The 130,854-nt window shown below is 43.3% G+C and overlaps 1 protein-coding gene across 1 annotated transcript; it reads left to right on the forward strand.

Moving 5' to 3' along the window:
- Positions 1-6,534: 6,534 nt before the first annotated feature.
- Positions 6,535-113,333, forward strand: LOC121533550 (DNA-directed RNA polymerase, mitochondrial). Its single transcript, XM_041839596.2, has 21 exons — positions 6,535-6,718; positions 7,193-7,291; positions 7,451-8,343; positions 8,459-8,592; positions 42,171-42,357; positions 50,080-50,229; positions 53,963-54,130; positions 54,449-54,619; positions 54,728-54,967; positions 56,028-56,822; positions 56,984-57,106; positions 58,073-58,195; positions 59,254-59,433; positions 74,416-74,502; positions 75,561-75,674; positions 95,796-95,848; positions 107,580-107,678; positions 108,489-108,561; positions 109,667-109,758; positions 111,224-111,297; positions 112,343-113,333. Exons 1-21 carry the CDS (start codon positions 6,586-6,588, stop codon positions 112,390-112,392), a joined length of 4,038 nt encoding a protein of 1,345 aa, XP_041695530.1. The 5' UTR covers positions 6,535-6,585; the 3' UTR covers positions 112,393-113,333.
- Positions 113,334-130,854: the final 17,521 nt, after the last annotated feature.

The raw sequence follows: 130,854 nt of genomic DNA on the forward strand, positions 1-130,854 counted from the left end.
TGTCTGGATATTTCCAGGAGGACATGGTGCTTCGAAGAGTGTCGCATTGTTCAATTATTTCTAATATTTAACCACATTCCTGTATATTTATCACCGTGTGCACTTTATTCTCAGTAACCAGTGCAAAACATACCATAATATGACACATACAGTATAACATGAAATACAGTAGGCATATGTGACAGAATCCAAGTCCATTCAAGACTTTTAGTCAATGTGATGATCATTAAGAAACAAGGCCCAAAGCCCATTGGTTCACTATCCTAAAATACAAGGCATATGCTAAACTCAGAGATCAGTAGCCGGTGGGGGGCCCTCTGGTGTGACGCAGCTCTCTCTACAAATGAGAAAGGGCTTGCTTGTTGGGAGTTAGATCCTCCCCTCTCCCCTACAGAAGGCTTTCAGTCGGCTCCCACGTCGCGTCTCCTGGCCAGGGTGCGCCCTGAGCTGAGAAAGCTCTGCAGCCCGGGCACCAGAGGAGGATGTTCACAAGCGAAGGAACCTAATCTTTCCCAGCAGGGATCCAAGCGGCTCTGTAAGTGTATGAATGGAGATAATATCTCTGTAATGAGGCCTGTTTTGTACCATCAAAGTCTTCAAAAGGGCTTGAAACTCGACCTCCCTCGTAGCACTGACGATCCCTCAGTAATAGCTCCTATTATTAATTGTTTTCTCTCTTTTGCTAACTCCACTGACTCACTCCCTGTTTCTGGACTTGCTCTCTCTCTCTCTCACTCTCTCTCTCCCTCTCTCTCTCTCTTCCTCTCTCTCCCTCTCTTTATCTCTATACTTCTCTTGCTGATCTTCAAGTTTCATTAGTCATATGTACAGGATACACATGGTATACACCATCCAACTAAATGCTTACTTGCAGGTTCCTTCTCGACATTGCAACAACAATAAGAAATAATAAAATATAAGAATATGAACATAATGTAAATGGTTCAGTAAAATAAAATAAAGATTTTAGCATAAGTGTACCACAGGAAGGCACAATTTATAGTCCAATATTTACACGTTTTGGGAAAAAGGGGATTGGGGGGCAAGTGTTTAAAATGTGCAGTATTTAGCAATCATAATAAGAGTCTGATAGCAGCAGTTATGAGGTGTTTGTAGCATGAATGTATATGTGTGTGTGTGTGTATGTCTGTGTGGGTTTGTGTGTGCGTGAGTGAGGTGCAGAGAATCAGAGCAAGTGGACAGTCCAGTTCAAGTGTTCAGCGGTCTGATGGCTTGTAGATTCTTTCAGTTGCTCACCCCTGACCTCTCACTTTTAAGCGTATGATAGAATAATTCTGCTCTTTTATCTCTTATCCAAATATTAAAAGGCAGATTTCTATTACGAGTATACAAGTGTTTTCACATTTACTGTAACAATGTGTTAGCTAACGTCTATTTGTACTAGCTGTGGGAAAGTTACTCAATTCACAAGGGACATAATGTGCAAATACAGTGTATATACATATATAGTATATATATATATATACATATATAGTATATACAGTGCATTCGGAAAGTATTCAGACTCCTTTACTTTTTCCACACTTTATTACGTTACAGCCTTATTCTAAAATGGATTAAATCGTTTTTTCCCCTCATCAATCTAGTCCGGGCTCTGGCTGGGCCGCTCAAAGACATTCAGAGCCTTGTCCCGAAGCCACTCCTGCGTTGTCTTGGCTGTGTGCTTAGGGTTGTTGTCCTGTTGGAAGGTGAACCTTCGGCCCAGTCTGAGGTCCTGAGCGCTCTGGAGCAGGTTTTCATCAAGGATCTCTCTGTACTTTGCTCCGTTCATCTTTCCCTCGATCCTGACTAGTCTTCCAGTCCCTGCCGCTCAAAAACATCCCCACAACATGATGCTGCCTCCACCATGCTTCACCGTAGGGATGGTATTGGCCAGGTGATGAGCGGTGCCTGGTTTCCTCCAGACGTGATGCTTGACATTCAGGCCAAAGAGTTCAATCTTGGTTTCATGAGACCAGACAATCTTGTTTCTCATGGTCTGAGAGTCCTTTAGGAAGCCTTTTGGCAATCTCCAAGCGGGCTGTCATTTTCCTTTTACTGAGGAGTGACTTCCGTCTGGCCACTCTACCGTAAAGGCCTGATTGGTGTAGTGCTGCAGAGATGGTTGTCCTTCTGGAAGGTTCTCCCATCTCCACAGAGGAAGTCTGGAGCTCTGTCAGAGTGACCATTGGGTTCTTGGTCACCTCCCTGACCAAGGCCCATCTCCCCCGATTGCTCAGTTTGGCTGTGCGGCCAGCTCTAGGAAGAGTCTTGATGGTTCCAAACTTCTTCCATTTAAGAATGATGGAGGCCACTATGTTCTTGGGGACCTTCAATGCTGCAGAAATGTTTTGGTACCCTTCCCTCGACACAATCCTGTCTCGGAGCTCTACGGACAATTCCTTCGACCTCATGGCTTGGTTTTTGCTCTGACATGCACTGTCAACTGTGGGACCTTATATAGACAGGTGTGTGCATTTCCAAATAATGTTCAATCAATTGAATTTACCACAGGTGGACTCCAATCAAGTTGTAGAACCATCTCAAAGATGATGAATGGAAACATGATGCACCTGAGCTCAATTTCGAGTCTCATAGCAAAGGGTGTGAATACTTATGTAAATAAGGTATTTCTGTTTTTATTTTCAATTAATTTGCAAAAATTTCTAAAAACCTGTTTTCACTTTGTCATTATGGGGTATTGTGTGTAGATTGATGAGGATTTAATCAATTTTAGAATAAGGCTGTAACGTAACAAAATGTGGAAAAAGGGAATGGGTCTGAATACTTTCCGAATGCAATGTATACTGTCGTCACGTCTATAATTGACACCATTGTTGGACCACTACAAATAAATGCTGTTGTTGAACTCTGCCCTGTTTGTCTCTACCTAACTGGGTCCGGCCCTTACACCTGGATTGTCTTTGAGCTGGCTGTTTGTCATTGTACCCTATTGCCCAGCATGGGGTATTGTGTGTAGATTGATGAGATTATTATTTATTTATTTTTAATCCATTTTAGAATAAGGCTGTAACGTAACTGTCACACCCTGATCTGTTTCACCTGTCTCGTGCTTGTCTCCACCCCTCACCAGGTGTCTCCCATTTGTTCCCATTATCCCCTGTGTATTTATACCAGTGTTTTCTGTTTGTCTGTTGCCTGTCCGTGTTTCCTGTGCTCTAGTTTTTGCTTTTCTTAGTCTTCCCAGTTCTGACCTTTCTGCCTGTAATGACCCTGATCCTGCCTGCCGTCCTGTACCTGCCTGACTGATTTGGATTACGACTCTTTGCCTGGCTTGACCTACCAATTGCCTGCCGTCCTGTACTGACTGACTCTGATTTGGATTACGACTCTTTGCCTGCCTTGACTTACCTTTTGCCTGCCCCTTGTACTATAATAAACTCTGAGACTCGTACTATCCGCCTCCTGTGTCTGCATCTGGGTCTTTTTTAGCCTGAGCCGTGATAGTAACAAAATGTGGAAAAAGTAAAGGGGTCTGAATACTTTCCGAATGCACTGTATAACACACTGCCAATCAATTATTACAACTTCTGTGATTATGCAAATTATTCTGTCTTCTCTTGTCGACTTCCTGACAGTTTGGACCAATGCAGGTGTTTTTGATATCTCTGTGCCACACACCGTGGGTGACTGAGTAAACATCCGGGCCTCATTCAAGAACTAACCAGACCACCACCATCACTGTGCCCTGGCCTAGTCAGAGCATGGACCAAATGCATATCCTGCTTCGTGACTATTGTCTATTGTTGGTGGCCTGGTGATAAATGGGGCACCTATCTGATGGACTGAACTGTTCTGAGAGACCCAGAAGCCATCCTCATCCTCCTAGGATGGCGGGAGCAGATCTCAGAGCGATAGCGCAAACTGCGGCTTTTTGAAGAAAAAAAAGAGACATGACAGGTGTGATTAAGTAGCCATGATTTTGCACATCAGTGATACCAAAGCAGATACTCAGAACACTGATCAAGTGAGACACAGAGATAGCGGTATGTAGACGTAGTTACTGTAATGACCTGTGCTGGCTCAGCATTTTAAAACCTCTCAGAGAGTTTGGACAACAACCAAAAGGGTACTTTGAGTCAAGCATTGAGTACAGTGATGGGAATAACTAAGCATCACAAAGGCAAACTGTTACATGCACCTCTGTAGTCTCAGCCATTATTCCATTAAGTAGCACTTGTAAATACCAGCATAAAAAATCTTTACAATATTTTCCTAGATGACTCACTAATTCAAACCATCTTAATGTGCCTTGCCTCTTTGTGTGGGAAACCCTGTGAGAGTGGTGTGAGTCAGAATGGTCAAGATGTTAGTATTAATCCACTGTTGACGCTCATACTTCAAATATTTGCTCAATCTGTGTGGTAAACGAACAAAAGAAAGTCCTGTAATTAAACACTTTATTTATGGCAATATTCGGAAGAGAAGATGAAAACGTATGTAATGTGACCAACGGAAACATATTTCCTATAAATGGCAATGTATATACTGTACTCACTGGCGTACCACACACCCCTGCACCCCCTGCAAGTTGGGGGTGGGCTTGGGTTGGGGGCACCCTGGAGGTCTGCCCCCTCCCCAGATAGCATATGAACACGTCATAAACCATGACAGAAACATTTTGAATTACAGGAAATTAGCTGTAAAACTGCAAAATGTTCTCACAGCCTCATGGCAAAATGTGTAGAATAGCAGGAAATAAGCTTTAAAAATGCACAATTCTCTCAGCCTCATTGCAAAATCTGTGGACTAGCATGAGATTAGCTATAAAACTGCACATTTTTGCAAATATACTGCAAATATGTGTAGAATTGTCTGAAGTTAGCTGTTTCCCCCCCCCCCAAAATCGACCAAAACAAATAATATATATGTATTAAACTGCAGTACGCCACTGAGTGTGCTGTACATATACTGTCCAGTACACACATAATAATTTCCAAAATATGTTTTCTTGACCATTTCAACATGATGACTAATATCTGACATGTCCAAGAACGACTCCTCTAGGAAGTCAGTCGGACAGCCTAAAGCAGCCGTCTCTAAAAACTTTTTCCACAGGAATGTCATTTGTTCCATCTGAGAGGCGCACACACACACGCCAAAAGCATTTACCAACACAAGCATTTCACAAAGCATCTCCGTCAAGTTTCCCTGGCCAGGTGAACTTTCAAAACAGCGTCCATCTGTAAAACAAAAAGCGAGCCCCTACAGAGGTGTGCAAAGAATCCAGATGATCAAAGAGTGTGAGAATGGCAGCCTTGTCTTGGCCTGGCTATTATCAGGGCCATGAATGGCTGTCTTCTCGCCTTTTGTTTGCCCAAGCATTGACAGTCACTCACCCGGCAATGACTGTCACATCAGCGTAAAGAGCCAGCCGCCGACAGAGGCCAACCACATCAAACGAGTCTGTTGAGGGGCCCTGCTCGTGAACCGTAACAAGAAACACCTCCTGATCCTCACCTACATCTCAGCAGCAGACACCAACCGCTGTGACTGTGATCCCAACCACCACCTCCATTGAGAAAATATGTACTGCCTAGACCTCATTTCCCAGCCTGGCCTCTCAAGTAGTACTTATGTTAACTTCCAGCGCCTCACACAAAAGGCTGCACAAGTCTTTAAGAATGCTTTACGGGTGACAAGAGGATTCTGACACTTGTTAGGTCAAACGGCATGCATGCTATTAGAATGATGTAGAATGTATTTTCTGCATTACTTCAATTAAGGATACAATGAAAAGGGCCTATGAAAAGAATATTCAATTTTGATGCAGTGTGTATGTGAATCTCATTGTATTGCAGAAGCACTGTGCATTTGTTTCAAAGGGTATGCTGAGCATGATATTGTTGCGAACAGAGGGGCAGGGAACTGAACACTGTACGCATCGCACCAATAGGGTTAACCAAACTAATTTACAAGCAGAACTAATATGATTATTTTCAAACATGGTATTATTTTGTAATTACACATTGACAACGTGAATTGGCAGTTCAATTATGTTTCAAAAGTTAATCAGTGGTAGTTGGAAGCCATCCAAAAGGTTGTGATGTGGCAATTTTCCACTCAAACCAACACATAATAGTACCAGCAAGACCACTTATGTATGACCCCTAGTTTGACCTTTGTTCTACTTATTATATGGTGAGGCTGCCACCTATTGGTGATATAGGTCATACACATGTTTGAAACTCATTGTCCTTTATGTTTTTCAGCTGAGGTCATAATTTCTATAATTTATCAGATATTCCTGAATAATACAATAAAATATCAATTTGAACAAACATAACAATTATTATTAATTGAGAATAAAGGTAAAACAACATACATTTTGCACATAAATTCCACAAATTGCATATTTATGATTCGTTGTTTATTTGTTTAATTGGTAACAATCTACACTCCATTGCAGAAAAAAACGTTCCTTCTTCTTTCAAAACAAACACAGCTAAATTTTTCGGTGGTCTTCTATCCATGCCTGTACTCAGATCCATTGTGTTCGATTAGCTGGTGTAATTCAAAATGGCAGCCTAGTGTGGTAAAAAGTAATGCGGTTATTATGTCAACATGTCACTTTTGAGACTCTGTACCTTTCCAAAGTGTCTGAGTGGTCGCATACTGTTGGAAAGAAGTGTTCGTCGTGTGTCAAATGTTGACCATTGCCTTACAATCCAGAATAACGTTGAAAGGCAAATATCAGGTATGTTTCCTCGCTATCTAGCTACTTACTGTATGTCAAGCCAAGGGGACGGGTGCACCACGAGACAGTGCTGTGCTGGAACTCTCATGACTAGTTATAATATCCTTGCAATATTTGGTATCTCTCGATAGCTATCTACTAGTAATGGATTATAATATATAAATTGATTTACCAGCTGTAGTTGACCAGCCATTACATACCCATCCTCAATTCTCATCCTGTAGAGATTTTAAAGCCAAGTTTGTAAACGCAGAGATATATGTTAATGAGGTAAATTACTGTATTTACAGCTTACCTAACTATATTAAGTTATCATGTCATTTTATGAACTTGCATATTATGAACTTGCAGGTCGTTGCCTGACAACGTAAATGCAATATTTGCTCAATCGTATTTCTAAACCTCAACACGAATTGGCATCTGATCAGTGCCAGTTTTTGTCAAAGAAAAGCTGACAATACCTACTTCTTGCAGAGCCACCATGGACATCACAACGAAGACATTTCTCAGCTCTGATTCCAAAGAAAGAAGATAGGAAAAAACGAGTATGGGAACAATCTCAGCTGCTGGATGGTGCGTATTCATAGGCCTACTTGCTTTTCTAGGTTTGGAAATGGTCAATGGCTTTACATTTTAAATGGTGTTCTTAGCATGCATGAGATACCTCAAATCCTTATGTTGATTTTCTATCGGATTATTTTACTATTTTCTCTCTCCCCTTCCTCTTTGCAGTGCTTGAAACCAGGATCCAGCAACTCCAATCTGACATCATTGTAGATGTCCAACATGTAAAGGTGCAATTTGTCAAAGCTTCTAAGTCAGGGACTGGGGCTTCTTCAGGGAACAGTCCCAATAATGTGTCTGGGGAGAGAACAGAGGTGTCCAAGGCGGGACAGACTATTAGTAAGGGAGGGGGACAGACTGGTAAAGGAGGGGGAAAAGATGCCTCAGCCTCCAAATCCCGCTGGATGGAGAAACTAAGCCAGGAGAAGAAGACTAAAACAAAGAAACTGAAGCAGCAGCTAGGCATAGAGGATAAACCTGTGAAAAGCAGCAAAGGCAAACTGATGCTACCAGGTACCTCACATAAAACCATATCGACAAAAGCAGGAATAAAGACTGTATCAACTGCTAAAAAGAGCAAAACTCTGAAAAACCAAGAGCACACCATGGCAGCTGCAAACCAAGAGCACACTATGGCAGCTGCACCGGTTGCTGCTGCTACTGTGCCTCTTAGAAAAGCCAAAGGGAAGGGGAAAGCCTCGAAGGAGCCGGCTCCTGAGTTGTCAGAAGCCAAGGCCAGGACCAAGGAGCTGGCTGAGCTGGAGGAGCTGGAGAGAAAGGCTGAGGCCAAGGCCCGGGAGCTGGCAGAGGTGGAAGAGCTGGAGAGGAAGCTGAACCAGTGGGCTGTGTCGGCCAGCCCTGAGCACGTGCAGGATAACAGCGAGGCCAGAGTGTACGGGGATGTCCACCGTAGTGTCCGCTGTTACCTGGAGGCCTGTGTGTTCTGTGGGGACATCGACCGAGCCCACCATTTTCTGCTCAGCCACCACCGTATGGTCAGCCGGCGCAACCTGCTCAACATAGGACTCTACAACATCATGATGAGGGTCTGGGCCAAGAAGGTAAGTGCTGCTCACCTGTATTTCTATGGCATGTGGTATATTTTAGAGACTTTAATTATGCAGGGCCTCCCCATGTGGAATATAAGATAGTGTGTCTCTCCTTGTTGTATTCCAGGGCTCTTTAAACCAGATTGGCCGTATGTTCATTCTGGTAGAAGAGGCTGGTCTGAAGCCTAACCTCAGCTCCTACTGTGCTGCTCTGGAGTGTATGGGCCGAACCCCTAACTGTTCTCCACGTGTCATCAACAGGTAGGCTAACACACAGATATAGCCATTTGCAGAACTTAACTCATTACTGTAACTCTGAGCCTCTTGATCTTAGATAAAGATAATAGTATTTGCTATACAACATAAAACAAAACAATGCCTAGACCTTCAAGACTGCATTGGAAAGTAGGCTTAGAATGTGTAAGATCATTATTTGTAGTCTTATTTGTAGTAGATTATTACTAGGTGGCCAGTGCATGCGTTGCCTGAGTTTGCCACTAGATGATGTCAGACTCTCCTATTAGCTTTGCGGTTCATGTTTCTCTTTATTCTAGCCTCTTCTGTTATACAGTGTTAACAACAAAAATGTATGCATGCATTCATTACTTTAATTCACTTTGGTTAAAAACATATGCTAAATGGCATATATTATTATTATTATTATTATTATGTCTAGACATACTGGGATTCACAAAAGCCTGATGAAATATTCTGAAAATTAGACAGTGAGCAGCTAGTTTCTTTTTCAAGACTGTTTAAATATGAGACCCTGACCCCTAATTTCCTGCTCTCCTCCATCACAATGGGGCCTATTGTGGTCTCCACATCAACCCAGTGGAGGAAACTGTTTTCAAGTGGACTGGTTATTATGTGTAACATCCTGCGTGCGCTATGTTGTTTTATCAATGATCAATTTATCCTCCTGACATACACTATATATACAAAGGTATGTGGACACCCCTTAAAATTTGTGGATTCGGCTATTTCAGCCACACCCTTTGCTGACAGGTGTATAAAATCGAGCATGCAGCCATGCAATCTCCATAGACAAACATTGGCAGTAGAATGGCCTTACTGAAGAGCTCAGTGACTTTCAACGTGGCACAGTCATAGGATGCCACCTTTCCAACAAGTCAGTTCGTCAATTTTTTTCCCAGCTAGAGCTGCCCCGGTCAACTGTAAGGGCTGTTATTGTGAAGTGGAAACGTCTAGGAGCAACAACGGCTCAGCCGCGAAGTGGTAGGCCACACAAGCTCACAGAATGGGACTGCCGAGTGCTGAAGCGCATAGCGCGTTAAAATCAACTCTCCTTGGTTGCAACACTCACTAACGAGTTCCAAACTGTCTCTGGAAGCAACGTCAGCACAATAACTGTTCGTCGGGAGCTTCATGAAATGGGTTTCCATGGAAGAGCAGCCGCACACAAGCCTAAGATCAACATGCGCAATGCCAAGCATCGGCTGGAGTGGTGTAAAGCTCGCCGCCATTGGACTCTGGAGCAGTGGAAACGTGTTCTCTGGCATGATGAATCACGCTTCACCATCTGGCAGTCCGACGGACGAATCTGGGTTTGGCGGATGCCAGGAGAATGCTACCTGCCCAAATGCATAGTGCCAACTGTAAAGTTTGGTGGAGGAGGAATAATGGTCTGAGGCTGTTTTTCATGGTTCGGGCTAGGCCCGTTAGTTCCAGTGAAGGGTAATCTTAACGCTACAGCATACAATGACATTCTAGACGATTCTGTGCTTCCAACTTTGTGGCAACAGTGGGGATGGCCCTTTCCTATTTCAGAATGACAATGCCCTCTTGCACAAAGCGAGGTCCATAGAGAAATGGTTTGTCGAGATCGGTGTGGAATAACTTGAATGGCCTGCACAGAGCCCTGACCTCAACCACATCGAACATCTTTGGGATGAATTGTAACGACAACTGCGAGCCAGGCCTAATCGCCCATCATCAGTGCCCGACCTCACTAATGCTCTTGTGGCTGAATGGAAGCAAGTCCCCGCAGCAATGTTCCAACATCTAGTAGAAAACCTTCCCAGAAGAGTGGAGGCTGTTATAGCAGCAAAGGGGGGACCAACTCCATATTGATGCCCAAGATTTTGGAATGAGATGTTCGACGAGCAGCTGTCTTTTGGTCATGTAGTGTATCTTTCTATGCTCCTGCTATGTTGTTTTCAATTGTCTCGACTCTTGGCCAACAGAACGAAAGCTTGGGAAGTTGTAAATACTGTAGCTATAGAGAAGCTAATTGATGTGTATCAGGTGTCGATAAAGGTTACAGTTACTGTCTCACCCAGATGACTCAATCCATCCATCCAGCCAGCCTTTTCTCATCAAGGACACAGTCTCACAGCAGAATGAATGGTGTTAAGTAAGTAGGGCATCCTGGGTGAGAAATCACCATTGATGAGTGTTATTAATTGAGTTTAGGCCAGTGGTGGTGTCAGTGACTGCATGCTGCCTCCACACATAGATTTATTACATTACATTTAGCATGGAGGCACACATAAAGCATCGCCACACTGTTCACCTCTAGCTCTCCCAGTACTAGATATATCATAATGAATGTCTCTGATGTAGGCTAGGCCAATCTGCTGGCTGACTATACAGAGGCAGGAGCCAAATGGATTTCAGTCAGGCCAAATGGATTGTGATTGATACTGTATGTTTTTGGTTTCTTAACAACCTGCTGTCAGTAATTTGATTGTGCTTATTGGACAAGGAAATGACACAGATTGTTTGGAAGATTTGTGAAAGACAATTTGTTGTTGTCAATTTGTTGACTAGAACGTTAGGCTAATTGATTAAAAATGTAATTAAAAAAAACAACATCTGCACAGAAACTGGCTGGTATAAAGGTATTAGTATTTCTAATAACACCGATCAGATTTTCTTTCTAGTTGTGTTGGACTGCAGATCTTGTCTCCAGCTATCCCTCCCTACTCTACTGTCCCCCCTGAGGATGTCACCCTATGCGGTGTGGCCCAATGACAAAGCAGGTTGCAGTGCAGTAGGGGTGGAGAGGGGCAGCTGGTTGGTCCATCGATCACTGTAAGGTGATACCAATGACATTGTTGTTCTGCGGTGGTGCTCTCTTGCTAACTCTTCAGCCCAGCCAGTACATATTTTTCCGCACACTCTGTTCTTCCTCCACTTCCCCCGTTCGTCTCCAGTTCCCCCTCTCTCTTCCTCTCTCTCCTGCCCTGATATGGTTGCCATTGTCCACAGCGGCACTGTGCCTAGTGACTAGCATCCTTTAAAAGCACATCTCATTCCTACAGAACTAAAGTCAATCTTCAGCTTGCTCAATTAAGCTTGCTCCCCCTCTAAATTGTTTTTTTTCCCCCACTGGTTGCCCTTTTCTTGTGGCAATAGGTCACAAATCTTTCTGTTGTGATGGCACACTGTGGTATTTCACCTAATAGATATGGGATTTTATCAACATTTGATTTGTTTTTTAATTATTTGTGGGCCTGTATGATCTGAGGGAAATATGTGTCTCTAATATGGGCACACATTTGGCAGGTTAGGAAGTGCAGCTCAGTTTCCACCTACTTTTGTGGGCAGTGTGCACATAGCCTGTACGGCGGCCTCTCAATAGCAAGGCTATACTCATTGAGTCTGTACATAGTCAAAGCTTTCCTTCATTTTGGGTCAGTCATTGGTCAGGTATTCTGCCATTGTATGCCCTCTGTTTAGGGCCAAATAGCATTCCATTTTGCACTGTTTTATGGCTAATTCTTTCCATTGTGTCAAGTAATTATCTTTTTGTTATCTCTTTTTGTTGTCCTGGACCAGCTTGCTGAGGGGACTCTTCTCTAGGTTCATCTCTCTGTAGCAGTGTTTCCTAAAACAATATTTGTCCACATCACGGTTCAGCTGTCAGAGATTTGAGCACTAAATGAATCAAGGCATTGCATGCATAGGCCTATAGGCTTAGTCGTCCACTGTATGACATTAATATATAAATATATACAGTACCAGTCAATAGTTTGGACACACCTACTCATTCCAGGGTTTTTCTTTATTTTTCCTATTTTTACGTTGTTTAATAATAGTGAAGACATCAAAACTATGAAATAACACATGGAATCATGTAGTAACCAGAAAAGTTTTAAACAAATCAAAATATATTTTATATTTGAGATTCTTCAAATAGCCACCCTTTGCCTTGATGACAGCTTTGCGCACTCTTGGCATTCTCTCAACCAGCTTCACCTGGAATGCTTTTCCAACAGTCTTGAAGGAGTTCCCACATATGCTGAGCACTTGTTGGCTGCTTTTCCTTCACTCTGCCTTCCGACTCATCCCAAACCATCTCAATTGGGTTGAGGTCGGGGGATTGTGGGGGCCAGGTCATCTGATGCAGCACTCCATCACTCTTCTTCTTGGTAAAATAGCCCTTACACAGCCTGGAGGTGTTTTGGGTCATTGTCCTGTTGAAAAACAAATGATAGTCCCACTAAGCCCAAACCAGATGGGATGGTGTATCGCTGCAGAATGCTGTGGTAGCCATGCTGGTTAAGTGTGCCTTGAATTCTAAATAAATCACTGTCACCAGCAAAGCACCCCCACACCATAACACCACCTTCCCCATGCTTTATGGTGGGAAATACATATGCGGAGATCATCCATTCACCCACACCGCATCTCACAAAGCCACTGCAGTTGGAACCAAAAATCTCAAATTTGGACTCCAGACCAAAGGACACATTTCCACCGGTCTAATGTCCATTGCTCGTGTTTCTTGGCCCAAGCAGTCTCTTCTTCTTATTGGTGTCCTTTAGGAGTGGTTTCTTTGCAGCAATTTGACCATCAAGGCCTGATTCACACAGTCTCCTCTGAACAGTTGATGTTGAGATGTGTCTGTTACTTGAACTTTATTGGAACATTGCTGTGGGGACTTGCTTCCACTTATTTATTTTGGCTGCAATTCTGAGGCTGGTAACTCTAATTAACTTATCCTCTGCAGTAGAGGTAACTGTGGGTCTTCCATAATTGTGGCGGTCCTCATGTGAGCTAGTTTCATAGCGCTTGATGCTTTTTGCGACTGCACTTGAAGAAACGTTCAAAATTCTAGAAATTTTCCGAATTGACTGACCTTCATGTCTTAAAGTAATAATGGACTGTTGTTTCTCTTTGCTTATTTGAGCTGTTCTTGCCATAATATGGACTTGGTCTTTTACCAAATAGGGCTATCTTCTGTATAACCCCCTACCTTGTCACAACACAACTGATTGGCTGAAACGCATTAAGAAGGAAATAAATTCCACAAATTAACTTGTAAGAACCTGTTAATTGAAATGCATGCCAGGTGACTATGTCATGAAGCTGGTTGAGAGAATGCCAAGCATGTGCAAAGCTGTCAAAGGGAGGCTATTTGAAGAATCTCAAATAAAAACTATATTTTGATTTAACACTTATTTGGTTACTACATGATTCCATATGTGTTATATCATAGTTTTGATGTCTTCACTATTATTCTACAATGTAACAAAATAGTAAAAATAAAGAAAAACCCTTGAATGAGTAGGTGTCCAAACTTTTGACTGGTAGTGTGTATATATACACTACCGTTCTAAAGTTTGGGGTCACTTAGAAATGTCCTTGTTTTTGAAAGAAAAGCCATTTTTTGTCCATTTTTTTAAATAACATCAAATTGATCAGAAATACAGTGTAGACATTGTTAATGTTGTAAATGGTTGTTGTAGCTGGAAACGGCTGATTTATAATGGAATATCTACATAGGCGTACAGAGGCCCATTATCAGCAACCATCAGTCCTGTGTTCCAATGGCACATTGTGTTTGCTAATCCAAGTTTATCATTTTAAAAGGCTAATTGATCATTAGAAACCATTATGCAATTATGGTAGTACAGCTGAAAACTGTAAAGAAGCAATAAAACTGGCCTTCTTGAGACTAGTTAAGTATCTGGAGCATCAGCAATTGTGGGTTCGATTACAGGCTCAAAATGGCCAGAAACAAATAACTTTCTTCTGAAACTCGTCAGTCTATTCTTGTTCTGAGAAATGAAGGCTATTCCATGCGAGAAATTGCCAAGAAACTGAAGATCTCGTACAATGCTGTGTACTACTCCCTTCACAGAACAGCACAAACTGGCTCTAACCAGAATAGAAAGAGGAGTGGGAGGCCCCGGTGCACAACTGAGCAAGACGACAAATACATTAGAGTGTCTAGTTTGAGAAACGGACACCTCACAGGTCCTCAACTGGCAGCTTCATTAAATAGTACCTGCAAAACACCAGTCTCAACGTCAACAGTGAAGAGGCGACTCCGGGATGCTGACCTTCTAGGCAAAGTTGCAAAGAAAATGCCATATCTCAGACTGGCCAATAAAAAGAAAAGATTAAGATGGACAAAAGAACACAGACACTGGACAGAGGAAGATTGGAAAAAAGTGTTATGGACAGACGAATCGAAGTTTGAGGTGTTCGGACCACAAAGAAGAACATTTGTGAGACGCAGACCAAATGAAAAGATGCTGGAGGGGTGCTTGATGCCATCTGTCAAGCATGGTGGAGGCAATGTGATGGTCTGGGGATGCTTTGGTGGTGGTAAAGTGGGAGATTTATACAGGGTAAAAGGAAGGCTATAACTCCATTTTGCAACGCCATGCCATACCCTGTGGACGGCGCTTGATTGGAGCCAATTTCTTCCTACAACAGGACAATTTTATTTTATTTTTATTTCACCTTTATTTAACCAGGTAAGCCAGTTGAGAACAAGTTCTCATTTACAACTGCGACCTGGGCCTGACCCAAAGCACCTCTCCAAACTATGCAATAACTATTTAGGGAAGAAGCAGTCAGCTGGTATTCTGTCTATAATGGAGTGGCCAGCACAGTCACCGGATCTCAACCCTATTGAGCTGTTGTGGGAGCAGCTTGACCGTATGGTACGTAAGAAGTGCCCATCAAGCCAATCCAATTTGTGGGAGGTGCTTCAGGAAGCATGGGGTGAAATCTCTTCAGATTACCTCAACAAATTGACAACTAGAATGCCAAAGGTCTGCAAGGCTGTAATTGCTGCAAATGGAGGATTCTTTGACGAAAGCAAAGTTCGATGGGCACAATTATTATTTCAATAAAAAATCATTATTTCTAACCTTGTCAATGACTACATTTCCTATGCATTTTGCTATATTTCCTATTCCAACTCATTTCATGTATGTTTTCATGGAAAACAAGGACATTTCTAAGTGACCCCAAACTTTTGAACGGTAGTGTGTGTGTGTGTGTGTGTATATATATATATATATATATATATATATATATATATATATATATATATATATATATATATATATATATATATATATATATATAATATTTATATATATATATATATAATATTTATATATATATATATAATATTTATATACAGTGAGCTCCATAATTCATTGGACAGTGACAATTTTTTTGTTATTTTGGTTCTGTAGTCTAGCACTTTGAGTTTGAAAGGATACAATGACAATGAGGGTGAAGTGCAGACTGTCAGCTTTAATTTGAGGGTATTTTCATATATATCGGATGAACTGTTTAGAAATGATAGCACCTTTTATACATGGTCCCCCCATTTTAAGGTACTACAAGTATTTGTTAAATTGGCTTCACAGATGTGTGTCGTTAGGCAGGTGTATTCATTTGTGTCGTTAGTGAATGCAGGAGAGCTGTTGATGAATAGTATTGATTCTAGACTTTGCTATTGCCTTTGGAGGTTGTTGTTGGGATGTGACAACATGAGGAAGACAGCAGTGTCGATGCAAATGAAGCTGGCCGTCATAAGGCTCAGAAATGAAAATCAATCAATCAGGAACATTGCAAAAACCCTGGCCATGCCCAAGTCAACAGTTTGGTTCATCATTAACAAGAAAAAAAACAACCGGTGAACTCAATTATGTCAAAAGACCCGGTAGACCGAGGAAGACCACTGTAGTGGATGACCGGAGTTTACGCTCTATGGTGAAGAAAAACCCCTGACAACAGCCCAACAGATCAAAAACACTCTCTTGGATGCAGGTGTAGATGTGTCAAAGTCTACCATACGTAGAAGACTACACCAGCAGGACTACAGAGGGTACACTACAAGATGCAAACCACTGATAAGCCTGAAGAACAGAAAGGCGAGATTACAGTTTGCTAAAAAGCACCTAAAAGAGCCCCAAGAGTTCTGGAAAAAAGTATTGTGGACAGATGAGACAAAGATTAACATGTACCAGAGTGATGGAAAGAGGAAAGTGTGGAGAAAAAAAGAAATGCCCATGATCCAAAGCATACCACCTCATCCGTGAAACATGGTGGAGGGGGTGTTATGGCTTGGGCCTGTATGGCTGCCAGTGGAACAGGCTCACTTGTCTTCATCGATGATGTGACTGCAGACAGAAGTAGAACAATGAATTCTGAAGTCTATAGAAATATTTTATCTGCTCAGATAAAACCAAATGCCTCCAAACTCATTGGACGGCACTTCATCATGCAACAAGACAATGACCCTAAACATACTGCTAGAGCAACAAAGGGGTTTTTGATGGGGTTTTGGAAAATCCTTGACTGGCCGAGTCAATCACCGGATCTGAATCCAATTGAACATGCATTTTACATGCTGAAGAGGAGACTGAAGGCAATAAGTCCCCAAAATAAGCAGGAACTGAAGATGGTTGCAGTACAGGCCTGGCAGAGCATCACCAGGGAAGATACCCAGCGTCTGGTGATGTCAATGCATCGCAGACTTCAAGCAGTCATTGCATGCAAAGGATATGCGACCAAATATTAACAATGATTACTTTATTCTACATTATGTTAAACTGTCCAATGTTTTTTGATGCCCGAAAAAGGGGGGGACCATGTACAAAAGCTTCTATAATTTCTAAACGGTTCATCCGATATGTATGAATATACCCTCAAATTAAAGCTGACAGTCTGCACTTCACCCTCATTGTCATTGTATCCTTTCAAACTCAAAGTGCTAGAGTACAGAACCAAAATAACAAAAAAATTGTCACTGTCCAATGAATTATGGAGCTCACTGTATGTATATATATATATATATATATATATATATATATATAATCACCGGCAGTAGGTGTCCTAGCTTGCCGCTGGGATATCTCTAAGATAAACTTAGGCCTAGCCCAAGGGGATAGAGATATCCCAGCGGCAAGCTACGACACCGACATACATTTCTTTATGTCAGATGGCTACTGTGCCTGATATACAGATATAGACGTACAGAAATTTCTATCAGAATTTTTTGTATATACATAAGCATTATATTGTTATATTATAGTAACTCTGGTAGACCTAAAACATTCTTCCTCACCTCAAGAACAGGCGGAGTCCGTTGGAGCGCTGGTGCGCACTGCCCGCATATCATTGGTTTCCTGAGTGGCGCAGTGGTCTAAGGCACTGCATCGCAGTGGTAGCTGTGCCACTAGAGATCCTGGTTCGAATCCAGGCTCTGTCGTAGCCGGCCGCAACCGGGAGACCCATGGGGCGGCGCGCAATTGGCCCAGCGTCGTCCAGGGTAGGGGAGGGAATGGCCGGCAGGGATGTAGCTCAGTTGGTAGAGCATGGCGTTTGCAACGCCAGGGTTGTGGGTTCGTTTCCCACGGGGAGCCAGTATAAAAAAAATTATAATGTATGCACTCACTAACTGTAAGTCACTCTGGATAAGAGCGTCTGCTAAATGACTAAAATGTAAATGTAATAGGCCTGCAGTAGGTAAAGTTTAATAATAGCCACACCAAACCTTCACAGCATTTTCTGAACTTCATTAGGGTATTTCAAAAGTAAGTCAAGCCATTGTTTATTGGGAAAATACGAGCAGGCTATTATATTGTATCAAACACAGCATTACAGTTGGAACTTAATTTGGCCAAAGAAAATGGCTCAACAGAATGAAACAAAACACAAAGGTTTTGAGCAGGCTATATTGCAGCAATTACCAATAAAGGCTAGTGCCTACCGTACCCAACAAATGTTAGTAATAGGTTAATGTTATTTATTTTACAACAGACCTACTGTACTTATAGCCCATCTTAAACTAAAATATGGAGCACACAATTAAAAAGACAGATCAAACTTAATTTAGCCAATGAAAATGCCTCAACAGAATTCAACAAAACAAGTTTTGCACATTTAAAGAACTGGTTTTGATGTAATAAATAGGCTTACAATTATAACAATGATATACAATAATAATAATAATGATAAAATAAATTATTATAAATACATTCCAAAATGTTTGTTCCAAAATTGCATCCTACCTGAATAGCGAGTTGCACAGTAGCCTACATTTGGCCGCGCCAACGTTCTTCTCATCTTAGTCCACTACAATATTAAAACGTATATTAAATTCCCCCTGTAGACTTTTCACTATAGGCATACTCTTTTTCCTCAAACCTTTGTTTTACTTCAATGAAAAAGGCCTCCATCTTCGCAATCAACGCTAGCCTAGGCCAAGGCTCCTCTCTCTCTCTCGCTCTCTCTCTCCTCAGCAGCAGGTGCACTTGCGTGCAAGGAGTGAGATAATAGTGCTGCAGTGCGAATTCGGGGTATAGGCTATGATAGACAGCCTTTCCTGGAGAATTTGGCCCACTACAATTGTATTTATCTGCTTTTAATTATTGTAGAAAGCCGGCAATTACCGGCTAATGAAAACCCTGCTCTGTAGGTGATGGCTTTGTTATGGAAGGTTTGGGAATCGCTTCCTTTTAGATAGTTTTAGAATTTAACAGCTCTTTTCTGGATTTTTATAATTAGTGGGTATCGTCCTATTTCTGCTCTACATGCATTATTTGTTGTTTTACGTTGTACACGGAGGACGTTTTTGCTGAATTCTGCTTGCTGAGTCTCAATTTGGTGTTTGTCCCATTTATGTGAATTCTTGGTTGGTGAGCGGACCCCAGACCTCACAACCATAAAGGCATTGGGTTCTATAACTGATTCAAGTATTTTTAGCCAGATTCTAATTGGGATGTTGAATGCCTTGTATCTCAGATTGTTCACAGCTTTGTGGAAGTTACCTGTGGTGCTGATGTTTAGGCCGAGATATGTAAAGTTTTTTTGTCTGCTGTAGTGCGATAGTGTCTAGATGAAATTTGTATTTGTGGTCCTGGCAACTGGACCATTTTTGGAACACCATTATTTTTGTCTTACTGAGATTCACTGTCAGGGCCCAGGTCTGACAGAATCTGTGCCGAAGCACCAGATCATCAGCAAACAGTAGACATTTGACTTGAGTCTAGTAGGGTGAGGCCAGGTGAGGCAGACTGTTCTAGTGACCTTGCCAATTCGTTGACATACTGTATATGTTGAAGAGTGTGGGGCTCAAGCTGCATTCCTGTCTCACCCCACGGCCCTGTGGAAATAAATCTGTGTGTTTCTTGTCAATGTTAACTGCACACTTGTTGTTTATGTACATGGATTTTATAATGTCATATGTTTTTCCCCCTGTTAGAGCCGATTTGGGCATATTTTGTATAAAAGACTGAACATACTGAGCTCCATGTACATTTGTGTAAATATATTAAATATTAATGTATATGATGAAATATTAGGTACGTACCTTTATGATTTATTTACTGGATTGAGATATATTCATTTGTTATTAGTGTAACTCAGTTTTTGGCCCCCCCTCTTGCCCATTCATTGTACTGTGTTAATTGTGTTAGTATAAAGGCAGGAAGTTGGGCCTTCGGGGGGAGGAGTCCTTGCTAGATGCGGGAGCGGTATAGTTTTTTGACCATATAGACATACAGAAATACAGACAGACAGGTCATATTATATTATGTATTTGCATTTCAAGTAATCTCTGCTTTAAGTTGATTGGAGAATACCTTTTTGTTAGATAAGAAGAATAAACATTTTTTGTTGCACTATATCCCTGGATCTCATTGAATGTTTGGCCGTTTGGAAACGTTGAGTGTGGACTGTATGCGTCCGAAACAACCCCGCTTCAGGCTAGGGCAGTGGCTATGGTAAAGAGGAAAGGAAGCCACTACACCCCCAACAACGCTTTCCATCAATTTATATAGCAGACCCTTATGCCAAATTGAGTCGAAAGCTTTTTTTGGGAAATCAACAAAGCATGAGAAGACTTTACTTTTATTTTGGTTTGTTTGTTTGTCAGTTAGGTTGTGCGGGGTGAGTATGTGATCTGTCATACGGTCATTTGGTAAAAATCCAATTTGACATTTGCCCAGGACATTGTTTTCACTGAGGAAATGTAGGAGTCTGCTGTTAATGATAATGCAGAGGACTTTCCAGAGGTTGCTGTTGATGCAGATCCCTCGGTAGTTATTGGGGTCAGGTGGTTGTCCCACTGGCTATCATAAGTTGAATGCACCAATTTGTAAGTCGCTCTGGATAAGAGCGTCTGCTAAATTATGTAAATGTAATGTCATGTCAAATTTGTCTCCACTTTTGTGGATTGGGGTGATCAGTCCTTGGTTCTAAATATTGGGGGAGATGCCAGAGCTGAGGATGACGTTAAAGAGTTTAAGTATAGCCAATTGAAATTTGTGGTCTGTATATTTTATCATTTCATTTAGGGTACCGTCAACACCATAGGCCTTTTTGGGTTGGAATATTTGTATTTTGTCCTGTAGTTCGTTCAATGTAATTGGAGAATCCAGTGGGCTCTGGTAGTCTTTAATAGCTGATTCTAAGATTTGTAATTGATCAAGTATGTTTTTGTTCTTTATTATAGAGCCAAAACATTTGAGAAGTGGTTTATCCATACATCTACGTTTTGGATAGATAACTCTTCAATTTGTTGTTTGTTTAGTGCGTTCCAATTTTTTCAGAAGTGGTTAGATTCAGTTGATTCTTCAGTTACATTGAGATGATTTCTGATGTGCTGTTCCTTCTTTTTTTCTTAGTGTATTTCTGTACTTTTTTAGTGTTGCACCATAGTGAAAGCGTAGGCTCAGGTTTTCTGGGTCTCTATGTTTCTGGTAGGATATTTTCTCAATTTCTTTCTTAGGTGTTTAAAGAAAGAAGATGAGTAGGCGGCCAGTACGTGGCAATAAACTTTAGAGAACTATTAAAATAATATATTTTCAAAAGAATACATATAGGAGCAGTCAGCATAGTACATCAGGATGCACAACTGCAATGCGTTTCGACTACTAGAGTCTTCTCAGGCAGCTTTGTGGACGGAAGCTGACGTGTCTCTAGATATAGAGGTGGGGACAAGTAAATGTCACATGACAGGTAAATAACTATATACAAAACAAATCTACAACATTATCACGTGTGTATAGAGGCAACATGAACAATAACGCACAAGAATGTATACTGTACAAAGGACCTGCATAAAGGGATATTCTATCAGAGATGCATGCGTAAAAGACAGTTTATGCACACAAGGGGCTCACTGTGGCGATTTATCAAAAACTCAGCAGAACAAGGGAATACACAAAAGGCTATATACTGGTCAGTCTAGGAAGGACTATGTATACTAGAGAAAACAGTTTAACTCTAGTTATTTGTATAATCCGTGTTGGGTGACAGTGTGTAGGAGGTGGATCCATTTAGCCTATTTTTGTAGAAAGAAACGGTCAAAATCACCCTGTTAGGCTATGGTTCAACCCAGCACTCAGAGAAACAACACGACAAAGGGAGTGGAAGAAACAAAAATATTTAATCAAAGTTAAAATTGTCTTAGTCCAAAAACAACTGAAGTAAAGGAACAGAGTGAGCTAGTCGGCTCCGGAGGAAGGAGAGGCTGAGGCAGGCAGGCAGGCAGGCAGGCAGGCAGACCGACAGGCAGGAAGGCAGGCAGGTTGGGAGATATGTCCGAAACTAAAGACAAAACAAACGACAGGTTAAGGAGAGTGGAGAGCCAGGCTGAAGACAAAGACAAAATAACTTTACTGGTGAGCCAAGTTACCGCTCTGGTAAGAACAACGATCTGGCGCCGGTGGAGAGCCATGCCCAGGAATAAGTAGTGCAGGTTGATGAGAGAATAGGATGCAGCTGCGTAGGCAGGAATCACTGGAAACAACCCGCAGCTGCACAGGAGAGGCAGATCCTGAGCACGCCCCTGATCCACTCCAGACACACCCACATAAAGGGGACAAACACACATACAGATACAACAGAAAAAGAGGGGACAAAACAAGGAGGAAGGGAAACAGAAAAGGGAGAGACAAGCTGCCCACATAACAGTACCCCCCTCAATGGTCGCCACCTGGCGACCCACCAGGCCTGTCAGGGTTGTCGTGATGGAAGTCCGTGATCAGCTGAGGATCCAACACAAAACGCTTAGGGACCCAAGACCTCTCCTCTGGTCCATAACCTTCCCAATCGACTAGGTATTGGAGACCCCTACCCCGCCTCCGAGAGTCCAGGAGCCTACTGACGGTGTAGGCCGGATGGTCGTCAATGAGGCGAACAGGTGGAGGTGGATCAGCCGGCGGACACAAAAGGCTGGAGGACACAGGTTTCAGTTGGGAGACGTGGAAAGTAGGGTGTATCTTCATGGCTGAAGGCAACTTCAAACGAACCGCAGCGGGGTTAATGATGGACTCCACCACAAACGGACCCAGGTACCGAGGAGACAGCTTGCGTGATTTGGTACGAAGAGGTACGTTCTTAGATGACAGCCAAACCTCTTGACCAGGATGAAACACAGGTGCGGGAGTCCTGCTCCTATCCGCTGTTGTCTTGTTCCTGTCGGTGGTCCGAAGCAATGCTTCCCGAGCGTCGCTCCACACTCTCTGGCAGCGGCGGAGGTTCTCCTGAACCGAAGGAACAGCCAATTCCTTCTCCTGAGCAGGAAACAGAGGGGGTTGATAACCCATGGTAACCTCGAAGGGTGAAAGACCGGTGGCAGAGGCGGTGAGGGAGTTGTGGGCGTACTCTATCCAGGGCAGATGTTTGGCCCAGGATGATGGATGTTGAGCAGCCACACAACGAAGGGTTGCTTCGAGGTTTTGGTTGGCTCTTTCTGTTTGACCGTTGGTCTGGGGATGAAACCCTGAGGACAGACTAACGGAAGCACCCAAAGCAGAACAGAAAACCTTCCAAACACGGGAAGTAAACTGTGGGCCTCTATCAGATACGATGTCCACAGGTATTCCATGGGGACGGAATACATGTTGGACTAGGAGGTCCGCTGTCTCACTGGCAGACGGTAATTTTGGTAATGCTATATAGTGGACAGATTTAGAGAATCTGTCCACAATGGTAAGTATAGTATCATTACCTTCAGACTTGGGTAGGCCGGTGACAAAATCCATGGCAATGTGGGACCAGGGACGGCTGGGAACTGGGAGGGGTAGCAGCAGCCCCGACGGGGACTGATGGGAGGCTTTGCCCCGAGCACAGGTTGAACAGGCTGCCACAAAAGCCCGAACGTCAGTTTCCATTGAAGGCCACCAAAAATGTCTCCTAAGCAGCGTCAACGTGCGTCTCATCCCAGGGTGACCAGCAAAACGGGAGGTGTGAATCCACTGCAACACCTGAGACCGGACCGTCTCGGGAACAAAGAGTAGGTTGGGAGGTCCATCACCCGGTCCCGGGTCCGTGGCAAGTGCAGTCTTCACAAGAGACTCGATCTCCCACTGAACAGCCGCCACGACGCATGAGGAAGGCAGGACTGCCTCAGGCTCGCTGGTCTCCGAAGGGTCAGCAAACTGGCGGGACAAAGCATCTGGTTTAACATTTCTTGACCCCGGTCTGTATGTAAGAATAAAGTTAAACCTACTAAAAAACAGGGCCCATCTGGCTTGGCGTGAGTTGAGTCTCTTAGTGGCTTGGATGTAAGCCAAGTTTTTGTGGTCAGTCCAGACCACAAACGGCAGTTCAGCTCCATCCAGCCAGTGCCGCCATTCTTCCAGTGCAAGCTTGACCGCCAGCAGTTCCCGGTTTCCAACGTCGTAATTCCGTTCTGTGGGTGACAATTTCTTGGAGAAAAAAGCACAGGGGTGAAGCTTTTGGTCAGTGGGGGAGCGCTGGGAGAGGACTGCTCCCACACCTGAGTCCGACGCGTCCACCTCCACAACAAACTGCAGAGAGGTATTGGGGTGTATCAACACGGGGAGGTGGAAAACAGTTCCTTCAAAACCCCTACCGCCTGCTCCGCCTCAGGGGACCACCGAAAAGGGACTTTAGGAGATGTGAGTCTTGTAAGGGGTGCCACCACTCTACTAAAACCCTTAATGAATCTACGGTAGAAGTTAGCAAAGCCCAAAAATCGTTGAAGTTGCTTACGGGTGGTGGGTGTGGGCCATTCCGTCACTGCCCGGATCTTCTCGGGGTCCGCCTTCACCTGCCCGCTCTCAATTATGAATCCAAGGAACGATGTAGACTGTTTGTGGAACTCACACTTCTCTGCTTTGACGTACAGCTTGTTCTCCAAGAGCCGTTGAAGGACTTGACGGACGTGTGACTCATGCTCCTCGGGTGACTTGGAAAAAACAAGAATATCATCCAGGTATACAAAGACAAAACGGTTCAAAAAATCCCTAAGAACATCGTTCACCATGGCTTGGAAAACCGCAGGGGCATTTGAAAGCCCAAAGGGCATGACCAAATACTCAAAATGTCCCAGTGGAGTGTTGAAAGCGGTTTTCCACTCATCTCCCTTTCGGATTCGGACAAGGTGATAAGCATTCCTGAGGTCGAGCTTGGAAAACACTGTGGCGCCATGCAGAGGTTCAAAAGCTGAGTTGATGAGTGGAAGGGGATACTTGTTTTTAACAGTTATGTTGTTTAAACCCCTGAAATCGATACAGGGGCGTAACGACTTGTCCTTCTTTTCCACGAAAAAGAAACCTGCACCCAAAGGAGACGACGAGGGACGGATTATGCCCGAGACCAGAGAATCACCAATGTACTGCTCCATTGCCTCTCTTTTCGGTCGGGACAGATTGTATAACCGACTAGAGGGCAAGGGAGCACCAGGAAGCAGTTCAATAGGGCAATCATAAGGCCTATGTGGTGGTAGAGACAGAGCCTTGTCCTTACTGAAAACCTCCGCTAAGTCATGGTATTCTTTGGGGACAGATGACAGATCAAGAGGAGCTGAGGGAGGAGTTGGGTTACACTTAGTGGGGGAACCGCTGACCTCAGGCACTCGGAATGGCAGTTAGTGCTCCAACTGAGAATGGTGTGACGTGTCCAATCAATTTGTGGGTTGTGAAGAGCCAACCAGGGGAAGCCAAGGATTAGGGAGGTAGCTGAGCCAGACATAACTCTTAGCTGAATGCTTTCACAATGATTGCCAGAAATCACTAGGGAAACGGGGGGTGGTTTGATGAGTTATCTCCGCGAGGAGGCGCCCATCAAGGGCTGTGACCCGAATGGGGGTAGGTAGTGGCTCCATGGGGATACGAGCTTGTGTAACGAACTGGTGGCTAATAAAGTTATCTTCTGCACCTGAGTCTATGAGAGCTGAGAGTGGCAGGGAATGACTCTGGAAACGTAAGGTTACAGGTACTTGTAATCGGGGAATGATGGGTTCAGGATCTAACTCTGGGCTCGCAAGTAGACCCACCGTTACGAGCGAGCCTTGTCTTTTGGCCGCTTAGGGCATGTAGCCAGAATGTGTGTGGCGTCTCCACAGTACAGGCACTCACCCGCCTGGAGGCGCCGTTGCCGCTCTGCTGGAGGTAGTCGAGCTCGACCCACTTGCATAGGTTCCTCCTCTGTGCTCGGGATGGAATCAGGAACAAGAAGCTGCCGACTCCGGAGAGGCGAGACTCGAGTGGTTGAAGGCTGGGGAACTCGTCCTCCTAGATGTGGCCGATCGCCTCTCTCCCGACGCCTCTCCCGCAACCGATTGTCTAGCTTGATGGACAGGGAAACGAGAGAATGTAAATCATGTGGCTCATCACGAGCAGCCAGTTCATCCTTAATGGCTTCATTCAAACCGTTTAGAAATGCTCCTTGAAGTGCCACATTGTTCCACTTGGAGTCCGCTGCCAACGTCCAGAACTCAATAGAGTACTCTGCCACACTGTTAGAACCCTGCCTCAAATTAAAAAGTATCTTGGAGGAATTACCCACATGGTCAGGATGGTCAAAAACAGTCTTCAATTTAGCAGAGAAATCAGCAAAAGTCCATCCAGTCAAAGTTTGATCTGAGCACACAGCCTCAGCCCAAACCAGAGCTTTCCCTCTTAACAGCCCCAGAACATAATGTACCTTAGATGAATCAGTAGAAAACGACAGTGGTCTCTGCCGAAAAATCAAGTCACACTGAAGCAAAAATCCCCGGCACTTGTCCAATTCTCCATTGAACGGTTCAGGCGACGTGACAGGGGGTTCCCGACGGAACGAAGCCTGCCTAGTGTCCGAGGAAACAACTTGGGGTGCATCAAACTGGGGGTCAGAGAGAGATGGAGAACTGATAACAGACAATTTAGAGACGTGTGTAGTTAACTGAGTCACCTGGTTCAGCAGTTGATGATTATCTTCCACAAGAGTCCGAATCAACTGGTCATGCTGTCCTAGCAACGTTCCTTGAGCCTGGATAGCTTGTTGGAAGCTGTCTTTGTTTGCCCCGTGCTGTTTCTCTGTTGGGTCCATGGCCAGATCGTTCTGTTAGGCTATGGTTCAACCCAGCACTCAGAGAAACAACACGACAAAGGGAGTGGAAGAAACAAAAATATTTAATCAAAGTTAAAATTGTCTTAGTCCAAAAACAACTGAAGTAAAGGAACAGAGTGAGCTAGTCGGCTCCGGAGGAAGGAGAGGCTGAGGCAGGCAGGCAGGCAGGCAGGCAGGCAGGCAGACCGACAGGCAGGAAGGCAGGCAGGTTGGGAGATATGTCCGAAACTAAAGACAAAACAAACGACAGGTTAAGGAGAGTGGAGAGCCAGGCTGAAGACAAAGACAAAATAACTTTACTGGTGAGCCAAGTTACCGCTCTGGTAAGAACAACGATCTGGCGCCGGTGGAGAGCCATGCCCAGGAATAAGTAGTGCAGGTTGATGAGAGAATAGGATGCAGCTGCGTAGGCAGGAATCACTGGAAACAACCCGCAGCTGCACAGGAGAGGCAGATCCTGAGCACGCCCCCTGATCCACTCCAGACACACCCACATAAAGGGGACAAACACACATACAGATACAACAGAAAAAGAGGGGACAAAACAAGGAGGAAGGGAAACAGAAAAGGGAGAGACAAGCTGCCCACATAACACACCCCCTCTCTCATTCCTCTGCATTTTCTCAATAGCCCAGAACTTTAGTTTATTGACTGTGTGTTGGTGCTGGATAAAGTGGACTGCTAGAGGCTAGTTCTCGTCCTAGCGTCTAATAGAGCGTTTGTGTTCTATGATCCGTGTTCTCCGTGTGCATGTTTTCTTCCCAATTTATAATTTGGAGCACGGGCACTGGATAGCGTAGATGATTCCTTTGGAATCGGAAGTAGTCTGGCTCTTCAGGGTGATGGGTTTGTTGGTTTTAGGATGGGGAAATTGTTTAAGTTTTTGTGATAATGTGCTACAGGAACAGTGTGCGCACACCTATAGGGAGTGGGAGGACATCGATAGTGTTTTGAGTGGGTGCGTCAGTTTTCTGTATATAATGCACCAGTTTGTCTCTGAGATTGGTGTTCCTTCTGACAAGGTTTAGCAGTAAAATTGTCATGTAGTTGCAGGATGCGCCAATGTCTGTGCAGGACTCTACGTATTTTGTTGGTAAACCATTTGTTATTGTTGTTAATTTTCTTAGGTTGTCTACTTAAATTTGCTGAAAGGTCAAATATACTGTTTAGGCTTTCTACTGTCAAGTTTACACCTCCACTATTGCAGTGAAATGTTTTGTCCCGGAAGTTCTCTAAAAGGGATTGAATTTGTTGTTGCCCAATAGTTTTTTGGTAGGTTTCTACACTACTTTCGTTCCATCTATAGCATTTCTCAATATTATGCAGTTTCTTTGGCTTTGATGCCTCATAATTGAGTATTGCTCTGTTCAAGTAGACCGTGATCTTGCTGTGATCTGATAGGGGTGTCAGTGGGCTGACTGTGAACGCACTGAGAGACTCTGGGTTGAGGTCAGTGATAAAGTAGTCTAGAGTACTACTGCCAAGAGATGAGCTATAGGTGTACCTACCATAGTAGTCCCCTTGAAGCCTACCATTGACTATGAACATACCCAATGTGCGACAGAGCTGCAGGAGTGGTGACCAGTTTTTGTTTGTTGTTTTGTCGTAGTTTTGTCTAGGGGGTCATGTTGGGGAGGGAATGTTGTCACCTCCAGGTAGGTGTTTGTCCCCCTGTGTGCTAAGAGTGTTAGGTTCTTGTCCCGTTCTGGCGTTTAGGTAACCACAGACTAGTACATGTCGCTGAGCCTGGAAGTGGTTGATCTCCCCCTCTAGGATGGAGAATCTGTCATTGTTAAAGTATGGGGATTCTGTTGGGGGGATATACAGTATTCAGACCCCTTCCCCTTTTCCACATTTTGTTTAGTTATAGCCTTGTTATAAAATGGATTCAATAAAAATCTTCCTTCATCAATCTACACACAATACCCCATAATGACAAAGTGAATACAGGTTTGTAGAAATTTTTGCAAATGTATTAAAAATTAAAAACAAATACCTTATTTACATACAGTTGAAGTCGGAAGTTTACAGACACTTAGGTTGGAGTCATTAAAACACGTTTTTCAACCACTCAACAAATTTCTTGTTGACAAACTATGGTTTTCGCAAGTTGGTTAGGACATCTACTTTGTGCATGACACAAGTAATTTTTCCAACAATTGTTTACAGACAGATTATTTCACTTATAATTCACTGTATCACAATTCCAGTGGGTCAGAAGTTTATTTAAACTAAGTTGACTGTGCCTTTAAACAGCTTGGAAAATTCCAGAAAATGATGTCATGGCTTTAGAAGCTTCTGATAGGCAAATTGACATAATTTGAGTCAATTGGAGGTGTACCTGTGGATGTATTTCAAGGCCTACCTTCAAACTCAGTGCCTCTTTGCTTGACATCATGGGAAAATCAAAAGAAATCAACTAAGACCTCAGAAAAAAAATTGTAGACCTCCACAAGTCTGGTTCATCCTTGGGAGCAATTTCCAAACGCCTGAAGGTACCACGTTAATCTGTACAAACAATAGTACGCAAGTATAAACACCATGGGACCACGCAGCCGTCATACCGCTCAGGATGGAGACGTGTTCTGTCTCCTAGAGATGAACGTACTTTGGTGCAAAAAGTGCAAATCAATCCCAGAACAACAGCAAAGGACAGTTGAAGTCGGAAGTTTACATACACCTTAACCAAGTACATTTAAACTCAGTTTTTCACAATTCCTGACACTTAATCCTAGTAAAAATTCCCTGTCTTAGGTCAGTTAGGATCACCACTTTATTTTAAGAACGTGAAATGTCAGAATAATAGTAAAGATAATTATTTATTTCAGAAGTTTTTTTCTTTTTTTTGTGTCTTTTTTTAATTAATTTTTTGGTAGATCAGCTTAATATTGCAGATAGATTGATGGAAGTTACAATGTAATTGTCTGCATCACTTCCAATCCCCCTTGTTTTATTTATTCATATATATATATATATATATATATATATATATATATACACACACACACACACACAGTGGGGGGAAAAAAAGTATTTAGTCAGCCACCAATTGCGCAAGTTCTCCCACTTAAAAAGATGAGAGAGGCCTGTAATTTTCATCATAGGTACACGTCAACTATGACAGACAAAATTAGAAAATAAAATCCAGAAAATCACATTGTAGGATTTTTAATGAATTTATTTGCAAATTATGGTGGAAAATAAGTATTTGGTCAATAACAAAAGTTTCTCAATACTTTGTTATATACCCTTTGTTGGCAATGACACAGGTCAAATGTTTTCTGTAAGACTTCACAAGGTTTTCACACACTGGTATTTTGGCCCATTCCTCCATGCATATCTCCTCTAGAGCAGTGGTGTTTTGGGGCTGTAGCTGGGCAACACAGACTTTCAACTCCCTCCAAAGATGTTCTATGGGGTTGAGATCTGGAGACTGGCTAGGCCACTCCAGGATCTTGAAATGCTTCTTACGAAGCCACTCCTTCGTTGCCCGGGCGGTGTGTTTGGGATCTATGTCATGCTGAAAGACCCAGCCACGTTTCATCTTCAATGCCCTTGCTGATGGAAGGAGGTTTTCACTCAAAATCTCATGATACATGGCCCCATTCATTCTTTCCTTTACACGGATCAGTCGTCCTGGTCCCTTTACAGAAAAACAGCCCCAAAGCATGATGTTTCCACCCCCATGCGTCACAGTAGGTATGGTGTTCTTTGGATGCAACTCAGCATTCTTTGTCCTCCAAACACGACGAGTTGAGTTTTTACCAAAAAGTTATATTTTGGTTTCATCTGACCATATGACATTCTCCCAATCCTCTTCTGGATCATCCAAATGCACTCTAGCAAATTTCAGACGGGCCTGGACATGTACTGGCTTAAGCAAGGGGACACGTCTTGCACTGCAGGATTTGAGTCCCTGGCGGCGTAGTGTGTTACTGATGGTAGGCTTTGTTACTTTGGTCCCAGCTCTCTGCAGGTCATTCACTAGGTCCCCCCGTGTGGTTCTGGGATTTTTGCTCACCGTTCTTGTGATCATTTTGACCCCACGGGGTGAGATCTTGCGTGGAGCCCCAGATCGAGGGAGATTATCAGTGGTCTTGTATGTCTTCCATTTCCTAATAATTGCTCCCACAGTTGATTTCTTCAAACCAAGCTGCTTACCTATTGCAGATTCAGTCTTCCCAGCCTGGTGCAGGTCTACAATTTTGTTTCTGGTGTCCTTTGACAGCTCTTTGGTCTTGGCCATAGTGGAGTTTGGAGTGTGACTGTTTGAGGTTGTGGACAGGTGTCTTTTATACTGATAACAAGTTCAAACAGGTGCCATTAATACAGGTAACGAGTGGAGGACAGAGGAGCCTCTTAAAGACGAAGTTACAGGTCTGTGAGAGCCAGAAATCTTGCTTGTTTGTAGGTGACCAAATACTTATTTTCCACCATAATTTGCAAATAAATTCATAAAAATCCTACAATGTGATTATCTGGATTTTTTTTCTTCTCAATTTGTCTGTCATAGTTGACGTGTACCTATGATGAAAATTACAGGCGTCTCTCATCTTTTCAAGTGGGAGAACTTGCACAATTGGTGGCTGACTAAATACTTTTTTTCCCCCACTGTACATACATACCATCCATTTTTGCGGTAAGGCTGCAATTATTTGGTTGTAATTTTGGGTAGAGCAGACTTTTCCATATGTTTTTGTTAGCTGCATTTGCGACAACTCCACCAGTCCTACTGATTATATAATTTACGAAGATTATACCTTTTTTAAGGTTTTTTGTCAATTAGTATATTTGAGTTTAACCACAATATTTGTTGCATAATTTGTTCTGTCGTTTCTGGAGGATTAAATTGAAATTGCAACCAACTTTCTATGGCTTGTTTTAGAAATAGTGATATTTGGGAGATGATTTCCTTTTCAAATAACTGAAAGTGAGTTGTTGTAATCTGAATAAAGGGAAAAAGGCCGTTCTTGAACATTGGTTGAGACAGTCTTACTAATTTGCTAGAGAACCAGTTCGGATTTAAGTATAACTTTTGAATGACTGAAGCTTTTAGTGATCGGTCTAATGCTTTAATATTTAATAATTTCTGTCCTCCGAATTCATATTCATTATATAAATAGGCCCGTTTTAATTTTGTCTGGCTTGCCGTTCCAAATAAAATGGAATATTTTTTTCTCATATAATTTAAAAAACAGTTCGCTAGGCGTAGGCAAGACCATAAGCAAATAGGTAAACTGGGATAATACTAAAGAGTTAATCAGGGTGATTTTTCCACAAATTGACAGGTATTTACCTTTCCATGGTAGCAAGATCTTATCTATTTTTGCTAACTTTCTATTAAAATGTATTGAAGTGAGATCATTTATTTCCTTTGGGATATGTGTTCAGAGTATATCCACATAACCATCAGACCATTTTATTGGTAAACTACATGGTAATGTAAAAATTGTATTTTTTAGTGATCCAATACGTAATATAGTACATTTGTCATAATTTGGTTGTAATCCAGAGAGGTTAGAACATGTATCTAGATCCTCTATGAGACTGTGGAGGGATTCTAGTTGTTGATTTAAAAGAAAACATGAATCATCAGCGTACAATGACACCTTTGTTTTTAAGCCCTGGATTTCTAATCCCCTGATATTATTAAAAAGAAAGGAGGACCAAGGCACTCTTCATAACACATCTGTGGTATCTTGAAGATAGGCTGGGAGTGACGTCAGAAAAGGCCTAATAAGTAATCAATGTACTTAGAGATGGGTTCTGTCAGACTTTCATTACCACTAATGACTGGCCTGCCTGGGGGATTTTCAAGATTTTTGTGTACTTTTGGAAGAAGGTAAAAAGAAGCCATATGCGGACTGCCATTGAAAAGAAATTCGAACTCATTGTCTGAAATGTAGCCATTCTCCTTAGCTTCTGTGAGGATCCCTTTCAATTCAGTTTTAGGTCCTCTGTAGGGTTGAAGGTAAGAGATTGGTAGAATTCTTCATTGTCTAATTGACGGTAGGCTTCTGTCACATATTTGTCTTTACCCCACACTACTGTAGCGCCACCTTTGTCTGCTTTTTTAACCACTATCCGTTCATTTTTGGACAATGATTCAACTGCATCCCTCTCTGTCTTAGAAAGGTTACGTCGTGTTTGGTTGGAGTCAATTTTACCCTTAAACAGATTCTCCACATCAAAATTCACCTTCTTGGCAAATGTATTTAGTGTGGCATTCTGGACGATGGGACAAAAGGTGGACTTGGGCTTAAAAGGTGTTTTTGAGAGAACAGAAACTGCCTGACCTGAGATACTGGTGTCTGTAGTTGGAGAGATGTTTTGCTTGTACCAGGCCTTCAGATGTAGATTCCTGTAGAAACGAAATAGGTCAATCTTTGTATTAAATTCATTAGTTGAGTATGTGGGGGCAAAGGACAGTCCTTTAGACAATACCCTTACGCAATCATCAGAAAGGGGTTTTCCATAAAGGTTGATCACAGCTTATATATTATTATTGGATCTGATTTTAATAGCTAACATCTCGATGGACACTATAAATAGATATGCCGATAGTGGACAACCTTGTTTCACTCCTCTTGACAGTTTAAAACTTTCTGGGAAATAGCCATTATTTACTATTTTACACCTAGGGTTACTATACATGATTTTGACCCATTTTATAAGAGATTCTCCAAAATTGAAATGCTCCAGGCATTTATATATAAACCCCAGTCGTACTTTATCAAATGCCTTTTCGAAGTCTGCTATGAATAGCAGGCATGGTTTCCCAGATTTTCCATAGTGTTCTATTGTTTCCAATACTTGCCTTATATTATCTCCAATGTATCTTCCATGTAAAAAAAACTGTCTGATTAGAATGAATAATATCCGACAATACCTTTTTAATTCTATGCACTATACATTTTGCTTGAATTTTTGCATCACAACACTGAAGTGTAAGGGGCCTCCAATTTTTTAAATGGACTGGATCTTTATATTTTCCACTTGTATCCTGTTTCAGTAATAATGAGATCGGACCTTCTTCTTGAGTGTCAGATAATCTACATAGGAGTTGTTAAAACATGCAAATAACGGTCCTCTTAGTATATCAAAAAAGGTTTGGTATACCTCGACTGGTATGCCATCCAACCCTGGAGTTTTCTCAGACCAAAGTCTTTAATTGCATCCAGAAGTTCCTCCTCTGTAATTTCACCTTCACATGAGTCTTTCTGTATGGCTGTTAATTTTACATTATCAATAGAAAATAATTCTCTACAATTAGCTTCAGTTAGAGGAGATGGAGGCGACTGAAAAGAAAACATATGCTTAAAGTACTTTGTTTCCTCCTTCAAAATGTAATTTGGTGAATCATGGGTGACTCCATCAATTGTAACCAGTTTCATTAAATTATTTTTGGTAGCGTTCCTATGTTGAAGATTAAAAAAGAATTTGGTGCATTTTTCCCCATATTCCATCCGGTTTGCTTTATTTTTATAATATATTACACTTGATCTTTCTTTTTGTTTTTCCTCTAATTTATTCTGAGCCGCTATGTTACAGTTTTTATTGCCATCTATCTGTTCTGTTAGACTTTCTATTTCCTTTGTTACTATAAACTCTTGACCTAAATTGATTTTGTTTTCGAGATGAGTACTGAATTGCATGTCCTCTAAAGGCACATTTAAAGGTGTCCCATACAATAAGGGGATTTGCTGTACCTATGTTATGTCGGAAAAAGTCAGTTATAAATTCCTTTGTCCTAGTTAATTTATTTTTATCATCCAATAGGCTTTCATAAAATTTCCAATATCCTCGCCCACGTGGAAATTCAGTAAGAGTAATGTATATGCCAATTATATGATGGTCCGACCGCATTCTGTCCCCTATCAACACTTTTTTTTTTACTTTTGGTGCCAACGAGAATGAGATAAGAAAGAAGTCAAGACGACTAGCTTAATTGAGTCTCCGCCATGTATATCTCACTAGATCAGGATATTTAAGCCTCCATATATCTACTAGTTGTAATGTATCCATGACATTCATGATTTCCTTAAGAGCATGTGGGTGATTGTTTGTGGTGTGATTTCCTTTACGGTCCATTGAGCTATTTAAAACAGTATTATAATCCCCCACCATAATAATATTGTCTTGAATTGCTTGCAGGGTTGATCATTTATTATATATATTGTCAAAGAAGTGTGGATCATCATTATTTGGTCCGTAAAGGTTAATGAGCCATATCTGTTTATGGTCCAATAACATATTTAAAATAATCCATCTACCTTGCGTATCTATTTGGATAATTTGCACATTCGGATCGAAATTACTATTAATTTATATCATCACCCCTTTTGAATTTCTTTGCCCATATTTCGTCCCCCCCATTCCTTTTTCCACGCAACTTCATCTAGAATTGTTGAATGAGTTTCCTGTAAACAATAGATATTATATTCCTTCTCTTTGAGCAATGTAAATATTGTTCTTCTTTTGTTATTATCAGCTAAGCCATTACAATTATAACTGGCTATACTTATTTCACCATACACCATAATGAGATACAAGTTTCAAGTCTATTTATCATTATATGCTTGTAAATTTACCAATAAAAAATACTGTAATGATTGAGTGTCCATATACAGTGGGGAGAACAAGTATTTGATACACTGCCGATTTTGCAGGTTTTCCTACTTACAAAGCATGTAGAGGTCTGTAATTTTTATCATAGGTACACTTCAACTGTGAGAGGCGAAATCTAAAACAAAAATCCAGAAAATCACATTGTATGATTTTTAAGTAATTAATTTGCATTTTATTGCATGACATAAGTATTTGATACATCAGAAAAGCAGAACTTAATGTTTGGTACAGAAACCTTTGTTTGCAATTACAGAGATCATACGTTTCCTGTAGGTCTTGACCAGGTTTGCACACACTGCAGCAGGGATTTTGGCCCACTCCTCCATACAGACCTTCTCCAGATCCTTCAGGTTTCGGTGCTGTCGCTGAGCAATACGGACTTTCAGCTCCCTCCAAAGATGTTCTATTGGGTTCAGGTGGACAGGTGTATTTTATACAGGTAACGAGTTCAAACAGGTGCAGTTAATACAGTTAATGAGTGGAGAACAGGAGGGCTTCTTAAAGAAAGGTAGGTGATCAAATACTTATGTCATGCAATAAAATGCAAATTACTTACTTAAAAATCATACAATGTGATTTTCTGGATTTTTGTTTTAGATTCCGTCTCTCACAGTTGAAGTGTACCTATGATACAAATTACAGACCTCTACATGCTTTGTAAGTAGGAAAACCTGCAAAATCGGCAGTGTATCAAATACTTGTTCTCCCCACTGTAGCTGTACCGTGATATTTGCAGTAGAGAGAATGATTTATTTCAGCTTTTATTTCTTTCATCACATTCCCAGTGGGTCAGAAGTTTATATACACTCAATTAGTATTTGGTAGCATTGCCTTTCAATTGTTAGACTTGGGTCAAAAGTTTCGGGTAGCCTTCCACAAGCTTCCCACAATAAGTTGGGTGAATTTTGGCCCATTCCTCCTGACAGAGCTGGTGTAACTGAGTCAGGTTTGTAGGCCTCCTTGCACATGCTTTTTCAATTCTGCCCACACATTTTCTATAGGATTGAGGTCAGGGCTTTGTAATGGCCACCCCAGTACCTTGACTTTGTTGTCCTTAAGCCATTTTGCCACAACTTTGGAAGAATGCTGGGGTCAGGCTACCCGAAACATTTGACCCAAGTTAAACAATTTAAAGGCAATGATACCAAATACTAATTGAGTGTATGTAAACTTCTGACCCACTGGGAATGTGATGAAATAAGTGAAAGCTGAAATAAATCATTCTCTCTACTATTATTCTGACATTTCACATTCTTAAAATAAAGTGGTGATCCTAACTGACCTAAGACAGGGAATTTTTACTAGGATTAAATGTCAGGAATTGTGAAAAACAGTTTAAATGTATTTGGCTAAGGTGTATATAAACTTCCGACTTCAACTGTAAGTATTCAGACCCTTTGCTATGAGACTCGAATTTTAGCTCAGGTGCATCCTGTTTCCATTGATCATCCTTGAGATGTTTCTACAACTTGATTGGAGTCCACCTGTGGTAAATTCAATTGATTGGACATGATTTGGAAAGGCACACACCTGTCTATATAAGGTCGCACTGTTGACAGCGCATGTCCACGAATTGTACGTAGAGCTCCGAGACAGGATTGTGTCGAGGCACAGATCTGGGGAAGGGTACCAAAAAATCTGCAGCATTGAAGGTCCCCAAGAACACAATGGCCTCCATCATTCTTAAATGGAAGAGGTTTGGAACCACCAAGACTCTTCCTAGAGCTGGCCGCACGGCCAAACTGAGCAATCGGGGGAGAAGGGCCTTGGTCAGGGATATAACCAAGAACCAGATGGTCACTCTGACAGAGCTCCAGAGTTCCTCTGTGGAGATGGAAGAACCTTCCAGAAGGACAAACATCTCTGCAGCACTCTACAAATCAGGCCTTTATGGTAGAGTGGCTAGATGGAAGCCACTCCTCAGTAAAATGTTTATGACAGCCCGCTTGGAGTTTGCCAAAAGGCACCTAAAGGACTCTGACCATGAGAAACAAGATTCTCTGGTCTGATGAAACCAAGATTGAACTCTTTGGCCTAAATGCCAAGTGTCACATCTGGAGGAAACCTGCACCATCCCTACGGTGAAGCATGGTGGTGGCAGCATCATGCTAAGGGGATGTTTTTCAGCTGCAGGGACTGGGAGACTAGTCAGGATCGAGGGAAAGATGTGCGGAGAAAAGTACAGAGAGATCCTTGATGAAAACCTGCTCCAGAGCACTCAGGACCTCAGACTGGGGTGAAGGTTCACCTTCCAACAGGACAATGACCCTAAGCACACAGCCAAGACTACGCAGGAGTGGCTTCGGGACAAGTCTCTGAATGTCCTTGAGTGGCCCAGCCAGAGCCCGGACTTGAACCCGATCTAACATCTCTGGAGAGACCTAAAAATAGTTGTGCAGCGACGCTCCCCATCCCACCTGACAGAGCTTGAGAGGATCTGCAGAAAATAATGGGAGAAACCCCCCAAATACAGGTGTGCCAAGCTTGTAGCGTCATACCCAAGAAGACTTGAGGCTGTAATCGCTGCCAAAGGTGCTTCAACAATGCGCTGAGTAAAGGGTATTTTCATGGTAGCAGGGTGGAGGTGACCACTCGTGTATTAGGGTAAGTGGAAGAAGCTTTTTCGATCATTCTCTTGAGTGCTGTGTTCACCCTGTCCTGCTGGTCCCTCAGATTGTTTGTGCCCGTTTGAATTATGATGTGGCTGGGGGACCCTAGTCTGACCTCTGACAGCAGTTCCAGGGCACGCCTAGTGTTTGGGCACCAGAGTTTAGCCACTTTGTGTTTGGGAAGAAGTTTATTCTCTTGAATGTATTTCCCATTTGAGTCAATAAGGAGCACGGGGGGGTTTTAGGAGGGCAATCAGGGTAGTTGACATGGGGGCTGTTAAGAGGGGGTGGTGACCTCCCGAGTGGCGCAGTGGTCTAAGGCACTGCATCGCAGTGCTAGCTGTGCCACTAGAGATCCTGGTTCGAATCCAGGCTCTGTCGTAGCCGGCCGCGACCGGGAGACCCATGGGACGGCGCACAATTGACCCAGCGTCGTCCAGGGTAGGGGAGGGAATGGCCGGCAGGGATGTAGCTCAGTTGGTAGAGCATGGTGTTTGCAACGCCAGGGTTGTGGGTTCGATTCCCACGGGGTGTCAGTATGAAAAAATAAAATAAAATAATGTATGCACTCACTAACTGTAAGTCGCTCTCGATAAGAGCGTCTGCTAAATGACTAAAATGTAAATGTACAAATGTGGTTGTGGTCCGGGTCTGAAGTGGGCTGTTCTGCTGGCTTCTTTGGGGGAGTGTCTTGCTCTCTGTCGCGTCTCAGCGTTCTCACCTCTGTGTGTTCCTCTCCCTCCATCTTCAGTGCTGTTAGCTGTACCATGTGTTCCTCTCTCTTGCTTGAATTCTCTCACCTCAGTATGGCGTGCAGCCAGCTCTCTGAGACAGCCGTCTATCTCCCCCTTCAGCCCTCTGGGTCTTGTTGGGGGGGAGTGTTGTGCTGGTCTGTTTTGTTTGGTCTGTGCTCCACCATCTCTCTCTCCAGCTCTGTGAATGTATCCTCAACAATGGAGGAACAGCGCAGTTGTGGGACCTGGGTCTGCTCAGTGCTGGGGGGTGACATTCCTCTTGGGGCTGCTCGTCTGCAGGGCAGTTTGAGGAGTAGGTGTGATCAGACTCAGGATGGGGGAGTCGTCACCAAAAGAGAGCATCCTGCTGTGCTCTCTCTTTGATACTGTAAAAGTCCTGCTGAAACTGTTCGAGGTTGCCCTGTACCACCACTGTTCCAGACTTGTACACGTTGACAGAGATTTTTTCAGTTTCATGGTCCTCAATGTCTAGTGTTCTGAGTTTCCACCCTGGGGCTGCCATTGTTGGGTTCACGGGCTTTCACACCTCTCACGTCGCACCTCGGTGCTAATTGAAGTTTCAGCTGGGACATCTATCCTGTCCTAAGAAGCTTGGTAGCTTGGTAGCTTAGTAGCCTTATTGACTTAAAAACCTATTAAATGTAAAGGCCCCATATTAGATTATTTTTTATTCAATTCAGTCTGGTATGAGAATGGTAGCCCCTATCTGCAAAAGCAGGGTGTCTGCGGAAAGCTGAGTATCTTGGCTATTGATCGGTGCCTTCAAATCTTTGGTGTGACTTACTACCATATATGGGCATACGAATTTATAAGGGCATGCCGAGCCGATTACCTCATTTTAAGATGGCTGCTACCTACATTCCGGTTAGCGTTGTGTATTTATATAACACAAGTACCTAGAGATGATTATTTTACTTTTTGGCTTCAGACAACATTACTCACTCCGTTTTGGGTTGGATGGTATTTCCAGGTTTCTGCTGTGTTTCTTCTGCAGGTTTTGGTTTGCCAGAAGTTTTTTCTGGATAGTCCTTGGTAGTAATAATCCTTCCAGGTAATTTTGTCCAAAATAAAGGTTTTAGATTTGGAATTTTGATTTGGAGTGAAGGTTTTGATGTAAAGGGTAGAATCCCTTTATAAGTAATTGTGGAAAAAATCAAATGTATCTAAGTTTTTCCAACTCTAATTCTTTGCACTGAGAGAACAAGGCCTAATCCCCTCTTTGTTCAAGAGACACTCACTTTGCGTTAAGCACGTTAACCGAAAGGTCGCTGGTTCGAATCCCCGAGCCAACTAGGTGAAAAATCTGTCTGTGCCCTTGAGCGAGGCACTTAACCCTAATTGCTCCTGTAAGTCGCTCTGGATAAGAACGTCTACTAAGTGACTAAAATGTAATATAAAGGGAGGATTCCATTTGGTTCTGTGAATGCCTAGAGAATTGAACTGGAGTGGTGGCAGTGTGGCAGCTGCTAATTGTGTTAGCCTGACAAGGGGCTGCTGGGTATTTAAGCAGGATTTCCAGTAGAAGGTAATTAAGGTCCTGTTATTTAATCACGGTCTTGCAGAAAGGTGTGGAGGGTAAAGGAAGGCTCTCTCATTGTCAGAGGCTGATGACAAATCTTACACCCTTCCATCCCTTTGTCACAGTGTTCTGTCTTACTCCACTAGAGGGCAGTGGTAACACATAAGCCCACCAGGGCCCTCTGTCTCTGGGTTACATCAAGGTGTTACACATCACATGCCACAGCCAAGGATAACTCTTACTTCCTATTGACAGACAGCAGATATGTTAAGCATCCATACAGTGCTCTGAAGCAGTCACATATAGCAACAGTTTAAAACCAGACATGTAGGTTGACTTAGCTTAGTAGTACACTTCAATCTCTTGTTTTGTTCACAAAGGCTCCATCGGTTATCCAAGGGTCTGCTTTAAATGAGTCAGGCCTTAGTTTCCTCCCTCCCTTTTCAGCTTCAGTTGTTGCTCCATACACTACCATCTGTTTTCCACTGGCTGTTTGCACATTGCTGTCTCCTGAATTGAGCAGTTCATTCATGGCAGGTGTGGAGTCTCTGGATGATATCATTTGAATAAACATGACACCGATGTGCTCTGTGACCATCTGTCTGTGGACTGCCTGATATTTCCAATGCGTCTGAAAGCACCAAGTGCCAATGCAAATATTCTGTTTGTTATGCTGCCATTGTCAATCAGCTTTAATAAAGCCATGCATAATGATATCAGAGGTGCTTTCAATTTGATTAATAATAATAATAATATGCCAATTAGTAGACACTTTTATCCAAAACGACTTACAGTCATGTGTGCATACATTTTTACGTATGGGTGGTCCCGGGGATTGAACCCACTACCCTGGCGTTACAAGCGCCATGCTCTACCAATTGAGCTACAGAGGACCATTAAGGACCATTAAGTCACCATGGGGCCACTGTGAACTACACTGAGTGTACAAAACATTAAGAACACCTGCTCTTTCCATGACAGACTGACCAGGTGAATCCAGGAGAAAGTTATGATCCCTTATTGATTTCACTTGTTAAATCCACTTAATTCAGTGTAGATGAAGGGGAGGAGACAGGTTAAAGAAGGATTCTTAAGCGTTGAGACATGGATTGTGTATGTGTGCCATTCAGAGGGTGAATGGGCAAGACAAAATATTTAACTGCCTTTGAACAGGGTATGGTAGTAGGTGCCAGGGGCACCGGTTTGTGTCAAGAACTGCAACGCTGCTTTGTTTTTCACGCTCAACACGTGTGTATCAAGAATGGTCCACCACCCAAGGGACATCCAGTCAACTTGACACAACTGTTGGAAGCATTGGAGTCAACATGGGTCAGCATTCCTGTGGAACGCTTTCGACACCTTGTAGTCCATGCCCCGACGAATTGAGGCTGTTCTGAGGGCAAAAGGGGGTGCAACTCAATATTAGGAAAGTGTTCTTAATGTTTTGTACACTGTGTATATGAGACACTTGGCCCCACCTTATGAAGACTAAGGTCAAAAGGTTGACTTCTATGTTTTTATACTGATAAAAGTGCATTCCTAACTTGGAACTTTGAAGCAAATCAGATATATTACCTAAAGATGGTTATCAACACTTGTAATCGATCCGTTGCCTTTACCCCCAAGGCACTTGTCGTCTGGAAGTAGGCCTACTGGATATTTGAAATAAATATGGCAAAATGCTACATTTACAGTTTATTTTCTAACTTGTCTCTGACATTGTGTTTCCTGGCCTGTCCTCAGGGTCCTGCGTCAGATGGAGGAGGATGGCCTGCCTGTGGACGAGCTGTTCAGTCACTGTGTGTTCAGGCAGGATGAGAGGGACATGGTGCTCAGGGCCATCCACACCGTGCAACCAGACTTCCAGCCCAGCATCAACACTATCCTGCAAACCTGCTCCTCACCACTAGTCAAAGACTTCTACACAGAGGTAGGACACAAGTCAACCCATGAGTAGAGTAGAGTAGACACCTCAACCCATGAGTAGAGTAGAGTAGACACCTCAACCCATGAGTAGAGTAGACACCTCAACCCATGAGTAGAGTAGACACCTCAACCCATGAGTAGAGTAGACACCTCAACCCATGAGTGGAGTAGACACCTCAACCCATGAGTAGAGTAGACACCTCAACCCATGAGTAGAGTAGACACCTCAACCCATGAGTAGAGTAGACACCTCAACCCATGAGTAGAGTAGACACCTCATCCCACGAGTAGAGTCGACTAGAATAGAGTCAAATAGAATAATTATCACATCTATAGTAAGTAGATATGACATAGAATAGAACACTACTTCCATTGTTGGAGACAGAAATGTCTCTTTGGCCTCCTTCCTTGCGTCTTCTCAGTCCATGCCTGGAGGGCTCTCTGAAAGCAGTGGTTGGACTACGTCATGTTTTTATGTCCTATAACAAGCTCTATGAAATCATGGTGCATTAGCTGCATGTATTTTTGAACATACAGAGTACACTTCTTTTTAGACCTCATGTTGTTGTCCTACATACAGTCTGTTGGTAGAGCAAAGGAAAACAATATTCGGGAACAGAGAAAGCTTGATGAATTTATTGATGATGACATCATCATAGAAAAACAACAACTGACAAAGTAGGGTTCAAGGAGTAGTGATGAAGTGGGTGTTAAATAAGTGCTTAGTTGGGCTGACTGTGTAGAGTTGGAGCAGGAGTGTGAATGAGGAATGTGCCTGCCAGGAGACCCTAGCACTAGCAGCATGACTATGAATGATATGATTGTCACTCCTCCTTTCAGACAGGTGTCATGGTATCCATTTTTAGACGTGGTGGCAAAACGCTGCTCTCTATCTGGAGGTGCTGCTTTGCTCTGCTTCCTCATGTGATTCATTTCCAGCCTTTTTACAGTACAGGGTTGTATTTTTAGCAGTGCTTGCACTACGTTCATTCTCTTATTTTTAGTGTTGGGAGAAAAATTGGTATAGTTACATATCGGGATATTATTTTTGATGATCTATCGTATCGTTTTGACAATATCGCAATATTATTTTTGCACTAGTTGGCTGTACCTGCACCAAAACTCCAGTATTTTCCTTCATAGCTTGTTCTCCATTATCTTTTTTAGTAGGCAGCCAATTTGCTTTCAGTACTTCTATTTCCATGACTGATCAAAACGTTTTATCTTGGCTCCCTCTTTTTTGGAACATTGAATCGCAATAAAATCACAGTATCGAATCGCAATACATATCCTATCGGCACCAGAGTATCGAGATAATATCGTATCGTGAGGTCCCTGGCAATTCCCAACCCGACTTATTTGTCAGGCTGACATTTTGCAGGGTGCCATGCCAGTAATGATATGCCTGGCTCTCTTCCTGTTAGGTCTGTGACTGTCTTGGAATTTGAGGTTAGGTAATTTGCCAGGCCAATGCACATGGTCACCAACATAACTGTGGATTTTCTCTGCAACTTCACTATTACCATTACACTTAGTTATTATCAGGAGCATTTCATTATTATTATTCAAGTTATTACCTCTAAATATTAGTCTAGTATACAGATTAAGAATTGGAGAGGATTGTAACATTTTCGTATTGACACAATGTAAAGCATAGGCTATCAGACTCAAAAGAAACGTGGAATTTCACTATTGAATTACACTTTCTGGTTTTTCCATTTCTTTCCTTTTTCCTTTATTTTTCGTATGTGTCCAATTTGTTTAAATGTATGTTACAATTTGTCTCAGGCCTATAAGGCCCTATGTAAAAAGGGGACTTGACAATTCTTTGTACACTTGTTTACATGGATATGCTTCTTAATAGAACCTACAGTGGGGAAAAAAAGTATTTAGTCAGCCACCAATTGTGCAAGTTCTCCCACTTAAAAAGATGAGAGAGGCCTGCAATTTTCATCATAGGTACACGTCAACTATGACAGACAAATTGAGAAAAAATAATCCAGAAAATCACATTGTAGGATTTTTAATGAATTTATTTGCAAATTATGGTGGAAAATAAGTATTTGGTCACCTACAAACAAGCAAGATTTCTGGCTCTCACAGACCTGTAACTTCTTCTTTAAGAGGCTCCTCTGTCCTCCACTTGTTACCTGTATTAATGGCACCTGTTTGAACTTGTTATCAGTATAAAAGACACCTGTCCACAACCTCAAACAGTCACACTCCAAACTCCACTATGGCCAAGACCAAAGAGCTGTCAAAGGACACCAGAAATAAAATTGTAGAAGACTGAATCTGCAATAGGTAAGCAGCTTGGTTTGAAGAAATCAACTGTGGGAGCAATTATTAGGAAATGGAAGACATACAAGACCACTGATAATCTCCCTCGATCTGGGGCTCCACGCAAGATCTCACCCCGTGGGGTCAAAATGATCACAAGAACGGTGAGCAAAAATCCCAGAACCACACGGGGGGGACCTAGTGAATGACCTGCAGAGAGCTGGGACCAAAGTAACAAAGCCTACCATCAGTAACACACTACGCCGCCAGGGACTCAAATCCTGCAGTTGCCAGACGTGTCCCCCTGCTTAAGCCAGTACATGTCCAGGCCCGTCTGAAGTTTGCTAGAGTTCATTTGGATGATCCAGAAGAGGATTGGGAGAATGTCATATGGTCAGATAAACCAAAATAGAACTTTTTGGTAAAAACTCAACTCGTCGTGTTTGGAGGACAAAGAATGCTGAGTTGCATCCAAAGAATACCATACCTACTGTGAAGCATGGGGGTGGAAACATCATGCCTTTGGGGTTGTTTTTCTGCAAAGGGACCAGGACGACTGATCCGTGTAAAGGAAAGAATGAATGGGGCCATGTATCGTGAGATTTTGAGTGAAAACCTCCTTCCATCAGCAAGGGCATTGAAGATGAAACGTGGCTGGGTCTTTCAGCATGACAATGATCCCAAACACACCGCCCGGGCAACGAGGAGTGGCTTCGTAAGAAGCATTTCAAGGTCCTGGAGTGGCCTAGCCAGTCTCCAGATCTCAACCCCATAGAAAATCTTTGGAGGGAGTTGAAAGTCCGTGTTGCCCAGCGACAGCCCCAAAACATCACTGCTCTAGAGGAGATCTGCATGGAGGAATGGGCCAAAATACCAGCAACAGTGTGTGAAAACCTTGTGAAGACTTACAGAAAATGTTTGACCTGTGTCATTGCCAACAAAGGGTATACAGTGATCCGTCGCCACTTCGCGGTTCACTTATCGCGATTGCGGATGTCGCGATTCTTTTCATAATGCATTTTTTTTTTTGGTGCATTGTGCTCTGCATTCTGATTCGCTAAAAACTACTCCCTTCCTTCCTTGTATCAAAACATGCTACGAATTGTGCTATCATTTTGTCGTCTCGTGCAGTTATGTGTACGTGCATAAAACAGCTTGGCAAATTTACATTAAGTTGGCCAAATTATCTTGTAATTTCGAACATCTCCTAATGAAATGGGACCCTTTGATGAGCCGTTCGTTACAGTTCTCCAACGTAATCGATGGTGGCATGTCGGTGTACAAGGATCTTTTTGCAAAGAAGAAAAAGGAGCGACAACAGCTGCCTATCACTATGTTCTTCTCCCGAACAAACACACCTGCACCGCGGGCTGCAGAAGAAGAGAACACTGCAGAGCGCAGTCAGGATGCAGCGGCCCAGTCTGAAGAGCAGTGAAACGGCCTACACGTGAGTCACTGTATTTGTATACATGTAATAGTTGCTAATTGTAAAAAAAAAAAAGTTTTCTATTTCGCGGATTTCACTTATCGCGGGTCATTTTCGGAACGTAACCCCCGCGATAAACGAGGGATTACTGTATAACAAAGTATTGAGAAACTTTTGTTATTGACCAAATACTTATTTTCCACCATAATTTGCAAATAAATTCATTAAAAATCCTACAATGTGATTTTCTGGATTTTTTTTCTTCTCATTTTGTCTGTCATAGTTGACGTGTACCTATGATGAAAATTACAGGCCTCTCTCATCTTTTTAAGTGGGAGAACTTGCACAATTGGTGGCTGACTAAATACTTTTTTTCCCCACTGTATTTGAAACAAACCATTACACGTTATTATCATGGCATTTAATTATTATTCAGGTTATTACTTATAAATATTAATCTATTTATTAAGAAATGCCAGGTTGGAGAGGAGCTATCACATTTTTCGTATTGACACAACATTCGCGCATGACGGAGTCAAAATAAAGATATGCCTATCTTGTCCTTGTCTGTTGGCTTTAATGCAAAAAATTACAAATTATACGGATCCTATTTTGACGCACAAATCCATTCACATGAAGTCCGATGGTTTCTTCAAAATTTCCTGAAATATACACATAACGTCACAAACCCTGCTGCTGTGGTCATTCAATGGCAGTGGCATTGGCATATGTTCTTTAAAGAGAGGACGCCGTAATGAGAAATAATGTAGCCTAAGTGACTGAAAATTGGCATTTTACAAGATTAAATCATGACAGGAATGTTTGATTCTTACTAAAGAGATGGCGTCCAGACAGGCTACTTTAGAAAACTTTCTGAATGGACATATAGGCCTATAGACAGAATCAGCAAACGCACACACACACACCCCCCATAAAAGGACCCGTCAATCAAAGCAACCAGCGTATGTCAGACACAAGCAAATATTTATCCTTTCCTTAAAACGTATTTAAAAAGCTAGGCCTACCTTAGGCTTTCCTAAAGTAGGCTATAAGATAATGAATTGACAAGGGAAGTCTAAAGGGGAGAGAGACAGCGATGCGATAGTATGAAATTGACAATCATTAAAATAGAAACAAATGCACGTAAGATTTCCATAGCCTATTTATCAGCGTTGATTGGTCTATAAATTAAGAAAATATTCTGTATCAAATTATACCATGCCAGGTTGGAGAGGACTGGCCCATTGTCCATTTGACACAACAGTAGTGCATTATAGGCCTCAGAGCCAGAACAATCTTGTATACTGCTGTTGAATAATTAATGAATAGTCAGACACATCCATCCTTTTTTAAAAGAAGACTGATGTTATACAAAAATAAAAATGTTTTTCCCAAAATTAATTTATTTTCATGATGGTCTTCATCCATAACTGTCAGTTACATGGGTATTCAATTACTGTCACAGCCCTACTTCCTGTGTAACTAAGGGGGCTGGGTGGGGTGTACCAGGAGAGCATATGATCTATCATATCTTGGAAAGGTCAACAGAACACTGTGCAGCTGACTACATGTAAAACAGGCCAAACGACATAGGCGATACGTACCAAATGGCACCCTATTAACTTTATAGTGCACTACTTTTGACCAGGGCCTTGGGGCTCTGGTCAAAAGTAGTGCACTATATAGGGAATAAGCTGCGGTGCCATTGCAAACCCACCCGAGATCTGCAACATTTACAATCTGCTACTGCTTTCATAATTGAGGACTGGATGAGAGAGTTGTTGTTGTTTACTCAGTGCCAAGGTTTCATAACACCGTCTCATGAGAAGTCTCAATTACTGTCGGCAAAAGCTCATTAAAATATAATTTGCGTAATGTACTATTTGGAAAATGTATGAAGTTGTAGGAAATGCAGTTTGATCTACTATTTAGACATTGTCATTGGAGATTTTGTTATTTTTTTCTTAATTGCCCTCACCCCCTTTTGATTAGATCAGTCGGGATTTATATGTATGCAATGTGTTTCTATACTTATAAAGCACACAGCCATCTTTGAGTGGTCATTCATTTTGGAGCCCTCTCCCGCCCTGGGCTATGGCTTAGCTGACAGTTATGTCTTTGCCAGGGGCCCTAGAAAACAGAGAGCGTGAGGAGAAGAAGAAGGAAAGGGAGAGAGGCGTGGTAGTTGTCCCATTCTGGCCCATGCTGATAGCCGGGCATCGCATGGCACTGCTCCCTCTCTGGACAATCTCAAAGCCCCTGGGCAGCAACAAGCATCTGACTCACTTCTCCACACGCAAACAACGATGCACATGAACAAATGCTTATTATTCAGTCCCCTCTCATGGCCCAGCATGAACTGCCGTAGACACACTGAAACACAATGTCTGAGACCTACACAGAGATGCGTCCAAATACGTCAGTGTATATACTGTCGTTTCTCAGCAGCAAAGCTTGGTCTTAAAAAAAAGATTAAGAGCCCATCCACTCCATAGAGAAGGTAGTATTATGCCATGCTGTAGTGCAGTAGAGCCAATACCCAAGTGATGTATCTCCCAGGTAACCTTTGTTTTGGCTGCTGTCCAATAGCGTGCAGTCTCCTCTCCTTTTGAGGACAGATTTAGTGTTTGTCTCCTGGGTTAATAATGCACCACACTGTACCACATCAACACCTATTGAATGTGTTTACTGATAATACCCAGGTGTCCTTGCACAGGCTACTGACGCCCTCTTTCAATAATAAATGACAACATGTAAAAGCACACCTCTCAGTATGTAGGCCTACTCCGTACCCTTCCTGCTGGACCACTTGGCCAGCTCTGTATTTATATAGTCAGTGTATATGCGCTGTCCCTTTCTATGGGTTTTTAATTGGGTGGCTGCCAGACCTTTTTGGTGCTGGTTAAGCTTAAAGCAGCAGCACATAATGATATAAGCATATTTATTTTTTAATTAGCCACAGGGAGGGTGATAGGATGAAAGTTAATTTGCATATCTACTGGCCGTTAATTAAGGCTTTGTGAGTTTGGTTTGCATTAGTTTGTGCCCTCGTTTCATCCTTATTTGTCTCTGTCAGGTGACTGCAGTGCCTTCACTCCAAGCACTACACACACCCGCCCTGTTGAGCCAGTAAGCAAAAGGTTGCTGGTTGGAATCCCAGAGCCGACAAGGTGAAAAATCTGTTTGTGCCATTGAGCAAGGCACTTCATCATAATTGCTCCAGGGTCACCGTTGAATGGCAGACCCTGGCTGTGACCCCGCTCTCTGAGGGTGTCTCAGGGAGAGTGGGATATGCAAAAAACACATTTCCAATTCACACACGTGTATTAATAGCCACTTGTACATGTGTGAAGAAGGACAAATATAAGCACACACTACACACACAGAGAACTACACTGACTTTAAATGTTACCATCCAATTCTAGATGTAAACATGTGAATATCCATACTCCTATGTAAAGACATATCATTCGATTTCTCTGAAATGAATTGCCAATCGGTCAAGGTACCAGCCCACAGTAATACAATTTGATGGAGCACACAGGACATGACTATACCTTTTAACACTGAGCATAATAAGCCATTTGTTTTGCTTTATAGTCTTGTGGTGCTGAGCGTCTAGTGATTAAGGCTGGGTAAGGCTCTGTGTGTTGGAAGCAGACTGAGCTCTGTCTGCTTCTCCCTCTATCAGCTCAGCACCCTGACCTGACAGAACCCTCCCCATCACCACACTCCCTCATTATTCAGCACACACACCCTGTCTTTGGCCAGGATTGTACACACACACACAGCGTGGACACACTCCCACGCACACATTCCAAAATGTATCAAAGCTATGTGTGTATTCTCCACGAGGAAACATTGATTTACCAGAATGTATCTACTATTGAGTCTAATAATAGACATTAGGTTTAATGTAGGCTCCCTTCCAGTGTGTGTCTCCTGTGATGCAAGGTAGTAGTCTCTCCCTAGAGATCCCAGTCTGTTTATGACCCTCTTTTCTGTCTGTGTGTGTTTCAGAGGGTGGATGCTAAATACCCCAAGATGGCCTTCAGCCTGGACGAGCTGCGGGAGAGGTTCAGCCGTCAGCTGAGCATGGAGCAGGCCAGCACCATCACCATTCATTCTGTGGAGGCCATGAAGCCTGTCACCCCACACATGGCCAAGATGGTAAACAAACTGACCACCTACAGCTGGAGTTACACTGAAATATGCTACTATAGTAATACAGTATGGAATAGTAACACTGAAATACACTATAGTAATACAGTATGGAATAGTAACACACTGAAATACACTATAGTAATACAGTATGGAATAGTAACACACTGAAATACACTATAGTAATACAGTATGGAATAGTAACACACTGAAATACACTATAGTAATACAGTATGGAATAGTAACACACTGAAATACACTATAGTAATACAATATGGAATAGTAACACACTGAAATACACTATAGTAATACAGTATGGAATAGTAACACACTGAAATACACTATAGTAATACAGTATGGAATAGTAACACACTGAAATACACTATAGTAATACAGTATGGAATAGTAACACACTGAAATACACTATAGTAATACAGTATGGAATAGTAACACACTGAAATACACTATAGTAATACAGTATGGAATAGTAACACACTGAAATACACTATAGTAATACAGTATGGAATAGTAACACACTGAAATACACTATAGTAATACAATATGGAATAGTAACACACTGAAATACACTATAGTAATACAGTATGGAATAGTAACACACTGAAATACACTATAGTAATACAGTATGGAATAGTAACACACTGAAATACACTATAGTAATACACCGTAGTGATGCACTGAAACACAACCATGGTTTATTTCTTATTTAATATAGGATCTCAAATCACTTTACATTGTTTGGGGGACATTGTATTTAATCCATTGCCAATGACTAGTACTGAGCAATTAACCGAATGTCTGTTATTTTTCTGTGAGCTCAATGCACACATCGCACAGATTCTATAGAGATAAATCAGGTCCTGAACTGTGCGATGTAGTAGGGAGTTGTAGTTTCCAACAGGCCAATATTCTAAAAATAGTTTTGCGCATAAAACGCGGTAATTAACTACAATCGCCATAATCCATTTTGCATCTACTTGTCCAGTCTGTGTTTCTTTTACGCTTCCTGCTACAGAAGAGAGAAGAATGCACGATCGTGAGGTGATTATAGAGAGCAGCTGTAGCTTCGCGAGGTATCTACCCTAAAATACATGATCTAAGTGATTGATAGTTGGTATTCAGCAGTCATAAAAGTATGCCTTATTTACTTTGAAGAACTACAAAATAGTGATTTTGTCAGACAGAATAGGCAGCAGCTCTATAGAGATGAGATGATGACTTGGAATGAAATAATAAATATACACAACAACTGAAATATTTTATTAAAGTAATGTGAATAAATTATGCTTAGTAAGTGATAAGCAGTAATGGACAGTCACTACCATTATGGGACTTTTATTAATTGTTTTATTCTGTGTTACAGCATTCATGTATTTATTTTTTTATAAACCCTTCTTTTCTTTTTTTCGAAACCAAACCAACCTCAAAAAACCCTAATCGCTCAGCACTACCAATGACAAAATCATATATTTTCATGATGTAGATTTTTTTATGTTCAGTCAGTGTCAACTGTGAGAAAAGTTTATGTCCAGACTTTAGTGAAAACTTTGAACATTATACATTGAGGCCACCAGACATCAGTTATATTATTCCTGCGATGTGTCCCTCTCCCCATATCTCAGTGGTCTGGGGCCAGGCATTGGCATTTACAGTTTAAACTCTCCCTGCATTTCCAGGCAATGTTTCAGACTGGGAGCGGGAGGACGAGGGTCCCTGGTGGTCCTGCAACATTTACAGCAGGCAAAGCAGAATGATAATATATTGTAATGGGGCTCTCCTGGGGAGGGAGCTGAATCACCTTTACAGGCCAGGCCAGCCTATCTGCTCGGTGTCAGCTGGGCTCTCTCCTCCTGGCATGGATGGGGAATATGACAGTCCCCTGGATGGAGGGCTGACCTGGTTTTACAACCTGACTGGAGACTTCTGTTCTGTTCTCTCACCATCTCTGAATCTGAACACATACAGATTCACCAAATATATTGGCACGTTTGCATTATTCACTATTTATTTCTCAAATAAGTTGAAATTGAAAAACCTTGTGTTCACACGTGTATTTGTTTGATTTACAACTGCACAGAACCCCAAAAATGTAATTTATCTCATCTGTGGTAAGTTGGAGGTGCCTACAGGGTAAAAATAGCCATTCAATCCGTTTTTCAAAGAGAAAACATAATATTCTGCTTCATTGACCTCCATTGAAAGAGTGCAAGAGTGGGCCTCCCGAGCGGCGCAGCGGTCTAAGGCACTGCATCACAGTGTTGCGGCGTCACTACAGCCTGGGGTTCGATCCCAGACCGGGAGTCCCATAGGGCGGCGCACAATTGGCCCAGCGTCGTGCGGGTTAGGGGACGGTTTGGCCGGTGGGGCTTTACTTGGCTCATCGCGCTCTAGCGACTCCTTGTGGCTGGCCGGGCGCCTGCAGGCTGACTTCGGTTGTCAGTTGAACGGTGTTTCCTCCGACACTTTGGTGCAGCTGGCTTCCGGGTTAAGCAAGCGGATGTTAAGAATCGCGGTTTGGCGGGTCATGTTTCGGAGCAATGAGACAAGATCGTAATCACGAAATTAGGGGAAAAAGAGGGTATAAATTACACAAATAAAGTGCAAGGGTGCCAAACATTGTACAAAACATTAGGAATACCTTCCAAATATTGAGTTGCACCCCATTTTGCCATCAGAACAGCCTCAATTCGTCGGGGCATGGACTCTACAATGTGTCGAAAGCGTTCCACAGGGATGCTGGCCCATGTTGACTCCAATGCTTCCCAGAGTTGTGTCAAGTTGTCTGGATGTCCTTTGGGTGTTGGACCATTCTTGATACACACGGGAAACTGTTGAGCTTGAAAAACCCAGCAGCGTTGCAGTTCTTGACACACTCAAACCGGTGCGCCTGGCACCTACTACCCAGGGTTTCCGTTAGGAAAATGCGGCGCCACTACCCAGGAAACTTCCCAGTTGTCTTGAAAGCACCACAAGATGCTGCAGCAGAAGCTCTTGCGCTGTCTGACATATTTTCCACTCAAAGGCTCCGTATCTGTATGCTGTACCTGTGTGATAAATAAGACACATAACGAATATACTGTACACACGCCAATTTAATTCCACTAAATTATGCAAATTACAATATAGACCGAAAAGCATGACCAGTATTTACATCGACTGGTATTTTCATCAATGAAGAGGCTAAAAACATTATTTCGCAATGGGATTTCTTCTTCTTCTCCCGGACAATTGGCCGGCACAATTATTTTATCGGACAAAAGCTGGCTATTACAGGCTAATGGAAACCCTGCTACTACCAGCCCCCGTTCAAAGGCACTTCAATCTTTTGTCTTGCCCATTCACCCTCTGAATGGCACACATACACAATCCATGTCTCAAGGCTTGAAAATCCTTATTTAACCTGTCTCCTCCCCTTCATCTACACTGATTGAAGTGGGTTTAACAAGTGATATCAATAAGGGGTCATAGCTTTCACCTGGTCAGTCTGTCATCGGAAGAGCAGGTGTTCCTAATGTTTTCTACACTCAGTGTATTTGGCAACTGTATGTGCTGAATACCACAGAACGACAGATCTAATGTGTTTTGTTGTTTAACCTTAAGTCAATTTTGAACTCATGTCCAGAGTGGATATAAGGCAGAACATGTTTTCATCCACCAGAAAAACACAGGACCATGCAGTATTAGAGTGAGACCATGTTGATGGTGTTGTACGTGTCTGTTTCAGCGGCACCTTCTGACGGAGCAGCGGTTAGTGTGGCACAAAGCCCTGGTTGGGGCCCTGAGGGAGAGCAAGATGATCCTGGCCAGCAGCACCCAGAAGGCCGTCAGACTCAGCCTCTACCCCTACCTCTGTCTGCTGGATGAAAATGACTATGTGGACATCATGGTCCAAGTATATAACCCCCTGAATACTATCAGTATATTGGACCTTGGGTCATATACACATCTGTTGTTTTAAGTCGTACCTTTTTGAAAGGTAATAATCTGAATGTTCCAAAGTTGAATTTGGCTTTCCGCAAGGTTCTGTGCTTGGATCCCTCAGGTAAAACCCACTGAATCCCAGCAGTATCTATGACCTTGGGTCCTATAGACCTCTGTTGTATTTAGAGTTCAGGGTTGAGGTTTATTTAGCAACTTTGTAGCATTACATAAAATGTCATTCTATAAAATACAGATGATCCTAATTATGTTGCTCTTTGTCTGTGGTCAGAGTCTGTCCAACCTGCCTCCCAGTGGGGAGTCTCTCCACGTCCTGGCCAAGGAGCTGGGCAACAGGGTCCACAACAAGTTCTGCATCCGCATGAAGGTACACAACCAGATGGTGGACAAGCTTAGCCATATCTACAATGAATATACTGAGCTACTGGCCAATGAATCTAAGGTATGACACTCTTCCACATCTGGTCTTTATCTGCATGCAATTAGAAGACATATAAAATAATTTACCTACTGTTTGACTTAAAGAAAACCTCCTTACTGTACCTTGCAGGAGTTTGATGTATTGCCTAGGGAGCGATGGTGGAAGCTGGAGGCAGAGCATAGCTCTGGTCCCTCCCTGCTGGGGGACGAGACCCACTGGCCTCATGCGGTGGTGGTGGAGCTGGGTACCTACCTGGTGGACCTCATGGTCAAGCACATGAAGGTGAACAGCGACATCCTCAACTCTGCCTACGACCGAAAGCTCATCCCTGTGCTCTACCACATGTATACCTTCCGCAGTAACAAACAGGTAAAACATATACTAGAGTGGAAGTGTTAGTTGAAGTGATTTATGGCAGTTATTTTCTCCCAATTTATTCACCCAATTTCCCAGGCTTAGGGTTGGTTCCTCAACTAATTTTCGTGTCATGCCTTATTCTTCATGTCGCCATTTATGAGCGAAATCGATTGGTAGTGCAGCAGTGAAAAGCAGCCAGAACATAACAGGCGACCTTGGTTTTGGACAGGGCTGTCTGTCATAGCTTCTCCATCTGTCTTCAGCTCTCCTCTCTCACAGCTCAGCTCCCTCATATTACTCTCTCTGCCTGCACGGTCTGGGCTCATAGGCATATGAATAATAAAACCGCTTTCCCTGCAAGAGTGGACGGCGGGTCAGTTGAGTAAGACGAATGGCTTCCAAACAAATCCTTTTTTTACTGTCCCCTTAATTGGCTGGCTGATTGACTGCCCTGGGATAACTGACAAGGAAATTAAGACACTTTCTATTTTGTCCTCCGAGCCTCGTTCCTGGTGGGGAAAAAAGCGCCTGCTGCCGTCTCAACCTGGTGGACTTGATGTGCTTTGACAGTGGAGTCCGCTGTGGGTTTCAAAGCTCGTCTCTGGCCACCCCTCCCGCTGCTGTGCTGGCTGAGGGGGATAGAGGGTAGGCCAGCAGGGGTGCAGCCTAATGATTTTACAACATGCACAGTTAGGCTCTGCCTGGTTGATGGACTGAATCTGTTATAATATCTCTCTTTCTCTCTTTAGCTCTCTCTCTCTACACTGTTGGTTTATACTGTAGTGCTCTACAATGTTGTGTCTGTCTGTCTGGGTTTGGATGGTGAAGGCTTTCAGAGAGTAGCTAGTTCATCTCCGGCTGTCACGTGATTTAAAACTGCTATGAACCAGACGCCTTAGCTGAAGCCATGATTAATGTGTGTTGTCACAGCAAATAAGTCTGCCTGTTTTACTGAAGCTTAATTGAAACGTTCAGCTCTGTTTTGAGCAAATATTTGATTGGACTGGTACTGTAGCTGTGTGTTTATATTTAATGTATTTAATTGGATCTCTCGTGTTGTGATTGGCTCCAGGTCGGCTTCATCAAGCCGCACCCCATCCTGACGCAGATGCAGCAGGATGCCATGGACACCACGCTGACCTTTGACTCCTACGTGATGCCCATGCTGTGCCCGCCCGTGCCCTGGATCTCGGCTAAATTTGGCGCTTACCTCCTCACCCCCACCAAGATGATGCGCGCAGTGGAAGGCGCCAACCAGCATGAGATCCTGCTGGAGAAGTGCCAGGACGCGGACCTCCATCCCGTGCTGGACTCTCTCAACCAGCTGGGCAATGCAGCCTGGAGGATCAACCAGCCCCTGCTGGACATCATCATCTCCATCTTCAACGACAAGGGCAGCGAGAAGCTGGACGTCCCGCCGCCCAACTCCGAGGCCCCCAAGATCCCCCGCTACAACCAGCAGGACTCAGCCACCTTCACCTCAGCTGAGAAGGCCCACCTGAAGAGGGAGGTGGGCAAGGCCAAGAAGAAGTGCAGTGAGATGCACAGCATCAGGATGGACGCCCTCTATAAACTCTCCATCGCCAACCACATGAGGGACGAGGTCTTCTGGTTCCCCCACAACATGGACTTCCGCGGGCGCACCTACCCGTGCCCGCCCTACTTCAACCACCTGGGCAGCGATGTGACCAGGGCCGTCCTGGTGTTTGCGGAGGGGAAGCCCCTAGGGCCGGGCGGGCTGGACTGGCTGAAGATCCACCTGGTCAACCTGACGGGCCTGAAGAAACGCAGCTCGCTGGCTGGCAGGCTGGAGTATGCCAACACCATCATGGACGACATCCTGGACTCTGCAGACAACCCCCTCAACGTCAGTCTGCTAACAATGTTTTCTGTTTCTTATCATACTGTTGGAGCTCGTAGATTGTGATTATTATTCTACGCACTGGGAGATAATCTAACCATTGAGTAAAATGATGTTGTGTATCTAATACTGCATTGTCTATGTGGTTGTGTGTGTTTCCATGGCAGGGTAAGAAGTGGTGGCAGAATGCAGATGAACCCTGGCAAGCACTGGCCTGCTGTATGGAGATAGCCAATGCCGTCAGATCACCTGACCCCACACACTTCATCTCCCACTTTCCTGTACATCAGGTAATGACGTTGACCTCTAACCCCTACCACTTGACCCTCCATGTAGATCTGAAAGGATTATATAGGTAGGTGTAAGCAATATGGTCATATCGCCATACTACCCTCTGATAGGGTAGGTGGAACTTTTGCCTTACTGCTTACTCCTAGGGTCTAGGGGTCCATTTTTATTTCAACACCCTTCTATAGCTGCTCCCATTTACAACCTCTTAACGGGAAATGTCTCACTCATGCATCATACTGTTATTTTAAAAGCCACGTCAAAGTTAACAAGGTAATCAATTGTTGTTTTTATGTCACTTGACTTTGTGCTCAGTGGCTGCCCTGGCTGATCCAGCCAAAATGGTGTGTTCAGACATCAGTTAGCTTCTGTCTGTTGGCTGGGATCTGGCTGTGTAATAGAGCCGGTGGTACAGCAATCTGCAGGGGTAAGCACAATCCATGCCCAGTTAAAACCTCACAAAGAGCTGAGCAGCCCATTTACCTTGTCTTTCTGCTTCAGGACTCCATCCATGGCCTCATTAAGCTTTTATTTGCCACCAATAAAAGTTGCTTATTTGCTTTCTCTTTTCCTTTCTATCCTTCTCTCTCTGTCTGTCTGTCTGTCTGTCTGTGAGCTGTCAAGGTCCAGATGTCTTTTGGAATGAGCATAGTAATTTGAGTGGTACTTAATGGTCTGTTAGCGTTTATGTGCAAATTAAGTGATACTCGAGAGCCTCTGGAAAATTACAATCTGTGGGCTATGTCATTGTTGAATGAAACAAATGCTGCCAGCAGTATTACACCGTCTACTCGTCTCCATCCACCAGTTTTGTGATCTGTTATAGGGATGCATGTCTCTCTCTCTCTCTCTCTCTCTCTCTCTCTCTCTCTCTCTCTCTCTCTCTCTCTCTCTCTCTCTCTCTCTCTCTCTCTCTCTCTCTCTCTCTCTCTCTCTCTCTCTCTCTCTCTCTCTTTCCTCCTCCTCAGGATGGCTCGTGTAACGGCCTTCAGCACTATGCAGCCCTGGGTCGAGACGTGATCGGTGCCACCTCTGTGAACCTCATGCCCTGCGAGGTGCCCCAGGATGTCTACAGCGGGGTGGCACAGCAGGTCAGTCAGCCTGGGCACCAGAGGGCGCAGTGGGCAGGGGTTCTAGCTAATGCTGAGCTGGTTGAAACACCCTTATCTGACCACCTATACTGTAGCATTTACACCAACGGTCAAAACAGCTTGGCTGGAATGCCAAAATTCATGTTCTATTTAACTTCTTAGGTCCTTGAAGAGTGTCTCACATTATCGAGCTTGCTTCTTTATTCATTTACCTGGTGGTTGGACTTCTAGGGAATGCAAGTCTACCTTTTCCTTAGCACTTAGCACAGTATACAATAACAGCACCTGCTCTCCTCAGCCTTATATCAGGCTTACTTTGCCTCTTTGCCCCAGAGCTCCTCTTTGCCCCAGTCCCTGCAGCACAGAAGGCACAGTCCAAGGATTCTGCTCTGACCAAGCTGCAAATTTTAGAGGGGAAACAATTTGAGGCTAATAGTGAGCCTATTGATTTTAGCACCGGTGGGAGCGGAGAGTTTATGTTTTGATAAAAAAGCACAGTGTGGCCATGCCAAAAACATCAAGCCTCATTTAGCTGGAGCAGCAGAGTACATTGAGGAGTTCTCAATGAGCTGGGCTGCCCGTCAGAATCGTGCTGTATCAGTGCTCTCTGCTCCCTCCTACCTCATTGTCCACTAACCCCTGGGAGCTCTGATTAGAAAGCAGCTGATGAAATCAGCTCCGCTCTGAGTCCTAGGGAGGAGAAACACCTCCTGTACACACAGGGCCCCAATCATCCAGGTTGCAATGTTTACAGGAAGGATAAACCCAGTGTATCTTTAAAGTGATTGCAGTTCATTGATTCAGACTGTATACTTATAACTAGTACAGCAGGTTCTGTACAGGCTATACAGCAAACTTCTGCTAAAGCAACTGCTCTAGTGAGTCAGTGCGGTAATTGTGTCACAGTCACTGACAGTCTAAATCATTGTACTGTCAATGTGGTGCTCTTATGCTCCCATATTATGCTCTGCGCCTGTCAGAGTCAATCTCTTTTGAGTCAGTGCGATTCCCTTTGGACAAGATAACAATGTGTTTGGTGCTCTCTGTGGGTTTTATAGGTGGAGGAGTTCCGTGCGCGGGATGCGGAGAAGGGTCTGAAGATCGCCCAGGTGCTGGAGGGCTTCATCAGCAGGAAGGTGGTGAAGCAGACGGTGATGACGGTGGTGTACGGGGTGACACGCTACGGAGGACGCCTCCAGATAGAGAAGAGGCTCAATGAGATTGATGACTTCCCCAAGGTAAGGCCTAGCAGTAGGCTTCAGTACCCCAGTGAGGACAATAAAGTCAATTGATCTGATTGGTTCCATTTATCCATCCTCAGGCATTGGCTAAGCTATACCATTATACTAGTGTTGCACGGTATACCGGTACCACGGTAATATCACGGTACCAAAACGTCATGATACTTATGATACCAATATTTTAGAATACCGTAGTACCGTTTCATATGATACTACCATATTTTCGGCCCTACCGATCAAAAAAACCTGCTGGAGCCTGTTATAAAATGTTTATACAGCCAGTTTTGTTCATAAATTCAGTTGAATTTAAGCAACAGCCACTAGTCTCTGACATGTGCCGGTCCAATAATATCCACTTCACTTTCATGCGCATATCACGTGTGGCAACTGTAATCAGCCAGCCACATCCCTTACCACCCTCACTCACCTGCTTATCTCCATCCACTCTTCCTGCACATCTATTCCTCAATCAGTTTTTAAAATATAATTTAGCTGTGGTGGCGAGCGTGGATGCAGACCCTGATGAGTCTTCTGTTGTTACATTTGTTGCATTCGAGCAGCGTGCAGAGTGAGCAAAGTTGACATCATTTCATCGACTGTTATAACCAAGAGCACAGGCCAGTCTGAGTTGACTGCAAGTTCACTGTCACGCAGCCTCTGAGTGCCAGAGAGGGGAAATGGACAGGCATGCTTGCAGCTTTACACCAAATAAATGGCTTGTCTCTAGTCTAAACTGTAAAAAAAAAAATACGACCCATAATACCGGAGATACCTTTTATTCTTTCTATCGTGCTTCGTGAGCATTTTACATCATTTCACAAACCATGTCACCGGCTGTTTTAAACTAATCATGGGTCGCTAATTATTGGTTTGATAACAAACAACGTTGTTCAGTCATGTTACTTAGCTAGCTAACAACGTGGTAACTTGACAGTAGGTCTACGCAAATTTGATTGGCACAGGAAGAAAAAAAAAGGGTCTGCTACGCATGAGATGTGCTTCAAAGGTAGGATTTATATGGCCTAATGTAAGCCTGAACTATTTAAAAAATATATTTCTAGGTGCTCCTTAAATTCTGTTTGGCGTTAAACGTTTTAAAAGTTGGAAGCAGTATGTGTATGAGCAAATCAGGCATTCTATGCAGTATTCTATTATACAGTGTGAAGTTAAATTCAATGTGATGTATTGAGTAGAAATTTGAATTTAAGTGACAGGTTTTTGCGTAGCACATGCACAGAACGTTTAGAAAACTGGAACAAGCGTCCGGGGGACGGGGCAAACAGGACGTTAGGCCACTCAGATTTTTCCCCCGTGGTATCTCGATACTACTCGATATCGTGATACTTGGCCTGGTATCGTATAGTTAGTAACATTTTGGCATCGTGACAACACTACATTATACTGCTATACAGTAACTGTCACATATTAGCTGTTATTGTAGCTGTTTTGTTATTTGTGCACCATTTGACCACTTTTCAAATCCCTCAAGAGAGCTGTTGTTGGTTTTATGATGTCACTATGACCTTTCTATATGAATACTTACAGTCTTAAATAACGATCTCCTATATCATATGACAGTGTTACGGGAAATGGCATACACAGTGATACATTCCCATGTGTGTCATACTGATGGTTGTGATGTCATTCACTGTATATCCGTCTATGATACCCATTGATTTTATTGATCTTTTGCTACTTCACACAAGCACATAGGCCTATTATAATACAGTAGCAGGGGCGCAACTTTCACTGGGGACGGAGCACATTCTGAAATTCCATTTTTGTCCCCCCCCAGTTTTATCATTGGAATGTGATACAAAACGAGGCAATGGTGTGCTTTAGGACCATGCGATACAAAACGAGGCAATGGTGTGCTTTAGGACCATGTGAATGCCTCCAAGCGTCAGGTAGGCTGTTTGGAGTGTTTATCAGACTGGATTAAAAAAACATAAAAAATGATGTATCCCCTACTTCTAAAACCAAAGTTGCGCCCCTGTACAGTACTAACCTAATCTTATTTCTCCTAGTGGGGGGGGACATAATTTTCTCAGAGCCAGAGAGATGTGTTAACACTTCTAATTAGTTCAACAGGGAATCTGGGAACAGTGTAATGGGAAATTATTATTACAGTGGAACAGTTGGGGAAACCGCCTTATCACACTGAGATTTATATACCACTGTAATGTGACCATCATACTTCTCATAACCATTTAGTATTTATTTAGTACATTTGAGTATGTAGATGTGGTGGTTGGGATGTCATTAGGTACAGTGGTGTCAGGGGTAATGAGTGCTGATGGCAGTGCCATGGCCTCCCAGCCGGTCTAAGGGGCGCTGCTGTGGTATGGTACAGTAAAACATCTGTGCAACTCCAACTGCAGAACAGGGGAGGAGTTGGGATAGACAGGCAGCAGCTGGGAGCTAGTGGCACCACACACTGATATCCTCTCCTCAGAGAGGTGGAGAGTTTGGATACCCCAGGTACACAGGGTACACAGTATATCCCCAGAGCACGTACACGGTAGTAGTACGCGAGTCAGCTGTTTGTTCACCAGCTCCCGCCCGCAATTGCTAATAACCCATCCGCAACCGCCCGACTACATGTGATAAAGTGAAAATCTGAGGCCCGCACCCAACCCTAACCCGCAAATATCAAATATAGAAAATGCGCTATAGGCTACAGTCAAAGACTGCAGAACGATTCTTTGACAGGGGGGTGCAGGATTTTTTGTTGTTGCCTCATTTAGATATGTATCTGCTTATAATTTCCGACATTTTGGTAGGCTATGTGTTAGTCAACTTGTCTATAATTAGATGCATGTGGCTTCTCGTTTGTCATTATGTCACTCTAGAAGACTAAATAAACTCTTGACATCGGTAAAGTTTTCTCTGTTGTCTTTCGCGGAGCAAAGACGTTTAGGGACTGGGAAGAAAATACAATAATGCAACAAAAAAAACGAACAATTTTATGTGCAAAATGTCCAACTTACATCAGTTTAACCGGTTGTAAGGGAAAAGAAAGCTGTGAAAACAACCCAACTTGTTTCCGATAAGATTTCAGTTCGGCTTCGATGCATATTTTATGAGGTTGAAATACTATCCGCTTTTATGATAAAGGCAGCACCTCTACAGATGGTATCTAACTGAGCATTGCATTCTCTCAAGATGCAGAAATAAAGAAGTCAAATTTCTCCACTCCTGTTCCCAAGTTCAAATTTTGACGACATTTGGTGTATCATTTTACTAGAAGAAATAACTCTGCAGGAGTTATTATTAAGGCGACAGCCCTATTCGCACTGACTAGTATTACTAGAGAACATTCTTCCTCTTTTTTTCTATAATTTGACAGTAATGACAGAAGGCTGGAGTTTTTCTAGGCGTGAATATACACTGCTCAAAAAAATAAAGGGAACACTTAAACAACACAATGTAACTCCAAGTCAATCACACTTCTGTGAAATCAAACTGTCCACTTAGGAAGCAACACTGATTGACAATACATTTCACATGCTGTTGCGCAAATGGAATAGACAACAGGTAAAAATAGGCAATTAGCAAGACACCCCCAATAAAGGACTGGTTTTGCAGGTGGTGACCACAGACCACTTCTCAGTTCCTATGCTTCCTGGCTGATGTTTTGGTCACTTTTGAATGCTGGCGGTGCTTTCACTCTAGTGGTAGCATGAGACGGAGTCTACAACCCACACAAGTGTCTCAGGTAGTGCAGCTCATCCAGGATGGCACATCAATGCGAGCTGTGGCAAGAAGGTTTGCTGTGTCTGTCAGCGTAGTGTCCAGAGCATGGAGGCGCTACCAGGAGACAGGCCAGTACATCAGGAGACGTGGAGGAGGCCGTAGGAGGTCCTCTGTAGCTCAGTTTGTAGAGCACGGCGCTTGTAACGCCAAGGTAGTGGGTTCGATCCCCGGGACCACCCATACACAAAAAAAATAATAATAATGTATGCACGCATGACTGTAAGTCGCTTTGGATAAAAGCGGCTGCTAAATGGCATATTATATTATTATTATATAACAACCCAGCAGCAGGACTGCTACCTCCGCCTTTGTGCAAGGAGGAGCAGGAGGAGCACTGCCAGAGCCCTGCAAAATGACCTCCAGCAGGCCACAAATGTGCATGTGTCTGCTCAAATGGTCAGAAACAGACTCCATGAGGGTGGTATGAGGGCCCGACGTCCACAGGTGGGGGTTGTGCTTACAGCCCAACACCGTGCAGGACGTTTGGCATTTGCCAGAGAACACCAAGATTGGCAAATTCGCCACTGGCGCCCTGTGCTCTTCACAGATGAAAGCAGGTTCACACTGAGCACGTGACAGACGTGACAGAGTCTGGAGACGTCGTGGAGAACGTTCTGCTGCCTGCAACATCCTCCAGCATGACCGGTTGGCGGTGGGTCAGTCATGGTGTGGTGGGGTGGCATTTCTTTGGGGGGCCGCACAGCCCTCCATGTGCTCGCCAGAGGTAGCCTGACTGCCATTAGGTACCGAGATGAGATCCTCAGACCCCTTGTGAGACCATATGCTGGTGCGGTTGGCCCTGGGTTCCTCCTAATGCAAGACAATGCTAGACCTCATGTGGCTGGAGTGTGTCAGCAGTTCCTGCAAGAGGAAGGCATTGATGCTATGGACCGTCCGTTCCCCAGACCTGAATCCAATTGAGCACATCTGGGACATCATGTCTCGCTCCATCCACCAACGCCACGTTGCACCACAGACTGTACAGGAGTTGGCGGATGCTTTAGTCCAGGTCTGGGAGGAGATCCCTCAGGAGACCATCCGCCACGTCATCAGGAGCATGCCCAGGCGTTGTAGGGAGGTCATACATGCACGTGGAGGCCACACACACTACTGAGCCTCATTTTGACTTGTTTTAAGGACATTACATCAAAGTTGGATCAGCCTGTAGTGTGGTTTTCCACTTTAATTTTGAGGGTGACTCCAAATCCAGACCTCCATGGGTTGATACATTTGATTTCCATTGATAATTTTTGTGATTTTGTTGTCAGCACATTCAACTATGTAAAGAAAAAAGTATTTAATTAGATTATTTAATTCATTCAGATCTAGGATGTGTTATTTTAGTGTTCCCTTTATTTTTTTGAGCAGTGTATTTCAACAAGTCCAGGGGATAACAGGCTACACTGATAACTTGAGCTTGGTTCCCAAGTTTCTAAACCTTACCAAACCATCGTTGGTATAGAGTCGCCATAATATTTTAAATAAGAAAGTGTGATGATAATCATTAGGATATTTTTGCGATCTGCAGTAGAAGACGTCCTAAATGCCCCCCAGCATTCAGATATGAGCTAAACAGCTAACTTGCACTAAACAGCTAACTTGCACTTGATATGCATTTTTAGGCTATGGATTAGAAAGTGAACTTGTTCCAAACGTTTAGCTCTGTTGTATGCTACTTTTCTATCTATTAACAGCAAGGGTTGCAATAAATGACTTTGTTTTGTTTTACCCCATATGCAACTCTATGTTGTTGTTTTATCTTGGCCAGGTCGCAGTTGTAAATGAGAACTTGTTCAACTGGCTTACCGGGTTAAATAAAGGTGAAATAAAAAAATAGGCGCAATTTTTTTTATGATGCATTTGGCGATGTTCAATTCATTCGCACAAAACGTATAAACAAAAACATTCACTGTGAAAGTTGATACATGTAGGCCCTTCATATATAGGCTATGCGCAGCACTTCGTTCAATTTATCGAATCGGTTATTGCAGGGGTGTCAAACGTCCGGCCCGCGGGCCGGATCAGGCCCGCAAACGGGTTTAATCCGGCCCGCGAGATGATAAAAAAAAAAAATAATAATAATAATAATAATAATAATAATAATTTTGTAAAGTATAAAAATGCGCTGCAATTTTTCAATAAAATAAACTGCTGTTCCAATTGCGTCCACTGGATGGCGCAATAGCAATTGTGTTAAGCAAGCAAACTGTTTATACCGGGGCAGAGCAAGTAGGTCAAGCACGTGCAGCCAATGAGCTACTTTGTTTTGCCCGCGATATTTATTACGGCTTCTACTTTTAACATTATGTGCTTTGGCACCCTCATTGCCCCAATATGTCTCTGTCAAAAAAGAGAAAAGTGGACGCAGAGTGTTCCAAGAAAAATTGTCATCCTATTTATTCACTGAATTGAATGGGAAAGCTGTATGTTTGGTGTGTTCAGAGCATGTTGCAGTGCTGAAAGAATATAACCTTCCGTCGCCACTATGTGAGTCTTCATGCCGACAAATATGACAACTTTCAAGGACAGCTGAGATGAGAGAAGGTGAATGAACTGTTGGCGGGTCTGAAGAAACAGCAGTCTGTGTTTACTCACAGCCAAGACATCAGTGACGCTGCAGTGAAAGCTAGCTACCTCATTGCTAATGAAATCGCAGTGGCTTCAAAACCATTTAGTGAGGGTGAATTTGTAAAAACATGCATGATGAAGGCAGCGGAGATTGTGTGCCCTGAAAAGCGGCAGGCTTTTGCAAATATCAGCCTGACAAGAAACACAGTTGCAGACAGGATTTCCGATCTTTCAGTGGATTTGGACAGCCAGTTGAAGCAAAAAGTAGAGTCATTTATTGCGTTTTGGGTTGCAATTGATGAAAGCACGGACATTACAGATGTTGCACAACTGGCCATTTTCATCCGCGGAGTTGATGACACATTGACCGTCACCGAGGAGTTCGTGGAGTTGGTGCCGATGACAGATACAACGACAGCAGCTGATATTTTTACCGCACTCGTCGGGCGCGCTGGACAGGGTCGGAGTGGACTGGTCCCGCGCTGTCAGCCTGGCTACAGATGGTGCGCCCTCAATGATCGGGAAAAAAGCAGGCGTTGTGACAAAGTTCAGAGAGAAAGTGCAATCTGCAAATGGAGGACGTGATTTTTTGACTTTTCACTGTATTTTGCACCAGGAGGCTTTGTGTTGCAAGTCATTAAAGATGGATAACGTCATGAAGGTGGTCATCCAAACTGTTAATTTCATCCGATCCAGAAGCCTGAATCACCGTCAGTTTGACAGCCTTCTCAGAGAGAAAGACCACATCTATGGCCTGCCATACATTTACATTTACATTTTAGTCATTTAGCAGACGCTCTTATCCAGAGCGACTTACAGGAGCAATTAGGGTTAAGTGCCTTGCTCAAGGGCACATTTAACGTCATTTAGCAGACGCTCTTAGCCAGAGCGACTCACAAATTGGTGCGTTCACCCTATAGCCAGTGGGATAACCACTTTACAATTTGGGGGGGGGGGGGTAGAAGGATTACTTTATCCTATCCCAGGTATTCCTTAAAGAGGTGGGGTTTCAAATGTCTCCGGAAGGTGGTGAGTGACTCCGCTGTCCTGGCGTCGTGAGGGAGCTTGTTCCACCATTGGGGTGCCAGAGCAGCGAACAGTTTTGACTGGGCTGGGCGGGAGCTATGCTTCCGCAGAGGAAGGGAGCCAGCAGGCCAGAGGTGGATGAACGCAATGCCCTCGTTTGGGTGTAGGGACTGATCAGAGCCTGAAGGTACAGAGGTGCCGTTCCCCTCACTGCTCCATAGGCAAGCACCATGGTCTTGTAGCGGATGCGAGCTTCAACTGGAAGCCAGTGGAGTGTGCGGAGGAGGGGGGTGACGTGAGAGAACTTGGGAAGGTTGAACACCAGACGGGCTGCGGCATTCTGGATGAGTTGTAGGGGTTTAATGGCACAGGCAGGGAGGCCAGCCAACAGCGAGTTGCAGTAGTCCAGACGGGAGATGACAAGTGCCTGGATTAGGACCTGTGCCGCTTCCTGTGTAAGGCAGGGTCGTACTCTCCGAATGTTGTAGAGCATGAACCTGCAGGAGCGGGTCACCACCTTGATGTTGGCGGAGAACGACAGGGTGTTGTCCAGGGTCACGCCTAGGCTCTTCGCACTCTGGGAGGAGGACACAGCGGAGTTGTCAACCGTGATGGCGAGATCATGGAACGGGCAGTCCTTCCCGGGAGGAAGAGCAGCTCCGTCTTGCCAGGGGTTCAGCTTGAGGTGGTGATCCGTCATCCATACTGATATGTCTGCCAGACATGCAGAGATGCGATTCGCCACCTGGTTATCAGAAGGGGGAAAGGAGAAGATTAGTTGTGTATCGTCAGCGTAGCAATGATATGAAAGGCCATGTGAGGATATGACAGAGCCAAGTGACTTGGTGTATAGGGAGAAAAGGAGAGGGCCTAGAACTGAGCCCTGGGGGACACCAGTGGTGAGAGCATGTGGTGCGGAGACAGCTTCTCGCCACGCCACTTGGTAGGAGCGACCGGTCAGGTAGGACGCAATCCAGGAGTGAGCCGCGCCGGAGATGCCCAGCTCGGAGAGGGTGGAGAGGAGGATCTGATGGTTCACAGTATCAAAGGCAGCAGACAGGTCTAGAAGGACAAGAGCAGAGGAGAGAGAGTTAGCTTTAGCAGTGCGGAGAGTCTCCGTGACACAGAGAAGAGCAGTCTCAGTTGAATGACCAGTCCTGAAACCTGATTGGTTTGGATCAAGAAGGTCATTCTGAGAGAGATAGCAAGAGAGTTGGCTAAAGACGGCACGCTCAATAGTTTTGGAAAGAAAAGAAAGAAGGGATACTGGTCTGTAGTTGTTGACATCAGTGGGGTCGAGTGTTGGTTTTTTGAGAAGGGGAGCAACTCTCGCTCTCTTGAAGACGGAAGGGACATGGCCAGCGGTCAAGGATGAGTTGATCAGCGAGGTGAGGTAGGGGAGAAGGTCACCGGAGATGGTCTGGAGAAGGGAGGAGGGGATGGGGTCAAGCGGGCAGGTTGTTGGGCGGCCTGCAGTCACAAGTCGCAGGATTTTATCTGGAGAGAGAGGGGAGAAAGAAGTCAAAGCATAGGGTAGGGCAGTGTGAGCAGGACCAGCAGTGTCATTAGACTTAACAAACGAGGATTGGATGTCGTCAAACTTCTTTTCAAAGTGGTTGACGAAGTCATCCACAGAGAGAGAGGAGGGGGGGGAGGATTCAGGAGGGAGGAAAATGTGGCAAAGAGCTTCCCTAGGGTTAGAGGCAGATGCTTGGAATTTAGAGTGGTAGAAGGTGGCCTTAGCAGCAGAAACAGATGAAGAAAATGTAGAGAGGAGGGAGTGAAAAGATGCCAGGTCGGCAGGGAGTTTAGTTTTCTTCCATTTCCGCTCCGCTGCCCGGAGCTCTGTTCTGTGAGCTCGCAATGAGTCATCAAGCCACGGAGCTGGAGGGGGAGGACCGAGCCGGCCGGGAGGATAGGGGACACAGAGAGTCAAAGGATGCAGAAAGGGAGGAGAGGAGGGTTGAGGAGGCAGAATCAGGAGATTGGAGGGAGAAGGATTGAGCAGAGGGAAGAGATGATAGGATGGAAGAGGAGAGAGTAGTGGGAGAGAGAGAGCGAAGGTTGCGGCGGCGCATTACCATCTGTGTAGGGGCAGAGTGAGTAGTGTGGGAGGAGAGCGAGAGAGAAAAGGAAACAAAGTAGTGGTCGGAGACATGGAGGGGAGTTGCAGTGAGATTAGTAGAGGAGCAGCATCTAGTGAAGATGAGGTCAAGCGTATTGCCTGCCTTGTGAGTAGGGGGGACGGTGAGAGGGTGAGGTCAAAAGAGGAGAGGAGTGGAAAGAAGGAGGCAGAGAGAAATGAGTCAAATGTGGACATAGGGAGGTTGAAATCCCCCAAAACTGTGAGGGGTGAGCCATCCTCAGGGAAGGAACTTATCAAGGCGTCAAGCTCATTGATGAACTCTCCAAGGGAACCTGGAGGGCGATAGATGACAAGGATATTAAGCTTAAATGGGCTAGTGACTGTGACAGCATGGAATTCAAATGAGGAGATAGACAGATGGGTTAGGGGAAAAATTGAGAATGTCCACTTGGGAGAGATGAGGATTCCTGTACCACCACCCCTCTGACCAGATGCTCTCGGGGTATGCGAGAACACATGGTCAGACGAGGAGAGAGCAGTAGGAGTAGCAGTGTTTTCAGTGGTGATCCATGTTTCCGTCAGCGCCAGGAAGTCGAGGGACTGGAGGTTGGCATAGGCTGGGATGAAGTCAGCTTTGTTGGCAGCAGAACGGCAGTTCCAGAGGCTGCCTGCGACCTGGAACTCCACGTGGGTGGTGCGTGCAGGGACCACCAGGTTAGAGAGGCAGCAGCCACGCGGTGTGGTGCGTTTGTGTAGCCTGTGCAGAGAGGAGAGAACAGGGATAGGCAGAGGCATAGTTGACAGGCTGTAGCAAATGGCTACAAAAATGCAGAGGAGATCGGAATGAAATGAGCTAAGCATCTGGGAGCGGAGAGAGCAGGGCCTCCCTCACCAAAAACTTCTACCTCAGAAACTAAAATTGTTTCACTGAACCACCCGAACAAAAACTCTCCCAACTTCCACCTTTAGAAATCAGAATTGTTGTGAACCACAGCGGTTCAATGTTTAAAGGAATAGACTCAACCCACTTTATTCAACTATGACACCATAGCTAACTAGCAAGCTAGCATCCAATAACAATAACACACCGTATAGCACCAACACTTGGTCACAACAAACCACCAATAGTGTGATAACACACTAAACAGATCATTCGTGTCTGTGTCAAGTTCCTTTCATGACGCAGCAATGATTAGACGTTGGCTAGCTAGGACAAGTATATTGTATTTAGCTACTACCGTACAGTTAGCTGGTCGTGTTGGGTAGCTAGCAATGGCCACTGTGTTGACTTTGTTTGAAGAACGGCTAGCTAGCTAGCTTCGTGCTACACCCGGCACACAATGGCTATTGTGTTGACTCTGACTCTGTTCGAAAAAACGGCTAGGTAGCTCGCTTCGTGCTACAGCCGGCACTGCCAAGACACAGTAACTACCCACAACAACCCACGATGCCTAGCTATGACGCCGTAGCTAACCTGCAAGCTAGCATCCATTAACACACAATTTAGCATCAATACTTGGTTACAACAAACTGCCAAGAGTGTGTTAGCACACTAAACAGATAATTCAAGTCCGTGTCTAGTTCCTTTCATAACGCATAACGCAGCAAAAATTAAACGTTGGCTAGGACTACATTAACATTGGAAACAGCTCTCCAGCGTTGCTAATCGATACCAGTAGCTACCCGCTAGCTAGCTAGCCTCGTGCTTCGATACTAACCTACAATTACCTACGGAAACCTACAATAACAACAATACTAACCTATAATAAATACAATACCTAACTACAGCTAACTACCTACCTACGATCTAATACATGGTTAAGCTTTACTCAACACCATATGAGAAGCTTACCTCCTTACCACACTGAGGTAATATGGTTAAGCCGAGGTGCTGTGCTGAGGCGTTTCTTTGATTTACGAGAAGAAATTGAACAGTTCATGGAAGAAAAGGGAAACCCAGTGTTAGAATTTCATTCCGCAGAATGGATGCAGGACCTTGCATTTATGGTGGATGTTACAGAGCACCTGAATAACTTGAACAAACAGCTGCAAGGGCGCAACAAAGTTGTCACGCAGTATTATGACAGCATACGTTCTTTCAAGTTGAAGCTGTCATTGTGGGAGACGCAACTTGCCGGTGGTGATGCAGCTCACTTCCCCTGTCTGAAAAATGTGTGCGCGACCCAACATGTGGCAGACATGAAGCGGTTCAAAGATAAAATAACGGGACTGTTACGGGAGTTTGAGCAACGCTTTCAGATATGTTTATATGTTTTTATGTTGATGTGCTATTGTTTTTAATTTATTTTATTTTATTTGTATATTTAACCTATTCTTGACTCTGTGGTTCTTGCACTTGTTTGGGGAACAGGATTTCATTATTTTTATCTACATTTCTGCCTGAGAAATGACACCCTGATATAGTTCTGTGATCTGTGATATACTTCTGTGAATCACTGAGGCATTGTGTGTTTGTGTGTTCTTTGTCCTCAGAACTTTCAAATAGCTTGAGGTGTTTTATGATTAATAGTGATGTTGTGCTTTTGGACACTGTCCTCAGGCTCCAGCTTTATGTTTACATGTTTTTATGTTGATGTGCTATTGTTTTTAATTGATTTTATTGTATTTGTATATTTAACCTATTCTTGACTCTGTGGTTCTTGCACTTGTTTGGGGAACAGGATTTCATTATTTTTATCTACATTTCTGCCTGAGAAATGACACCCTGATATAGTTCTGTGATCTGTGAAACAGTTCTGTTAATCACTGAGGCATTGTGTGTTTGTGTTCTTTTTCTTTAGAATTTTCAAATAAACTTGACGTGTTTTATGATTAATAGTGATGTTGTGCTTGTACTATTTTGGACACACTGTCCTCAGGCTCCAGCTTTATGTTTACATTTACATTTACATTATTTAGCAGACGCTCTTATCCAGAGCGACTTACAGGAGCAATTAGGGTTAAGTGCCTTGCTCAAGGGCACATCGACAGATTTTTCACCTAGTCGGCTCGGGGATTAGAACCAGCGGCCTTTCGGTTACTGGCACAACGCTCTTAACCACTAAGCTACCTGCCACTAAGCTATGTTGTATGTTGATCGTATTAAAACAAAGAAAACAATCTGAAGTTGTTGTTTTTAAGTTATATATACCATGATTTTTCCGGTCCGGCCCACTTGGGAATAGATTTTCCTCCATGTGGCCCCTGAGCTAAAATGAGTTTGACACCCCTGGGTTATTGTTTTCTTGCTCAAACCACAAGCAATACCTGTCAAACTCGGACATTTCTCTCAAAACACAGGGATGTCGATAAGCCCGGGACTAGTATTATCAGACGACTGGAGTCAAAAAACTGTAGGTATTCTGGTTAGTCAATGTCCAGATTTCAGTTTGCATTTAACCCACCTAAACAGTAGGCTACAGTTCCCTTGACATGCGATAGGCCCATTTGAAGTCCCGTCTTGGGACTGTCGAATTTGTATAGCACCTCACAATCAATACACATAACAGCTGGCACTGCTATCATCCTCTTAGCACTTTACTTTTCTGGCCCCCTTATCTTTATTTTCAACTCTCCGTATGCAGCTTTTGTCTTATTTTATTAAACTTCGACAATGTCCTTTTTGCCGCCGTGGATTGACGTTAACTTTTTCTGGGCGTTCCCAAAAGCATTATTTGGCGATTGGCTGTGTAGGCTATTTGGCGCGCGTACAGTTAAGGCCAAAAATTTAGGTTTATGCACTAATACCAGATAGCCTAAAATAATGAAAGAAAAAACTCAATGTAGCCTATATAAATTGCACAATAATTATACATGTATTGTTTTTTAAAGGCGGCAGGTAGCTTAGTGGTTAAGAGCGTTGTGCCAGTAACCGAAAGGTCGCTGGTTCTAATCCCCGAGCCGACTAGGTGAAAAACCTGTCGATGTGCCCTTGAGCAAGGCACTTAACCCTAATTGCTCCTGTAAGTCGCTCTGGATAAGAGCGTCTGCTAAATGACCAATTAAAGGTATTGTTTCTCTTTATTCAACCCGCCCTTCGGCCACACAATATTTAATACACAATATTTAATTACCCTAAACCCATCCGCCCCTATATGCGTGGACTGCGGATTATGAGTCAACCAGCGCTTCACTAGTACACGGCCCCAAAAGGCTCTGCTGTAGCGGTTTCCCAAATGTTAGCCTGATCCAAACTCCACAGCCAATACATCCATATCAACTAGGGCTGAGCGGGTTTATCATATACCGGTATTGATGCACAGACCTTCTTGGGTTTCTACTTTACCTTCTATAACTGTATTTGAATGTTTGGTTTGTTGAATGTGATACCCCATTTTTATAGTTTACTCCCGCTACTTGAGTCATCTCTCTCTCTCCATGCCACTTTCCACACAGACCTGGCCCCGCCCCCTGTCACTCAAGGAGCGCATTTGTTGTTCTTCGTCAACAAGACGCTTTCGTTCAGTCTGCGTGGTCAATGAAGCACATGCAACAATGTTGATGACAATGATGCTGTTTTCACATTGCTTCTTAATATAAACTCACTTGCGTTTTATAATTACACTATTCGTTTGTGTTTCTTACAACTGCAAACCGCTAGTTTATTTTCTGAGCAAGTTGGGCCTAAATCGTGTTAGCCGCTAATGCTAATAGAGCAAACATAATTAGCTATACAGCCTAATAATACCAGTGATGGTGTAGACCTAAATCAGCATATTGTTTGTGTAACAGTATCTTCTAAATCAAAAAGGAATATGCGAAACAAGAATATGTTAGCTACATGAAGTAGCTAAGAGAAAACATTCAATGTAGCCAAAGATTATAGGGTCCCCTAGGAAAAACTTATCAACACTTTGGTTCCTACCCTGTCACAATAACTCCTCCCTGGCATTTTCATTAGTTGTCATGACAAACAACACTATATTCAAAGTGCCCGCTATTATATTCTAACTATAGAATTAGAATAATCATTCTATTTCCATGATTCCAGCAGTTCATCCAAGTGTTTTGCTCTAAATCGCAAGTCAAATCTCAATTGCAACATTTGGTTAAAAATAACGCCTAGATTGTTTGCCCATATCATGCAGCCCTACGTAGCAGTGTAGAAATTATCTAAAATGAGTGCAGGAAATGCAGAAATGTATGAAAATGCTAAAAATTATTTTGGGTTGAATTGAACAGTATAAAACAATCAGAATGGAGAAAGAATGTATGTGTTGCCACCCTAGGGTCACGCACTACTCATAAAGCAAATGTAGAACTTTTATTATTCAAAACATAAAATACTGTTAAATACCGTCATACCGTCATTTGTTTTTTAAACACTGTGATATTATATTTTGGCCATATCGCCCAGCCCTAATACATGTATCAACCCATTAATTTGATGGAACAGACCATCATTTACCTTGTGGAGTTCCTCAGTGTTGTGTACTTGGTCCTTTTACGCTTTTCGAATATGTGCAAATAAATGAATAAATAGATGCGCTTGATTTGGAAATATGTATTGTCCTGCCATTGAGATGTGTATGTTGTGATTGCAGGAGTATATATGGGATGCCTCTCATTACCTGGTCCACCAGGTGTTCAGCAGTCTGAAGGAGATGTTCACCGGCACCAGAGAGATCCAGGTACATGACACACATTACTAATATATCCATTTACCTGCTGCATATGCAGTCTCCACAGTTCACCCAGCATGCAAAAATAGTGTGTGAACTTATTATTAAAGACTAGTTTACTTTACTATTAGCACAATAGCCGTGCTCGTTCATCATATGCGAATGCATATGATTTATAGTTCACACACATTTAGGACGACATTCACCAGCACCTGGTACAGTCTCATACATTAAAACCATAGGAGAAAGAATGATCAGGGTAGCTTAAGGACCCACCACCCACTGTTTCTATGAGCTCCCCAGGGGGTGTGGGCTCATATGAACTATCCCCCCCTCGCCTTGCCCCTGCTCCCGGTTCATCTCTAAATGGGTCAGGTCCTGCTGGGTCTACACAGCAGTGGCTCAAGGAGAGAGCAGCAGTGGTTAGGTACATGATCAATCCCTCTCTCCCCCTCCTCTCCTCTCTGCCTGGGTGAGGGAGGGGAAAGTGGAGCGAGGGAGGTAGGAGGGCCACAAGGAACGCAGACAGTCTGATGAATGGGCAGTGGATGAGGACCTCTGTAATCCTAATATGGCTTCCATTCCTAGAGAGTGAATCTGTGTGAGAGAGAGTGAACAGACTCAGCAACTGCCAGCCCAGTACTGTAATGTGTCTAGTGTAGTGTTCTACTGTCTGCAAGCAACAACTGTCCACCGGTTTCTACGAAAATGCTCCATCTGTTTGCACTGGATATAACTAATCACGGAAGAAACTGCATCTAAGTTTAAACTGATCATACTTTCAAGCTGCTGAGTGAATGTAATGTGTCTATTTTCTAAAAGGTTCCTCAATTTCACAAACATCCACATTTGAGCACAACATAATAAATTGGATATGTACTCACCAGTCAACAGTAGATGACAGAAGTGAATTGAATCCCCTAGCTCTGATGTGTATCTACAGTAGCTGGCAGCAGAGAAGTTGCATGCTGTGACCTGTGAGTGGTGTTTTAAGTGTCCTACTTAAGTTTCACTGAGTGACCACCTCTCCTCTGATTAGCTAACCCATGGCGGGCCCTCTGTTTCAGGACTGGCTGACGGAGAGCGCCAGGCTCATCGCCAAGTCGGGCAGCACGGTAGAGTGGGTGACGCCCCTGGGCCTTCCCATCATCCAGCCCTACCACCGCACCCGGACACAGATGGTAAGACTAAATGTCACTTACTCTAGATACTTAAGATGTTGCTTAGTTGGAGCTCAGAGAAGCATGAAGAAGTAAGTATACATTGAACATCTTACACCCAAGCAGTGATCCTTCCTTTGTGTCCTGCTAGCCTTGTGTTTACAGTAAAGGCACCCTGTGCCGCTGCACTGTTATACAAGCTCATACATGTCAACTTTGCCCTTTTCAAAGAAAATATATGCATATTTATACAATATATGCATACAAAACATTAAGAACATCTTCCTAATATTGAGTTGCACCCCTCCCCTCAGCCTCAATTCGTCGAAAGCGTTCCACAGGGATGCTGGCTCATGTTGACTCCAATACTGGCTGGATATCCTTTGGGTGGTGGACCATTCTTGATACACACAGGAAACTGTTGAGCGTGAAAAACCCAGTAGCGTTGCGGTTCTTGACACAAACCGGTGCGCCTGGTACCTACTACCATACCCTGTTCAAAGGCACTTCAATTGTTGGCTTGCCCATTCACCCTCTGAATACACAATTCATGTCTCAATTGTCTCCCGGCTTAAAAATCCTTCTTTAGCTTGTCTCCTCCACTTCATCTACGCTGATTGAAGTGGATTTATCAAGTGACAATAATAAGGGATCATAGCTTTCACCTGGTCAGTCTATGTCATGGAAAGAGCAGGTGTTCTTCATGTTTTGTGCACTCAGTCTATGTGTTCTGTAGCCTAACCAATCTGGCTGTGGTCACCATTAATGCCAGTCACATGTTCACTGGAGAGGTCATGAAAATAACAAGCAGACTAGGGTCCCTCGTAAGGTCCCTTTTTCCCTCTAATTGAGCCACCCGGTAGACAGCGTCTCTCTGTGAGCTTGTTGTTTTGGCTATAGGGGTTTGTTGTGAGCTGGTAGAAGGGCCTGAAAGCAGTTGCCAATTACAGGGCTCTCTTCACCTCACCTGACCTCTGCTGACCTCACTGACAGACAGGGGGCGGCGGCCTCTGAAAGGTCTTGTGCTGCCTCGTGGTCTTGTGAAACAATAAGCCAGCTGCAGCAGTGGCTTTGCATTCTCCCTCTCTTCCTCCTCCTCCACTCCCTCTCCTTCCCCCTCTTTCTCATCTGCCTCTCTGCCTGCCAGGCAGTATTAAGAGCCAGAGCCCGAGCCCAGAGGGGGTTGTGTTTGTGGGAGTTTGAGCAGAGCTGCTTCGTCTGACTTCTGCTGAGAGCATCTGGCTGCACATCTGTCTCACAGGCACCGAGGTCTCTGTAGCACCTATTGGCACTGAGGTGGCCAATATACATCCTGTAGTCAACACTGGCTCCATCAACCCAAGCCTCTGGTGAAGGGTGTGGCATTAGGGCACCTGCAATTGAGAGATGCTTAATGTTGGCTGTGTATGTATGTGTGTCTCTGTTCATTTGCCACATGTTTTACATTTCAAATGTCATTCAAATCCAAGGAAATGTGTGACCGCCATTTTGTCTTTGTGCCTGACACCGCCTTGTGGTTGAACAGGAGGGTGGGGCAGGGCTCCCTGTACCAAACACATGAACCAGGTAATGGGCAGAGGGCACACTGACTCTACTGTGGCACAGCTCTGCTCATCATCACTGTAATGCAAAGAGGGCTGTGGCTTCTCTACCCTTTCTTGTCCTCTACTCTCTCCTCCCGTCCTCCAGAATACAGTGCTCCACCACCACCTGGCCCCTGTCTGTCCTTCAGGCCTGTGCTGTCAGTCAGTCAGACGGCAGTGATGTCAGATGGCACCCTAATAGTCTGAGTTAAGCTGACGGCTGGTGTTCTGCTGCCCACCGGGACAGAGGTGCTGCTACTGCTGCTTCTGTGACTCTCCCTCTCCAATCTCTTCTGAGAGAGTTACTCTAATAACATTGCCCTAATTTTGGACTTAATTTTCCAGTGTTAATAGCAGGGAGTTAGGATGAATTTAGGAGGGTTCACAGTGAGGGTGTGTGGGGGTTGAGGTTGTTGGATCTCAGCTCCAAGGTGGCCTATTTGCCGTATATGGCAATATACTGTTGTTATGTTCCGATTGGATTCATATTCTCCCTATAAGTCTTCTACCTGGCATTTCCTCAGGCAGTCTGGACTCCGGAGCTGGATATCATCATTCCGCTGTGTGATTTTAGGTCATTACATTTTATTGGACTTTTACAGCATTTCTTCTCCACTTAATCGTTTTTAATCACACACCCAACCGTGCTGCCATGCCATCTCACATGTTACCTGGCGCTGCAGAAAACACACAATCTCAATGGATGAAGAATCACTAGACTACTACACTATACACTGAGCTGCTCTGCCCTACCAAGCAAAAGAGCAGTAACTGCTCATAGAGTGAAATTGAGAAAAATTACTTCAAAGTTGTTTTTATTGTCCAGCCAAATAAATTGTAGGCAGATCATTGGAGATGTGGTTATGTTGTCTTACTATGAGGTTACTTTTTATTCATATTAACCCTGACCTCGGACATGTCCTTTGACCCTAGACCGCAGTTACTGCCTTCTTGCTTGGTACACCCACTGGAATACGTTTCCATTACAATTTTTTGTATTCTTTTACACAAACTTGTGTTAATATATTTATTTGTATGTGGCTGTCAATGACATATAGTTTGATACTTCTATCAGCAAAGAGCAATAAATAATACCAAGGTAAACCGTAGACACTGCAGCCCAAAGGTCAGTGAAACCAAGGTAAAAAGCAGAAACTGACTTGAGTGATGTCAGTTATTGCCTTTTTCCTTGGTTTCACTGTAATTATTTTCAGTTACTGCAAACATGACCACCCATTTTCTCCATAACACAACACAATGGAGGCAGGATATTTGTACACATGATAAAGCATGTATTTAATGTATAAAAAATCGAAATAACTAATTTCTTACCAAATGTGCAGTTACTGCTCTTTTGAATCACTGGACTACTACACACTATACACTGAACTGCTGCACTCTCATTGTAACTAAATACCAAGATATAGAGCTATTAAAAACAAAAAACTATGTTTTAAGTGAGAATAGGCATTGGTCTGAAGTGAAAACGAAAGGAAATTGACATAAGCACAACAATGCCTATTCCACCCATGCTCTACCAAAGTTTTCCAGCACACAGCATGAGCTACTACAATAGCTATGTTGGTATTGCACTATTTGTAGGCAGGTTGCTTAGGATTCAAACCTTCTCAAACAGCCTAATTCATACTCTTAGAGGAGATGCTTCCACAATAATGTGATTTGTATTGCATACAAGGTAAAGTATTGGATTCTTCACACACCACAGTAAGACATTATACCATTACGCTACCTTTTCAAGTTTTTTTTTTAATTAAATGAAAACAAGCCTTGCTTTTATACTTACAAGACCATCAGGCTTGTTTGAGCTGTTTTGTCTTGTAGTAATGGGATGCGTGAAATTATTTGCTGTATTCCTAAACAAAAGCACCAGTGCATGAACAATTGTAAAGGATTAATTGCATAAAGAAATATTAGTGGAAATACAGTACAGTGGAATTCGGAAAGTATTCAGACACCTTTACTTTTTCCACATTTGGTTACGTTACAGCCTTATTCTAAAATGGATTCAATTGTTTTTTCCCCCCTCATCAATCTACACTCAGTACCCCATAATGACAAAGCAAAAACAGGCTTTTAGAAATTTTAGCAAATTTATTAAAAATAAAAAAACTGATATCACATTTACATAAGTATTCAGACCCTTTACTCAGTACTTTGTTGAAGCACCTTTGCAGCGATTACAGCCTTGAGTCTTCTTGGGTATGACGCTACAAGCTTGGTACACCTGTATTTGGGGAGTTTCTCCCATTCTTCTCTGCAGATCCTCTCAAGTTCTGTCAGGTTGGATGGGGAGCTTGGCTGCAAAGCTATTTCTAGGTCTCTCTAGAGATGTTAGATCGGGTTCAAATCTGGGCTCTGGCTGGGCCACTCAGGGACATTCAGAGACTTGTCCCGAAGCCACTCTTGCGTTGTCTTGGCTGTGTGCTTAGGGTCGTTGTCCTGTTGGATTGTGAACCTTCGTCCCCAGTCTGAGGTCCTGAGCGCTCTGGAGCAGGTTTTCATCAAAGATCTCTCTGTACTTTGCTCCGTTCATCTTTCCCTCGATCCTGACTAGTCTCCCAGTCCCTGCCGCTGAAAAACATCCCCACAGCATGATGCTGCCACCACCATGCTTCACCATGGTACCCTTCCCCAGATATGTGCCTCGACACAATCCTATCTCGGAGCTCTACGGATAATTCCTTTGACCTCATGGCTTGGTTTTTGCTCCGACATGCACTGTCAACTGTGGGACCTTATATAGACAGGTGTCTGCCTTTCCAAATCATGTCCAATCAGTTGAATTTACCACAAGTGGACTCCAATCAAGTTGTAGAAACATCTCAAGGATGATCAATGGAAACAAGATGTACCTGAGCTCAATTTCTAGTCTCATAGCAACGGGTCTGAATACTTCTGTAAATAAGGTATTTCTGTTTTTATCCAGAGCGACTTACAGTTAGTGAATACATTTTTTTTTTTTATACTGGCCCCCCGTGGGAATCAAACCCACAACCCTGGCGTTGCAAACGCTATGCTCTATCAACTGAGCTACATCCCTGCCGGCCATTCCCTCCCCTACCCTGGACGACGCTGGGCCAATTGTGCGCCGCCCATGAGTCTCCCGGTCGCGGCCGGCTGCGACAGAGCCTGGATTCGAACCAGGATCTCTAGTGGCACAGTTAGCACTGCCATGCAGTGCCTTAGACCACTGCGCCACTCAGGAGGTAGTTGACACCATTGTTAACACCATTGTTGACACCATCTATACTTGACACCATTGTTGGACCACTACAAATAAATGCTGTTGTTTAAACGCTACCCTCTTTGTCTTTACCTAACTGGGTATGAAGGCTCCGGCCCTTACAATTGGATTGTCTTTGAGCTGGCTGTTTGTCATTGCGCCCTATTGGCCATCATGGGGTTGGGAGTGCTAAATTAAATATTGTCCTCCCTAGTCAATAACTCCTCTATTCCGTGTAACACATCTACCCCCCACAGCCTACTACGCCCAGTCACGTTTACATGCTATAAATTGCCTGTATTTGTATCCATCGGCGGTTCTGTATTTAGAGTGTCACGCTCTTTCACCTTTACCGACCATTGATGGGCTATTTATATACTGAGAGCAGTGATGCTGCTCCCTCTCTTTAGCACTTGCGCTCTCGCTTCTGTCTTTATATCTCGCTCTTATCTTTCTCCTCCCCCCACCCCTCCCTCTCTCTCTCTCTGGATTTGCTCAGTAGGGGTTCCAGTTCCCTGGTTGATAATGTCACGGTGCCTGGCCAGATTCATGCAGAAGCAGCCTGGATTCCATTAATAATCTTAAAGACAAAACAACGCCTCAGAGCCGCACCACCACAGTCCTCTTATAGCCAGGACACCACAGCACACATTTACTGCAGCGCCTCTGCTACTGGAGTATAAGGCTACAGACAGTAGCTCTGGAGTTCACATTAGGTGTTCAGAACTGCCAGAGATTCTAATTGATGTGCCATGTCTTAAGTAGATGCAATGTCCTTTCTTGGATATATTGTAGTGCAGTCAGTGTATTGAGTGTGCATTGAATGGAAGGTTTGGGATTGAAAAGCTTTTAGGTGCAGTACCTGAAATGGAAAAGCTTCTAGGACTTGCAATTGCACTTATTGTAAGTCTATGGCTTCATTATAATAATACAGTGCATTGATGTGAACCATCTCTGCCCAACCTGGGTTCAGCTAAAGGTGGTCTTCCCCAACAATCTGTGTGTGGTGTTGTGTGTGTGTGTGTGTGTGTGTGTGTGTGTGCATTTGTATGGAATGTTCTACCCAAAGATTTGTATATACACTAGATGACTGAAAGGGGGTGCTGTGTTGAAGCCACCAGGCCTCCATCTTTGCACTCCCCCACCATTGTAAAAAATATTTTGGAAGCTTTAGAAATGCATTTATTAATGTCTACATTCGTTTTGCCACTTTTATTCTATTACAGACACATTTAATGTATACTTTTCAATTATATTATGTGAGCTAAACATAACAATTTAAAATGAAGAAATATACACTACCGTTCCCAAGTTTGGGGTCACTTAGATATGTACTTGTTTTTGAAAGAAAAGCAATTTTTTGGTCCATTAAAATAACATCAAATTGATCAGAAATACAGTGTAGACATTGTTAATGTTGTATATGACTATTGTAGCTGGAAACGGCTGATTTTTTTCAATGGAATACAGTGGGGGAAAAAAGTATTTAGTCAGCCACCAATTGTGCAAGTTCTCCCACTTAAAAAGATGAGAGAGGCCTGTAATTTTCATCATAAAAATCCAGAAAATCACATTGTATGATTTTTAAGTAATTAATTTGCATTTTATTGCATGACATAAGTATTTGATCACCTACCAACCAGTAAGAATACCGGCTCTCACAGACCTGTTAGTTTTCATTAAGAAGCCCTCCTGTTCTCCACTCATTACCTGTATTAACTGCACCTGTTTGAAATTGTTACCTGTATAAAAGACACCTGTCCACACACTCAATCAAACAGACTCCAACCTCTCCACAATGGCCAAGACCAGAGAGCTGTGTAAGGACATCAGGGATAGAATTGTAGACCCGCACAAGGCTGGGATGGGCTGCAGGACAATAGGCAAGCAGCTTGGTGAGAAGGCAACAACTGTTGGCGCAATTATTAGAAAATGGAAGAAGTTCAAGATGACGGCCAATCACCCTCGGTCTGGGGCTCCATGCAAGATCTCACCTCGTGGGGCATCAATGATCATGAGGAAGGTGAGGGATCAGCCCAGAACTACACGGCAGGACCTGGTCAATGACCTGAAGAGAGCTGGGACCACAGTCTCAAAGAAAACCATTAGTAACACACTACGCCGTCATGGATTAAAATCCTGCAGCGCAGGCAAGGTCCCCCTGCTCAAGGCAGCGCATGTCCAGGCCCGTCTGAAGTTTGCCAATGACCATCTGGATGATCCAGAGGAGGAATGGGAGAAGGTCATGTGGTCTGATGAGACAAAAATATAGCTTTTTGGTCTAAACTCCACTCGCCGTGTTTGGAGGAAGAAGAAGGATGAGTACAACCCCAAGAACACCATCCCAACCGTGAAGCATGGAGGTGGAAACATCATTCTTTGGGGATGCTTTTCTGCAAAGGGGACAGGACGACTGCACCGTATTGAGGGGAGGATGGATGGGATGGATGGGGCCATGTATCGCGAGATCTTGGCCAACAACCTCCTTCCCTCAGTAAGAGCATTGAAGATGGGTCGTGGCTGGGTCTTCCAGCATGACAACGACCCGAAACACACAGCCAGAGCAACTAAGGAGTGGCTCCGTAAGAAGCATCTCAAGGTCCTGGAGTGGCCTAGCCAGTCTCCAGACCTGAACCCAATAGAACATCTTTGGAGGGAGCTGAAAGTCCGTATTGCCCAGCGACAGCCCCGAAACCTGAAGGATCTGGAGAATGTCTGTATGGAGGAGTGGGCCAAAATCCCTGCTGCAGTGTGTGCAAACCTGGTCAAGACCTACAGTAAACGTATGATCTCTGTAATTGCAAACAAAGGTTTCTGTACCAAATATGAAGTTCTGCTTTTCTGATGTATCAAATACTTATGTCATGCAATAAAATGCAAATGAATTACTTAAAAATCATAAAATGTGATTTTCTGGATTTTTGTTTTAGATTCCGTCTCTCACAGTTGAAGTGTACCTATGATAAAAATTACAGACCTCTACATGCTTTGTAAGTAGGAAAACCTGCAAAATCGACAGTGTATCAAAAACTTGTTCTCCCCACTGTATAGAGACTGTTTAGTGCCAAAAATAAGGGGTTAAATACAAAAAAACGAATGTTTCCGGATCTTCTTATATCTCTCAGATATAGGACAGACACTTCAGAACAAACTTCCTTTAGATTTGTTTGGGGGGACTATCTGTTGTTCCATGTAATGAATATTTTATTCAATGCATTTGTATGGGCTAATAGCAGTAAGGCCGAATAAAACAAGTTTCATTAATTATTTTACATATGTTTTTGATACTTAAAAGGGGTCTTAAAATTCAAAATCAAAAAGCAAAATTCCATATAGCTTAGTAGAACTGTAGAAAAATTGTGTGTGTGTAGTTGTGTGGACCCGTTTGTGTGTGTAAAGCCGTGTGTGCTGTGCTGCTTACGTGTCTGGCATTCAGCACTAACGGAGCGCAGACAGACATCCTAAGCAGGTCTGTCAGGTAGCCCAGCGTGCGGCCTGTTCTGGTAGTGTGGCATCAATCAGCGGTGATGCGTTGGGCTAGCAGCACCTCATCAGCAGGTGCTGGGGAGTGGAGGGGACAGATGGCAGGCCTCTGGAGGGCTCTCTCTCTCTCTCTAACTCTGTAGACGTGATTTGTTTCGATAGTGTGAATCATATGTTTAGCTGTCGATGCGAATGTGTGTATCATAGTCTGCTTTTTAAGTAATAACATCCTCAAACATACACCCACACACACCACCAAGGCGAATGGAACTCACCCTTACACTATTATTCCCACACTTGCTTCATGTTATATACCCTACATACATCTATTCCCTAGAGATTATATGCAGTCTTCCCTCTCCATCTACTTGCATCATGGGGCCAACAGAAATTAAACACTCACTTCCACAAAGGTCACCCTTTCTCCCTAATATTCCACCATACTTGATTCAATATTTTTTTCCTTTCATAAATGGACTCTGTGGAGCATTAATTAGAGTAGACGATATGGGAGAAGATGAAGCACCCGGAACAACCAGTACGCAAATAAGCAGCAGGAGGAGAAGAGAGAGAAGCGTGCCTTAATCAGTCAGTGGCGGAGGGAGGGTGGCCCAGTGCTGATGATAGGTTGGAGGAAATGACAGCAGAAAGCTGCGAGCAGCGTGGACATGCATCAATATGGCTGCCTAACGGGATTGTGGGCAACTAATCAGATTAGGGGTCACTTTTGCCTGGGTGAAGATTTTTTTCCTTTCCTCCCTCGCTGGCTGAGTTACGTATCAAGTGAAATCGGAGAAGTCATGGCACCGGGAAGAGGAGTGGTGGATTGGGAGATTATGGTGTTACTCCATGCTTTTGTTACCCAGAGAGACAGACAGTGGATCTATGTTGAGTTGAAACCCTTCCATTAACCTTGAGTCTTTTCCCTAGAGGGAAGCCAGCTACACCTGACCTTGCTGGTGGAAACCCAAAGGATCGGGGGTCCCACTATTAAGAGCACTTTGTTGGAGTTTAGAACTCTCCAGTCTCTCGACACACTATTTTGCCTGCTGTGTGGAGGCCTACTTAAGATTTGCTTTCCAATCCTAACCCCTTGCTGTAGTCAAGATGAGTATGCTAGTGGAATATGCACTGTACCATACACAGAATCAGAATAAGTTATTCCTCATTCTAATTCCATCATACCGCACTTTTCCAAATGTCGACTTCTCCACTTCTCCTCTCCCTTGCTCCCCGAGAACCAAAGCGAGCAACTCCCCGTGGTTTTGGGGTGAACTAATAAATGCTGCTGGCGTTTCAAGGGCACCCTGGAGATAACGGAGGGAGGGAGAAAAAGAGGGAGAAGGGAGGGATGGAGGGGAGGAGAGGAAAAGGTCAGTGGGAATATGGTAGGTCTCTCCAGGGGGGAGGTGAATAATTGTGTTGTATCTCATCTGTGGACTGTCTGACCACAGTGATCAATAAGGTGAGTGAGTGACAGCTGGGGAGAGCGAGGTAGAGAGTTAAAGAGAGATAGAGGGGCCAGGAAGGCTCAGGTTAACGTAGAGTGGTTGGCTCATTGGGCTGGAGACAGGGCTAGACATGGACTGATGATGGTTGTGGTAGGAAGTGCCACAACAGAGTCGTAATGTGATGAATTAGAATCCTCCCCCTTCTGGCACAATGCTGGTTCTTCATTGATACTGATGACTGTTTTATCTAGTGCTGTCTGATAGAGTAACTCTCAGGTGAGTTGGGACTATTCTCCATTGAGAGAATGTTGCACTGTATCAAGGGCAAATTCATCATGAGCTAAGGATTGGGCTAGGCCGGCAAAACTGGTGCAGATATAATGATGTGGGTATAGTGTACAAATCTAGACATCAATTAAAATCTCTCTCTTCAAAGATAGTGTAGATCCATTCCTAGGGAAAATTACAATGATCAAGATTTTAAAGGTAGACTCAGCGATATGACATATATACAGAAAGTAAACAGCATTGTGGGTCAATTTCCGCAACAACTAACAGTGTTGAAGCACGAGGCTCAACTTCTCCGCTGTTTTGGTCCCGTGGCTCCCATGCTGTAAGAGCGTGAAGCGAACCCGTGCACAGAAAAGGGCGACATCTTACGAGTTCCAACCCAACTTTGCTATTTAGTGACTTTTATCGTGTTTATCTTACTTTTTTGGTACAGAAAGTATGACCACCATGCACTTCTGGACATCAGATCGACAGCTGTTCCACGACTCAGCTGTTCCACTGTTCCACGACTCAGCTGTTCCACTGTTCCACGACTCAGCTGTTCCACTGTTCACCCTATTTCTTTGTTCCATGAGCTACCAAAACGCTGCAGGCGTAGACGTGGGAGACGAGGTGGAGTCCTGGTAAAATTGAGGCGAAGAGAAAACTGAACGGTGCTCCTCTCCATTCTATTGGCAAATGTTCAGTCACTCAAGAATAAGATGGATGAGCTTCGTTCGAGAGTCTCCTATCAGAGAGACTTGAAAAGCTGCAATATTATATGTGGCAGGGCTTGCACACGATCACAGATTACAAAGGGAAACCCAGCCGTGAGTTGCCCAGCGACTCAGAACTCCCAAACAAGCTAAATGTCTATTATGCTCGCTTCGAGGAATATCACACTGTGCCTTGCGTGAAAGACCCTGTTTTTCCGGATGACTGTGTGATCTCACTCTCCGTGGCCGATGTGAGCAAACCGTACCGGAACATCGTCTCTCGTAACAACAGGCTCCAAGACAGCTTCTTCCCACAAGCCATAAGACTGCTAAATAGTCAGTTAATGGTACCCAAACTATCTGCACTGACTTTGTCTTCCACTGACCCTACGCACACGCACTAGACTATATATTCAGTGCATTCGGAAAGTATTCAGATCCCTTTACTTTTTCCAAATGTTTTGACGTTACAGCCTTATTCTAAAATTGATTAAATTGTTGTTTTTTTCTCTCATCAATCTACACACAATACCCCATAATGACAAAGCAAAAAAAGGTTTTTAGAAATGTTTGCAAATGTATTACAAATAAAAAAACGGAAATATTACATTTACATAAGTATTCAGACCCTTTACTCAATACTTTGTTGATGCACTTTTGGCAGCGATTACAGCCTTGAGTCTTCTTAGATATGACGCTACAAGTTGGATGGGGAGCGTCGCTGCACAGCTATTTTCAGGTCTCTCCAGAGATGTTCGACCGGGTTCAAATCCGGGCTCTGGTTGGGCTGCTCAAGGACATTGAGACTTGTCCCCGAAGCCACTCCTGCGTTGTCTTGGCTGTGTGCTTGGGGTCGTTGTCCTGTTGGAAGGTGAACATTCGCCCCAGTCTGAGGTCCTGAGCACTCTGGAGCAGGTTTTCATCAAGGATCTCTCTGTACTTTGCTCCGTTCATCTTTCCCTTTTATCCTGACTAGTCTCCCAGTCCCTGCTGCCGAAAAACATCCCCACAGCATGATGCTGCCACCACCATGCTTTACCATAGGGATGGTGCCAGGTTTCTTCCAGACGTGACGCTTGGCATTCAGGCCAAGGAGTTCAATCTTGGTTTCATCAGACCAGAGAATCTTGTTTCTAATGGTCAGAGTCCTTTAGGTGACTTTTGGCAAACAACAAGCGGGCTGTCATGTGTCTTTTACTGAAGAGTGGCTTCTGTCTGGCCACTCCACCATAAAGGCCTGATTGGTGCAGAGATGGTTGTCCTTCTGGAAGGAGAAAATCTGGAGCTCTGTCAGAGTGACCATCGGGTTCTTGGTCACCTCCCTGAACAAGGCCCTTCTCCCCCCAATTGCTCAGTTTGGCCGGGCGGCCAGCTCTAGGAAGAGTCTTGGTGGTTCCAAACTTCTTCCATTTAAGAATGATGGAGGCCACTGTGTTCCTGGGGACCTTCAATACTGCAGAATATTTTTGGTACCCTTCCCCAGATCTGTGCCTCGACACAATCCTGTCTTGGAGCTCTACAGACAATTCCTTCGACCTCATGGCTTGGTTTTTGCTCTGACATGCACTGTTAAATGTGGGACCTTATATAGATAGGTGTGTGCCTTTCCAAATCATGTACAATCAATTTAATTGACCACAGATGGACTCCAATCAAGTTATATATCTTAATGGAAACAGGATGCACCTGAGCTTAATTTCAAGTCTCATAGCAAAGGGTCTGAATACTTATGAAAAGGTATTTCTGTTTTTATTTTTTATAAATGTGCAAACATTTCTACAAACCTGTTTTCACTTTGTCATTATGGGGTATTGTGTGTAGATTGATGAGGGGAAAAAATAATGTAATCCATTTTAGAATAAGGCTGTAACGTAACAAAATGTTGAAAAGTCAAGGGGTCTGAATACTTTCCGAATGCACTGTATACACACTCAGTATTGTATTATTTTTAAACTCTGCATCATTGGGATGGGCTCGTAAGCAAGCATTTAATTTCATGATAAAGTTGTATTCGGCGCATGTGACAAATACAATTTTATTTTATTTGTGAGTGATGTCTTGCATCTCAATATCTGCAGTTCTGTTCGTGGCAGCGTCATTTCGCTAAGTCAACCTTTATTTCCTTTTTTATGCAAACCCAATAAGGATATGGAAGATACATTTAAGTAATTTAGCAGACGCTCTGATCCAGAGCGATTTACAGGAATAATTAGGTTTAAGTGCCTTGCTCAAGGGCACATTGACAGATTTTTCACCTAGTAGGCTTGGGGATTCGAACCAGCAACCTTTCGGTTACTAGCCCAACTCTCTAACTGCTAGACTACGAATAGAGTAGTGTGTTGAGTTAACCCCAGATCCTGCCATCATTACCTCTTCCTTTCTCCCTAAATTACACCCTAAGGACATGTTGGGGAGATCGGAAGGACTTTCTGCCACAGTGATGGACACATCTTTCCTTCCAACTCCTCCTAGAGGGCTGATGGATGAGATCTCACTACATGGCATATGCTGATGGGAATGTATTGCCATGTGTGTCTATGTGTGTCTATTTTCAACCTGTTTGGTTGTTTCTGTAATAAATCAATGTGCCCTGGAGGCATTGACAGGAGAGGAGGCAGCTAGCTGGGTAAATCAAGAGATCTGCTACCCTGCATGAAGGCCTGTCTCTGTGGGATTGGATTTATCTCCAGAAGTCCTAATTCCTGATTTAACATAAAGAACTGACCAGGGTTGCATTCATTAAGCACAAAATGGAAGAAAACGGGTAGAAACAGGGCGGCACTATCTGAACCTGTCCAATAACAAATGCTTATTTTCTGTTGCAAAACGTTTTGCTACGGTTTCCACTAATGAATAGGACACAGGCTTTTGCAACACATTTCCATTCATGAAAGCAGTTGCAGACACTTTTCTCCCCTGGTTCTAAACTGGAAACATGAATTAACCATATTCAGTTAGCGACAGTACAGTCCGGGTGATGGATTTTAGTGTTTTAAGAGATTCTCCAGTACTTTTGTATACTTTTTATCCAGTAGTTCCGAAAGTAGCGCTCACGAGCCAAAATTGGTCCCCAAAAATTGCATACTAAGTCACATATGTGCAGATATGTGCACCACGTCATTGCTCTGTCTCTCGCTCTGCTGTGTGTTCATCTTGCTAGCTGTCACTCAAATGGCAAGGGGCTGAAGCTTATTGGCTAGAACTCTAATTGCTAGGGGGCTGCCCAATGTTAGGGGAAATGTAGGGAAAGTGGCGCAGCACATCTTCCAGTTTTCAAACTAGGGATTTTGTGGCTAATTGAGGTAAAATAGTAATTCTGCTCATAGATTATGTTTGTATGAACTACACATTGACACATCTAGCCCAAAGCGGGAGGTTTAAAAAATACTTAGTAGTCGCCAAAGTTCCGGAGCATGTCTTTAAGTGTTCTCAGTGCTTTTGATGATTTATTTATAAGTGAACCAGTGTCGGTGAAAGCACTTCATTTGGAGAGCCTTCAGTTAGTCAGGAGTTCCAGACAAATGAATGGTTCTCTTCACTTGTGGCGGGCGGACAGAGAGTCAGATAGACAGACATTCATTCATTCTTTCCCAGAACCAGCAGTGTTCATGTTCAGTGTGCTGTGATGTGCAGTAGTGTCTGCTGTCTGAAGCTAGTCTTGTCTGGTTGTTGATAGATGTTTTCATCACACAGGCCTACTGCCAGGGTGGCAGGCTGTATCAATTGGAGGACTGCCCTGGCTGCTTTGGCATGGCTAGATGTAGGAGTGCAAACAGTGAATCCTATTCGATTCCGAGCTCCCAAAATGCTATTTTCTTCGATGGGCATCATTTTGACCCATAACTGAGGTCTTTCTTAGATGAAGGAGATATACTGCTACAATGATGATGACCTGATCCAGGGATGGGCAACTCCAGTCCTCGGAGGCCGGAGTGCTGTCACACTTTTTCCCCATCCCTAGCAAACACAGCTGATTTAAACTAATTGCAATCTAAATGAATGATCATGATTAGTTGTTTATTGGAGTCAGATGTGTAAGCTGGGGCTGGGGCAAAAGTGTGTCACCAATCCGGCCCCCGAGGACTGGAGTTCCCCATCCATGACCTGATCCTTTCCATTTACGTTCATCCTTTCCATTTACATCTATTTATGTCAGTATATCAGGGTACTCTACTGTCGTAGAGAGCCTGTTGTTCTATCTATGGGTAGAGGTTCCCATTCACTGCTAGTCTTATCACTTGTGGGGTCAAATGACATTATGAAGGGCAGCTCAGAACAGCTGTAGATGGATTTTAAAAAACTGATTAGGTCTCTACTTGACACCAACAAATGCCCCATAATATCTGGCCCTCTGCCCTCCCTAAATCGTGGCATTGAATGGTTCAGCAGACTTTTTGGCCTCCATAACTGGCTGCGAGACTATTGCAGCTCTGTGGGTGTAATATTTATTGACAATTTTGATACCTTCTGGAAACAAAGCTCATATTATAAGGAGGATGGGATCCACCCAAATCATTTGGTTTCCTGGATCCTTTCACAGCATTACAAGGCTGTGTTGAGACAATTACTTATCAATGACCAAGTCCAGCTCACTTAATCCCTACCATTGTGTAGCTGAGTTGTCATAATGATTCAGCAAATGTACATTATCCTAGGGGCGTTGGAAGACACAATGTAAATAACTGAATTTATGTCCCTCTTACTGCCTGGAATGCCTCTGCTGATCCTACAGCTATTGTATGCAGTACTCATATGCCTATGAACGAGAGTAATACTGTTAGCACTGAGGTGGTGTGCCCTAGTAGGAAGTCCACTGTGTGCAGCTCACCCTGCACTAATAAAAATAACCCGAGTATGTCTACCTCTGCAAAGCTTCCCAGTAGAGCAAGAAAAATAAGGTTCATGAAATCAATAATTTGCTAGTAACAGATGACATTCATATTCTGACAATCTCTGAAACTCACTTAGATCATACATGTGATGATACAGTGGTAGCAATACAAGGTTATAACATTTACAAAAAATACAGAAATGCCAACGGGGGAGGTGTTGCGGTCTATTTTCAGAATCACATTACTGTAAAGCTTAGAGAGGATCTCATGTTAAATACTGTTGAAGTAATATGGCTACAGGTTCACCTGCCTCACCTAAAGCCCATTCTGGTGGGAAGCTGCTATAGACCACCAAGTGCTAACAGTCAGTATCTGGATAACATGTGTGAAATGCTTGATAATGTATGTGATATCAATAGAGAGGTATACTTTCTGGGTGATTTTAAATATTGACTGGCTTTCATCAGGCTGCCCACTCAAGAGAAAGCTTCAAACTGTAACTAGTGCCTGCAACCTGGTTCAGGTTATCAATCAACCTACCAGGGTAGTTACAAACAGTACAGGAATGAAATCATCAACATGTATTGATCATCTCTTTACTAATGCGGCAGAAATTTGTTTGAAAGCAGTATCCAAATCCATCGGATGTAGTGATTACAATATCTAGGAAAACCAAATTTCCAAAGGCTGGGCCTAATATTGTGTATAATACAATACGTTTTGTAGTGATTCCTGTGTTGTTGATGTGAAGAATATTTGTTGGTCTGTAGTGTGTAATGACGAGCAACCAGACGCTGCACTTCACACATTTTATGAAATTGCTTATCCCAGTTACTAAAAGCATGCACCCATTAAGAAAATCACTGTAAAAACTGTTAAATCCCCGTGGATTGATGAGGAATTGAAAAATGGTATGGTTGAGAGGGATGAGGCAAAAGAGATGACAAATAGGTCTGGCTGTACAACCGATTTGGCAAACGTACTGCAAATTGAGAAACTGAATAAAAATAAGAAGAAACTACACAATGAAACTAAGATAAATGACATAAAGAATGATAGTAAAAATCTTTGGAGCACCTTAAAGGACATTTTTGGCAAAAATGCAAACTCTGCTCCATCATTCATTGAATCAGATGACTCATTCATCACAAAACCCACTGATATTGCCAACTACTTGAATTATTTTTTCATTGGCAAGATTAGCAAATTTAGGCATGACATGCCAGCAACAACCGCTGACACCACACATCCAAGTATATCTGACCAAATTATGAAAGACAAACAAATTGTAATTTTGAGTTCCGTAAAGTAAATGTGGAAGAGGTGAAAAAATGACAAGCCACCAGGGTCTGACAACTTGGATGGAAAATTACTAATGATAATAGCGGACGATATTGCCACTCTTATTTGCCATATCTTCAATTTAAGCCTACTAGAAAGTGTGTGCCCTCAGGCCTGGAGGGAAGCAAAAGTTATTCCCCTACCTAAGAATAGTAAAGCCCCCTTAACTGGCTCAAATAGCCTACCAATCAGCCTGTTGTGTATGACCAGATAAAATGCTATTTTACAGTAAACAAATTGACAACAGACTTTCAGCACGCTTATAGGAAAGGACATTCAACAAGCACAGCACAGACACAAATGACTGATGATTGGCTGAGAGAAATTGATGATAAAAAGATTGTGGGGGCTGTTTTATTAGACTTCAGTGCAGCTTTTGATGTTATCGATCATAGTCTGTTGCTGGAAAAAACGTATGTGTTATGGCTTTACACCCCCTGCTATATTGTGGATAAAGAGTTCTCTGTCTAACAGAACACAGAGGGTGTTCTTTAATGGAAGCCTCTCCAACAAAATCCAGGTAGAATCAGGAAATCCCCAGGGCAGCTGTCTAGGCCCCTTACTTTTTTCAATCTTTACTAACGACATGCCACTGGCTTTGAGTAAAGCCAGTGTGTCTATGTATGTGATGACTCAACACTACACGTCAACTTCCACAGCAACTGAAATGACAGCAACACTTAGCAAAGAGCTGCAGTTAGTTTCAGAATGGGTGGCAAGGAATAAGTTAGTCCCAAATACAATGCTTTTAGTTTTTGAAATATTTAGGACAAATCATTTACTATACCCTAAACCTCAACTAAATATTGTAATGAATAATGTGGAAATTGAGCAAGTTGAGGAGACTAAATTGCTTGGAGTAACCCTGGATTGTAAACTGTCATGGTCAAAACATATTGATACTACAATAGCTAGGATGGGGAGAAGTCTGTCTATAATAAAGCGCTGCTCTGCATTCTTAACAGCACTATCAACAAGGCAGGTCCCACAGGCCCTAGTTTTGTCGCACCTGGACTATTGTTCAGTCGTGTGGTCAGGTGCCACAAAGAGGGACTTAGGAAAATTGCAATTGGCTCAGAACAGGGCAGCACGGCTGGCCCTTGGATGTACACAGAGAGCTAACATTAATAATATGCATGTCAATCTCTCCTGGCTCAAAGTGGAGGAGAGATTGACTTTATCACTACTTGTATTTGTGGGAGGTATTGACATGTTGAATGCACCGAGCTAACTGTTTGAACTACTGGCACACAGCTCGGACACCCAAGCATACCCCACAAGACATGCCACCAGAGGTCTCTTCACAGTCCCCAAGTCAAGAACAGACTATGGGAGGCGCACAGTACTACATAGAGCCATGACTACATGGAACTCTATTCCACATCAAGTAACTCATGCCAGCAGTAAAATTAGATTTAAAAAACAGATAAAAATACAGTTTATGGAACAGCGGGTACTGTGAAGCAACACAAACATAGACACATGCATACAAACATACGATAACATACGCACTATACACACATGTCAGCAGCTAATGGGGATCCATAATAAATACAAATACTTCTCTTCACCTTCAGCCTGAGTATAAAACGCTGTTCTGTTCTTTATTCCTACTGTCTCTGTAGAGCAGTGTTTCTTAATCCTGCTCCTGGGGACCCGAAGAAGGGCACTTTTCTTTTTCTTCCCAATTATACACACCTGATTCCACTCAGACCCAGGTACAAAGGCTTGATGAGTTGATTATTTGAATCAGGTGTGTAGTGCTAGAGTAAAAACAAAAATGTTCACCCCTTTGGATCCTCAGGAGCAGGATTAAGAAACACTGCTGTAGAGGAATGGCAGGGCAGAATAACTAGTGAGTGACCCTTATTCTCTCACACTGTCATTCTCGCTCACTTTTTCTGACCCCCCGCTCTCTCTCTCCTCTCTTTCTTTCTCTCATCTCTCCTGCATTAAGTGGTTATTCTATTAATGGGGTCTAATAGATTCATAAATCATAGTGATTGATGACCACCCACAGGACTGCATCTCAATTTACCACATGGTCAGCACACACACACGTTCCACACTCAGTCCAACCAAGCTCAATCTCTCAAGCTATCCTCAGCACTTCAGGTGTCCCTCTCAGCTGTGTGCTGCCTGTCTCTCTCATGTTTATCTGTCTTCTCTCTCTGTCCCGGCTCAGTGCACTGTCACCTTGAGCAGGGAACCGCTCTCCTCTACTGCTTTTCTCTCTCTCTCTCTGTGTGTGGATGTGGGCAGGCGCGTGCGTGCGTGCGTGCGGGGCGGGCGACGAGGCGGCTTTGGAAGTGACAGGAAGAAACCAATCTGAGCAGTAATGTGATTGGGGCGTGACAGTGATGGTGCCAATGTGTAGAGCAGTCACTCACATACGTGACAAAATGGCTTCCCTTACTGCTCTTACAGGGCCAAAGTGATTTATTCACCTCAGCCTGGTCAAACTCTCTTCTGTGGCAGAACCTATAGTAAGTGTGTCTGCTCTGTCAATAGCTGTTGTTGAGCTATTGAGCACTAGTCAGGATTACTTCTAGGGCTACGGTTCCCAACCTTTTCCTTTCCGCTGACCACCAAATAACTGTCAAAAGCTCTTGAAGACCACCATTTTTTACATACAGATTTAGTCAATTCTATCAATGAATGTAACATATGAAATGCCTATTATTACAGATGGATGTTTGTTTAACAGTTTCTAACATCAAGATGGTCCCAACTGTTATTATTTTTGGAAGACAATTCATATTTTTTCTCTTATTATTTTATTTATTTGCTCACAGGTTGGAAACTACTGTCATAGGAGACAGTTACTGTTTGTTAACATGTCACAGTACACTTGTATGTTAGCTCAAGTCAGGTTTTACCAGTCATTAATGTCTTGTGTTCTATTGTCATTTCTGTCACCTCTGTGTGGTAGGTGGGCTGGGAATCAATGGGTAGCACTTGTAGGTCAATCAGAGGCTTTCAATAAGAATGGATTCCACATTCATTTGATCTTCCATCAATGAGTTAGAAATGTCTAACAGAAGGACTGCTTTGGGTGGTTGACGTTTACCCTGTTTGCTTTGTGTGTTTGTTTACAGAATGTCTAATACTAATCCAGTGTCCCCTCTCCCAACCTCCACCATTTCATTGAGTGAAATGACATCATCAAACCTACCTGACTCACTCATGTCCTCCTCCCTTTTCCCCTCATGTCTCCTGCAGCTGAAGGCCACCATGCAGTACCTGAGTCTCCAGATCACCCACGACTCTAAAGAGTAAGTTCCTCTCCCTCCAGACCCTTCTAACACTACCAGAGTTGGGATCAATTCCATTTAAATTCCTGTCAGTTGCATTGGACATGGAATTTCTCCATAGGGGAAAGTTGTTACATTCCTAACTTGACTAGAATTTAGATGGAATCAACCCCAACCCTGTCATCCACCATATCTTCTCAGGGTTCACTTTTTTCTCTCCACTAACCCCAGGCTCTCCATCTTGCTTAAGATACTTTGACTTACACACCCTGTATAAAAACAGTATCAAGACATGTTTACCACTTTTGATTGGCCACATCCTGATCCGTTCAGCAACAGCAAACACATCATGATGATGATGTGGCAAGTAACACTTTGCTTCTTGAAAATCCTATATCTTAAAAACTTGACTGCTGACATGCAAAACATTTTGGGACTGTATTAACAGTGGACTATAGGGAGTTTCCGGTGACGTCATAAACGGGAAAACAGCTTGAAGACGCAGCTGCGACCCAAATGGAAAACTAGCTAACTAGTACTATATATTAAGAGTGGTAAATATTGAACAAAGTGGCAGGAGAAGTTAAATAATGACTTTGTCAAGTAGATACAACAACAAATAACGACAGTTCAAAACATTCCAGAGGAGATAGGTGAGGACAGAGCCACGGTGTGTGACGACTTGGAAAATAGGCTGAGGTGTAACAAAATGTTGATCTACCAGGTAGCAGAAGGCGTTGAAAGAAATTATATGATGAGCTTTGTGATTAACTTACTGAAGACCACTCTACAGCTACCACCGGATATGCACATCAAAATCAAGAGAACGCACAGGTCACTGGTTACGAAGCCGAGAGATGCAGAAGCACCGGAAATATCCATTATAGTGCGGTTTCTGGACTTTACTGTCAAATAAACTATTCTACACCAGGCCTGGGAGCAAAGGCAAGTTACATTTCAAGAGAAAACAATCTACTTTGACCATGATTATTCCCCAGACCTACAGAAGAAAAGGATGCGAGTCCGAGAAGTGATCGAACAGCTGAGAGGGAAAAACATCAAAGCGAAGTGCCCATACCCAGCACAACTGAAGACCTTCAGCACTTTTGATGGATGCAATCCCGACCCTGAGGGACCTGGGCATCACGGTACAGGTGGAAGAAAGAGACCGTCTGGAGAGAGAGAGAGAGAGAGAGACACCGATGGCAGGTGCAGGAGGCAGGGACAGAATGGCGCTGTCAGAAGCGGATCTGAAGGCATTCATCCAGGAAGACGTTTGAAATGTATTGATATGTGTTTACACTGAGATAATAATCACATTGATTTTCGATGTAGGCCACTTTATTTGGTTTAATAATTGGATTACTTTGTCGACAGATAGTATACATACAGTAAACTTTGATTTAAGTTAAACGGGTCATGTGCTGGGATTTCTTACTGCATTACACACCGGGTTCGAGCAGCAACTTCCTAGGATGGGGATTTTACTCTTTTGGGTCATTGCATCAACACTGAGTGTGTTTACTCCAGAGAGACAGGAAAGGCACAGCTCTCTGGCCATATGTCAACGGGGGCTAGTGTGTTTAATTTGAGATGATCAGCAACATTACTTTTTATTTAAGACAAGCAGGTTTTTTTTGGGGGGGGATTTTGTTTTTTTGGTTATGTTTCTAGTGTTCCTTGTTCATTTATCCTTGACCATCATATTGAATTTAGGAGTGAGTTTCTGCACTTTACAGACATTACTTTTTAAAAATTGATTTATATGATGAGAGGTAGGAGAGTACAAGTCGAAGAGGGAGTTATGTATCAATGCAAAACAACAGATTAAACGACTAGTTTAATTGTATTCATTATAATATAAATGTTTAGTAGAACATGTCCAAGAGACATATTTCACAGAGAATTTACATAAATAATGAAAAAGAGAATGTGTAGATCAAGTATTTAGCGCATCTTTTCATGATGGGGAAAAAAAGAAGGGTTTTTGGGGAACCAACAGCAGCAACTGGATAGCAACGGTCATCAAGTCCAACACCTTGGACAAGCGCACATTTACAGTGGGGGAAAAAAAGTATTTAGTCAGCCACCAATTGTGCAAGTTCTCCCACTTAAAAAGATGAGAGAGGCCTGTAATTTTCATCATAGGTAAACGTCAACTATGACAGACAAAATGAGATTTTTTTTCTCCAGAAAATCACATTGTAGGATTTTTTATGAATTTTTTTGCAAATTATGGTGGAAAATAAGTATTTGGTCACCTACAAACAAGCAAGATTTCTGGCTCTCACAGACCTGTAACTTCTTCTTTAAGAGGCTCCTCTGTCCTCCACTCGTTACCTGTATTAATGGCACCTGTTTGAACTTCTTATCAGTATAAAAGACACCTGTCCACAACCTCAAACAGTCACACTCCAAACTCCACTATGGCCAAGACCAAAGAGCTGTCAAAGGACACCAGAAACAAAATTGTAGACCTGCACCAGGCTGGGAAGACTGAATCTGCAATAGGTAAGCAGCTTGGTTTGAAGAAATCAACTGTGGGAGCAATTATTAGGAAATGGAAGACATACAAGACCACTGATAATCTCCCTCGATCTGGGGCTCCACGCAAGATCTCACCCCGTGGGGTCAAAATGATCACAAGAACGGTGAGCAAAAATCCCAGAACCACACGGGGGGACCTAGTGAATGATCTGCAGAGAGCTGGGACCAAAGTAACAAAGCCTACCATCAGTAACACACTACGCCGCCAGGGACTCAAATCCTGCAGTGCCAGACGTGTCCCCCTGCTTAAGCCAGTACATGTCCAGGCCCGTCTGAAGTTTGCTAGAGTGCATTTGGATGATCCAGAAGAGGATTGGGAGAATGTCATATGGTCAGATGAAACCAAAATAGAACTTTTTGGTAAAAACTCAACTCGTCGTGTTTGGAGGACAAAGAATGCTGAGTTGCATCCAAAGAACACCATACCTACTGTGAAGCATGGGGGTGGAAACATCATGCTTTGGGGCTGTTTTTCTGCAAAGGGACCAGGACGACTGATCCGTGTAAAGGAAAGAATGAATGGGGCCATGTATCGTGAGATTTTGAGTGAAAACCTCCTTCCATCAGCAAAGGCATTGAAGATGAAACGTGGCTGGGTCTTTCAGCATGACAATGATCCCAAACACACCGCCCGGGCAACAAAGGAGTGGCTTCGTAAGAAGCATTTCAAGGTCCTGGAGTGGCCTAGCCAGTCTCCAGATCTCAACCCCATAGAAAATCTTTGGAGGGAGTTGAAAGTCCGTGTTGCCCAGCGACAGCCCCAAAACATCACTGCTCTAGAGGAGATCTGCATGGAGGAATGGGCCAAAATATCAGCAACAGTGTGTGAAAACCTTGTGAAGACTTACAGAAAACGTTTGACCTGTGTCATTGCCAACAAAGGGTATATAACAAAGTATTGAGAAACTTTTGTTATTGACCAAATACTTATTTTCCACCATAATTTGCAAATAAATTCATAAAAAATCCTACAATCTGATTTTCTGGATTTTTTTTTCTCATTTTGTCTGTCATAGTTGACTTGTACCTATGATGAAAATTACAGGCCTCTCTCATCTTTTTAAGTGGGAGAACTTGCACAATTGGTGGCTGACTAAATACTTTTTTCCCCCACTGTACATGCCCGTCTGAAGTTTGCCAATGAACATCTGAATGATTCAGAGGAGAACTGGGTGAAAGTGTTGTGGTCAGATGAGACCAAAATCGAGCTCTTTGGCATCAACTCAACTCGCCGTGTTTGGAGGAGGAGGAATGCTGCCTATGACCCCAAGAACACCATCCCCACCATCAAACATGGAGGTGGAAACATTATGCTTTGGGGGTGTTTTTCTGCTAAGGGGACAGGACAACTTCACCGCGTCAAAGGGACGATGGACGGGGCCATGTACTGTCAAATCTTGGGTGAGAACCTCTTTCCCTCAGCCAGGGCATTGAAAATTAGTCGTGGATGGGTATTCCAGCATGACAATGACCCAAAACACACGGCCAAGGCAACAAAGGAGTGGCTCAAGAAGAAGCACATTAAGGTCCTGGAGTGGCCTAGCCAGTCTCCAGACCTTAATCCCATAGAAAATCTGTGGAGGGAGCTGAAGGTTCGAGTTGCCAAACGTCAGCCTCGAAACCTTAATGACTTGGAGAAGATCTGCAAAGAGGAGTGGGACAAAATCCCTCCTGAGCGGTGTGCAAACCTGGTGGCCAACTACAAGAAACGTCTGACCTCTGTGATTGCCAACAAGGGTTTTGCCACCAAGTACTAAGTCATGTTTTGCAGAGAGGTCAAATACTTATTTCCCTCATTAAAATGCAAATCAATTTATAACATTTTTGACATGCGTTTTTCTGGATTTATTTTGTTATTTTGTCTCTCACTGTTCAAATAAACCTACCATTAAAATTATAGACTGATCATGTCTTTGTCAGTGGGCAAATGTACAAAATCAGCGGGGGATCAAATACCTTTTTCCCTCACTGTATATCGCATGAAAGCCAATGAGGGCTATGGCAACAACTGAGTTTTCTTCAAAATATAAATGTTTAAATGGATAAATAATTGAACAGTGCACCAGGAGTACTTGCCCTTGTGATTCCTGAAATGCATAGCCTGTTGAAGTATTTTTCGTATCCAAAATGTAACTTTTGTTACATTGTTTTCTAACTCAGCTGGTTAGCTAGCTCTGTCTCATTGACCACCAAACGTTGCTAATGCTAACTAGCTAGCTAGCCACTTAATATAATTTATTTTCTCAAAATGTATTTTAGCTAGCTAAGTTAGCAATGTTATGAATACAACTCCCATCTTCTGTCAACATCAGGATACGATTTGAGGGCGCTAGCTAGTTTGCTCCAAAAGTGTTTATAGCTTTCACTGCATGCTGACAGTGAATTCAGAGCCATTCAGTGGCTAGCTACACTACAAACATAATTTTACCAGATTCCCGTGAAGCAGTTGTAATGACAGTCCACCACAACATACCCAAAAGTTTATTGACTAGCAAGGGGTAGTCTGTGTTTAATTTCATTGTGTAGTAGAAACACAGTTTGAGATCATTGTGAGGGGATTTCGCCAGTGATTGAATGGGGAATTGGGCTTCCTGGGAAAATGCTGTCAGAGGTTGCAACAGTAACCAAGGGGGTGGGGCTTAGCGAAGGGTCAATTAACCAGCTTTTTGAAGTGAATGTTCTCAAATCTTTTACTCAGCTCCAAACCAAATTTGGTCTACCTGCAAATGATATGTTTAGGACTTCTAGATAAGAAACGACCTAATGACATAAAAATATCACCATTCAGTGTAGAGCAATATTTCATAAACCTATTGGAAGGTCAAATAACAGCCCAAAATAGGCGTCTCAGTTATATAAAAGGTTACAGATGACCACATCTGAACACACGCAGGATCTTCAAGGAAAACTAGAAATGAATGTGGTGGTGGAAGATGAATTTGTGAAAGTAGTCACAAATGCACTAGTAGCCCAGTGTGGAGGGAGTTTGACTGGAAAGTGAAGATGAGATACTTTCTTGATATCGAAATGGTATGCTGGAGGGGCTGTGGACCAATAGGAGACCACACACACACCTTCTGGGACTGTCCAAAGTTACAGGGGTTCTGGAAAAACATTCAAAAGAAGTGAAGACAGTCCTAGACATTGAGTTACCACTGGAACCACTGTTCATTTTATTGGGAGTAATACCGTGTAACCTGGATGATAAAAACCAAATGTACATGTTAAGGGTACTGTTAGTGATGCGGCCAAATGGCTGCGGCCAATTGGCTCAAACCACAGCCGCCAACTGTAAGTCAAAGGACTCAGAGACTGAAAAATGTGTATGTAATGGAAATTATGACAGCCAGGTTGCAACTAAAGATGGATACTTTTTTGGACTCCCATCATATTGTATCTTGCCAAATAACTGTTTGACAAAAAGAGGGACCTGTGGTGTGTGTGTTAATTCTTTAAATGACATTGAGGTAAACTCCTGTAATTATTAGTATTATTACTTACAGTATTTTTGTCCTTTTAGGGATATTTTGTAAGAAATTACTTTTTTTATGGCTCTTTATGGCTCTCTTTCTCTCTGTCTCTTCCAAAAACATAGAGCATGATGGGAACGATCCTTGACATGTTTTATAATGTATATTTGAACATTTTGAACTTTTTGAAAAGAAAGATATGTTCAAAACAATGGACCAGATGGACAGACAGGCAGACAGACAGGCCACTGATAGCCCTGGGTAGAGTGGCATTTGGGCTGAAATGTCACCGCTGCATGATTCTGTAAAAGGGCCATTGAATGTGTGATTAGTATCAGAGGTAGAGATGGAGGTTGATACACCGTGGTTGTTATTTATTGGGTTTCAAACTTTAAAAAGTAGCCTATACATATTCCTGTGCAACATTGGAAACTAGGCCTAGTTGGTGTAGTTAGTGTAAATCTTTGAGTGAGTGCCTACACTATAACTACAGCTGTATCACTAAGATTGGAACAATGCATATGGGTAATCTCTAACTGTAAAATAAAAAGTTAATTTCATACTCTGTTCTTCACAATGTCCATGCTGACTGACACCCACACACGTTTCGTGACTATTTCATCGAGCTCATGACTAGGGCAGATCTCCCCTTTAATTGCTGCTGTCTGTAGCCTACTGTCTGATCCCTCAGTGGGGTGAGGCCTATGCCTTGTGACAGTCTCCCCATTGCTGTGAGGTCTGCTGCTGACATAGAGAGAGACCATAAATACCACACTGACTGAGAGAGAGGAGACAGATTGACAGCCTTCTGTCTGACCTGACATTCACTGTCACACACGAGCACGGCCGCACACACCAAAAAGCTTCCTCTTTATCTCAAACTAAAGTGTGTGTGTGTGCGTGCTTGCGCAGAGGGATGCTGCTGCTTATAGAGTTAGCCCCCTCAACTTTCACAGGCTGCCAGTCTGCCAGTTACAGCAGAGCTCAGCATTCCCTCCTCTCTGCTGATTTCCCCAGCTTTCACTCCTTTACACACACACAGCTTTGTTTTTGTGAATCTTCTGGACTTTTTGGGGAGCAAAAATGTATTCCTATTCAAAATCCTATTTTCCCTAACTCCTAAACCTTAACCCTAACCTTATCCCTAACCTTAACCCCAAACCCTAAACCTGACCCTTAAGCCTAAAATAACATATTAAACAAATTCAGGACATGAATAAAGTCCTGACTTTACAAAATGTTTATTGTTTTCTTACTTTGTCAGGACGTTCTGGTGATTTGTCAGGACATTCTGGGATTAAAAAATACATATATATAAATATAGGACCAAACACACATCACAACAAGAGAGACAACACTACATAAAGAGAGACCTAAGACAACAACATAGCATGGCAGCAACACGCAACAACACAGCAAGGTAGCAACACAACATGAATCAACATGGTAGCAACACAACATGGCAGCAGCACAACATGGTAGCAGCACAAGACATGGTACAACATTATTGGGCACAGACAACAGCACAAAGGGCAAGAAGGTAGAGACAACAATACATCACGCGAAGCAGCCACAACTGTCAGTAAGAGTGTCCATGATTGAGTCTTTGAATGAAGAGATGGAGATAAAACTGTCCAGTTTAAGTGTTTTTTGCAGCTCTCCCCACCGGTGTGATTACTACCTCTGATAAGGTAGGAAAATATGTACTGTACACACACACACTCTCTCTCTCTCTCTCTCTCTCTCTCTCTCTCTCTCTCTCTCTCTCTCTCTCTCTCTCTCTCTCTCTCTCTCTCTCTCTCTCTCTCTCTCTCTCTCTCTCTCTCTCTCTCTCTCTCTCTCTCTCTCTCTCTCTCTCTCTCACACACAAAGTATTGTGGTAATTTGAGTTTAAAAGGAATGTAAGTAAGTGATGAGGTGGAGTGGTTGGCTGTGGCTCTCCTGTGGCTACAGCCCTCTAACCATATTTCAGGCACTTGCCACATGCTAGGATATTCTCTCTGGTATGCAATCTGGTTTCCGCTCAGGTTATGGATGTGTCACTGCAACCTTAAAGGTCCTAGATGATGTCACCATTGCCCTTGATTCTAAGCAATGTTGTGCTGCTATTTTTATTGACTTGGCCAAATCTTTTGATACGGTAGACCATTCCATCCTTGTCGGCCGGCTAAGGAGTATTGGTGTCTCTGAGGGGTCTTTGGCCTGGTTTGCTAACTACCTCTCTCAAAGATTGCAGTGTATAAAGTCAGAACATCTGCTATCTCAGCCACTGCCTGTCACCAAGGGAGTACCCCAAGGCTCGATCCTAGGCCCCACGCTCTTCCCAATTTACATCAACAATATAGCTCAGGCAGTAGGAAGCTCTCTCATCCATTTATATGCAGATGATAGTCTTATACTCAGCTGGCCTCTCCCTGGATTTTGTGTTAAACGCTCTACAACAAAGCTTTCTTAGTGTCCAACAAGCTTTCTCTGCCCTTAACCTTGTTCTGAAAACCTCCAAAACAAAGGTCATGTGGTTTGGTAAGAAGAATGCCCCTCTCCCCACCGGTGTGATTACTACCTCTGAGGGTTTAGAGCTCGAGGTAGTCACCTCATTCAAGTACTTGGGAGTTTGGCTAGACAGTACACTGTCCTTCTCTCAGCACATATCAAAGCTGCAGGCTAAGGTTACATCTAAACTTGGTTTCCTCTATCGTAATCGCTCCTCTTTCACCCCAGCTGCCAAACTAACCCTGATTCAGATGACCATTCTACCCATGCTAGATTACGGAGACGTAATTTATAGATTGGCAGGTAAGGGTGCTCTCGAGTGGCTAGATGTTCTTTACCATTCGGCCATCAGATTTTCCACCAATGCTCCTAATAGGACACATCACTGCACTCTATACTCCTCTGTAAACTGGTCATCTCTGTATACCTGTCGCAAGACCCACTGGTTGATGCTTATTTACAAAACCCTCTTAGGCCTCACTCCCCCCTATCTGAGATACCTACTGCAGCCCTCTTCCTCCACATACAACACCCGTTCTGCCAGTCACATTCTGTTAAAGGTCCCCAAAGCACACATCCCTGGGTCGCTCCTCTTTTCAGTTCGCTGCAGCTAGCGACTGGAACGAGCTGCAAAAAACACTCAAACTGGACAGTTTTATCTCCATCTCTTCATTCATCAAAGACACAATCATGGACACTCTTACTGACAGTTGTGGCTGCTTTGCGTGATGTATTGTTGTCTCTACCTTCTTGCCCTTTGTGCTGTTGTCTGTACCCAATAATGTTTATACCATATCTTGTTGCTGCCATGTTGTTTTCATGTTGGGTTGCTACCTTGCTGTGTTGTCGCGTGTTGCTGCCATCCTATGGTGTTGTCTTAGGTCTCTCTTTATGTAGTGTTGTGTTGTCTCTCTTGTGATGTGTGTTTGGTCCTATATTTATACAGTACCAGTCAAAAGTTTGGACACACCTACTCATTCAAGGGTTTTTCTTTATTTGTAAAAAATGTTACATTGTAGAATAATAGTGAAGACATCAAAACTATGAAATAACACATGGAATCATGTAGTAACCAAAAAAGTGTTAAACAAATCAAAATATATTTTATGTTTGAGATTCTTCAAAGTACCCACTCTTTGCTTTGATGACAGCTTTGCACCCGCTTGGCATTCTCTCAACCAGCTTCACCTGGAATGCTTTTCCAACAATCTTGAAGTAGTTCCCACATATGCTGAGCACTTGTTGGCTGCTTTTCCTTCATTCTGCCGTTCGACTCATCCCAAGCCATCTCAATTGGGTTGAGGTCGGGTGATTGTGGAGGCCAGGTCATCTGATGCAGCACTCCATCACTCTCCTTCTTGGTAAAATAGCCCTTACACAGCCTGGAGGTGTGTTGGGTCATTGTCCTGTTGAAAAACAAATGATAGTCCCACTAAGCCCAAACCAGATGGGATGGCGTATCGCTGCAGAATGCTGTGGTAGCCATGCTGGTTAAGTGTGCCTTGAATTCTAAATAAATCACAGTGTCACCAGCAAAGCACCCCCAAACCATAACACCACCTCCTCCATGCTTTATGGTGGGAACTACATTTACATTTTAGTCATTTAGCAGACGCTCTTATCCAGAGCGACTTACAGTTAGTGAGCGCATACATTTTCATACTGCACATGCAGAGATAATCCGTTCACCCACACCGCGTCTCACAAAGACACAGCGGTTTGAACCAAACATCTCCAATTTGGACTCCAGACCAAACGACAAATTTCCACCGGTCTAATGTCCATTGCTCGTGTTTCTTGGCCCAAGCAGGTCTCTTCTTCTTATTGGTGTCCTTTAGTAGTGGTTTCTTTGCAGCAATTCGACCATGAAGGCCTGATTCACACAGTCCCCCCTGAACAGTTGATGTTGAGATGTGTCTGTTACTTGAACTCTGTGAGGCATTTATTTGGGCTGCAATTTCTGAGGTTGTTAACTCTAATGAACTTATCCTCTGCAGCAGAGGTAACGCTGGGTCTTCCATTCCTGTGGTGGTCCTCATGAGAGCCAGTTTCATCATAGCGATTGATGGTTTTTGCGACTGCACTTGAAGAAACGTTCACATTTCTTGAAATGTTCTGTATTGACTGACCTTCATGTCTTAAAGTAATGATGGACTGTTGTTTCTCTTTGCTTATTTGAGCCATTCTTACCATAATATGGACTTGGTCTTTTACCCAATAGGGCTATCTTCTGTATACCCCCCCTACCTTGTCACAACACAACTGATTGGCGCAAACGCATTAAGAAGGAAATAAATTCCACAAATTAACTTTTAAGAAGGCACACCTGTTAATTGAAATGCATTCCAGGTGACTACCTCATGAAGCTGGTTGAGAGAATGCCAAGAGTGTGTCAAGGCAAAGGGTGGCTATTTGAAGAATCTCAAATATAAAATATATTTAGATTTGTTTAACACTTGGTTACTACATGATTCCATATGTGTTATTTCATAGTTTTGATGTGTGTCCAAACTTTTAACTGGTAGTGTATATATTACTTTTTTAAATCCCAGCCCCCGTCCCCGCAGGAGGCCTTTTGCCTTTTGGTGGGCCGTCATTGTAAATAAGAATTTGTTCTTAACTGACTTGCCTAGTTAAATAAATAAAATAAAATAGACTTGCTGGTGGTAGTGGCCTATCTTTCTCATACAATAACCGGCCCTGGAGTTACTAACTGTTGCTGAAGTGCTTTAAGCTAAACTCAGTCTATCCCATTCCCCATAGAGACAAAGTTAACCGCATAGTTTTCAGAGTAGGTAGACGTTACCCCTAAGCAGTGATACAGGCTTGGCTATTTTCACCATCACTCTGGCCAGTTCCCAGCCAAACGGCGTTACAAGGGAGTGGAGTTGACATCTGAATAGCTGGCTTGCCTATGTCTAGTCTGTGCTGCTGGGTGCTTCCCAAGCTATTATCCCCCTGTACTCCATCCTCATTAAAAGTGCACCGGAGCAGTGGGTTGGGAGGGCAGGACACAGGCTAATGAGGATAATGTGTGCATATATAGATTGGGAAAGTGCTCACTTTCAGCAGAGGTCAATACACATTTCTCCAACCTTTCAGTTGGATGACAGTGGCCAAAGCAGCTACTAATACCGCAATATGTTTTTCTTTTCTAGCCAACACCCAAGAGAAACACACTGAGTGTGTGACTGTGTGTGTCTTTTCCTGTTGTGAACAACTGTCCTGTTTTCTGTCCACAGGAGACCAGACACTGTGAAACAGAAGAATGCCTTCCCTCCTAACTTTATCCACTCTCTGGACTCCACACACATGATGCTGACTGCTCTCTACTGCTACAGGTACACTAAGGCCTGACCTATAACCTCTGACCCACACCACTCTATAGCGGGGATGAGGAAGCTGGTGGCGGGCCGCATCAATTTCCAAGGAGGTCTCAACTTACTGTTGAGAGTTAGAAAAGTAGATTATCCAATTTCGAAATGTGTTTGTGCATCAGCAGTTTTTCTCTTGTTATGTTATGACAGTCACTCAATTAGTTATCTAAACTTTTAGTAATCGGGGTCGAATCCCCCATTAATTTTAGATATCATATTCAAAACTCCAAACATTTCTCTGCACCCTATGGCAAAATGAGTAGAGTTGCAGGAAATGAGCTGTAAAACTGCACATCTTTCTCTCCGCTCGATGGCAAAATGTGTAGAAGTGCAGCAAACTTGCTTCAAAACTGCAACATTTTCTCTACGCCCCATGGCAAAATGTGTAGAATTGGGGCCCAATAAAATTTCACTTAGGGCCTCCAAAAGGCTGGGGCCGGCTCTGACTGCATGTGTGGGTAAGCAGACCATCGAGCCACTTCCCCTCATGATGAGTTCAGATTTTTTGTGGCCCCCACCACCATCAAAGTTGCCCATCCCTGCTCTAGCCTGCTACGGTAAAAGCTCTCATGGCCCCTCTGAACTCTGCATGGGATAGCTATCTGAATAACCATCTCTGTTTGATCCCATAAACGGTTGTCATAGTATGTCACATTGATTAAAGTCTTAGTATGTCTCCCAGGCTGAGTAACCTCATGTTACAGGGTCCAGTTTCCACCACATCTAGCCATGTATCTCATGTCTCTCTCTTTCTTCCTCTGTGTGCTTCTCCAGCGCCGGCCTGACATTCGTCTCCGTCCACGACTGCTTCTGGACCCACGCCCTCACAGTCGACACCATGAACAAGGTACATCATCTTCATTTTCTTCTATCACCTTCATAATTCCTCCTTTAACCTTAGCACACATCTCCTTGTGGCTAGGTGTAGTAGTATACTCTGGTGGCAGGAGTCAATTACTTTACGCCACTGGCTGCCTGGCCATTAATACATGCCTTTACAGCTATTGGCAGCAGGCAGCGCCATATGTCCCAGAGTTGCATCCTGTTACAGAGGGCCATTACGGAGTATAGATGGCTGTGTTGGCCTGTCCTTCGTGCGTGACTCCGAGGTGTCAACAACACTAAATTGAGACGCTCTGGTTCTGTTAAGATCCAAAATGGCCGAATTACCATAATGGCATTTCTGTGTGAATTATGTTAAGGAAAGAGCGTCCAACTGTTATTTCTTCATCCAATCTCCAATGATTAGCATTGAAGGGGTTATTTCACAGTATGGTTATTTCTTGTCATGTTTAAATCTCAAAGTGCTCTTCTCTCATTACATAGCCAATTGAACACAAAGGCAAGGGGCCGCACTCTAAATAACTTGGTCAGCGCCTCAACATATGACACTGGATTTTATATTACCATATTTCTATTCTTCAGGCATGCATTAAATTGGCACCGACCCGGCAGCATAAATGAATGGCCCCAATCACTCTAGCTAGTCTCCTATCCCTTTCCTCCTCCATTTCTACCTCCACCTCCTCTTCTCCTTCTCTCCTCCCCTGTTGTCTGTGTGGTATCAGGGTCTGTGACCGATCTCCTCTCCTTCCTCTCGGAGGGATTGTGACGGTTTCATCAACCTAGTTTAGATCTCCCCATTCACACAATGGAGACCGACAGGACTGGAGAGGACAAACTGAGCGACCCCAATGGAGATCATATCATTATCATAACTCACCCTACAGCAGTGTGACTTAGAGTCCTGTGTCAATGAAGCTGGAGAGTTGAGTAGTGTTGTTGGTTCTGCTTGTATCATGAGGACAGAGTGACTGATTGGGCTCTCTCAGATTGCCAGATCTCTCTAGAACTCCCAGTACAGTCAAATGCCAGTGTTGAATAGAGTGATTGCTTGAGTGTTGGGAGTACAGTAGAGTGACTGAGTGTGTTGTGCTGTCTTGGGTTGCCAGGTTTGCCGGGAGCAGTTTGTGGCACTGCACAGCCAGCCCATCCTTCAAGAGCTGTCCAACTTCCTACTGAAGAAATACTGCTCTGGTCTACAGTAAGTCTCTACACACCACACACACACTGGACCACTGATACACCGCACTGGCAGTTTAGTTTGCTTTATTTTGCTATAAGATGGAGAAAAGGAGCATAGAACCTGACTTTATATGGCTTTATATGCAAACCTCGCCTATTTTGTGCATTAACAGAATTCTTATTGAACTTTGTGCATATTTACTGAGAATAAATAACTCAACAAAAAGTACATACAACAGCACTGCCGATTAACCTTTCACTGTTTCTCAACCATGTATGCATAGAATGTACAAACATTCGTCTACTTGGGAGTTTACTGCTGCGATCTCTCTCTCAACCTGTTATACTGTATGGACTTTTTAAGCCTGGACAAGCCATAGCTGGATTTTTATGATATACAGTGTATTCAGAAAGTATTCAGACCTCTTGACTTTTTCCACATTTTGTTACGTTACAATTCTAAAATGGAATAAATTGTTTTTTTCCTCATCAATCTACACACAATACCCCCTAATGACAAAGCAAAACTGACCCTTTGCTATGAGACTCGAAATTGAGCTTAGGTGCATCCTGTTTCCATTGATAATCCTTGAGATGCTTCTACAACTTTATTGGAGTCCACCTGTGGTAAATTCAATTGATTTGGAAAGGCACACACCTGTCTATATAAGGTCCCACAGTTGACAGTGCATGTCAGAGCAAAAACCAAGCCATGAGGTCGAAGGAATTGTCCGTAGAGCTCAGAGACACGATTGTGTCGAGGCACAGATCTGGGGAAGGGTACCAAAACATTTCTGCATCATTGAAGGTCCCTAAGAACACATTGGCCTCCATCATTCTTATAAATTAGCAAATATTTCTAAAAAAAACTGTTTTTGCTTTGCCATTATGGGGTACTGTGTGTAGATTGATGAGGGGGAAAAAACTATTAAATCAATTTTAGAATAAGGCTGTAATCTAACAAAATGTGGAAAAAGTCAAGGGGTCTGAATACTTTCCGAAGGCACTGTACTAAACGCTAGATGGGCTTTTTACTATGCCATCAAATAGAAACATGGTTTTAAAAGTGAACAGATTCCCAGATGCAAGAATGTACCTTTAAAGGTAAATGTGTTTAGAATCGCAACAGACTACTTGTGCTTACAGTAAAAAGGCTGTTTTACTGTTAGTGAGGTTGCTTGTAAAAAGTTGTATTTTTACGGTAATCCCCTGGGCTTGGTTTAAGTGTACATTGTATCCACACTGCTCCTTCTCTGGGTTAATTGGGCACCTCAGGCCAGCCCCTCACCCCCTGTTCCCAGGCCTCCTGAGGTTATTAGTGCCTAGGAGGAGAGGTGAGGAAGGCTGGAGCTTAGGGAGATGAGCCTGAGGATCCTGCACCACTGCCCTGCTCTTCTCACTAACCGGGACTCCTGACCAACCTCTCACCACCACAACAACAACAGTTAAATAAGGCTTTTATCCTGTCATCCCTTCTCCTCCAGGAGCGAGGTCAAAAACAAAAAGTTTCTGGAGTACCGGAGAATGCTGCTGCTGCTGGCCAAAGTGCCCCAAACAGGTCAGTGTTTCTCGCTCTCTCTCCATCTCGCTTTCTCTCTGCATCTCTCTCTGACTCTCTCGTTCTGTGTCTCTCTCTCTCTGCATCTCTGTCTCTCTCTCTCTCTGCACCCTATGTGACCTGTGTGTTCTGTCCATCAGATTCCACCTCTAATCCCCACAGCATAGAGGATGATTGATAACACCGTCCGTTGTTCTGTCAGCACCACGTCCATCCATCAGTTCTGACGGAGGCTTTTGTGGTTACGAAACCTCTCCCTCTCTGTCCATCTGTAGTGGCTGGTTGGCACCAGCAGCTGAATTGCATAAAATTGATTACAATTAATTGTCCCCACCCTCCACCCGCATGCATAATCTGCTTACATGGCTCAGGCAGATGTGGTGGTCTGCTTTGTGTCTGAACCACGCAGAGGCCATCACCACGGTAACCCCTGGCTGTCTCCTCTAACAGGATACAGTGGATGAATACTATCTGGACATAATCCAGGATGATTTACTGCATCACTCCGCCAGGTTACATTTAACAGGTCGTGGTTCATTTCAGAATCACCCATTGTTATACATCATAATCGGAACATTTTGTTCATCTCACATAGTAGGTTCACCATCATAGGTTACATGTAGTAATTGAGATAGAATAGCTATGCACAGTCTTGCCTAGCTGTCATTTCCCCTCCTCTGAATGACAGAATCAATATTATAATCTGGTCCCTGATATAAACAGACAGGCCCCTCCCTGCCCCTACACGCACATATGACAGGTTACAGTCAACAGTCTGGCCCACCTGTATAATGGTAGGGGAAACATTGACTCCTATGAAGTGTCTATAGGAGTCGACAGCCATGTATAGGGGCAACTTTACAGAGTTGAATTCACTGTGGATCTGAAGATAGAGAGGGATATTAAACTTGATCAATCACTCAGAATTGGACAACAATATTTGACAGATCAAAACTTAAGCAATCATCATGCATTAACGTATCCTCCGGTGCGTTAATTCAATCACTTTTCACTGAGGTGAGATTGTGTTGTGTTTGTCTCCCAGGCAACTTTGATCTCCAGCGGGTGAAGGAATCCACTTACTTCTTCAGCTGAGAGGAACAGACAAACAGACCAAAAGACCAACAGGAAGCAGAAGCCAATGGAGGGAGATGAGTGGGATTGACAGGCTGTGAGGCTGAACACTGGGAGGGCTGCGTGGGGCTGGGAGGCTGGGAGGGCTTATCTCCCTCAGACATCAGCTGATTGATCCACAGCCCGCTGGGCGAAGCCAAGGCCTTCTGAAGCAGCTCCATCACTCATAATGACCAAAACAGCCAGACAGACAGCCAGCCACAGACCATTGTGGGAGGAGAGGAGGAGAGGCAAGCTCCGGAGAGGAGAGAATAGGAGAGGAGAGCAGCTCTCCCACTCTGGACTGAAGAGGATCTCAACAGAGCTCAATTATGACCCATGCTTTGACTTTCACTCCCCTGTTACTGTAGTGTGTGGGAGTGCGAGAACGTTTACGCGTGTGTCAGTGTGTGCGAATGACATCCCTTGACCGAGAATGTCAGCGTTGCGTTTTACTGTATCACGCGTGTGTTCCGCGCACCTGTGTGTCCTCCCCTTATCAGGAATACCTCCATTACATAGAGAGCCAGAGAAGCTAAGACTTCTGAGAGTGTGAGTGAGCAGTGATCAGCGGGGTAGCCCAGTGTGGTCAGTGTGTGCCCTCCATCCCCCCTCCCTCTCTGGGCAGAGTCGGTCGGCACTCTCCCTCCGGCTAACACCTGGGTCATTAAGCACATGATCCTGCCTTTCATCGATTCAGAGGCACCCAGGAAGAGATGCCCACTCTCACATTTAGAGCAATACCTCATTTACCTCACAAGTTTCCAATGGAGACAGTTACTCTCACTCACAGAGAGAGGGAAGAAAATATAAATAATGGATGGAAAGGAGGGAGAAATCTGTGACTTTATGTATTCTTATTTTCACCTCCTTTTGGAGTGATTAAGCACTTGATTTTTTTAAATAAATATGTATTTCTTAAAGCATCTCTTGTTCATTTGATGGGAAGTGTTTTGAATGGATTATGTGTTTACAGACATGGGGATTTATTTCATTATATCTGCACCCTTTAATTGTATCGAGCATCATAAGATCATCTCCTTTTATGAGGCACCACAAAGGGTTTGAAGAATCTAGATGTAAAAATAGCAGAAATGGTATCTGCTCTGGGCTAGAAACACTACAGCAGTTTCAGACAAAAGGTGTTGAATTGATATTCAAAGGCAAATGGCTGTGAGAGGGAGGACGTCATGAAATATGGATGATCCTGCAACAAAAAAAAATGCCACATTATTTTTTTCTGCTTATCCACTGTGTAACTGGTCATTTTTTTTGCCATGAATCTGCCACAGTTGCAATTGTATGTAGCTTTGATGAATTATTTCAGTGTTGCTGTTGAAACTGAATACTTCTGAGACACAGTACTTAAACTAAACAATTTCATAAATATAGTATTACTGCACATTGCATGCAATTTTCATGCCATCTGTCTCCTTAGAATGTTTACCAACTCCTCATAATGTTCACAAGTGATTACAAAGAAATAATATTTGCTCTTTAGGCATGGATAAATCCTCTTATTCTGAGCAAAGCCCTCTATCATTAACTCAAGTGCCTTGTTTGCAATCACCTCAGAGCCATCTGTATTAATGCCACACTTAGATTTGGTTCATTTTCAGATTTCAATTGAACGGACTGGTTTTAACTCGGCCATCCCCACTATGCCTCTCGCTGTGTTACACAACTGTTGATTGTGAGAGGTCCTCTGTTACCGCTGTGTAATTTCAATTACAAAGCAAATCAAGCCGCGGTCCTCGAATGGTCTAAAAAGCACTCCCTGCATGTCTCCGCTCTCTCTTCTCCCCGTCAGTGTTCATGTTCAAGGGCACAACTCTGATTGTTACTGTGAAGTGCTTTCAGGTTCTCATACACTTACGCATATCCCCTTTCACAACTTCGCCACTGACGCAGAGCTCTGTCTGCAAAACCTGAGCAGAGTACTAAGAAGTGGATGGTGAAAGGGTTTAATCTATCAGATCAATAGCACTGACTCAAACAGCAGTGAGTTACTCAGGCCTGGACAACTACCACTGGACTCTGTTGTTTTTTCCCTGTCTGCTGTAACGGGATGTTGAACAGTAGGATTTGGAGGGCAGGGTCAGGTACACTGATGGGTGTGTGTTGTTGGGAGGAGGAAGAGGTGGGAGGAGGAGGAAGCAGAAGAAAGAGCAGCAGGTTCACTTTGGAGAGAAGGAGTAAACAGGATATTGAAGAAGTCCTTGCGGCAAATTGCTGTTGATTTGCTGCTTGATGGCTCAGTTACACCGGGGTGATTACAAGGAGGTCTATCAGACAACCGACAGAAAAAGGCTCTGTAAAGGTCTGGGTTGATGGAACATGGCTGCTGGGCATAGAATGGCTACATGGAGTTTCAATAATGATATGTGGCTGAGGTATAGATCTGTTGTTCTGATGCATTATGGCAGATTGTCTCTCTCTCTCTCTTTGGAAGAACAACTTACACATCAGACCAGACTACGGTTGAATATTTTCCAAGTATTTGAAAAAATGTCCATTCCGAGAATAAATCACTTTTCTCCCGGGTATCCTGGCATTTCCTGCCAAAACCGGAAGTGTTATTAAAAAGCATATAAATAGGCCTATGTCTGGATTTGATGCGAGATTTGATCGAAATGCAAGCCTGATGCTACCTGAGCCTGATGAGCCATACATTAAAAACATTTTATGAGCCCATTAGCAAACATTTCTAAAAACATGTTTTCGCTTTGTCATTATGTGGTATTGTGTGTAGATTGATGAGGAACAAAATGTATTTAATCCATTTTAGAATAAGACTAACGTAACAAAATGTGGAAAAAGTCAAGGGGTCTGAATAATTTATGTATATGTGTAATACAGTGGGGGAAAAAAGTATTTAGTCAGCCACCAATTGTGCAAGTTCTCCCACTTAAAAAGATGAGAGGCCTGTAATTTTCATCATAGGTACACGTCAACTATAACAGACAAATTGAGAATTTTTTTTCTCCAGAAAATCACATTGTAGGATTTTTTATGATATTATTTGCAAATTATAGTGGAAAATAAGTATTTGGTCACCTACAAACAAGCAAGATTTCTGGCTCTCACAGACCTGTAACTTCTTCTTTAAGAGGCTCCTCTGTCCTCCACTCGTTACCTGTATTAATGGCACCTGTTTGAACTTGTTATCAGTATAAAAGACACCTGTCCACAACCTCAAACAGTCACACTCCAAACTCCACTATGGCCAAGACCAAAGAGCTGTCAAAGGACACCAGAAACAAAATTGTAGACCTGCACCAGGCTGGGAAGACTGAATCTGCAATAGGTAAGCAGCTTGGTTTGAAGAAATCAACTGTGGGAGCAATTATTAGGAAATGGAAGACATACAAGACCACTGATAATCTCCCTCGATCTGGGGGCTCCACGCAAGATCTCACCCCGTGGGGTCAAAATGATCACAAGAACGGTGAGCAAAAATCCCAGAACCACACGGGGGGACCTAGTGAATGACCTGCAGAGAGCTGGGACCAAAGTAACAAAGCCTACCATCAGTAACACACTACGCCGCCAGGGACTCAAATCCTGCAGTGCCAGACGTGTCCCCCTGCTTAAGCCAGTACATGTCCAGGCCCGTCTGAAGTTTGCTAGAGTGCATTTGGATGATCCAGAAGAGGATTTGGAGAATGTCATGTGGTCAGATGAAACCAAAATATAACTTTTTGGTAAAAACTCAACTTGTCGTGTTTGGAGGACAAAGAATGCTGAGTTGCATCCAAAGAACACCATACCTACTGTGAAGCATGGGGGTGGAAACATCATGCTTTGGGGCTGTTTTTCTGCAAAGGGACCAGGACGACTGATCCGTGTAAAGGAAATAATGAATGGGGCCATGTATCGTGAGATTTTGAGTGAAAACCTCCTTCCATCAGCAAGGGCATTGAAGATGAAACGTGGCTGGCTCTTTCAGCATGACAATAATCCCAAACACACCGCCCGGGCAATGAAGGAGTGGCTTCGTAAGAAGCATTTCAAGGTCCTGGAGTGGCCTAGCCAGTCTCCAGATCTCAACCCCATAGAAAATCTTTGGAGGGAGTTGAAAGTCCGTGTTGCCCACCGACAGCCCCAAAACATCACTACTCTAGAGTAGATCTGCATGGAGGAATGGGCCAAAATACCAGCAACAGTGTGTGAAAACCTTGTGAAGACTTACAGAAAACGTTTGACCTGAGTCATTGCCAACAAAGGGTATATAACAAAGTATTGAGAAACTTTTGTTATTGACCAAATACTTATTTTCCACCATAATTTGCAAATAAATTCATAAAAAATCCTACAATGTGATTTTCTGGATTTTTTTTCTCATTTTCTCTGTCATAGTTGACGTGTACCTATGATGAAAATTGCAGGCCTCTCTCCTCTTTTTAAGTGAGAGAACTTGCCCAATTGGTGGCTGACTAAATACTTTTTTCCCCCACTGTATATACAGCGCATTCGAAAATTATTCAGACCCCTTGACTTTTTCCACATTTTGTTACGTTAGTCTTATTCTAAAATGGATTAAATACATTTTGTTCCTCATCAATCTACACACAATACCACATAATGACAAAGCGAAAACATGTTTTTAGAAATGTTTGCTAATTTATTAAACAAAAGTATTCAGACACTTTGCTATGAGACTCGAAATTGATCATCCTTGTTGTTTCTACAACTTGATTGGAATCCACCTGTGGTAAATTCAATTGATTGGACATGATTTTGAAAGGCACACACCTGTCTATATAAGGTCCCACAGTTGACAGTGCATGTCAGAGCAAAAACCAAGACATGAGGTCGAAGGAATTGTCCATAGAGCGCCGAGACAGGATTGTGTCGAGGCACAGATCTGGGTACCAAAAAAATTCTGCAACATTGAAAGGTCCCCAAGAACACAGTGGCCTCCATCATTCTTAAATGGAAGAAGTTTGGAACCACCAAGACTCTTCCTAGAGCTGGCCGCACAGCAAACTGAGCAATCGGGGGAGAAGGGCCTTGGTCAGGAAGGTGACAAAGAACTCGATAGTACTCTGACAGAGCTCCAGAGTTCTTCTGTGGAGATGGGAGAACCTTCCAGAAGGACAACCATCTCTGCAGCACTCCAACAATCAGGCATTTATGGTAGAGTGGCCAGAAGGAAGCCACTCCTCAGTAAAAGGCACATGACAGCCTGCTTAGAGTTTGCCAAAAGTCACCTAAAGGACTCTCAGACCATGAGAAACAAGATTCTCTGGTCTGATGAAACCAAGATTGAACTCTTTGGCCTGAATGCCAAGTGTCACATCTGGAGGTAACCTGGCACTATCCCTACGGTAAAGCATGGTGGTGGCAGCATCATGCTGTGGGGATGTTTTTCAGCAGCAGGGACTGGGAGACTAGGCAGGTTGGAGGGAAAGATGGACGGAGCAAAGTACAGAGAGATCCTTGATGAAAACCTGCTCCAGAGTGCTCAAGACCTCAGACAGGGGCGAAGGTTCACCTTCCAACAGGAAAACGACCCTAAGCACACAGCCAAGACAACGCAGGAGTGGCTTCGGGACAAGTCTCTGAATGTCCTTGAGTGGCCCAGCCAGAGCCCAGACTTGTACCCGATCAGACGTCTCTGGAGAGACCTGAAAAAAGATGTGCAGTGACGCTACCCATCCAACTTGACAGAGCTTGAGAGGATCTGCAGAGAAGAATGGGAGAAATGCCCCAAATACAGGTGTTCCAAGCTTGTAGCATCATACCCAAGAAGACTCGAGGCTGTAATCGCTGCCAAAGGTGCTTCAACAAAATACAGGGTCTGAATACTTATGTAAATGTAATATTTCAGTTTTTACCTGTTTTTGCTTTGTCATTATGGGGTATTTTGTGTAGATAAAAAAATTTTTTTTTTAAACAATTCATCAATTTTAGAGTAAGGCTGTAACAAAATGTGGAAGTCAAGGAGTCTGAATACTTTCCGAATGCACTGTACATACCTGTATCATCTTGAACAGGATTATCTATTTTTGATGCAATTTGAATGGAATTGAGAAAGACTGCAAGAGAGTGCTCGCAAGTGAACTGATTTAAAGCAACGATATTTGAGTGATAGGCTGTTTTAAAACTCTGCAGCATCAATAGTAAAAATAAAGACATCTTTACAATTAAACAAATAAGGTGACTCTGAAAGCCATATGGAGATGTGTAAATTAGATGCACATTTGGTCTTTATATTACTGTAACATAGGCTATGCTGCAGTAAATGTAGGTCTACCTGTCACAAGAAAAAAAGTTACCATGATGAGATGAGAAGTCTACATGCATTGTGAACTGCGCTCCATACTGAGTGTTACGAACCCCGTGGCTCTAAACATCTAGGGTGGATGGACATGAGACCCGTAACATAAATTCATGTAAATTATAAGTGTGGCAGGGAACAGTGAGAACCAAAAATGACACAACAACCATGAACTACCGTCAAACACAAAGTGTTTATTTCTGAACACACGGTAAGGGTTTGGGAAAAAGGGCTGAGCAGGACCCAAGAAATGAAACAATAGTGTAAAACCCCTAAACTGATCTTGCCTGCCTCAAGAACCGCTAGGCTACTGCTACCATACAAAAATACAGTGGGTGGTCCGCTCAGGTCTCACTAGTGTTTATAGACAGAGTTCTTCCTACGGGTAATGTACGCCCAAGGGCAACTAGCTTAAACTCCCCTTTTCCCAGAAAACACACAAAGCTACCAAACAGGGTAATCAGCAATTATATAAGTACACACCACACAGGATACAACAGTATCCACACTCAGGTAAAGAAATAGATTCTAATAAAGTTACCAATAGGGTAACTCAACAACTTAGTGAGTACACAACACACAGGACACCACCGTGTCCATACTCACATATGGAAAAGTCTCTCTCTCTCTCAACAAACACAAGACTGGTTTTTATACAATGGGCTGTGTGATTGAACAAGCAGTAACAGGTGGTGCTATTCACAGGAATGTTCACTGATTGGTCCAATCAGCAGACACCTCAACGACCACCAATCAGGAACATACAGGACACCTGTGATTAGGGCAGAAGGAGAGAAACACACAAAAACACAGGATACCTGTATCCGTAACACTCCCCACCCTTAAAAGAGCAAACCACAATGGTTTGCGACACACATACTATCACAACACCCAAATTCACAAATCATCCTGCCGGGATAACAACAAAAAAAACCTAGATCATTACACACGAGACAAAGCATCTGCCAACACATTATCCAACCCCCTTTTTGTTTTCTCTTAGAGACGTTGACACGATAAGGATGTTGCTTGATAGGTGCAGCGTTTCCAACATTAATGTCATGTTCTAACACATTTGTACATGTAGGAACATCATTAAAAAGACATGGAAAGCTGTGTAATAGTCTCACAATATCATCTGACTGTCTGTCCGTTAAATGAATCAGGCTTGGCGGGAGGAGACAGCAGCATCTCTGAATTGGGCAATCTAGCACACTGCTGCTGAGTATTGCGCAACTCCAAACCATCTCCGTCCACCTCATTAACATGACCTCCCACTACAGCCGTAGCAGCAATAGAGACAGCCGACTTCGGCCAGTTTCTCTGGACTGTCTACCTGAGTGCGGGTCTGGTGTGGTATGTCTTCAACATGTTAACGTGGCACACACAGAGATTGGCGTTTTCTATCAGGAGTCTGTATCACGTAGTCAGTTTCACTTAGTTTCTTTTCAATGACATAAGGACCAGAGAAACGTGCTGACAATGACGCTCCTGGCACAGGCAACAATACAAGAACTCGGTCACCTGGCTGCAGTGAACGAGAAACAGCCTGTGTGTCATAGTGTCGTTTCATCCGTTTCTGTGAGGAAGACAGTGCTTCCTTTGCTAGAGCACAGGCAGCATGTAGGCGCTCACGAAGCGACTAACGTAGTCCAACACATTTTCTTTCACACACAACTCTTGTGACAAAAACTGATCCTTAAGGACTTTCATAGGTCCTCTCATGGTGTGTCCAAACACCAGTTCAGCTGGGCTGAACCCTAGGGATTCCTGTACTGTCTCACGGACAGCAAACAACACTAGAGGAACTCCCTCATCCCAATCTTTCTCAGATTCCAAACAATATTTACGGAGCATAGACTTCAAGGTCTGATGCCAACGTTCAAGCGCACCCTGAGACTCTGGGTGATATGCGCTTGACACACGGTGTGTAACTGACAAGGATTTTAACACTTGTTTGAAAAGTTTAGAAAGGAAATTCATACCCTGATCAGTTTGTATCACCTTAGGTAATCCAAAAGTTGAGAAGAATTTGATCAACGCTTTACTCACCACCGGAGCAGTAATCCTTCGCAGAGGAATGGCCTCTGGGTACCTGGTAGCCACACACATAATTGTCAACATAAACTGGTTACCAGATTTTGTTTTTGGTAATGGTCCAACACAATCAACCATCACATGTTCGAATGGTTCACCTATGGCGGTATGGGACAAAGAGGCGCGGGGAAATAACCTGGTTCGGTTTCCCAACTACTTGACAGGTGTGGCAAGTCCGACAGAACTGAGCCACATCTTGTTTTAAGCCAGGCCAAAAGAAATGTCGCAAAAACACGATCATAAGTCTTGGTGACTCCCAGATGTCCGGACCACTGGTGATCATGAGCGAGGGATAAAACATTTTGTCGAAAGGCTGTAGGAATCACTATTTGGTAAACAGCATTCCAATCTCCGCCAGCGTCAACATTAGATGTCCATTTACGCATGAGGAGATTACCATCAAGGAAGTATGCCATGTTTTTCTTCTTTAGCTCCTCCTCTGAGACAACACTAGAAAAACATTTAGCCAGGCTAATGTCAACCTGTTGGTTAGCGATCAGCTGCTCACGAGTAACTGGTAACTGTATGGCCTCAGCAACAAGTTCCACATCCTTCTTCCTTTCTCTGGGCTGTTGGTCAGACTGCACCAGCTTACCAGAGGTAGCACCCGAACTATCCTCTGGGTCACACTCTCTGAATAGAATCGTGTTCGACAAATCTATCACTTCACCCACTTGTCGTGCTTGAGCACGTGTGACAGCACAAGCGGGGAACACATCTGGATAACCCTGTGCCAGCTCCTCGGAGAGAGACTGGTCACTTTTATCCAATACCTCCAATACGGGTATCACCTTTCCTCCGGCAATATCGTTGCCCATTATAAATGTCACACCTTTTACTGGCAACATAGGACCTAACGCCCACTCTGAACAATCCACTGACTAACTCAGAGTGTACGTTCACAAAGTGCAATGGCACTGGGACGAAACCCATTTCAATTCCTTGTACTAACACACTGGAACCACAATATGTATTACTGGACAAGGGCAACACATCAGCGAGTATGAACGACTGCGCCGCACCAGTATCTCTGAGGATTCTAACTGACGCTGAGACGCTTCGTCATCTGATATAGAAACAAACCCCTCAAAAATGAACGGTTCATAACTGTGATCTGGGACAGGGCCTTTCAAACCACATTCACTATGAGGCCTCTGTCTTGATTCCGGCCTTACAACCGTGCGAATCAGCCCAACACCCGTTGGCGGCCTGGCGTGCTGAGGCATCCCGGTTTGCGTTTAAGCAAAAAGCAATCACTAACCAAATGTCCCACCTTATGACAATAGAAACAGTGACGCACATCTTTTGGGCGTGCTGGACGTACTGCTGGTCGACTAGGACTAAAAGTTAGCAACTCCGCAGCCCTGCTCTCCGTACGAGGCGAAAAACACGCTCTTATGCGTCAATACAAACTTCGTCTGCCAATACAGACGCTTCCGACAGTGAGGATACTTTCTGTTCGTTCAGATAAACTACAATGCGTTCGGGTAAGCAATTTTAAACTCTTCTAACAAGATTAACTCCCGTAGAGAGTTAAAATCAGTTACCTTACTAGCACTGTGCCATTTGTCAAATAGATTTCCTTTGTCTCTAGCAAACTCCACATAAGTCTGAGTAGGAGACTTTTATGAGACCTAAATCTCTGTCGATATGCCTCAGGAACAAGCTCATAGGCACGAAGAACAGTAGCTTTGACCACTTCATAATTCAAACTGTCTTCAAGAGGTAGAAGCTGCCAGAACCTCTTGGGCTTTACCTGTTAGCTTACACTGAAGTAATAGGCACCATACCTCGTCGGGCCATTTCAATGCTACCGCTATCGTTCAAAAACACTGAAATAGGAATCAACCTCTGACTCCCTGAACACAGGTACCAAGGTGATCTGCCTACTAATATCAAACGTAGCAGATGACACAGCTGGTGAGGATGGCTCACTAGCAGGCATAGTATTAGCAGAGACTAACCTCGCTGTTTCTGCCTCTAGTTCCATTTTACGCACCTCCAGTTCCATCTTCGCATCTCCATTTCCATCTTACGCGTCTCCAGTTCTGCCTCTAGCTTACGCGTCTCCTGTTCTGCCTCTAGCTTACGCGTCTCCTGTTCTGCCTCTAGCTTACGCATCTCCAGCTTGTCTTGCCTGATTTGTGCCCGCTCTTCCGCCTCCATTTGGAGCCGTGTCGAGCGGACATCGATCCTGGCATCACTGTCAGTCAGTGGGGAGAGTGGGTCATAACGGGGCAATGTGGCTGGAGCCTTAGCCTCGTCCTCAGACACTGATGGGCTTACAGGAACAGCAACCACATCCCCTACAGGAGCAGCAGACTCAGGCGGCGGTAACTCAAGCACTCGCTCATTCAACAATATCGCTAGCACTACTTCCCTAACTTCTGCTTTCACTAAACCCCTCGGTATGGGTACAGAAAAGTGGTCAGCCAAAGCCTGTAGATCCACTCTACGACAATTCTCAAAAATCTCCCACGTAGGGTTTTCCAAAAATGCCTCCAACTAAAAAAGTAGCCATCCTACTAGCAACACGAGCCGTCGACTACAGAACACACAAAAAAAACAGGTAGTACAGCTGCTAAGCTCAACACTGAACCAGACACTAACTAATTTACATGAGTAGCATGGGATATATAGGATCCCGGACGAACCCCCACTTTATGTTACGAACCCCGTGGCTCTAAACATCTAGGGTGGATGGACATGAGACCCGTAACATAAATTCATGTAAATTATAAGTGTGGCAGGGAACAGTGAGAACCAAAAATGACACAACAACCATGAACTACCGTCAAACACAAAGTGTTTATTTCTGAACACACGGTAAGGGTTTGGGAAAAAGGGCTGAGCAGGACCCAAGAAATGAAACAATAGTGTAAAACCCCCTAAACTGATCTTGCCTGCCTCAAGAACCGCTAGGCTACTGCTACCATACAAAAATACAGTGGGTGGTCCGCTCAGGTCTCACTAGTGTTTATAGACAGAGTTCTTCCTACGGGTAATGTACGCCCAAGGGCAACTAGCTTAAACTCCCCTTTTCCCAGAAACACACAAAGCTACCAAACAGGGTAATCAGCAATTATATAAGTACACACCACACAGGATACAACAGTATCCACACTCAGGTAAAGAAATAGATTCTAATAAAGTTACCAATAGGGTAACCAACAACTTAGTGAGTACACAACACACAGGACACCACCGTGTCCATACTCACATATGGAAAAAGTCTCTCTCTCTCTCAACAAACACAAGACTGGTTTTTATACAATGGGCTGTGTGATTGAACAAACGAGTAACAGGTGGTGCTATTCACAGGAATGTTCACTGATTGGTCCAATCAGCAGACACCTCAACGACCACCAATCAGGAACATACAGGACACCTGTGATTAGGGCAGAAGGAGAGAAACACACAAAAACACAGGATACCTGTATCCGTAACACTGAGATGGGCTGTATGTCCCTACCCTGAGTGTTGATGATTGATCATGCAGAGAGAAGGCCGTAGAGAAGCCAGATTTGGACATTGCATATCATTTAACAGTTCCATTTCACATCATGCTGTTCATATAAATAATTTCTTATAATTTACCAGTTTCTTGCAGTTATTTATCCCGGGAAAAGGGAGTGGTTTTGACGATAAATCTCGGTAACCGGGTTTCTCATCACACATACCCAGTCCACACTGAGAATAAACCAATATCACTGAGGAAATACATACATGTCTGCCTGAGACAGAGAAATTGTAGTGAAAAATATAGCAAACCCTAATGTTTGTAAGTGGAACAAAGAGAGTAGCTCCAGCATGCTGCATCAGTTGCATGGCCAAACAAGCCATCTCCACCAAAGGGGGTAGTGCTTGATAAGGAGGCTGTGTGCATGAACTCATCCTCTCCCTGCAGTTATTTGAGTGCAGTAGTAGTGTTGCTGTCTAGCTCCCCATTCTGTTTCCCCCAGCTAGGGTTTAATGAGATGTAAGCCCCCTTCTATGTTGTTCTGCTTGTCATACTTATGCCTCAGTCTGTTTGTTATCACATTTGCAAGCCCATTTGCCCCCCAAATGTATAGGATTTTGAAATGGTGTATGTAACCCTCTCACCAAAGACTTGAATAGTTTAGCATGGGAATAGTGGTGAAAGGGACATCTCAGTATATTACAGTGCCTTGCAAAAGTATTCATCCCCCTTGGCGTTTTTCCTATTTTGTTGAATTACAACCTGTAATTTAAATTGATTTTTATTTGGATTTCATGTAATGGACATACACAAAATAGTCCAAATTGGTGAAGTGAAATGAAAAAAATAACTTGTTTCAAAAAATTATAAAGATTAAATAACGGATAAGTGGTTCGTGCATATGTATTCACCCCCTTTGCTATAAACCCCTACATAAGATCTGGTGCAACCAATTACCTTCAGAAGTCACATAATTATTTAAATAAAGTCCACCTGTGTGCAATCTAAGTGTCACATGATCTCAGTATATATACACCTGTTCTGAAAGGCCCCAAAGTCTGCAACAGCACTAAGCAAGGGGCACCACCAAGCAAGCAGCACCATGAAGACCAAGGAGCTCTCCAAACAGGTCAGGGACAAAGTTGTGGAGAAGTACAGATCAGGGTTGGGTTATAAAAAATATCAGAAACTTTGAACATCCCATGGAGCACCATTAAATCCATTATTAAAAAATGGAAAGAATATGGCACCACAACAAACCTGCCAAGAGAGGGCCGCCCACCAAAACTCACGGACCAGGCAAGGAGGGCATTAATCAGAGAAGCAACAAAGACAACAAAGATAACCCTGAAGGAGCTGCAAAGCTCCACAGCGGAGTATTGGAGTATCTGTCCATAGGACCACTTTAAGCCGTACACTCCACAGAGCTGGGCTTTACGGAAGAATGGCCAGAAAAAAGCCATTGCTTAAAGAAAAAAAATAAGCAAACACATTTGGTGTTCGCCAAAAGGCATGTGGGAGACTCCCCAAACATATGGAAGAAGGTACTCTGGTCAGATGAGACTAAAATTGAGCTTTTTGGCCATCAAGGAAAACGCTATGTCTGGCGCAAACCCAACACCTCTCATCACCCCGAGAACACCATTCCCACAGTGAAGCATGTGGGTTCACCTTCCAGCAGGACAATGACCCTAAGAATACTGCTAAAGCAACACTCAAGTGGTTTAAGGGGAAATATTTAAATGTCTTGGAATGGCCTAGTCAAAGCCCAGACCTCAATCCAATTGAGAATCTGTGGTATGACTTAAAGATTGCTGTACACCAGCGGAACCCATCCAACTGAATAGTTATGCACGCTCAAGTTTTCTGTATTTTGTCTTATTTCTTGTTTGTTTCACCCCCAAAAATATTTTGGATCTTCAAAGTGTTAGGCATGTTGTGTAAATCAAATGATACAAACCCCCCAAAAATCCATTTTAATTCCAGGTTGTAAGGCAACAAAATAGGAATAATGCCAAGTGGGATGAATACTTTCTCAAGCCACTGTAAATGTTATGATATTGACTCGCTAGGGGAGGCTAGGGCTAGCCTCTCGTTTTTCCCTTAGCGAGTCATTATCATAAAAGTGCATTTACTGAGATGTCCTTTTCACAATTATTCCCATGCTGATCTATCCGAGTCATTGGTGAGAGGGTTACACTTAGATGACTGTTTTCAGAATGTTCTCTTAATAACTCAATAAAAATACAACTACACACAGAATGCAATTGAACTTTAATATATTATTAGACTAAATAATTAGGCACACAATCACAGTACAGAAATAAAACACTGTCACCTGAAGTGATGAATGACTCAGCAAACAAATGGAAATCCAACGTTACTCACGGTACCGCAGCAAACGCCCATTGAAGCAACGATTGCTACACTCATAGCAGGTGAATTCAGGTAAGTTCGATAGATAGTTGAAGCTTGCACATGAAAGCAACACAAGTGTTTGATGCAATGCAACCGAACATAGGCTCAACAGCAAAGGCTTTAGTAAAACTATGTGTTTCTAATACATGGTTTCAACAGGATGTAGTATATACATTTGAGGGATTTACAAACACTTAACTGATGATGTGACAGTCTGAATGTTCTCTAATAACTCAATAAAAATACAACTACACACAGAATGCAATTGAACTTTAATATATTATTAGACTAAATAATTAGGCACACAATCACAGTACAGAAATAAAACACTGTCACCTGAAGTGATGAATGACTCAGCAAACAAATGGAAATCCAACGTTACTCACGGTACCGCAGCAAACGCCCATTGAAGCAACGATTGCTACACTCATAGCAGGTGAATTCAGGTAAGTTCGATAGATAGTTGAAGCTTGCACATGAAAGCAACACAAGTGTTTGATGCAATGCAACCGAACATAGGCTCAACAGCAAAGGCTTTAGTAAAACTATGTGTTTCTAATACATGGTTTCAACAGGATGTAGTATATACATTTGAGGGATTTACAAACACTTAACTGATGATGTGACAGTCTGTCATGTTACATTATGTGCACAGTAGCGGGTATCCTAGCTATTGAAGCAACCTAGTGTGTGAGGAATTTTAGCATGGCTCAGGCTGTAAGGGATCAAAACGTCCCCATGTGTTAGCCGGGACTTTTGTGTCATCTGCCAGGCTCCCCCAGTATCGCTGCGTATCTGCTGCCCAGTGGCGTGATGAGTGTCCACCTCTCAGCAGAGCCAGCAGGGGGTCGCTGGGCACTGGCAGCACCAGAGAGGGGTTAGGGGGCGGGGGTGCAAAGAGGTAAAGTAGTGTGGCTGTAGGGGGGGTGTCCTTGCTCTGACCTTGAGCTCTGACGCACACTGATGGGTGGCGTGGCTCACTGACTGTCACACACCTCATCACTGATGCAGCGAACCTAGCTATTGTCACTGTCTGCTCAGTACAAGCCACAGAGATTGAGGAGTGATGGAGCAGTGTGTGTGCGAGTGCACGCCCGTGTGAGTAAGATTATTGTGCTGGGACGACATTGCATTGAATAAATTAACCTCGGAAGAATAACAATAAGGTAATGTATTGACAACCATGTCAATATTTCCCTGTGTACAATTACAATTTAATCAAGAACAGTCAAGAGGATGTTCCATCAATACAGACATTGGAAATGAATGTCAAGGGTCTGACCATTTAGTCATATTGATGCAGTAAGTGTCACTAATGGAGGAAAAAGCAACCTTATGAGTCAATGCTTTATTGCAGAGTAAATGGTGTATTTCAAAGGTGATGGAAAATCCCATCAAAAGTAAGAGTGCAGAGAACAGGGGAACACCAGTTGATTATATAATATATTATATATATATATATAATGTAATGCGATAATGATGATATATATAATGTAATGATAATATAATTATAAAATATAACGATATAATTATATGTATAATGTAATTAAAATATAATTATATAATGATAATATAATGATATAATCCCTATTAACATTTGTTAGAAGTGCAATGTGTACGTTATGTAACAGCTGATCAGCAAACAACAAACATTTGTAGTCCAAATGGCATTTATTAGCTTTCCTTATTACATGTATTGCAATTAGATATACAGTGGGAGAAAAAAGTATTTAGTCAGCCACCAATTGTGCAAGTTCTCCCACTTAAAAAGATGAGAGAGGCCTGTAATTTTCATCATAGGTACACGTCAACTATGACAGACAAAATGAGGGAAAAAAAACAGAATATCACATTGTAGGATTTTTTATGAATTTATTTGCAAATTATGGTGGAAAATAAGTATTTGGTCAATAACAAAAGTTTCTCAATACTTTGTTATATACCCTTTGTTGGCAATGACACAGGTCAAACGTTTTCTGTAAGTCTTCACAAGGTTTTCACACACTGTTGCTGGTATTTTGGCCCATTCCTCCATGCAGATCTCCTCTAGAGCAGTGATGTTTTGAGGCTGTCGCTGGGCAACATGGACTTTCAACTCCCTCCAAAGATTTTCTATGGGTTGAGATCTGGAGACTGGCTAGGCCACTCCAGGACCTTGAAATGCTCTTACGAAGCCACTCCTTCGTTGCACGGGCGGTGTGTTTGGGATCATTGTCATGCTGAAAGACCCAGCCACGTTTCATCTTCAATGCCCTTGCTGATGGAAGGAGGTTTTTTTACTCAAAATCTCCACGAAACATGGCCCCATTCATTCTTCCTTTACACGGATCAGTCGTCCTGGTCCCTTTGCAGAAAAAACAGCCCCAAAGCATGATGTTTCCACCCCATGCTTCACAGTAGGTATGGTGTTCTTTGGATGCAACTCAGCATTCTTTGTCCTCCAAACACGACGAGTTGAGTTTTTACCAAAAAGTTCTATTTTGGTTTCATCTGACCATATGACATTCTCCCAATCCTCTTCTGGATCATCCAAATGCACTCTAGCAAACTTCAGACGGGCCTGGACATGTACTGGCTTAAGCAGGGGACACGTCTGGCACTGCAGGATTTGAGTCCCTGGCGGCGTAGTGTGTTACTGATGGTAGGCTTTGTTACTTTGGTCCCAGCTCTCTGCAGGTCATTCACTAGGTCCCCCGTGTGGTTCTGGGATTTTTGCTCACCGTTCTTGTGATCATTTTGACCCCACGGGTGAGATCCTGCGTGGAGCCGCAGATCGAGGGGAGATTATCAGTGGTCTTGTATGTCTTCCATTTCCTAATAATTGCTCCCACAGTTGATTTCTTCAAACCAAGCTGCTTACCTATTGCAGATTCAGTCTTCCCAGCCTGGTGCAGGTCTACAATTTTGTTTCTGGTGTCCTTTGACAGCTCTTTGTTCTTGGCCATAGTGGAGTTTGGAGTGTGACTGTTCGAGGTTGTGGACAGGTGTCTTTTATACTGATAACAAGTTCAAACAGGTGCCATTAATACAGGTAACGAGTGGAGGACAGAGGAGCCTCTTAAAGAAGAAGTTACAGGTCTGTGAGAGCCAGAAATCTTGTTTGTTTGTAGGTGACCAAATACTTATTTTCCACCATAATTTGCAAATAAAATCATAAAAAATCCTACAATGTGATTTTCTGGAAAATAAATTCTCAATTTGTCTGTCATAGTTGACGTGTACCTATGATGAAAATTACAGGCCTCTCTCATCTTTTTAAGTGGGAGAACTTGCACAATTGGTGGCTGACTAAATACTTTTTTTCCTCACTGTACATCACAACTGGGTTCATTTGCATTTGGGAAGCTTTTGTTTTACAGCCACACACAGAGAAAATAAACTAGATGTAGTATGTGGAAACTAGGTATGCTAGGCACTAGGTATATACAGTACATGTGTTATGGGGATTCCTTTTCAAGAGAGATGAGACATTTACTGTTCTTAAAAAGAACCAGGTCCCAATTCTGATTAGCATTTGTACCTTTATTGTTGCTGTGATAGTCTCTGACTAGCTGTAAGTATACTTGTTTCTTCATGGCGAGCCTGGGTTTCCAACCAGCTCTGAAAAGAGACCATCAGCTGTTAAGTCAATTGAGTGCTGTAGTTTAGGAACAAGGTTTGGCAATAACAGCTGATGCTGCCACTTTGTGCTCAAAGCATCATTTGTCTGGAGTCACCTCCCTCCAATCTCTCTCATTGTCCACACGCACTCAAAGACTCACTCAAATTGAATCATATAGTCTGTGACGCAGCTAAAAAGGACAGGTTAAATGGGGTCAGCATAGAAAGGAGCAATAAAAAAGGCCATATTGTGCAGCGTACTGTACATGTGCTCACAACAGTGTCCGCCAATAAGAGATGGAAAGCACCAAACAAACAGAAAAGCAAACTGCTAGTTCCATACTGAGTATTGTTTCAGAAAGAACTACTGGATGAGAGTAAGATGTGTAGGTTATGAGGAACATTACACACATCTATGGCAAAAAAATGTGAACTGATCAGGAAGACGGAGGGATGTGAATTCATACTTTTTGAGGGGAATAACATTCATGTATATACCACCTATCTTGTTGCTTACAGTTTAGGATATCGGTAATAAACCAACAAAAACTGTTTGTCCAACCACAGCAACACTTGAAATATAAGA

This window comes from Coregonus clupeaformis, chromosome 20 (assembly GCF_020615455.1).
Source record: "Coregonus clupeaformis isolate EN_2021a chromosome 20, ASM2061545v1, whole genome shotgun sequence".
Taxonomy (NCBI): Eukaryota; Metazoa; Chordata; class Actinopteri; order Salmoniformes; family Salmonidae; genus Coregonus; species Coregonus clupeaformis.

What these genes read in the sequence shown, in the direction of transcription:
- LOC121533550 (XM_041839596.2), top strand. Translation starts at nt 6,586, where the DNA reads ATGTCACTTTTGAGACTCTGTACCTTTCCAAAGTGTCTGAGTGGTCGC. An exon ending in ACCGCACCCGGACACAGATG is followed by an intron (nt 75,675 to 95,795) that starts GTAAGACTAAAT and finishes TGTCTCCTGCAG; the next exon opens with CTGAAGGCCACCATGCAGTA. An exon ending in AAATACTGCTCTGGTCTACA is followed by an intron (nt 109,759 to 111,223) that starts GTAAGTCTCTAC and finishes CTTCTCCTCCAG; the next exon opens with GAGCGAGGTCAAAAACAAAA.